This window comes from Aulostomus chinensis, chromosome 10 (genome assembly GCF_037954235.1).
Source record: "Aulostomus chinensis isolate RoL2024-O1b breed Wild chromosome 10, RoL_Achi_v1.0, whole genome shotgun sequence".
NCBI lineage: Eukaryota > Metazoa > Chordata > Actinopteri > Syngnathiformes > Aulostomidae > Aulostomus > Aulostomus chinensis.
In genome coordinates, this window is record NC_141329.1 from 3,277,021 (window position 1) to 3,421,199 (window position 144,179).

At 43.2% G+C, this 144,179-nt stretch overlaps 3 protein-coding genes across 12 annotated transcripts; 1 reads left to right on the plus strand and 2 right to left on the minus strand.

Moving 5' to 3' along the window:
• The first annotated feature begins 10,407 nt into the window (after positions 1-10,407).
• Positions 10,408-11,550, plus strand: LOC147254088 (uncharacterized). The gene has a single exon (XM_086215075.1). The coding sequence runs from the start codon at positions 10,499-10,501 to the stop codon at positions 11,498-11,500; it is 1,002 nt and encodes a 333-aa protein (XP_086071201.1). The 5' UTR covers positions 10,408-10,498; the 3' UTR covers positions 11,501-11,550.
• A 32,385-nt stretch (positions 11,551-43,935) lies between these two features.
• Positions 43,936-107,545, minus strand: si (sucrase-isomaltase). 9 transcript variants are annotated; one of them, XM_086215594.1, is made up of 50 exons: positions 107,340-107,475; positions 106,782-106,904; positions 106,264-106,326; positions 104,785-104,908; positions 104,383-104,468; positions 104,101-104,221; positions 101,212-101,321; positions 100,729-100,880; positions 98,179-98,350; positions 97,235-97,334; positions 96,435-96,547; positions 96,188-96,313; positions 93,276-93,407; positions 92,813-92,932; positions 88,483-88,596; positions 88,272-88,356; positions 87,625-87,742; positions 84,920-85,091; positions 83,259-83,375; positions 81,066-81,220; positions 79,135-79,219; positions 74,957-75,013; positions 72,901-73,025; positions 72,708-72,796; positions 71,902-71,951; positions 70,669-70,860; positions 68,947-69,096; positions 68,530-68,736; positions 68,049-68,203; positions 67,142-67,310; positions 63,467-63,563; positions 62,796-62,908; positions 62,422-62,547; positions 60,961-61,089; positions 60,689-60,802; positions 60,538-60,600; positions 60,319-60,432; positions 60,146-60,236; positions 59,899-60,037; positions 59,378-59,511; positions 58,635-58,669; positions 57,983-58,099; positions 54,004-54,152; positions 53,123-53,207; positions 52,928-52,984; positions 51,602-51,726; positions 51,232-51,320; positions 49,609-49,658; positions 47,290-47,460; positions 43,936-44,569 (listed from the first exon to the last, which is right to left on the minus strand). In XM_086215594.1, the coding sequence occupies exons 2-50, from the start codon at positions 106,800-106,802 to the stop codon at positions 44,492-44,494; spliced, it is 5,556 nt and encodes a 1,851-aa protein (XP_086071720.1). In that variant the 5' UTR covers positions 106,803-106,904; positions 107,340-107,475; the 3' UTR covers positions 43,936-44,491. The 9 variants fall into 9 exon arrangements, with proteins under 9 accessions (XP_086071720.1, XP_086071722.1, XP_086071726.1 ...); XM_086215596.1 differs by having other exon boundaries at positions 106,782-106,827; positions 107,340-107,438; XM_086215600.1 differs by lacking the exon at positions 107,340-107,475 and adding an exon at positions 105,578-105,617 and having other exon boundaries at positions 106,264-106,377; positions 106,782-107,085.
• Positions 107,546-127,824: 20,279 nt separating this feature from the next.
• On the minus strand, positions 127,825-136,539 carry slitrk3a (SLIT and NTRK-like family, member 3a). Of its 2 annotated transcripts, none has more exons than XM_086215603.1 (3): positions 136,232-136,539; positions 135,563-135,650; positions 127,825-133,843 (listed from the first exon to the last, which is right to left on the minus strand). In XM_086215603.1, exon 3 carries the CDS (start codon positions 133,783-133,785, stop codon positions 131,071-131,073), a length of 2,715 nt encoding a protein of 904 aa, XP_086071729.1. In that variant the 5' UTR covers positions 133,786-133,843; positions 135,563-135,650; positions 136,232-136,539; the 3' UTR covers positions 127,825-131,070. The 2 variants fall into 2 exon arrangements, with proteins under 2 accessions (XP_086071729.1, XP_086071728.1); XM_086215602.1 differs by lacking the exon at positions 136,232-136,539 and adding an exon at positions 135,788-135,989.
• Positions 136,540-144,179: the final 7,640 nt, after the last annotated feature.

The window sequence follows — 144,179 nt, forward strand, 5'->3', positions numbered from 1 at the left end:
GGGCGATCAAAGAAACTCGAGGGACCCGTGTCTGCGTGCATGTACTTATGGCACCAAAAACTAGAGTATTTGTAGTTGTAGCAGTTCCATGAATCCCATCATTTCTGACTGAATTGGAACCAGCACTGCATTTATTAGAGGAGACAGGTTGGAGGAGGACACTGGGCCAAGGTTTAGGCTCTGGACGTTCAACGGGCAAAACCAGTACCGCAGCATTGGTAATAAATATTAGTCATCCTGACGGTGTGACTTTATTTTCAAGTTTAAGAGCAATTACGTGCACATCAGTCATCATTCAAGGACTGAGGCCCAACCCTGCTCGACCTCACCATTCGTTAGATTATCCTGTCTGCAGCAACTGTTTAGAAAAGGAATTCAATCACTGAGGGATCTTAAATGAGAAAATGTACCGAGTGACAGCCTGCTAATGCAGCACATACAGACACGTAGGTCCCGACTGTATGTGAATGCATCCTGAGAGCAGTCATGTGAGGCCATTATCCATGTTTTTGCCATTTTCTATAATTTATGATTTCCTTCTTGTCATCATCCATCTATACACTGCCACACACTAACCAAATCCTAGTCAGCCAATTTTTAAAGTATTTCACTCTTAAAATTCTGGATCCTCCCCAATGCAATCCTTCCCATGGCCCCTGCTGTTCATCCATGTTTGATTGATGGAGGAGTGCATCTATCCCTTCTTCTGCCATGCAGCTCTCCTCTGTTCCCAAAGCCGCTCCATCCTTCTCTCTTACCTGCCGTCACCAGATGGCTCACCACCTGCTTCGACAGTCAACAAAAGCTGCAATTACCCCTCATGTCCAACAAAGGGGAACTCACACACACACACATTATACAAACATACGAGCAGATAAGTAGCATACAGAGAGAACACCATAATCACGCCGCTGCTGACAGTTTTTGTATCAGATTACTCAAATTATTGTGAATGTAAACAGCAGTCGTCTTTGATTTGTGTCATAATAAATTCATACCAAACTTGTGAAAAATAACTGATTCTCCTACAGGAATAAAAGCAGCATGTTCAGACACTCAGGTTTGGTCCAACAAGGTAGTGACGCCTCTGCTTTAACCAGTTCTACTGACTCAGGCTGCACAAGCTCATTTGTTCACTCAAACAAGTGTGATGGAGGCAGGTGCTGGCTGGCTGGCTGGCTGGCTGGCTGGCTGCCCCCCCAATGTAAACTAAAACTGAACAGGTGAGCTGAAAAAATGGTCAGGACAAAGACAGAAATCATGGAACTGAAGGACAATCAAACGACAAGAGACGTGTGCAGGTAAGGAGCTGAAGGGACCAGGCCAGGGTGCCAGGTTTGTTGGGGAAACTCAAGTCAAAATGCAGACTGCAGCCAAAGGGAGGGGAACAAATGTATTTATAAAAAAAAAGAAAGCAAATACAACACAGGGATCCAAAGCAAAGAAAAACACAAAGTAGCAACTAAAAGGGTCGATCATGCCTACGTCCCAGACACACTCAGAACAAAAGGACCAATGAAAAAAGTTCATTGCAAACTGACAGGCAAAGACTTACAGGAAACAGGGAGGCGCAGGGAACCCGACGAGGAGAATGACCAGCCACACGACAGGAGACTATGGGACTCTCAGAGGTTAAACACGCGAGGAAATGACACACAGGTGGTGCAATCATACACGGACGACACACAGGAGGTACTCACAGCAGGGAGCACACAGGAAGACAAGACCTGAACTTCAAAATAAAACAGGAAATAAAGACAGACCAAGACAAACGGGAGCACATGGGAAGACAGAACATGGACCACAAAATAAAACAGGAAATTAAGACACGGACCATGGCAGAGGGTGGCCTGACCGGACCCACCTGAAGAGAATACCAGGCAGGAGGTAACACGGGAGATTGAGAGGAAAATACACCAAAGTGGTAGGAATTCTTTGTCCATGACAGTTATGATCAAAGTCCAAAACTAAAAAAAGAAGAACAATAGTCAAGGTAGGACTGTGAGAGGTGCATATGCACAAACACACACAGGTTCACTTGCATCCACACCTCAGGGGTAATGATGGGTAAAGGAGGCGAGATTTCTTCGATCTGCAAGCCACTGTCTATACCTTAATGATGGTTATTATTCCATCTCACAAGACTCAGAGATGTTACTGACTAAAAGAGATTTTTTTTTCTCTCTATACACTATAATTACACATGTTTGATTATGCATGTGAGTGTCACAGTGTCTGTAGGCAGTTCCCCATTGCTGCTGATAATTACAGTGATGACTGACAGCTGTAATAAACACACTCCTGCTACATGTACCGCATTCTTCTGCCCTTGCCAGCTAGGAATCAAGGGAAAAGGATAAAAATGAAAGAACTTGGAAAATACATATTGTTTTATCTGCTTTTTTTTTTTTAACTTGAAGTTGAAATGTAAATATGATCTGTGGGAACAATATGATGTACAGGAGTGATTTCATGTTTTATGTCAGATGGGCTTCCTCACACGCTTCTGTAAAGGTTCCTGCTCCTTTACGCTCTCTGACTGTGCTTTGTTCTGCTGTCTGTTTGTAGTGCTACACTACAATAATAGCTGGGATTATATCATATGTTCCAATGTGTTTGATTGACAGCATCTGTCAATGGTTAAACTAATTCATCTTCCAATGCCTGCATGCAGATTCCAGACTGTAATTCAGAGGCGACGATCATATTTGAAACTACTTGTGATTCAGAATCGTAACTTTCAGTTTCCAGATCAGCTATGCATGCGAGCGGCTCGTTACCTCTGCCAGGAAGATGAAGTTTTCTTCTAGTTAATCCCTCTGTCACAAATATTTGAGTTTTTTGGCAAAAAGGTGAAGTTCAGATGAACAGAATTACGACCGGTGAGTCACTGAGGCCAGTCAGGTTTCCATGTTTCCATCAGATGCTGAAGAATAATCAGATTATGAAGTAATCCTTGAAGGCATTTGCACAACCAAATTTGAATTAAATAGAATACAAAAAAAAAAAAAGAATAACTGCAGTCCAACAATAAAAGCAAGACACATATATTCAACATCTGACTGATGTCAATCCCAGCGCGTGCATCGCTGGCGTCTCAAGGAACTGAAGCGTACATTCAGAAGTCTGAGGGTCTAAAAGATCTCCGAATGACTGGGATGAAAGCCTGAGATAGTCAGAGATTAGCCAGTGCCATAGATGCAGTAATAGTATCACATTATGATGATAGCTTTGATGTGTTGTGACTCCAGAGAGGCCGTGGTCCCACCCCTCAAACAACAGGGACTGCATTAGTGTTAAAAAAAGTAAAAAAAAAAAAAAAAAGATAAACAATGAGGTTTTGTTTTCTTTGTTGATTTCGCTGAAATTTCTGAAGACAGTTTTGGAGTTTTTCTATTGCAGGTCGGTCAGGTTCCGGTCAGTCTTCTATCTCTCACCAGCTACTCTCCTATTTCTGCCTGCTGGTTCATTTTGATAATAAATCTACTTCATCCCACTGCATCTGTGTACAAAGACAGAAGCTTCAATAAGAAGCTCTGCTTTGTTTTCATGTATCGGTGCGATACATTGTACTTATTTTCTGAGGTGTACACACACACACACACACACACACACGCACACGCACACGCCCCACTCAAAAAGACAGCAGCAACTCTGAGAGAAGTGATGTGAAAGTTGTTCCACAAAGCAAGATTACTGGTTAAGCCTGGCTTATTTCAGGAAATCCCTTCTTGCCTCCAAAAAAAAAAAAAAAAAATGCCACAAAGCAGGTTTAAATAAGCTTGAGCTTTAAGTTAACATGGTACTGTTTCCTTTCAGACACAGTCCGAAAGGCCTTCGGGAGTACTGGGAGAAATCCTGATGGGATTGGGAGTGAGGCAGCTTAGAGGGGTCACTGGTTTGTAAAAATGTATTTCACTTAAACCCGATCACAACTTCACGGCATAAGTGAAGTTTCCTTGTCCTTGAACGGAAATGAGACAAACTCGACTGCTGGGTTTTCTGTGGATTTCTGTTGTCTCACTGAAAACTGGACCAACTGTTTTCTCTTGACTCAGTAGATGTTGGAAACTGGACATAATTTGAGTTCATAATAAACAATATCTATGACATCATAGACGCCGAATGTAATCGGTTGGCACCTTCTTCAGGTAGAGGGGTGCAACACGTGTACCCGCTGCTATTGAAACATACTCTGAATATGTAACAAAGTGTTTTATTCATTTGATAAGAAACAACCCTATTTTCAACTGAACGTGAGAATGTGGACGAGATGGAGGACCTGAAGAGGGGTAAAGAGGACACTTCCTCAACAACGAAAGACTAGAAGCTGTAATTCCGACCTAAGTTACGAGTTACGCAATCAATTCACACACCCATAAAGTTTTGAAGAACGTGGGGGCCACTCAAGAGACCAAACTCTTGATTATTTCCATTGTTAAGTTATGTTGTCAACATCAGGCTTTTTGAGGACGGGGGACCTTCTTTGGGAACTGTGGTTTGTGGCAGCCCCTGATCACTACTCAAAGTGACGGGTGGAAAGACTCCCATCTTCCACGAGTGCTTTATTTTTCAGGGTTGTACTCACTGTGACAAGATCCAACACACACACACACACACACACACACACACACACAAACACAGTCAAGGCGGGTAATAATCTGAAAATCAATACATTATGGATCTGAAGAGCATTATTTTAGGCTAACAAATAAATAAAAAATCTCCACCTCCACATTTCCTCAGAATTTGTCAATTTCTTTCTATATTGGCCAGTTTTATTTTGCTTTCTAAGTAAGGACTATCCTGCAGGCTATGCACCAGCGATTTTCAATAAACTCACTTCTTTATACCCAAGTGAACATTGATTTAGCTTTATTGAAAAGTGGATCCCTTATTTGATGCATGACCTCACGATGGCTTCGGCTGTCAGTGAAGTGTCCATAAAAGTCCAGCAGAAGAAGAAGAGGAATTATTGAGGGCACAAAATGCAACAAAAAAGTCAGCACCCATCCAGCCGTCAAATGGCCCTCCTTCTCCTTCAGTCCGTTAATTCACGGGCATGATGGACACACGGAAATGCTTTATTTCTCCTTATATTATCCATTACGTTTAAGATGTACAACTGCAAAATGATGGCAATGGTTATTGCTGCTAACACACACACACACACACACACACACACAGACACACACAGGATGTTTCATGCATGGAGACCAATCAAACTTTACCACCTAATGGTGCAGCAATCAACAATGACAGACAGACAAATTATATCTGTTAATCATGAGATATCAATTACTCCACAGGTGATATGCTAACATATTCACGGGCAGACGTGAGCACACACACACACACACACACACACACACACGTTATAGCCAGATCTTTTTGGAAGTAGAAAAGGAATGCTGATACTTTAAAACTAATTCACTACTTGGCGCGGTCGATTGTGCATGAGCAGCTCTCTTCGCGTGCCGAACAGGTGCAAACAGAAAGCCGTATGTGACATTTTGATGTGGAATAAATGTGCGTAAAACATCAGCTCCATCTGCAGCTGCTTTCTAAGCATCTGATCATCAACATCCCCTTTGTTTAATTAAATTGCTCACCTTACAGAATGCATTTGCCTTCTATGTAATGCTGAAACTTTCTTGCAGAACCGCTCCTAAATGTGTGGTAGCCACGGTAATTAGGGTGAGGACCTTATTTAGGAAAATAGCCACCGAAGTTGAACACTTCATAAGTCAATGTTCTACACCCCAATTTCCTGAAATCGAGAGTCCTCTAACTTTGGGATAAGTGCTTAGCTGCTCTGGCTAACTTTCACTTTGCCAGCAACTTTAAGCTAACTTGTTTAATGTAGAATGGATAAATGTAAGTTTATCGTTTACAACCAATGGAATGTCAGCAAGCACAGGGGTCGACCCCGCCATGGATTCACAGGAAACAGGACCCAAATGCAGATAGCAGCCAAGGGGAGAGCAACAAAAAGGATTTACTTCAAACATCAAGGCAACACAGGGGTTCCAAGTCCAAAGAAAGGGAAAAACAAAGTATCAGTAAAAAGGGTCAACAGACCTAAGTCCTGGATGAATGCATAGTACCAAAAAGAGTTGTACACAAAACTAAAAATTAAGGACTTACAGGAAACACGGGAGCGCAAGGAACACAACAAGAGCGACCGTAGCAATGACAATGGGAAACACAGAGTTTAAATACACGAGGAAACGAGACACAGGTGAGACACATGAGGTGCTCACAGCAGGGAGCACACAGGAAGACAAGACCTGAACTTCAAAATAAAACAGGAAATAAAGACAGACCAAGACAAACGGGAGCACATGGGAAGACAGAACATGGACCACAAAATAAAACAGGAAATTAAGACACGGACCATGGCAGAGGGTGGCCTGACCGGACCCACCTGAAGAGAATACCAGGCAGGAGGTAACACGGGAGATTGAGAGGAAAATACACCAAAGTGGTAGGAATTCTTTGTCCATGACAGTTATGATCAAAGTCCAAAACTAAAAAAAGAAGAACAATAGTCAACTCACAGCAGGGAGCACACAGGAAGACAAGACCTGAACTTCAAAATAAAACAGGAACTAAAGACAAAGACCAAAGGGAGCGCACAGGACAGAACATGAACAACAACATGAAACAGGAAATCAAGACGCAGACCATGACAAGTACCACCAGGGTTGTAACAACATTGGTGTTGAAGTCATTATTATTATCATTATTATTATTTTTATTATTATTATTACTTCTAAATGTTCTACACGCTTTAAAAATCTCAAGAGATTCACTTTATTAACACAAACTATTATGATGTCTATTCTTTTATGAAGTCACTTATTTTGGGGCCAGAGCTGATAAGTTCGGGAACACCTGCTCTAGCATCGTGTGTACGCAGGACTTCACCACCAAACCTCCTCCTCCCCCAGACAACTCTATTACCACAATCAAGTGAGAGGGAATCCTTCCAAGCTGAGACAGCAAACAGTAATTCAACAGTGCAAATTGAACTTAGAGTCCAATTCCATGGACAGATTTGATGTGTTTCTCAGGCGTGCTGCAGAAATTATCAAGCAGAGAGGAGAAATGTTCCATGGAATCACTGCACAAAATCAGTTGTGTTCCTGCGTATTTATTGTATGGTGAATATATTGCCCCTGGTCATTTTTGTATTGGATATTTTTGCAAATGATTGTTATCCATAGTGTACAGCATATAGTTTGCATTGTTTTTGTACTGCAGGTACATTTCATTTTCTTTTTTTAATGATAAACTCAGTCCATGTGTGTCACACTCAAAATCCAATCTGTCTTGTAAATAATATCATCTTCCCAGGTAACTCGCCCACGCACACTCTGACAAACATTTTCACTGGAGCTTTTGCTGGGAGGTGCCTGGGCCGTTCCAAATGATTCTATTACGTCCCCAGAACTCCACCAAATCCCACACACAAGAAATACAAGAAATAGTTACAGCAACAAAGTAGTGAGACAACCACGCATCTAATCCAATCAGTTAATTATTCAAGTACAAGTACAACAAGTGTGACTTCGAAACATAATAGGGTCTTCGCCAGGGACTGGCTCAGGCCCTAATTACTTGGAATATTTGCTAACCAAGTACTGTCAAAATATCACGAAACAAAACAGATGCACAGTATCTGCACTCTTTCTAATGGCCAACAGGGGGCGACCCCTCTGTCTCAGAAAAGCAGTTTGTTTGCGTATAAGTTTTTAATTTTCCTTAAAAGTTTCCCTCTAAATAGCTCGTCTCCAGGAGTGAAGAGCATGATGTCGGTAAAATATAGTCTCATTTAGAGTAAAATCAATGATCAAGCAACTTAAGTTTGGCCACAGTTGCTCCACTTTACAGTCAATATAATTAGAGAGTAACACTAAAGCTGAGTAAAGAGGCTTGGTCAGTAATTATATGGCCTTGTGCTCCATGGTATAGACCACATACAGAGCAAGATGAGTGGTCGTCTCTGTAGGCGAGCATAATCACACTGTAACTATCAGTGTGTCACAAGATAAATGCAGCAGCCTGCTTCAGCTACACCTGCAAGTACCTTTAGTTTAATAAGCCTAATGTACTTGCAGTTGCCACAGTCTCACCTCGTAAGCCACGGAGAGCCGCAGACCCTAAAGCGAATGGAGAATGTGGCCAATGTGCTGGAAATGTCACCATAGTTAACCCGTAACCTTTTCACTGCCTGCAAAGTTTAGTGAGCATTGTTTCTTTGAGGCTCATGGCTGTCTTAACATACGTAAGAGCATGGTAACAGGAAATTTCGCTGTAATTATATTCCAATGGTGTGGAAAATGCAGCCTGTCAGCTATTACATTTCCAAGAAATACATCATTGTCGTTGCCTTTTCTACTGTTATGCTGACGCTTTTGAAGGTACTGTAATATGATGGAGGACAAAATGGTGGCACAGGATCAAGATCATAAAAAATAAAGTGTGCCATATTTCAGTGAAATATAACCAGTAACCAGTGGAGATTTTAAAGTTACCACGTAAATTAGACTTTTAAATTCAGATGCATGCTTTCAGATACTCTCTACTTTAGTCCAACTCATCAGCACAGTTCAGCGCTGGAATGTGAAGACAAATTCCCAACCACTGAACTGTAGTACTGAAGTTAACTCTGTTCCAAGGTTGTAGTTTAAGATGTGCTGTTCTTTATATAGATCGAGAGTTTTGGGGTTGTTGTTTTTTTCTTGGAAAAAAAAATGTAAAATGCTTTTCAGGAGAACCTTGGTTGAGCACATTTTTCAAAGGTGATAAGAAAAACAACTTGAGAGCCACAGACATGAGACATCAGGCAGAAATATCCATGCACGGGAGATGGAGAAGTGTTGAAAGGACTGCTCTTACGTAGCGCTTTCATCCAAAACACTCGGCAGCGTTGGCTCACACACACTGATGGCGGAGGCTGGCATGAAAGGTGCCAACCAGCTTGGAAGAAGAAAATGTTTGTGTTTTTAGCAAACTCAGTATTTGCTGCAAGAAATACAAGTTTAGGAATATCTGGGAGGATGCTGGTCAGTTAGCCATGTTTATTACCATGTTAGAGCTCCTTTGAGCAAAACAAACAACTCCAGTGATATTGTGTGTGTGTGTGTGTGTGTGTGTGTGTGGATAAAAAATATATGTATCAAATATGTATCAACCTTTTCTAGAGTCACACTTAAAGAGATGCTGAAGAATACTTGACTACAGATGTCTGTCGATCAGCATCCATCACCACTTATTCATCACATATTTGAATCTGCTGTACTTTGAGTGCAGCCTCCAACTCGTTTCCATTTTGGAAAATATCCTTTGGTGCAGGCTTTTTGAGTTTGTGTGTTTGAGCCTCATGGAGAAGTAGCTTAGAGGGGACACTTTATGTTTTTAGTTTGTTTGTTTGTTTGTTTTCCAACCTATTTGCATTTCAAGCTTCAACTCAATTAGTTCTCCATTGTTTTGACTAATGAATCGCTGGAAAGTGAAGTGCCCTCTTCACAAGTCAATTAAATCCATTCAAAGGCTTGGTAATTGTTTAACACCGCCTGAGGTTGTGTCATATAAAACAGGATCACTGTCACCGAAAGAATTGCCCTTCTCCTCTTAGGTGTGTCATTGTGTACCTTTTATAATAAATGTGGAATCTTAATTGATTTGCAGGTTGTCGCGCCGAGTGTGAGAGTTTGCAGTGTTAGATTAGTGCATGTTTGTGTTTTAAAAAGTTTACCATCTTCTTGTGTGCAGACTGCCAAGAAGAACAGACGTGGTGGGACACCAGGGCTCACTGCAGGAGACGAAAGTGTTCAATGAACCGTTTGGCAGGAGTCTGCTTGCATGCAAACGCACACTTACAAGCACTGATTCTGACATACAGGTAGAAAACAACATGAGCTGCTTTTTCCTCTCTTTCCTGCAGGTACGAAATGAGATACGCTTTGCGTTGACAAATGTGTGTTTGAATGATGTGTGAGTGATGAAGTATGTGGCTGGTTTTTGGCTAGTATGTCCTACTGCTACCTGCGATCACACACTGCTCTGGGACGGGGATCTGATGACTCACCAACTCTCGGATCGCCTCCATGTTGTCTCTTAAATGAACGAAGAGTCTGTCAGCTTCGCTCAGCTCCTCCTTGTCCCTGCTTTGACCTCTCACAGCCTCTTTGACGCCTCTGTCTGTCACCACGGCAACGGGCGTGGAAACATCGCAGGTCAGTTTCCTGTCAGGAGGCGGAACTTCCTGATGCTCGGAATGCTGCTTGTTGCTGGAGAAGATGGTAGATGGAATTCTTCTTTGATCTGACACGTCATGAAGACACATCGCATAATGATGACATCGCAGAGGCGTCTGCTATGATTGGTCTATATCTAAGACACCAGGTGACTGTTGTGTGACATCTTGTTGAACAAACTCTCCAACAACTTTCTGCAACAAGCTACTGATCTCAAAAGTTCTTGAATCCAAATGGAGCAACACAAGATTCTGATGAGGCTGCTGCAGCAGGCCGACGAGGCCGAGGGGATCATCGACTACATTACAGACAAAGTCCAGCAGCTGAAGGAAGGGCCCCTCGCCAGGGCCAGAGAACGAGAGATATGGCTTATGGAGGAGAACGCCAGGTTGATAAGGGAAATAGAGCAACTCAAAATACAGCTCCTGGAGAAAGAGAGGGTTGCAGTGGTCGATGTCCCACTGCCAGAGCCCAACCCTCCTCAGCCCTCTCATCCAGCTCCTGATGACCAGGACCCCCCTCCCATGGAGGTGGATCAGGAGGAGAAGGCAGCAGACGTCCCCCTGCCAGAGCCCAACCCTCCTCAGCCCTCTCATCCAGCTCCTGATGACCAGGACCCCCCTCCCACGGAGGTGGATCAGGAGGAGAAGGCAGCAGACGTCCCCCTGCCAGAGCCCAACCCTCCTCAGCCCTCTCATCCAGCTCCTGATGTTCAGGACCCCCCTCCCACACAGGGCATCAAGGTTGACATCTCTAGACTGGACCTGCGAGTGGGCTGTCTTGTCTCCATAGAGACACATCCGGCCGTGAACAAGCTGTTTGTGTTCCAGGCAGATGTGGGAGAACGTTCTCCCAAAACGATCATCACTGGGATGCCAAAGAACGTCTCACTGGAGCAGATGCAGAACCGCCTGGTGGTTCTGCTATGTAATCCCAAGCCCTACATGGTGAAAGGCCTGGTCTCACAGGCCATGATTTTGAGCGCCAGCACCCAGGGCGCAATGGAGAGCCTGGACCCTCCAGCTGGAGCAGTGCCAGGAGACAGGATCATTGTCCAAGGCTTTGAGGGAGAACCAGATCTGGAGCTGAACCCTAAGGAGAAGGTGTGGCGGCAGGTTCAGCCTCGTCTCCGCACAGATGATGGGTGTGTGGCCTCCTACGAGGGGGCCGCATTAGAGGTCACCGGCAAAGGGTTCTGCAAAGCTCAGACCCTGAAGAACTGTATGATTAAATGATGTGTGAACTGAAATGCTGAAATAAAACACATGAAAATGTTCAATAGAGTTCTCTTCTCTTCTCTCCCCTTCCCTTTCGTTCTTTTTAAATTTTTTTAACAATATGAGGCCATCAAACGAAGTATCTTAGTTTTTAGCCTGTTGGTTCAAATTACTACCTGCTCCTCACCGCCTCATTAAACATACAATGTAATTAATACGTGACCACATAATACGAGACCAGTAAGGATGGTGTTTCAAACCTGATGTTGTCAGTTGCTGGTCATTCACACACTTTTCAATGTATGGAAGCAGTTTATGCTGATTCATGATGTCATTCTTTGAGTCTTTTCATCTGGTACTAGCGAGTACTGGATATATCTGTACCAGCGAGTACTGGATATATCTTTACCAGCTAGTACTGGATATGTCTGTATCAGAGAGCACTGGATATATCTGTACCACTGAGTACTGGATATATCTGTACCATTGAGTACTGGATATGTCTGTACCACCTAGTACTGGATATGTCTGTATCAGAGAGCACTGGATATATCTGTACCACTGAGTACTGGATATGTCTGTACCACCTAGTACTGGATATGTCTGTACCAGCTAGTACTGGATATATCTGTACCTGCTAGTACTGGATGTATCTGTACCTGCTAGTACTGGATATGTCTGTACCAGCTGGTACTGGATATGTCTGTACCAGCTGCTACTGGATATATCTGTACCAGTGAGTACTGGATATATCTGTACCAGCTAGTACGGGATATATCTGTACCAGCGAGTACTGGATATGTCTGTACCACCGAGTACTGGATATGTCTGTACCAGCTAGTACTGGATATGTCTATACCAGCTAGTACTGGATATGTCTGTACCAGCTAGTACTGGATGTATCTGTACCAGCTAGTACTGGATATGTCTGTACCAGCTAGTACTGGATATATCTGTACCAGCTAGTACTGGATATGTCTGTGCCAGCTAGTACTGGATATGTCTGTACCAGCTAGTACTGGATATATCTCTACCTGCTAGTACTGGATGTATCTGTACCAGCTAGTACTGGATATGTCTGTACCAGCTAGTACTGGATATATCTGTACCTGCTAGTACTGGATATGTCTGTACCAGCTAGACCTGGATATGTCTGTACTAGCTAGTACTGGATATATCTGTACCTGGTAGTACTGGATGTATCTGTACCAGCTAGTACTGGATATGACTGTACCAGCTAGTTCTGGATATGTCTGTACCAGCTAGTACTGGATATGTCTGTACCAGCAAGTACTGGATATATCTCTACCTGCTAGTACTGGATATGTCTGTACCAGCTAGTACTGGCTATATCTGTACCTGCTAGTACTGATGTATCTGTACCAGCTAGTACTGGATATGTCTGTACCAGCTAGTACTGGATATATCTGTACCTGCTAGTCCTGGATATGTCTGTACCAGCTAGTCCTGGATATGTCTGTACCAGCTAGTACTGGATGTATCTGTACCTGCTAGTACTGGATGTATCTGTACCAGCTAGTACTGGATATGTCTGTACCAGCTGGTACTGGATATATCTGTACCTGCTAGTACTGGATATGTCTGTACCAGCTAGTACTGGATATGTCTGTACCAGCTAGTACTGGATATGTCTGTACCAGCTAGTACTGGATATATCTGTACCTGCTAGTACTGGATATGTCTGTACCAGCTAGTACTGGATATGTCTGTACCAGCTAGTACTGGATATGTCTGTACCAGCTAGTACTGGATATATCTGTACCTGCTAGTACTGGATATGTCTGTACCAGCTAGTACTGGATATGTCTGTACCAGCTAGTACTGGATATATCTGTACCTGGTAGTACTGGATGTATCTGTACCTGCTAGTACTGGATATATCTGTACCAGCTAGTACTGGATATGTCTGTACCAGCTAGTCCTGGATATGTCTGTACCAGCTAGTACTGGATGTATCTGTACCAGCTAGTACTGGATATGTCTGTACCAGCTAGTACTGGATGTATCTGTACCAGCTAGTACTGGATGTATCTGTACCTGCTAGTACTGGATATGTCTGTACCAGCTAGTCCTGGATATGTCTGTACCAGCTAGTACTGGATATGTCTGTACCAGCTAGTACTGGATATGTCTGTACCAGCTAGTACTGGATATATCTGAACCTGCTAGTACTGGATGTGTCTGTACCAGCTAGTACTGGATATGTCTGTACCAGCTAGTACTGGATGTATCTGTACCAGCTAGTACTGGATGTATCTGTACCTGCTAGTACTGGATATGTCTGTACCAGCTAGTCCTGGATATGTCTGTACCAGCTAGTCCTGGATATGTCTGTACCAGCTAGTACTGGATATGTCTGTACCAGCTAGTACTGGATATATCTGAACCTGCTAGTACTGGATGTGTCTGTACCAGCTAGTACTGGATATGTCTGTACCAGCTAGTACTGGATATATCTGTACCTGGTAGTACTGGATGTATCTGTACCTGGTAGTACTGGATATGTCTGTACCAGCTAGTACTGGATATGTCTGTACCAGCTAGTACTGGATATATCTGTACCTGGTAGTACTGGATGTATCTGTACCTGCTAGTACTGGATATATCTGTACCAGCTAGTACTGGATATGTCTGTACCAGCTAGTACTGGATATGTCTGTACCAGCTAGTACTGGATATGTCTGTACCAGCTAGTACTGGATATGTCTGTACCAGCTAGTACTGGATATATCTGTACCAGCTAGTACTGGATATGTCTGTACCAGCTAGTACTGGATATGTCTGTACCAGCTAGTACTGGATATGTCTGTACCAGCTAGTACTGGATATATCTGTACCAGCTAGTACTGGATATATCTGTATTAGCTAGTACAACAACATCTGGTCAGTCACATTAAAAGTTCCACTACATCAGAGTTTATTCAAATTGTTTCGCATCAGTATTCTTCTTCCAAAAAGGAACAATAAAGAAATAAATAAAAAATAAAATAAATCATGTAAAATAATTGTTAAAACTTTTTCCCCGCAAATTTGCTGCAGTTCTGGACGTCATGCTGAGCAAAATATGCAAAACTGCCGAATTTGCTCTAAAAGTGTCTGTATAAAAGCATTTTTCTGCTCCCAAATTCCAATCAAATTTCAGGCTTGTGAGGATCGCATCAGGGGCAGAATGATTGTTTCATCTGAATTTCAATAATTTTGCTCTCACAGTAAACTAATTACCAAAATATGATTATAGGTTTGATAAGCATCGAGCACTCCAGGTTCCCAGTTAAGTGTCGGCTGGTGTTCTGCACAGCTAAGAATGCGCTCGGTAGTTAAGTTGAATGGACATTTTTCAGGCCTATTATGGAACATGAACAGATAAGGCCCAGGGCAGTCGGGGCTCCCCTTTATTTCATTAGCCAGAATAATGCATTCCGGTGCAATTCTAATGTGGGCGGTTTTATTTAATTGAACTCACCAAATGTATGTGATCTCATCAGAATTCACTTCCACCTTCACCATCTATTATCACACGTACACGCTTCTGCATTTGCTATGACTGACGAAGGGGAACAGCGAAGAGACTTTGTCACGTTCATCTCTTTGCATATCTGTTCAATAAACAAGGGGGCGCAGGAGAGGACGACGCCGGCACCAGGAAGTGACCGAAGGATGTTTTATGGGATGAATAGACTGGCTTGTCCGAATGTGGAAAACAGCTAGTGGGGAAACGAAAATCCGCCTCGTCCCAGCGGCCTGGACCTTAATGATCTCAGCCAACCACAAGACTTCCACACAGAACAATAATAATTAGGGGAGGGCAGCAGATTGATACTGTGCTTGTATGTGCGTACTTGTGTTTGCGAGGCGGTGTGTTGGTGGGATTGTTTGCCCCGGGGGATATAAATCAATGTGTCACGTAATTGCTTGAGTGACCTTTGCTGATAAGAAACGGTAGCCTTTTGAAATCTCTATCTGTCTCTGTCACTTTGGCCATCTTCACCTCTCAGCCACTGCTTTCTCTCTGTCACATGCTCTCACATCATTATACTCACACACGCAAACTTGCACAGAATCACTCGGCTTGTGATGGCTTTGAATTGATTTGCTTATTGCTAACCCATGCAGCAACTTCATTCTAATTCTGTCCACTAATCCAATCAGGGCTCTGAATTATCTTGTTTTCTTAATGACAGGGACAGATGAAATTCACATGACCTTTAATAATCCAATGAAATCCAAACATACATTATTACACAATGCAATTCATCAAGAGGGGGATAGGAAACACAAAGACATGCATGTTCCAGTAGATGTTGGGAACTTTTCAGGGATGTCTTGGTATATGTTTAAATTGTTATTGTACAACCGTGTGTGCATTGTGCTGATTATCCCATCCACCTGGACTTTCTTATATGTTTTGTCACTGTTACCGTGACTGTGTTACTCTGCTTTCCTTTTGATACTGAGACTATAATGATCGCTGTAACCACGTTTAAAAATAATTAAATAAAACAGATTATTAAATTTGGTTTAAAAATTTGTATATATATATATATATATATATATATATATATATATATATATATTGCTGCCTTCTTAAAGTAAACGCCTGTCTGTTTTTTTCATGTTTTTTCAAAGAACAAAAAAAATGGAGACAGAACATCAGAAGGAGTTGATTTAGGCAAAAAACAAATGTAAAAAAAACGACTTTGGTAATTAGTTTAAGAAGGTGATGAAATGTATGTTTTATTCACTTAAATCATCGCCATTATTCATGATATGTGAACAAGTCTCTGACCTTCCAGTTCTTCTTTGATATGAAAAGTTCACGGCAACGAGATTCCCGTCCCCCTTTGAATAAAGGTGATTCAAAACATGCAACAGGTAAAATATGTTGTCTTTTTCATGGTTACATTACGTCATCATCCTTCCCTCTTTAGTGTCTTATTCACTGGTTGATCATCCTGGATGAAACTGGAGCATTAGAGGCTTTGTCGTTGTCCCCAGTGGCCTCTGTCAGGGCTGCACAGTGTTTGAGTTTGGACTGATACTGCAGTATTAAATGGAATGTTAATTGTACACCCTTAGTGTCATTTTACCCATGAAATACCCATGAAAATGAGTATGGCGTGATTTATTCAATGTGTTTTTTTTTTCATTTTAACACATAGACATCTGTGCAGAACCACACTGTTTAAATATTCAGCCCTCCTGTGAGTTGAAAATTGCAGAAGGCTAGCATGGCCATTTGTAACAAATTCTGATGAACTGTAAATCCCTTGCAAGTTTTTTTCTTGACAGAAACTTGAAAATTGAAATCCAAACAAAGCAAAGCAAAAAATTATAAGCCCAAAGAAGCAGACAAGGAGCAGGTTGATGAGGCTCAATGACATAGAACAGATAATGAACTGGAAGGGAATGCAGGGAAGGTGACCTGATATTTACCAGGGTGGGGGCTGGTGGTCAGGTGACAGGTGGGGGCTGTAAAGTCCGGGGGCATCTGGTGGTCAGATGGAGAACAGCAGGGAAAGGAAACAAAAAGGTCATGTGAGGGAGACGTGATCATAACATTTACTCAATGCTAGAGACACTCATCTTTTTAACGCCCCTCTGTCGTTTTCCCTTTACGGCAGTGGGTCATGTTAAATCCCCCCCCCCCCCCCACACACACACACACACACACATCTCCCCGCTGTGAGATGCCTGTGGAGAAGAAAGGGGGAAAAAAGGAAGGCGGAAAAATGAACAGAGGAGTGATTTGTGGTTCCAGGTACTTGCTCCTTTGGGGAGTGTAATGGCCGATGGTGTCCTCCATCTGTCATTAATGTTCCCTGCAGATGGACACATTCAACAGCTGACGACCACGCTGGGCTGCCGCTTTGTGTCAAGGATCCCAGGCAGCTCTTGAGTGATGGCGGTGGCGTGCATGTGTACATCTTGTGTGTGTAGTTGCAAAGTTTCGGTCTTTGTCATAGCATATCGAGCGTATAAGAATGTGAGCTCAGTTTGTCTTGACATATGGTCAATTCAAGTCGATTGCTTTCTGTACAGAGCACGAAATCACAACAAAAGACACTTACAAATATAGCAGGTCCAGAGCCGCACTGCTGCAGGGGACACGGGAGGGACGACGCCCTAAAAACAGCTGGAGGTAGGACTCACACCGGGGTGGGAAGCTTTAGTGGAGGCTTCTTCTTCTTCTGAGTTCAGTCCCACCATTTCCCCACCAGGAGCGAGCACTTGGTGACTGCCAACTGGTCGAGGCAGATGGCCGCCCATCAAGAAGCTGGGAGGCCATCTGCCTCGACCAGCTCGGGTGAAAGAGAGGAAGACGGACACGAGACAAATCCAGTAGCATACATGAACACTGTTGCACTCCATCAGAGCTTAATATCAATTAGTGCAGCAGGCTGCAGTGAGCGCTGTTGCAATACCACACTCTCTGTTTCCTCTGTTTTTTCTGCCCCGCACTTCTCCTCCCCCTTCTAACTCACTTTCTCTGCATCTCACCCTTTTACTTCTTCTACGCCCTCTCTCTCTCTCTCTGACTGCCGCTCCACATTTCTTCCCTCTGGTCCGGTCCTTATCCGTCTTCCTCCTTCTGCCTACAGCCTAGTTTTCATTGCAGCTTTAAACGACACGACTGCAGAGGTTGTCAAATAATTTGTATCATTTTGCCAGAGGGAGCAAAATACTCTTGAAGTATATGAGAAGAATTACAGAGAATGTTTTTCCTCTGTCACACCACAAAATGATAACTAGGGAAAATCATTGTCTGCCTCGGCCTCCATCTTTTGCACTCCTAGAGTTCACATCCCATGCACTCATTGTCTCACGGTGTATTTCACATATAGAGTGAGGAAAACCAGCCACATTTAGAGTTTAGAATTAGACATTTTCGTTAAAGTCAGGTGACACATCAGATGTCAGAGAATTACTTCAGTTTACAACAGGAAGCAGGCAGCACAAGGATGTGAGCGTTGAGTATCAGGGGGTCAGAAACATCTCGCAGCAAAGCTACAACTATTTAGAAGCGCTTGGCGCACGGACAGCAGAAGCACTTGTCTACTCCATCAGTCTTTCACTGTCTGACACAAAAACCAAATGACTTTAAAGCTGATGTCTGAAAAAGGGTAGGTTCAGAGTTCTGACGTACTTTATTCATTTAACATCACAAGCCAGAGCACTTTGAGGTGTGTGCAGGTTTGCTGTGAATAGTTAATGAGGTCTCATTGTAATTGGTGTGAATATTTCATAGACAGGAAAGAGACAGAAAAACAGGGCCTGACAGCCAGGAAGGCAACCCACATACGCATCCCAATAAACTTTAAACACACGTACACGTTCACCCTGAGGATTTGCTCTAAATACAGTCAATTAAGTCTGCTTTTGGGACAATATTGCCTTCTTTTGGCGATGTGTCATGGTCCCCTCACAGAAGTCGATTAAGGGCGTCCTAATTTAAGGTTGAGGATGGAAGACATTCTTTTTACACGCGCCGATGAAATACACCATGTTGTCAAATTGTCAATATAATAAAAAAAAAAAGTGTCAAACTTCAAAGTGCCAAAAAAGATATTACAGAGGGTGACATCACGGGGTAACTTTGGTCTCAAGGGTTTGGAGTCGATTAAAAACAAAGGCGAGATGTACATTGATTTCTTCCTGGTGTTTGCCAAATGCCAATCAATCGAGTTGAAGTGTTTTAAAGTAGAGTTTATTCTTTTGTTGACTTGTTTGTTTGCTCTTTTGCTCAGAAAAAGACATTTTGCAAAGTGCTTCTCAAACGCTAAGTTCACGTGTCTCGAGATTCCACGGCCATCTCTGCTGAGCAGGTTTTGCATTCGGCTGTTTGTTTTCCGTGATTTTCTAAAAGTGATGATCGTAACACAGGTGCGGTGAGCCTGATGACGACGACGATGATGACGATGATGATTTGATCTCTAAACCGTATCAGGATCTGATCATACTGTGTGTGTTGACCAGGACGCTGTAACTGTAGTGCTCCATGTCTGAGGGCCTCGATCATCCGTAGTAATAACATTCTCCCCGTGTGCTCACCTGTCGTCACACAGAAACTGACCCTGTTGGGCATTTTTAGATACCATTATTGATATCCAAAGGGCTGATCAGGTCCTACCCAATGTGTCAATCACGTCACGATGACTCAAGTCCACATTTCGCAACAAAGCCCTTCAAGGCAGTTTTGCCGGAGAGAAACATCTTCTTAGGTTGGTACTTCTGAGCAGCTTCAGTTAATAATTGAAGACCAGAAATAAAAGTTCCTCCCTAAACTCCAAATGTGCAGTATCACCTACTGCATATCAACACCTCCACAGTTTTACCAAACCATTTGCAATTAAGGCAATTGGACTGGGACCAGTTTTACATTTTCACTGCAAGTCCATTTTTAACTTGCTTCCTCACACACTGATGGTTGTTAGAACCAGAAACGATTACTGGAAATCGCCACATACCCCAGTTTAGAACCGTACTTCTTCTGAGTGAAGAAAGAATTGAGTGAGACAGGGAAGAAGCAGAATAAATGGGAGAAAATGAGAGAGGAATTGCTTCCCCGTGGGACAACATGGAAATTCTCATTTGCGACCCAAAATGACACTGCCCCTCTTCTGGTACCCCAGGGACGTAAACCGATACCCTTTATGTCCTGGTGGCCCGGATGATATTTTTAGACATTGAAGTTAAATGTCTTGTCACTTTTGCACAGCACACAAAGCAGTTGGAGAGATGATGGTCGTTTATCGTTCAAAAGTATTTGTTTGATATGAATGTTTGTGGCCTATAACCCTGCAGCTGAGGTCCATTCTCATCTCTGGCTTGTGTTGGCTGTTAGTTTAGTGTTCATTGTCGTGAACTCAGACTCTGATCACCTTCATGCTATAATTGTGGCTCTTTTCACGTCCCTGTAACGTTTTTGGTTTTGTGTACGTTTACAAGGAGCGAGTGGTTCATTCTAGGAGGCGATCGGGGAGTCGATTCCGGATAATTTTGGCAGACCTGGATATCACAGATGGATCAAGCCCATGTGATGGTTCTGACTGGACAGCGTGTTCAAGGACTTTTTACTGATGTGGGTCTGGATCGTGAAGGTTGTCACTTTTGTGACCTCATCAGGTCACAATGTGGCCTCCTCCTGCAGTATTTTCATCAACTCCTGCTTGTCTTCATGCTGTTTGGAGTTTTTTTGTTTGTTTTTTTTTCAAAAAGATCAATTCTGAAGAATAAGACTAAATACGCAAATAAAACTGAAGTAGGCTATAGCGTGATAAATGTTGGCAAAGATTTGTTTTTCTCTTGTTGCCCCTGGGAAAACTAAAAGCCCGCCGCTGCTTTTGGGCCTGGCGCTAACGCGAACGCTAACAAACACAGCAAAGACGACTTTTGATTGTGTTCTTTGAGTCGACTCAAAATGGCTGGAGGAATCTTCAAACTTTATCAAAAAGTCATCATGATTCTTAGAGCTGTTGCTAATCACTGCTATGGCGGAAAAATGGAGCGTATGTGGATGATATAAATTGGGAAATGTATTTAATTCCAGGTATTCCATCTCAGATATGGTGGGGATTGTGTTCTGCATCCGTTATCCAGACGACGGAGCTGGAAGAACACTTCTGAACAGATTTTGATAATATGATGTTAATACTCAGTTTCCAGTTGGAGGAGTTTTCTAGTTTCAAAGGTGGTTTCACCCAGTAGGACTACAGTAGGTGGTGAGGGCTGAAGGACTAGCGGAATTAAAACTGAGTGGCGAGAGGAAATGTTCCCTGAGATGAGGGTTGAAAAGGTGTACAAAGTCGCAGGCAAATACGTGTTTGAATATGTTTTAATAATAATCATTTTATATTGTCCTGTTCAAGGTAAAGAGCTGGTTAAAATTCCACCGTGATCACAAGAAGCAAAAGAGGGAACTCAAGAGGGAAGAAAGCAAAACTAAACAAATACATTTCTGTCACATTTCTGATAGGGGTTCCAAAAGAAAACCACTTGTTCTCCACTCGCACTCAATAGGCTTAAAGAACACACACAGACACACACACACACACACACACACACACACACACACACCACCTGTTTTGGGGTATTTGGGGCGCTACTCAGGCAAGTTGAACAAAGATTTGTCTCATTGGTCTCCCGCACAGACAAGAACGGTTGCAGACGGTTACAGGTCTGTTGGCATAGAGCGCCAAAGCTTTTTTTGGTTTATGATCAGATGTTTGGAATGTGCTTGCGTTTGTGTGTCTGTGTATGTGTGTTTGTGCAGCACATGCCTAAAACAAAGGTGGAAAGAGAGAAAGAGCAAAAGAGAGCGAGAGAGAGAGAGAGAGACACACACAAAGAGAAACGGATGGCAGATAATGAGTCTACTCCTGGCAGATGGCTAATGAGACCAAGGGATGCTCAAGTCCAAAGCCCAGCATCCACACGCACACGCACACGCACACACACACACACGTAATATGAAACATGACGTGACTGTGGAGTGTCTGGGTCTGGGATATGGATTTGAAAGCATGTTTCACACAGAGGTGTTTTAAACACTGCCACACTGATCAATCCCTGCATTCATACCAAAATCAATCTTCCAAGTCAGTTTCTTTCCCTGTTTTCCTTTCTGAAGCTCTCTGACACTCACAAACACATGCACAAACACACCTGTCTACATTCCCAATAGAATTGCTACAGGAAGTCATGAAGCCAACCCCCAGCCAAGTGGAAACAGTCAATATGGCTCGGAAGGTTTTTTTTGTTTTTGTTTTTCTTTCCAAAGAAAACTTGCCTGTTTCCGTCGGCTAATAAATAGATTTTCTTTTCATAGGTATTCTTGTTTGACTCCCGAGTATTTGTACTGCTAATGTGTGATTTGTTTAACAACTGGTCCAGTTTATCTGGGGTGAATGTTACAATGAGGCTGAAACTAATTAAAAACCAGTGAGTAGGACACAAACTCACTCTGGCAGACAAAGGTGTCTTAGTTTACTGAGTCTGCACTTCGAGGACTCAGGATACAATCCAGATAAAACCTTGTATTACTGTCACAGAGGAAGTATGTGGTCACTGTGGCCTGTTTACTGGTAGATTCTCATCAAATGTGGAGTGATAAAACTTAATTTGACTAACGACTGATTAGATTTTGGAATTGATCTGCATCTGGGTCTTATGATGGTCTCTCGTGCCAACCTCAGCACACATAAAAACCAAAGGAATGTAAGATCAGCTACGGTTGCTGCCTCAAAAATCCAGGAACGCAAGTTGGCGTGCGAGCAAGCCTCGAGCAGTTGGGAGTGTTTAGGGAGGGTCGAACTAGTGCTCGTCACAGCCTCGTGGTCACAGGGCCACGTTCACCGGGGCCTCAAGCAGACTCCTCGCTCCTGAGGAGGCGTCTCCAAGCAGACGCAGTTGCTTATTGTTCTGTTGGCTTATATTTCATGCAGCGTGCTGTTTTTCATGCATGCTGATATTGCCTCCATATCAATACCAAAGATGTCCCAGCACCTCCACAGAGGTACGCGCTCTCTGACTGCCCTCTAAAGTTCCTGAATAGGATCATCACGTTCGATTAAATGGGTTCAGCAGCCTCGGGAGTACTTGGCCTCCTCTGCAACTGGGCGTGACGCTGGACATCCACACAACTCTGACCTGGGACTTTTTTGACTCTATACCTATAAGGACTAGAATACTAGAACATCACGCAAAGTCAGAGTTCCAACGCAAAATGGAGGAGCCCACAGAGAAACACATTGTTCATGGTAAAACAAATAACACATTTGATTTCATAGTAAAACTGTGATTAGATGTCTGGATAAAGGATATATTGTCCGAAAATTCATCTGTACCAAAATTATTCGGGAAATGTACAAAGATAAACAACTATGAACATTTATTGACCTTTGTAAGTCATCGGTAGTGTATATATTCATGTGATGAGGTCAGTTAAGGTCATTGAGGGATGCACTCGGGGGAATTTTCAACTTCGAAGTTCTGGGTGCCAGGTTTTCTGCAAGGCAGAGTCGGCTTCCTGTTAGAGAAACTTTTCTGAGTGATCAGAGATGATGAGTTATGAGCGTTAGCAACGTAAGCGACACTCGCAGACGTTCACCCCGACGTGAGGTGATGGAAGAGACCCCGAGTCGTCCTGGTGGAATCTTCACGATTCACGACTCTGAGCTGACCTTTACTCTGGGTCACAGACACAAATGGAGATAAATACAGCAGACAGATAAATGAACTTGCAGAAATATTCTTTGTATTGATCAGCTGACTCTAGGTTGCTGAAGCGATGACTACCTCTCAGATTAAATCCTGCACAGTCCCACTCTCACCTCCTGTATTTGTCTTGTCATCTCCCTGCATTTATTCCCCACCTGTGTCCTCTGCCTCCCACCTCACCTCCTATCCATCCATGATCTGTCCCCCCCCTTCCATCCAAAACACCATTAGTGTGATGTTAGCATCAGTTACACGTAAATACATTGAAGGAGACAGATGGGAATTTGGAGGGCAGCAAAGAGTGAGTGAGAGGTGTTGACAGATTTATATGAGGCAATGTTTCTATCTGCAGAGATTTGTTTTGGACTCGACTGGACTTAGTGGATAAATGACTTGTGGATGAATGGTAGCTGGATGGTAGAGGACACTGAGCGAATAACTGGCTGACAGCGAGATTTGTTTTGAATGTATATGCTGTTTTCATAAGTTTAGAGAAGGCGTGTTTGTGATGAAGCAGAGGTGTGGCTGTTATTTGTGTGTCACTGTGGGCGAGTGTTGGAATCATGCTCATTAGGTGGCGGCACAGCAAAATTCTGGTTAGACTCGAGGCACAAAAAAACCACGTGGTTGAGGTCAGTAAAACATCTTGGACTGAGTCGGTGTTGACTGATTTCCATGCACCAGTGTCTCTGCCTGCAGAGATCCGACTGTTGGCTGTCATCAATCACCACCTCAGCCTGCCAGAACTCAGCTGGTTTTTTGGGGGGGTTCAGCGTTCCTATGCTTTTCGGTGAATTGCCAGCGTTGAGCTGCAATCGCTGCTCCTCTTTGTTTGCTTTACTTCCTGTCTTGTTTCACCATTTTGTGTGACCACTGTGTCTTTTAGTTAATTAGTCTGCCTCCTTCCAGTTGAGTTCATCCATTTAGTTTTGGAACTTTGCTGGGAGTTTGCCTCGGCATCACGCCATCACGAATGCACTTACAAACAATCCTAATGTACTTCCTTTGGCATCGTTCCAAGCCGCTGCCCGAATATTCAACACATTACGTGCCACCATATTGCAATGCAGCGTTAAGAGGCTGTTGTTCCTGTACCTGGATGTATTATACACCGTTTCCCCTTTCAACTAAAATGTTCCTTTTCTATCTCTCAGTCAAACTCAGAGTAAACAGGGACCATGTGTTCTGTTTCACATGCAAAATTGACTTTCCATACTTTAATACATGAATACAACACAAAAACCCATGTGATCACTGTAATCCCACATCCGAACAAATACAGCACGCGCACACACCCACACACACTCAGTCCATTTTATACAAGGGAGACAACAAGGCTGTTCTCAGTCACCTTTCCTCTGAAGATGCTGTTAACAAGGGGCCAGGTTCTAAGTTAATAAGGAGGTGTTATCTGCCTTCAGCCCAGCCAACACACAAAAAAACATTACCTTCCTCTCTGGTGCTCACTCACACTCACACTCTCACACACACACACACACACATGCACACTCGCACATACACAGTAACTGTGTCCCTGAAAATGTCTCTAAGCCGCATAGTTTTGTCAACCTTTCATCTTCAGAATGCATTTCTACCAACCAGAGCAGAGTTGCTCTCCTCACTAAATCTTTGTAAACACAGCGATAGTTTCGATGATTACTCTTAATGCCCCATATAAGTTTAATAAAATTCACACACTCACAGACACACACCAGTATTTTCATAAGTGGCTGTCAAAGTGGCCACCATGGACTCCGCTAGACTCACAAATACCCTACAACAACAAACCGCACAGCAGTGACTCAAGTTCATAAATACACACATGCAAGCGAGAACACACACACACACAGACACACACACACACAAATAGACAGACAGACGCACACAGACAGCGCCCCCATCAGCCCCAGTGGAACACACGATCCACACAGCGTCTGCTTTTAACAAACCACACACCAGTGGCTTTGTTCTGAGCGACTGCTTTAATCTTGAATGTGTTTTGGTTGCTGCTGGCTGCTGCTGTTCGGGCCTCCACATGCCTCACACTCCACTGAGGTCAGTCCAATAACGCCCCTCCCCTGGGCCGGGACACACAAACCACATCAGGCCAATTACACATACTGACACACACAAACTCACACACACATGGACAACACACAGTGATGCATGTGCTGCATACTTGTGCACTCAGCCAGGAAAGTAGAAAGACACTTCCCAATGACACATGTGCGCGCACACACACTCGCACGCACACACACACACACACACACACACACACACACACACACACACAGAGTTGTATTCACACATAATTCTCAATTCATTCTCTAACGCGCCCCCTTTTCAGTTTGCATCAATTAGCAGTGCTTTGTGTAAGCGTTTGCCCTGACCTTTCTTCGTAAAAACGAAGGCATGTCACTGTGACCTGTCTCGCAGCTTTAGTGGGAACTAATGCATTTTTAAGTGCCCAAATACACACGCCGGCTCTTATGAAATACACACATTTTGCTCACATTTCTCTGAGGAGCCTTCTTTAAAAAAACATACGTTGTATATTTGCATATTCAGACTGTCATAATAATCCGAATATGTCAACATGCGAATGCATACACAGAATTTCAGGAGTTACGGGACAAAATTTAAATGTGAACAGCAGAAAAAAGATGTGACACCACAAGAATAAAAGAAAAAAACACTCCTTTGGAGGGAAAGAAAAGCTCATGTTGTGTGGTAGAAGTTGGTTATCGAAGTCTGACTTGACCCAGGACCTCTACAGGTTTGGGTCCATGTTTATATGGTTAGGGTCGGGTCCCATTTTATCACCATGGCCCCAGGTGTGGTGGATCGTGCAGCATGTGGAAGACTCACTGGGATCGAACTGCACCAGCTATTTGGGAGCATCTCAAGTTCCCGGATAAAATGAATTGGTTTTTGTTTCATTGTGGTCAGGAAATTTTCACAGCATTAAGTGAGTAAGTTGGCTAATAAGGAAATTGGTTTACATATGATTGTTTCTGAAGTACAAAAGTAAAGTTCTTATATTGTTTGCATGCACACTTTTCAATCTAATGTATGCGTACATACTTCATGCATGAGGCCAACTGCTCAGGAAAGTAATGGGTCAAAACCGCCGCAGTTTGTGTCCTCGCTTCATCGTACAAACCCACTTCTTATCAGTGAGTGCCGAGTGACGTTCACATTCATTACAGTAGAAAGCAAGTACGAAGAGCCGTGGGTGAGGTAAAGGTAGAGAAAATCAGCGGAGATCACACGGCGGCAGTGAGATCAGAGGTGCTGCTGAGCCAACGCTTCGCAGGTGCTGCTCCTGCAGATGTGGGTTAGCATCCAAACACCTCTATCCAGGTCACACACGCACAAGGACTGAACGATTCCGAATGGAACACAAACAGCCACAAACACGTGTCTGCTCCCACCCACTCAGCTCCCTCACTCAGCAGATCCCTGCGCATCTGTTCAACATGGCTGCCGAGCGATCGGCAGCTGGCAGCTGAAATAAAGTCAGAGTTGTGGAACTGGTAAAGAAGGAAATGGAGACGTTTGTGTCAAATGTGGAAAAGAAAAATCTCCCAAGGCCTTCCAGATATTGCGTACATCAGAGGGGACGGCGACCTTCAAGCCAACCTTGAGCACGAGCGGATATTTGTGTCATATTTATTGTGCGTTTCTCTTATCCGGCGTCTAAATGATAAAGCAGCTAATTAACTTTTATCACCTCTGACAAGATGTTCCAGTAATCACTGTTACCACCGTTTACAGTATTCACCTTGTGAAAGAATACTGCACGTCGAGGCCCGCAACCAGGCAGAGAGAAAGCTCAGATATATCCAAATGAAATCAAAAACGTTCTGGGGGGGGGGTTTGAAAGACGAGAGACAATGTAAAAAAAAAAAAAAAAATGCTGGCGGTGGCTTGCAACTTTGAAAAAAAAAAAAAAAAAAAAAGCTGGCGGGGAAAGAATGAAGGGACGGTCACACATATAGAATGAGAAATGCTGCAAAATGAACCAACACCTCTTCATCTTGACAAAGAGTAATGTAACCTTGAGGCTGACAAATGACTAACCAGCTGGGCACAGTGGCCTCCCTGGAGATTCATGTCCGAGTGTGGTGCTTTACAGCGTATTGGTCATTTGTAGGCATACACCAGGCAAATAAAAATTGCAATGACATGCCCCCACAACCGCCAGTGATTATTTAGAGACGCTCCCCTCAAGTGAAAGTGTTGTTCATTGCCTTTGAAGACAACTATGACCTTTTTTCACACTTTTCTGATCTGATGCCCCGTGGGCAGGATGACAGCGTGACGGTCAGCTGGTCTTGAAGTCACTCATATGACTCCTTCTCCCCTGCTGCCACTCTGGTGTGATTTAGGCACAACACGTACTTAGTCAAAGTTTCTTTTAAATGACCTGGAGTGGGATTTTCCTCTCAGAAACTGTGTCTTACAATTTCTACTTGGCTTGTTATTGGAAAATGTCTGGGAAACAAGAAAAATACTGTTAAATTAAATAAATACACAGATGACTGAACATGTGAACAACGCATTCTTTATCTGTAATTGCTTCCCACCAGATGCAGGAAAACAAAGTGTGGGAAAAACTGATCGATATCTTTGCTTTTCAGTTATAGTATAGTTACCATTTCATTTGAATGTCTGTTTTCTTTACCATTGATTTTAGACCAAATTAACTTCCACGCAATCAACTCTGCATTCACCCAGCCAGCCAACCAATACGCATTACTCTGGATCGATGCAATGTTTTTAAAAATTACTATCTTTTTCATGCAGGCGAGGCTTCTGTAAACATCCACACAGAAGCAGGTGCAGAGAAAAATGACAAAAATCCTAGAAAACAAGTTCACAACAACCCACAAAAGCCTGCACGGCACTCGTGAGTTGGAGCCCTCGGATGGTTGCAAAACAGGACCCGAGAGGCTGAGAGAAACGGAGAAACGCCACTTTCAGTGTTCAGTCGACTTCATTCAACCTGAAGCCACTGGACTGGTCTCAGAAAGGTCGTTCCTGTTACTGACCTCTCAGAGAGCTTCCATAGGTGTTCTAGACTTCATGTCCTTTCATTTGCATCTCTATGTGCTGATACGATGTCAAGGTTTATCATTGCGGGCAGGTGTCATTTGTAACATTTCAGCTGATTCTGAGGTCTTCTAATGGTCACAGTAGCAACTCTCTCTGATCAGGATGCCCTTCCTGACACCGCCCTCTCTATTCATCCTGGCTGGGGACCATCACTAAGACGGCACCGGCTTGTAAATCCACCGCGGCTGGGGAGCTGGCAGCAACTCTGGCTTCAGCCTCTTGCTTAAGGACAATTCAACACAGGGGGTGAGCGGCTGAAGCTCTCCTGGCCACATAAGTCACTTCCTGCCCTTTGCTTTAGCATCCATGCAGTTTCCTGTAGTTCTTGGACTCTTACAGATGTTCCTCCTCAGCCTCCCGTCGCCTCCAGCAATGCCATTTGTCCTCTCCACCATACAGCGAAACAAAAGGAGTTTGCGGGCCGGCTGACTGGCAGTGTCTCAAAAAAATATGTAAAGACGGAAATGATCCACAGCAGGAAGAACAAGAGAGGGGGGGGGGGCATAATCAAATTCTGAGATGGCCAACAGAGGGTTGTGCTGGCAAAGAAACATAAAGAACAACAAAAAAAACAAAACAAACAAAGCCAAAACAGCAAATGACAGCCCTACAGTTTTGTTTTTTTTAAAGGATATTTGTATGGTTATTGTGTATCTTATTTTCATTTGGCCCCCGTGAGGGAATCTTTTAGCTGTTTTTTTTTTTATCATTGTCAACATATGATAAATAGACACAAACAAAACAGAAACATTGTTAACATTCATTATTTACATGAGACAAATAGTGGGAAGAAGCAGGATGAGTGCCGATGCTTGAAGCGGCGGTGGGGTCTATTTCTGCCTGTGTCATTTAGCTCTTATTTATCTTTAGAAGCACAGCAATACAAACTGTCTTTTTTGCACATTTTCTCCTTGTCTGCCTGACTTGACACACACACACACACACACACACACACATCCGTGATGTTGAATGTCAAACTGTCAGGTAGGTATTTTTGGGATGACTGTCAGCTGATCATGTGACCTGGGACTGCCTGATCCAACCCCCTCCTCCGTTCATGAGGCGAGTTCTGAGTTCTTACTTGAGTTGCTGGAGTTGTTCCACATTTGTCAAGAGGGAATGTTTGTGTGGTATCGCCTTCCTTCAAAACTTTATTCCACTCCTTCCCCCCCCCCCCCCCCCCCCTCCATATGAAATCAACCTAAACAAGGAATTTCCAAGTGTTTGATGTGTGTGCTTTTCTGCATCTCCTTTCCATATTAACAGACTCTCTTCTCGGTCCACCCAATGAGCTCCTCCTGAGGGAAAGTACGGTGCTTCAACACCTCACGCTTTCTAAGTTAAAAATAGTGCTCTTCAGCAAACGTAAAGGTTATCCAATTTAAAGTAATTGCTGGAGAAGAGAAATTGATACACCTTTCTTCCAGGAAAATAAATAAATAAGTAATGACAACAAGTCGTCCATGGGGTCTGTTATTGCATTATTCAGCGTGCTGTCCCCTCCATCTGAAACCCTTTCTTTTCTCATATTTTAGCATAAAAATAAACACATCAAAGATTTTTAACTTTTAATTTCGAGAGGCGGAAGAATATGAACCAGAGCAGAGAGAAACAGATGACTACCGCGCTTTTGGAAATGGTTCTCAGGGAAAAAAACAATTTGTGGAACACAAAGAAAGCTGGCACGTATCGTAATGATGATGGATAATCTGGAGATTAAGTTTAAACCTGGAAGACCTTTGCTATCATACTGAGCGTAAAATTAACCCTTACATACCCTTCCTTCTCTCGTACACCCTTTGAGCATGTTTAGGTCTAAGAACCCTGCATAAAACGCACCAGCAGCCTCTCGGACTCTTAGAACTGGATAACCTTTCATGTTTCTGGGAGCATAGAGAAGTGAACTGGGAACAGGGCAGCTCTTGTGACCATGTCAGGTTCCCCCCTGAACTCTTGTACAACGCTCCTATAAGATATATTCACCCACATGGCACATACAGTACAGTCTCAAGGCTTCCTAAGACCACAATTTCCCTCGCTTTGACCTGCTGTGGTGACTCTAAAATCCATTTCAATATGGGTCAAATTTGAAGCAGAACAGCCTCAGTGAACAAAATGTGGTAGCAGCTACACAAAAGCGCAAGATTTTTGAATATTTTCATCTATGCGCAATGTAGGAAAACGGAAAAATCAAATTTCAGGCTAAAAGAAAAACTTTTAGCCTGAAATTTAAGTGCTGTCATAAGTCAGAACTCTGTCAGATTTGACGTGAAGACTACGTGGGGGCTTTCATGCCATTGAAGTCATGATTTGAGTCATCAGAGTTGCAGGGGAGTGTGAATGTACCACATGATGGAGACAGAAGCGAGGAGAACACCTCGTCAACTTGGAGAAAGTGAGGTCCAAAGACATCTTAGAAAATGCCCCCCAAAAAAAGATGAGCAGTCAAATGAAATGGGTGTGAACAGCAGAAATCAAAACACCGACTAGATATGTTGCCAGAAGTGGAGCAGAGTTGCTGCCTCCTTCATTCTGTCGTCTGTGCTCCCTTCTACTTGCACTATTAATCTTGCTTTTTTTCAATCTTGCCTTTATTTTTGCATTTTTTCCGACTATACACACACCGCCGTGATCCCACCTTTCCTCCCTCCTATTCCTCTTATCTCTATTTCTTTCTGCTTGGCTCTCTGTATTCCTTTTCATTTGTGTCTCCCACTCACTAACCTTGTTTTCAACTCTCTTACTCTGGCTCCTGCTCTGTTTTCATCTTTCCCCTCCCTCTGTCAATCATCTTTCTGTCTCTGTGTCTCTCTTTCCTCCCCACTGTTTTACCCACTCCCTCTCGCCTAATGCATTATTCAGGTGTAGATCTTTTTTCTTCCCCTTCCTCTACCAGCTTGAGATTCCTATGCGCGGCCGTCAGAAAGTAAATGGACAGTCCTAGCGTGCTGTTTATCCTGATTTGCTGTCAAACATCTGAGTGATTCCTATTCAGGATGATGGAGTGCGGTTGATGGGATTATGGAGGGCACATGGATGGAAGGAGAAGTGTAGGGTCAGGGAGCCAGAGGACATCTCGTCTTTATCTCTCTCCACCAGATGCCTGTCTTTTGGCTTGTAAGCCTTTTAAACAGGTAGTGCCATCAAGGACCACCATCAAGGAGGTGACAGGAGCACCGAATTTTAAAATAGGCCATGTGAGGGGTCTTCTTCGTCCTTTATCAGGTGGCTTTGTGAAAAGGTTGGAGAAGTCTTCCTTGAATGATTATTTTCTCTCTTGTCTGAGTGTCTTCGAGGGTTTGCAGCTGTCAGTGCGGTGGAGGGCCAGTAGAGACCTGGAATCACCACTACCACTGTGAATATGCCTGCTCTCAAAGCTACACTACACACACACACACACACACACACACACACACACACACACAGTAAGCTTTTGTTAGAGTGCTGTCCAAGGTGCTGACAGCTAAGCTTCTCTATTGGCATTGGCTGTATCACTGAGGCTGGCCATGGTGCTGAAGTGGCAAGGTGCATCATTTTGTGTGTGTGTGTGTGTGTGTGTGTGTGTGTGTGCGCGCGCGCACACACACACACACACACACAAGCAGAAATTTATATCTCCTATACCTACATAATGTACACCGGCATTTGCTTTGGCTATGCACCTGCCCTCCTACACGCAATTACACTCACACATTCGCTTGTGTCACTCATAAACCACAGCTGCATGCACAGCCACATTTCAAATATGATTGTGTCACTTGGATTGCGGTTCTGCATACTTGATTCACATGATCACTTTGTCATCCTGGTACCAATGAGTTTTCCCTACAAGTGCGCCATTAGGTTCCAGCCCAACAAGCACAGAGAAACGCACACAAACCATCTCATTTGGAGTGGAAGTGCTCATACTTCTTGTCACACCAACACTAATACACGAGCCTCCCCCACCAGTTCCCACCCTGCAGCTAATTAATGCCACATACAGCACCGCAGCATTCATTCAGGCCCAAACATGAGTTCACTGGATTCTCATGCTTCATTTGACAAACATCAGGAACATTGGGCAGATGGTAAAACATGATGAGTAATATTGTAAACAAAGGAAAATAGGCTTTCGTGCTGTAAATATGACAGATTTGCCAAATCACGAGTCAAAGACGCACAATACTCATTAAATTCCTATTATTCCGCAAAAATGTGCTGTGTTTGTACACACAGGGACATAAGAAGGTGAAGTGGTAAAACCCATTTATACATATCAAATTATTTGAAATACCTTGCCATCAAATTTAAAAGATGATCACATGTGTACATTTTTCCATGACAGGCAAAAAATAATTCAGGGAGAAAGAGAGAAACATTGAAATGCACCATGTCATTTGCTTCTTAAGGTAATTGTTGGGAATTACAGGCTAAAGCTTTATTGTTCAGAGCTCTGAAGAAGCCTTTTGTAATTACCACCAAATTACTTTTCTTTATTGTAGTGTGATGAATAATCTAATCCCCATACAGACATGATTATATATCTTAAATCAGTACCTCTTGTGGACGTTATTTTAATCTACTAGTCTTAATATCCGTCAAATCAATAATTTTCTCCTCTGATTCAGTTAAACAGGGTTTCTCTCTCTCTTTGTCACTTTCTCCTTGATTCAATCTTGCAGTTTGTCATGTCTTCTCTCACTCTTCCTCTCTTTTTTTCCAGTATTATGCTAACTCGTTTTAAGGCAGGCTCCCGCTGCGCAAAGTAATCCTTCAGTAAAGCTGCACTCTCTTCATGTGTCTGTGGGGCCTGAGATTCGAACAAACCCGTCTATCTCTGCCATGACACCAGCCTCAAGGTTAAACCAGGGTCACGCGCAGGCTACACACACACACACACACACACACACACACACACACACACACTGCTCTGTATTGTGTGTTATTTATTTTGCAATTACCGTGTATGAAAAAAAAGCTTCTGAAAAGGCTTGTATGGAAGGTTTGCGCCGCTCACGACAGTCAACACACGACCATCCACAAGTCCATCAACATATGAAGGTGACCTTTGTTCTGCAATCAAAGTAGTCAGTGACCTCAAACCAACATTCAGTGGTAAATCCCACTATTAAATAAACCCTAAGAGACATCGGACTGGCATACAGGATAATTGAATTCCATTCCATTCAGAGCTGTAACAGGGATTACCCACAATTCCACATTCAAACCGCAAGGTCACAAAATGATTTGGGATTCTTTGCAGAATCCACATCATCTTCACAGGTACATTTAGGAAGCACCGCTCTCGCTGCAGACGGTGGTGGGAAGTATTTCTACTCAAGTTCTGAACTCAGGCAGTGTTGAACTACCTGCTCTATCCTTCAGTGTTTATGTTCCAGGGGCCTTTGTACTTTTACTCCTCTGCGTTTCCAGTGAAATACTGGATGCTTTGCATTTACCTGAGCCCATCAGTCACTAGTTACTTTTAAGCAAAGGATTTTGTGTACAAAACGTGACAAAAGCTGATGAAGATGGTGTTCTTTCAGACTGGAAGGTCAGGTGGCTGAAGGACTGCATGTTCCCAGGGCCCTTCCTGTCATCGGTATCCGACGCCGAGGGTGTTTATGGGATTTCATCGCCTGTTGGAGGTTTGAAAAACACATCCTGAAGGCAAAAGTACATAGAGGCTGAGGTGAGAGAGGCGACACCACTAGCTCACCAGTACATGTTCTGACGTGTCAATGAGTGACTGCTACATCTATTTTTGGATTTATTTGCAGAATGCATGGTGATGACCATATGGGCAACACAGATGAAGAAAGTATAGAGTTTAATGAAATGAAATTAAATTTACGTGATTCAGGAATTGGTTGAGAGACCAGAGGTTGGTCACTTTGACGACGAGTGACTTGCTTGAATAACTCCGGTTACCTAATTTAAGATGACTTGATTCTCACTGCAGTCGCTAAGGTCTTGACTGAGACTTGCAGGTCTTAAGACTCTGAGCATGCGGCGCACTGCCACCTCAGCGCCGGATGAAACGGCATCGAGTGTCATTCTGATTCACAATCTTGATGTGCAAAGGATTTTTTAAATCTTTTGTACTTGTTAACTTCCTGTCGTACTTTAATACTGCATGTGTGTGTGCGTGTGTGTGTGTGCGTGCGTGCACGCACGTACCATTCTGCAGCTTTTCTTTATTCAGAATGTGTACCTGATGTGAATCAGAGCTAAGCAGGTGTCACTCTGGCAACAGACAGGCAGCAGACCTCATGCTGAAACCCAAATCCTATCTTCTTTTCGATTTTTCTCTCCCCCACTCTGATCTCTTTCTGTTTGCTGCTCTTACTTCAATTTTATCCTTGCATCATTACAGGCCGCCTTTCCACTTTGGCTGCTGAACACTGATTTGGCCCCGGAGGGATTCCCATAACACAAAAAGGATGTACAAAAAGTCGTAATGCAGTCTATACATTTTTGTTTGTTTGTTTCTTCCCAGGCCTCAGAGATCAGATTGAAACAGTGAATGCTCCAGCCATGCAGTCGCGCACTTATTAAAAACAACAACACAATTTGGAGTCCACGGACAAAAGTGGAATTAGCACACTGCATCTCCCGATCAGGTTCTTGTGGATAAGTGATGCAAGTTGAAATGGACTGCTTGGTTTTCTTCACCAGGGTTTTCATAGCTTGTTGAAATTATGCAATGACTGTGCAAAGTCAAATAAGTGCACATCGTGTGATTCTGGAACCATAAATAAGAAATAGGAACGTCTGTTGCAGCTGCTGTCCTGGTGTGGGTTATTGACTTTCATACATTATTTCTATAGCTTAGAAAAGTAAGGCAGTATCATTCTGAGAGCTGGAGGAACGCTCTGCCTGGTTCTTGAGGTTGGAAAGATTATGCACAAAAAATAGTGCATGACTTTTTTAATGACATATCACACAACCTTTCACAAGACCCGTGCTGAATTTTTGAATCTCTCCAGTCTAAAAAGCTAATTATCGGTTTTTGTAGTATCCTGATCAGCCACCTCTACGTGGGAATGATGCAACAGCTTACAACGTGGTTAACCCTCAGCTAGCCTCTTGTGCCTTTATGCTCGCTCTCGAGAGTTGGCGGACGCAGACCGACCGCCCTTGTTTATATTGTGCTGGCTGAACCACAAAACATGAGTCCACATGTCGGCCATCTTGGACAGCTGCTCTTTGTTGTCTAAGGTGTTTCAGAAAGACACCGATTCCTGTAGCGGGTTTCTCTTGCGGTGTTTCACTTTGTCGTTATCGTTCATGGTTCCCACCGTTGATCAGCATCTTCCACACAGCACATCTCTGACATTTTGTAGGTCTCTCTCTTTGTAATTCTCTCTCTCCCTCTCTCTCTCTTGCTGTCTCCTCTGGCTCCATGATGAGGCCAGCCCCTCCATGGTGATGAGGCAGACAGAGGGTGATTAAAGTGGAGTCTCATCTGGTGGGAAAACTGACCTCAATCAGAACTATTCTACCAAGAGGACACTCTTCTCTTCTGCTTCCCTCCATCCATCCCTCCTACTCAGTCCATTCCTGACTATCATCCACCATCCTTTATTCTCCCTGACCTGCTCCCTCACCATGTCAGTGCTCTCCTTCTCTCATCTTCCCCCTCTGCGTTTCTCCTCTCATTTCTCATCTCTCCCTTTCCCCACTCTGTGATCACTCCCAATTTGTCATCATTGCTTCTATTGTTCTGAGTTTCTCCAGAACGTTCCTTTGCTGTGCTGTTGCAGCTGTGTGGAAGAAACCATAAATTTTTTTTTTTTTTTTATAAAGAAAAGTTTAGACTTTGCAGTACATGAATGCTTAAAAATACTAGGCTCCATATCAATATCTATATAGTGTGTGCTTTAGTATGGGTTTACAATAAATTAAAATCAAACGCCCTCTAAGTGGAGCCGCTCTCACTGTCTGGATGGAATGTTACTGGGATTGATTTGTTATGATAGAAATTTGAATGATTCCCTGGTGGTGAAGTTGCCATTACAGCAGGACACCGACGAATCCCAAGATACAAGATGTTTGTGTATCAGTGCAGGCTTTCAGATCTGCTATAAATTATATAAAATGCATATCTACGCTCCTTTTATATGCTACATTGCACCCCAAAGCCAAATATTCCTGTTAATCTGAATGATAAACAATCCTATTTCAGTCAGGACCACTTTGTTCTGATTGCATTTGCAGTGTGAGAGCTGTGTCCTGGGACTTCCCTGTCCCTTCATCAGCATAGATGGAAAGCTAAAGGCAAGTAGAGCAGAAGCAGCAGGAGCAAAGCCCCCCCACACACACACAGGGTGCAGAAGAGAGTCAGAAACAGACAGCAGATGTGGCATCCAGTCAGATGCAGACTGTTGGGGGGGTTAGAGTTACGTGGCCTTAATGAGACGTCTTGAATTTACGAATAGAGACGGCGATGCGTGAGACACCAGGCTAAGCTGGCCGGCTTGGGTCAGCCGACCTCGGAAGGTGTCAGAGTTTCTTTCCAGAGTTTGTCATGAAACCATGTGTGTCCCGTGGTAACCACGGTTTGAAAGACTCCCGAGCAGCTGAAGAGCGCACGGTCAAGCAGCGTTGCCGTCATCCATGTTGCTAAAGGCTGCAAACACTGCAGTTGGACCTCACAGCACATAAAGGTGGATGCACATAGACGAAAACCTTTGATGGTGAACTCACCAGTGTTTGTGAGCACCGAAGGAGGAGGAAGGAAAGTACCACGTTCAGTGCGATGACCACTTGCTACTAAAACTGTATGTTTTGTACTGGAACCTGAAAATGAGGAGAGCCACCCCAGCATGTCCTTCCTAAGCCAGGCACTGGAATCTGCATCCACGAATGAGATAAACCCTTCTCAGCGTTTGCTTCTCCGGCGTATTACAACCATGCATCAGAGCTGTCAGCTTGGCAACATTTGTCAACGGAAAATGTAACATGTGTTTTCCACAAAGATTCATTAGCCCGGACCCACGCGAGTGAGTGAAGTGTGTGGATGGATCATGTGTCATTTCTGTCGTTTTCTGGGGCTGATTGTAATCTATGGTGAAGCTAGTAGTGGGCGCTTCAGGCTCCACTGGGGTGGGGGGCAACCCACCACCACCACCACCCCTCTGTGGATAACATGAAGAGGGATTATTCATTTGTTTATGGGGTCTCTGTTTTCTTGACTTCGATTTTTTTTTTTTTTTTACATCTGCTATCAACAAGTAGCAACTTTTCTGTTGTCTTCAGACGAGGCAAGCAAAGTTACGAAAGTGCAATTCAGGGGAAAAAAGTCTGACCGTCCTAACGTGCAGTTGAGCAGATACAGTACATACCAACACTTCCCACACTCGAGGGCACCACGTATTCCTGCATAAACGCTTGACGACACCACTTCGTGAGCTTTACTGGAATTGTTAATTTGCTGGTGACAAAGTGCGCAGGGTTATCCGGGGCATTATAGGTATTTTCTGGAGTACCGAATTACTTGGCCACCAGAGGCATTTGAGTAGCTCTGCTGAACCGGAAGTGATGCAATCACACTGGCCCCATTTCCAGTGATATTTAAATCCTTTTCTGCGTGGATGGCCTGGCCAATTGGCAAATCGCTCTTCCTGTGTGTATGCCGTTTCTGATTTGATTTGTAAGCAGTGTTTGTGTGAGTGTGTAAGTGCGTGGGTGTGCCGTTGAGCTATTTGATGAGATTTGTCAAGATGTGTGCGTGTGGCTATCCTTTGGTGCTTAATCCACAATGTGCTGTCTGCCAGAAAGCTGCTTTTTTTTTCTCTTTTCTTTTTTTGAACACTGCTCTATCCAGCAATGTTCGGTTTCTCAGAATGCGCTGACTTACAATTGTAGTTCCATCCTCCTTCTCAGGGAGACTTAAGTGAAAATGTTGTGATCCATCCGTCTGTGGAGATCAGTTATCCAGGTATAGGCTAAGCGTGAAAGCAAATGGAGCTGCCCTGAGGTTTTTGGTGATGCTTCACCTCGCATCCAAAAAGAGAATCTTTATTTCTAACAGACTGCTTCTAACAGACCGCAGAGCCAGACAGTGAATCTCTTCTGGGGTCGTTCGCACCTTCCCTCTGCAGCACTTGACTCCACCGAAGGCTTTCGCAATTAGGTTTGTGCATAACTGAGTGGCAAGTAATTTCTGAGCCTGAAAGATGTTACGAGCTGCACACAGTCGGCTGTAATGGCCTCCCTCTGATCATTTAGACTTTTAAATTGGAAGTAAGTCAGTCAATGAAAAGCAAGTTTTTTTGGTGATGCTTTATCATTAAATGGAGGTCGAGCAGGCAGGCACCCAACTTGGATGATATTACTGTATGTTCGTCTGGAAAATGGCCACAATGCAAAGTTAAGACTAATTGTAAAACGTCAATTTAAAAAATAACAGAAGCTAATATTGATATTTTTGTTTTTCTAAATAACCACAATCCAACATCCTCCTATTGTATTTTCCATCAACACAATGTTGAAATGTTGCCATCTTTTCATGCTACTTTTGTGACTTTTACCTTTTTATGCTCAAATAAAATGTAACATTTGCCTATCGTTGAGCCTTTCTGAGGCGGAGCCGACATCCGGTCAAGAGTCCAGCCGGGAGTTCATGAGAAATATGACAACACGTTATTACAGCCACACGTCAGTTGCAGTTCAAATGTCACTTTGTTGTCACGATCAAGGTTTGGAGCAGAACTTTTGATTACTGTTTTCTGTGCTTCTTCCTCATTCTGGAGAAACAGAGCGTGGAGTCCATGCTGATATACATGTGAAGTGAAGCAGAAGAAAGAAAAGGAAGAAAGACTGTGCATCAAACACAATCTAATTTATAAAATTGTGCGCAAAGCATGCACACCTGCAGGCAATGTTCCCGTTAAAAATCAGTCCATCTGGAAATGTGTGCACACGGCTCGGCCTCGTGCCGCGTCCTCAAAACATCCAGGTTCAGCAATAAATGGCCGAAGCAAAGCAACTCGTGAAAGTTGATGCACAGAGATGAGCCTGTCGTCCTCAGCCGTTCTTCACAGTCGTGGCAACAGGAAACCGAGAGAATTCCCTGGCAGAGACATGGAAGTGTTTATGGCTGAGCTGGAAGTTGGTGCCGACTGGGGTCACAAACAACTGGTAAGACGTTGCTCCTGTCCTGAAACTGTATCCTGCCATCAGAGCGCGTCTCACCTGAGCCGTCACCTCTGGAATCCTGAGTATCCTTATGGAAAAAGTGTGTGAAGCGTGTGTAACAGGACAACTAAACCAGACAAAATACTGGGTTTTGGAAGTACTCAAACTAAAAAAGGCCTATTATGGGCCCTCCTCTTTTAAATGCCATGCAACTCCACATCCACAAAATGTCAGATGTCAGATATCTGACTAATGACTGAGATATCTGTAGACGTGTCAGAATCAGACCAACCCTCCGGGCCCCCCACTGAGGACTCATGGGGTGCAGGACCAAACTAAACCGAGCTAAAGCTGAACTGAACACACGAGTGCATGAACTAAACCAAGGAAAAGAAAATCAGACCAGAAGCCACTGGCGAAAACAACGTCACAACATAAAACAGGAAATAATTTGAAAACATCCGATACAATTGACAGAAAGTCCCATTTCCTGACAGGTGCCAACATCCCCCCATCAAGTTTGGTTCCTAGATCCTCGTTTGTGCATCAGGCACCTGTGAACTCTGTAACCCAGTCCCCTGGAATCCAATGTTCCATTTTGGGAGTAATGACATTGTGATGATGATGGTGATTGCTGCAATTAGGACGGCTACGCCACCTGAAGGGGTAGAGCGCGACTGTCGACAGGTGTGTTTTAATGGCATTTATCAATTATAGTCATTCGGAGTAAAATAAAATGTCTAGTAATGACTTTTAATACGATGCGTCTCAGTGCCTGATGAGAAGTCGTCCGGGCCACTGTCACACTTTGATGTCAGGGTTTTGTCTTAGAAGTCCTCTCAGATGATCCGCTGTCATGTTTTGAACCACCCGTGTCTGCTGCTTTCCCCCTCCAAGTCACTCTTAGTTTCCATTATCAATCAAAAAGCTTTTCTCACTTTCTGTCTTTCTATGAGCAGAGGGGTCCTCCATGTGCACACTGTTGCAATATTTATATTTTGTAGTTTTGACTATGCGGCAACAATTATTGTACTTGGGAATTGCGCGATTACAAAGGAGAAAAATCACACGACACATCAACACTTACAGGAGACATTTTCTAAAAAAGGAAATAAAGAAGGTTGTTTTTTTTTTGGAGGGGGGGTGTTGTTCATCTCTTGAATCATTCCATTGGCCTGTGGCGGTGTGTGAAATACCTGCAAGCAGCTACCTGGTACTTAGGTGTGATGCTGAAGTCTGTCACAGACTCAAGATGAAAGGATTCAGATAGAAATGGCTGTCAGAGTCAGGCAACACATTGCGGTGATTCAAGTGTTGTGTCTGTCTGTCTGTCTGTCTTTGGCTTGACTCAACTCCACTTTAGTGCCGAATATCCCGACACACAACCACCACCACCAGTGGTGCCCTTGTTCCTGAGACTGTGGTTGCTTGTTGCCATCCTCACAGCTTCCAACAGAGAAATGAGGTGCTGGACCTTATCAAAATGTCCAGCTTCCCCACAGCAACACTAAGGTGCCCTATGATGACGAGTACACAGCCACACAACAATTCTGCCCTGCAAAAGACACCACGCATACCAATACTGGAACCTATTATTCACATACGTGTGTGTGTGTGTGTGTGTGTGTGTTGCTCTATAAGTGACCTCCACACCCCCTATTTTCCATTCTGGCCTGTGGCTCACCTGAAGGTAAATTTTCTTTTTGAATTTCCTCCCTGGAGGTTTCCTTTAGCTTTCTCTTTCCTAAACCTCTAAGGAATCTGAGGAAGTTTCCCATGTGGTCTGGACCGGTTCAGGATCCTTAGAAGTTTCTCCATTGCAGTGTGGAAGACGTATTAGCATGATTGACTCTCAGTGGGATCCACGTGTGACCCGCTGGCGTGCATGACAGCCTCAGATAACTGGTAGATGAGTCAAGGTGAGAGGAAAATTGCATCGTCAAAGCGCTGCGTCAAACATCTGAGATGGCAAACGGGCGTGATTAATACACTGCACGTCAGTGTGCACGTGCTAGCGTTTCAGTGTGGCTCTGTTTGTGTGTCTGTGTGTTCATGTGTGCATGCACGTGCATGTGTGAGTGTTGTTTTGTTAGAAATGGAGAATCCAAACAGGTGGGTTGCTATCGACAGCGTGTGTGTTTAAGGCTACATAAGGTAGATACTTTATTGATCTCCAGGAGAAATTTGCACTTTATTTTTTCCGATAGAGAGATAAGACAAGCTCATAAGAGCAAAGTTAAGGTAAATGTTTGAACATGAATGTTTATTATTGGTTCTATGACAAAAGATGAAAATCTTGAATGCTGATCTGGAATGACAACGTCTTTCATCCAGTGACTGATATTTGAAAGATTTGGAGCTGAATGAAAGGATTATGTCATAAATCTTTGGTACAAGACGCACAACTGCTGTGTTAATATTCAAATACACATAATGCATGCCATGTGGGTCCTTGGGGACTCAATTTCCCATGATCCTCCCCACCACCGGTCTCAATTACTTCACTGTTCCTGCAGCTGGACGTAACACCTCCAGTGCACAGACTCCAAATCTCTCTCTCTCATTTTGGGCATCGTCCTCGTCAGCGGACACTGAAGCTCCAGTCGTACGCAGCGCTGTCTCACTGAGGACGCTCCCAGGCGGAAAGGGTTAATTCTGCCACTGCACAGAGCCCACTAGCAAAATCCCAGGAGCACACGGTTCGCATCAAGCTGCTAATTTCACACGGGGCACAAATAATTTCCAGCAGAGCTCATCAGTTGTCTAATGAAAGCGCCGGTAGACCAGTCCCACCCACGCGACGAGGGTTTCATAACCGTTTCTATCAGAAAGTGATAGAATTCTGACTTCTCATCGTCCGATTCTGCTCCTGCTCAGTTTATGTACCCCAAAATGAAAATTCAGTAATTATTTACTCACCCTAAGATGTAAATATGTTTTTTGACGATTGCGACATTTCTCTCTGTCAAGTTAGACGTGTGGTATTACGTTCATCCCAGAATCCACTGGATTAAGAATGTGAGAGGACAGACAGAAGGCCTGAGTTTCCCAGTTCCCCCTTCAGCGTTGGGGCTTTGATATGAATCCAGCAGTAGCGCCGCCTCAGATGTGCAGCTCCTTTATTCCTGCTGGCACTCGTGGGTGGCTGCTTTTGCCTTCTCAAGTTTTCAAAATCACACATTACCTGAAGACAGCGGCTGGAAGGAACAATCCCAAAATCTAAACATTTTGGACGCAACCACACAGGGACCACCGCCACCCCCATGTCCTTCCCATGGAGTGATGATGTGAGTGGGAATCAATCTGAGGTGCCCACGGCTAAATTGATATTACGTTTACTGCAGGGTGAATAATGGATGACTGCATCATTATATGGGGATGTAATGGGACGAGAGCAAGTGCAGGTAAAAGCTATAATTAGCACCTCGCTCCTGCGGAATGACACCCCCCCCCCCCCCACACACACACACACACGCATGCATTCATATGTGTAAGCGAGGAAGAACACAGGTGTAAAACCACTGTCAAACAACAATCCTGCCAAATGCACTCCAACATTTTAGCTGCTTAGCGATTATTTCTTGCTGCCAGGATGTCCTGCAGCCCAGCGCTCACCAAAATAATATCACAGCAATCAGGAACCTCTTCATTGACAGCATTTCCAATTATCAAAAGCATACTTCTTGAGATGTTGCATGTGTTTTCCACTGGACATTAGTTCCAGTTGTTTGCGCCTTTATTATAAACACCTGCTCACTCATTTTGCACAGCTGCTGGTTGTTTACTGGTGCTTCTGTGTGGTGAAAGAAAAGCAATTTAATAAAATTACTCAGTCTGCAGGTAATATGTTTTGGACCTAAATCAGGTTCACATTCCTCTCCTCTGCTATGAAATTGTTCTCTGTGACAACAAGTTAATTTCGAAAAAAAAAACATTTTTACTCAGTCATCATCACACAAAACTGAAGTGAATGTTGGATTTTTCATATTCAGTAGTATGCTGGATCACTGCTTTTCTATGGAACTGGGACATTTGGAATGTTGTGCCCTTGGTGTTTTATCCAGCTGTGTCAAACCCGCTGTTAAAAATGTCTAGAAATGCTGTTTGTAATCTCAGAAAAAAAAAAAGAAAAAAGAAAAAGTCAGGAAAAGAAGTCAGCCAACAGTGGAAACAGAATCAAACACTTTAATTAATAGTTCTGTACCAAGGACATTCACACTCTTCATACTTCTATCAGTTGGGTTTTTTTCCATAAATGTTGGAAACACACTTGGCTGCTATTTACGTGTGCTAAATCTGACCGGATATTTACCGGTACACTGATGTCGTGTCAGTAAAGTCGGCTTATCCAACCTAAATGAAACAGCACTGGTTGGCTCATTAACAAGGCTCACAGAGCATTTCAATGTGTATACTTAAAAAAAAATAAAAAAAGGCATGCAGTTTAATTTCAATCATATCGTCTCCATGGAGTTTTATGTGCAGGTGTGTCCATTATCTATGAGTAGAACACGAGACCCAATCTGCTGATCAGACACCAGTCCCCCATGTTATGGTCCACGGCTGATCCACAGCGAACGATAACGCAGTTGCATTTATAATCAACTCCTGCAGATAGACGAGAGACAAAGACTGATCAGAGTCCAGCTGAAATGAAGCTTAAACCTGAGGACACACTGTTCACCAAGTCAACAAAACAGGAATGACAAAGAATATGAAAAAAGAAAAGTCTTCCTATTTTTACGTCGAAATTGGGTCTTATTTTCTTCTTGGCTCTTCAGGACCTCAAACCCTGTTCTGTTTGCCTGAAATATCCTGATTAGGGACCTGCTAGTCAGACGAACACCACCCATGTCTCCCTGCTGCCCCGTCAGTGGAAACGAGCTGCCCTACTCTTACAAAACACTCTGGAGATTCCCATTTCACGGTGTTCCAATCAAAGCCCTCCCATAATGATGTCCTGCCTCTCTGTCTCACCTGGATAAATGTCACAATACAGAAGTTAAACACTTTCAAATGTCACCAGATATTAAACATGTATCCGCTCACCAGTCTAAACACGGGTGGCATTCTGAGATGCACTGGGAAGTTTAAAAAAAAAAAACCCTCATACATGTGATAGACATCAGACATTTACACAATGCATTGTATTCACATCCTTCTTTTCCTGCATCCACAACACCTACATGGACAGACTCTCTCACTCACCCTTGTACTTAAATCTTTGTGAGGACTATCACAGATGTAATACATTCCCTAGCCCCTCACCCTAACCCTAACCATCTCAACTGACTACCTCATCCTAACCTCGACCCTAAACCTAAACCTAAACCTGATTCTAACCCCAACCCTAAAACCAAGTCTTCACCTTCAAACGGCCCTTTGAAGATGTGAGGACCGGCTAAAATGTCTTCACTTTCAAGAAATGTCCTCACTCTGCCAGTTAAATACGTGTTCTAGTCCTCAATATGTAGCAAGTACAAGAACACGAACACACACACACACACACACACACCATCTACAAATCTCTCTGTCACTGTGAGTGTCTTCATCATGAGTTCTTACCCCTTCGTGTCTTCTCCAAGAACATTGTAAATCTAAGCCAGCCAGGCCCTTCCAATCACAATTACATATGGAGATGCTGCAGCTATCACTTCCGTGCTCCTGATAAGTGTACTACACAACCCAGACATATTTCATCACAGGAGAAACAAATGCTATCGCCCTTTCTTGTCTCTCTTACCCATGTCATGGAGCGCTTCCTTATCACCCACACAGCTTCTCTATGATTCCTCTTCCTGCTTACCAGCACTACATGATCACTTCATTCTTTATATTTATTATTTCAACGCTTTATTTGTCTTGCATATTAAATCTGTGCCTGCACCAGTGTTTCTCCAACTACCACACTGCATGTCCTTCGGTAAACTAGTCATTAGAGAGACCGTCCAAACTCAGTCAGAAACCCTGCTCTGGTAAACATCCACCTCACTGAATTGTCCTTGAATAAAACACCGGATCCCTCCGAGCTGCGGCTGAACCCTGTAGTTGACCTTGACCCTCACACCTCCTCTGGTGGAACTACAAAGGAGATTCACACACGCACACAGCGCCGAGAGAGATCCCTTTGATCTTAACAACTGACAATATACCAGTGTTCAATTTCCACATTGGTTACTGAAAATAAGTAAGTGTGAAACAGCAACACTGTAGCAGGGCATATGGCTTGACTTTGCTATTCCTCATGATTTTCTACCACATTTCTTTCTGCTCCTTCATTGGAGCAGATGATGGAAAGAGCAAGAGGAGCTGACAGCCATTTGTACATGAACAGCTTTGAAATTGTTGTCCTGAGTTAAGTCTACAGCTCTGTGTTTATTACAACACCGCAACTGTCAGGGGGGGACGCGACGTTGATTACAGCTAACAGCAGACAAACTGCAGCACAGCGGGGGTTGAGGAGTGAACCTGATGTTTTCCCTTTTGGTGACAGTGTTTGATTGGCAGGAAAATGCTCCATCAACAAGAAAGCTGGGGGTTTTTGGGAAACACAAAAAGTTCCCCGTTATGTGTAATGACACGGATCGTCCTCACGTTCAGCACTGCAACATGATTATTTTGAGTTAGTGAATAATACTGCCTGTTGCTGTCTTATGCATAAATGAACAGTATATGTTGAGGCATGTTTATGTAATTTCAGATACAAGAGAGCTCATTTTCCACTATCACCATTATAGCGGCCCATTTCTGCAAGCAGATGCCTGAGAAAGTACGATATTTTATTGGATTGCATCCATACTTGATTTTAAGGGATGACTGCTCAACTTAAAAAAAATAAAAAAATAAAAAATGAAAAGCCAGTTTTCTCAGAATGATCCCTCTGTGGTTTTAAATCTCCATTATAATGTACTTTTGTTAAATAGTAGATTATATACAGAGCTACAAAGAGGACAGAGGAAATAGAAATATCAGTCAGTTCCTTCAGGAACTGGCATTTCATTTATGTTAAGAGCTTTTGTGGTCAGAGATCGGCTCTGTTTGATGGTGCAGTTTTCTGAATGGTGTTAATCACAATGAAGCTTTCAACAACAACATTGACTAAAATAACTAAGGACACTCACACACGAGTCTATTTAAAACTTGGAAGAAGGGTAGAAAAGGAGAAATAATCATATCTTGTCTGTAATCACTTCAGTTTGTGTGATATTAAATAACCCTTGTAACTAAATCCATCCATGTATTAAGGTAAAATGACCTGTGGTTCAAATAAATGTGGTAATTAAAAAGTCAACTGAAACTTCCATGCTTGCTAAATGCAATCATCTGACCTGAGTGTCGAGGTTGTGCTGTGGCGTCAGGGGATACAGTCTCCCTCCTCCGTCTGTTAGGCTCGCCTCTGTTATTGGAACAGGGCCTGCTCCCCAAACCTTCACCACACCCAGGGTCAACAGGTCAGCTTCCAACAGCTCGTTGTGGGTAATGTTACAGGACAAGGAGTTCTGGAAGAAAATGAAGGTGAGAGGGCTCAATATGAAGCTCTAGACAACTTTATTCTTACATTGTTGCTAAAGGTGTCCCTCAAGGATCAGTACTAGGTCTTCTGTTGTTGACTTGACCAACACGGGTTATAGACATAATTCAGTGCAGCTCTTCCAAGGGATTATGTGCCCCCTTTAAGAGGGCGGTGTAAAGGCAGGCTAGTATAAAAAAAAAAAAGAGAATTGTTTGAAAACTGTGATTTTATTATCCTACACTTGTGTATGGAGCACACATGAATAGGCGCACACGTGCGCGCACACACACACAAGGTCCCTGATTACATCAATAAACAAAGTGGTGACAGCCTCATAAAAACTCAAATGTTCCCCACTCTAAAGGTCCACAACAGGAATACACAATAGACACACACCCACGCACACACTTCTTCATTCAGATAGCCATCTAAAATGGCATACGATGTGCTAATCTGTAAGGCAGCGCTGGCCTCATTGCCCAACTTATCCTCATCTCCTCACATCTGCCTGCTCCCGCTTGCGCACACACACACACAGTCGTGCACCAACACAAGCGCCCACAAACACAAGTGCACACAAACGCACACCAAAAATACACACACTGATGCTTTCTGTCTCTCCCTCCTCCCCTTGGCTGTCAGACTGTGTGCCTGTTTTATCGCTGTGTGAAATTGCTTTGGAATGAGCCTGATGGTAGGCAGAGGACAGCCACAGATGTTTGGCTATGGTAGCTGTATGTGTGTACGTGTATACTGTAGATGTGCATATGCATGCGCATGTGTGAATGTTAGTGATTAAACGTATGCTCGCTAATGTGCGTCTGTGAGTGATTTTGTGTCTTTGCCTGGCTAAGAGGCGAATGGGGCTGGGTTATTCCCATTAGTCCCAGTGATTACGGAGTTTCTGTCACATCTGTCTCAAAAAGCAATCAAGCTGTGGCTGCAAAACACCCGCTACTCACAGATTTTAGCCATAATACTTGTGCACATACAACAACAAATTCTAATGGACCTACATATATTTTTAATTGCTATTAGCAATCTAACAGTTTCCCATGCGACCGTGTCAAGGTCAGTCATATACTGTATTGGCTCACTGGCTGCTACTGTGGTATTAGATTGCATCTCACTTCAAGGGTGGATATTTCATTTAACTGTTTGTGTGGGGGGGAGCAATTCCTGAAGGGGGCACCTTAACCTTAGCAAAATAGCTGTTTACTGGAGGTCAGCCAATGCTGACACACTCCCAGAGATTGCTCCACGGACACCTGCACTGAGGGCGAGTGTGTGTGGAGATTCTAGCATACATTACATTGGGAGGGAGCTTCCGACTGTGCTCGTCTTTCTGTTGTTAAAGCCTCTCTTTGTAGATGTTGGTACTGTCATAGGTAGAAATCTGGCAGACACTGCTAGTAGAGGAGGATGTATATGTGCGCATCAAATCTAGATTGTAGTCCATTTTATTGTTGATGCTGCAGTGTAAGTGAAAAACATCCTCCAGGTTTTAATGTGGACTATCATCAGACAGTGTCTTCAAAATTTTAGTTGGACTTTTTGTCTATCTTGATTTCACATTTGAACAGTCAAGACGTTCAGAGGAGAGCCTTTTGTCTTTTTGGAAACAGTCTTTTGCCGACTAAAGCCACAAGACAACACATTCAAGTTGTCTCAGCAAACAAAGGAAAGGCGCACTCAAAAAGATGTAGCGAATACACGGCGAAATGCACAAAAGCACAACCACAGCTGCTCCAAATCCTCACCGAGAGCATGTTTCTTTCAAGCCATGAAATCAGCATCATGGCGGCTGGTGATGACTTCAAAGTATTAACGTGAGTGCATTGTTAAATCAATCAACTCTTTAGGCATTTTTATTTCAATTCTGTGACACAGGCTTCAAATAATAGTTTATGGAAGAAAAATGAAAAGACGAAAAGAGGTTAAAATTAAATGCATGTCAGCACCCACTTGTTTGACACAAATTCCCTGCAAATGGTCTCCAGCTATTAGCCTTTGACATCTGCCAACCACAGCCCTGTTGCATGATGAAGCACGGGTTCAACTCCTGCTGCATTAGTAGCAATAATGATGATAAAGAAAGGTAGAGATGTGGCTTGTGAATGACCTCCGAACTCACCGGCTCTGCAGTGAGGGAGGCCAGCAGATATTCTCCTCTTTCAACCGTGTCTGCGAAGACAAAATAAGAGTGAAATACATGTCAGAGGGATGTTGAGAGGATGGAGGGACAAGGAGAGTGGGTGTGTCTACCTGATTTAACCGATGGAGGGACAAATGAGGAGGTGAATAAATGCACACATGGACAAATGAAAGATCAGCAGACCAGAATGAGCAAATATCTTCATGGCTGGTTGAGTAAATGAATTCATGAATGTGTGAATGAAAAATTAAATGGATTAATGAATGTGTAGAAAACACATTAGCTTGGTGACTTGGGTGAGTCTAAACTACGCAGGGGTGAACTGACTCATCCACATGATAACTAACCACACAATGTAAACTCAGCTCATTACTGGTTGATCAAATTAGCTTCTAATCAAAAATAATGGACTACCTGCACTGCTTCTCCGTATAAATGACAGCCAATTAATTGGTTGCATGAACTGCTGGACATGAATGAGGGCGACACATCCATGAGCCACAGTGACTGACAGGAACGTGCAGAGAAACATGCAGGAAAAAAAAGGTAACAAGGTGAGCAGATGCTGGAGCAAGAGGCAAAGCAAACCAGACAAGAGGAGGCTGCACTGCAGACAGAGAGGGAGACAGAGGAGAGGAGCGAGGGAGCAGATAAAAGAGAAGTGATGGAGAGCATATCTCCAGGCGGCGACACAGGGAATTACTGTAATAGTTTCTGTAACCCCCCTTCTCCGTCATCCCTTGTTCCCTCCCTCTATCTCCTCTTTGCCCCAGCACAAACATGCTTTTCACAGGAGTGCTATGTCCTCACAGAGGCACTTCAGAGACTGATTCTGTTCACATATCTGTGTGTGAGAGAGCGAGAGAGAGAGACCAAGAAGATAGAGAGGGAGTGTAGTTGACTTACATCTAAAATCAATGAATAAATGATTAGGCTGTAAAATTACCTCCGCTGATTTATGACATACACATTCATTATAAGCTTCCCAAATAACTTCGACAGTCTTGAGTTATTTATTTATCTCTAATTAAGAGCCTAAAACGGGAAGAACTCTATGAATTAATTTCAGCAGATGTGGTATGAAATAGGATTTTTCACCACAGTGATGTGAAGTGTGCGCACACGTGCGTCTCCGCTGGCAACTATTGTGATAATTAGTCCAGTTCTTTCCAAATATCAGCAGCCAGTTAAACACTTTACCAAACTAGGCCGGTGACATAATTTGAATCAGTTTCAATTTGTCATCCTCCACTCACCATCTTTCCTCGTGACACATAAGCACGCAGCATCAAGTGCTACGAGGGAGGCTGTGTTATGTTTTACAATGTGTTTCTTTGCACAAGTGCACAGAGTGCATCCCTCAGTCAAGCATGGATGCAGAGTATGAATACACCGTCATCAAAATATCCTCACCAAACGCCGTATGTGACAAACACAGAGTCCAGGAAATGAAGTTGATGGGTAAAAACAACTCCAGCTTGTATGCTGGAGTGATTCTATTCATTGTGCTACTGATATTTCACACTTAAAGCGCACTGTCATGAATTCAGTATATAACGCGTGATTGTGAATATGGGTCATCACTGGTAACCTCTAGCTTACCTATTCCTTCTCCGTCGTCCCAGAAGAAGGATCCTTGAGCCGTTCTGTTGTCACTCAGGGCAACTAAGAGTCCTAAAGGATTCTGCCGGCTGGAGCAGGGAGGGTGGAGAGGAGTTATAGCCGATTGCTAAAGGACATTGTCTATTTATACCTGCTTCTGGGGACAAATACATTAATATTCTGGCTGGAGGGACCCACCTGATGTCTGCTGCTGGAACACTCATCACCCCTAACTGTCTTGTTCTCATTCTCACTGTCCTTCTTTAACAATCACACATGACATTCACTTTGGGTGCTGGTTACTCTACATACTGCACGAGGCACTAAACTCGTCTGGCTGCCGAGCCGCAGCGGCGTGCCGTCTGGTTACCTGTAGTATGTGTTGTTCTCTGGGTTCTGCCAGGGTAAGATATATCCTCCTCTGATATGAAGATTGATGTGATCCATTGGTGCTGGCATAGAGACCATTTGGCCGCGCACTCCGACATCTCTGGCCTAATGAAAGCAGCGATAATTACATACTATTAAAGTACTATAAATACTCTCTGTAATTGAACTTTGATTCATTTGATTCAATCAGTCCTTTGTGGGAAAATTATAATTTGTGTGATGACAAAGCACATTTCAGTGATTTATTACATGACACAAGAATTCTTTGAAAAGTTCTCCCCTTCTCTCTCCCTCCCCCCTTTGGTCCTTTCTCTACATGTGACAGTGTGTTCCTCCACCATCCCCTGCCCCGACTGTTTCTCCCTCCCTGTGTTTGGCTTCATGGGGCTGCCTAACAGATGGGGAGTCTCCAAGCTGGAGAGAGACAAAGTAATTGGATCTTTCTTTTTGTCATCGAAGCACCTTGTGCGATTGTTGAGTTGAAATTCCTTCATGATGCTGTCAAACGTGTTTCTTGTTGATATTGTACATTAAATTTGCATTCCAGTTGTGGGTTTGAGGTTCTTTTAAACTTGACCTGATGTAGTATTTTACATCCCCTCCTGTCAGCTGTTGACACTTATGAAAACCATCTGCTTTGAATAATCAAGTGTCTTTGAAAAGCAACAAGAAATCATCTAATTACTTTGTCTGAAGTATTTCTCACAAAAATATCCTAAACCTATGAGAAGTTGGCTGCTCTCATTTACCCTTTTTAATTAGCACACTGTAATTGAGGCATGTAACGGTGAGCCAGAAGGAGCCAGGAGCATGGAAACATTTACAACCAATATTTTGGCGACACATTTGTTTATCTTCCCAAAACAAGTCGTTTCTGTACATAAAGCCGACCGGAACTTAACAACTGTCAAAGCGACTGCAAAATATTCTATATTTCACTAAGAATAATTACAAATTTGCATGAAGTCCGGTCTACAAATTTGCGTTTGCACACAGATTCCCATGGTGTTGCTGGACATTCAATGGCTTATGCATGAAAATAATGTTGCTCACTCTACATGAGACGTGATACCAACGTTAAATGAGAATATGATGGTGTCTAAGCCTCAGGTTTCCACATCGCGGCTGTGTAAGTTTGCGGATTGGATCACGAGTGGTTCTGAAGTGGCTGTGAATGCACCCTTTACAATCAGACTTCCTGTGACAGCCCAGATCCAAGCAGAAACAAATATACGTTGAATTTAGTTTTTCTTGTGGACACAACTTGAGTATTTAATTGACCACCTGGTTGCTGACAGGGACTCACCGTGTGGAAGTCATACCAGCGCGCATCGGGAACGTAGCCATCCACAGTTCTGGCTCCCTGTCAGTCGCAAAATTGATTAACCAACTGAATGAGTTCAACTCAAAGCAGAGAAGATACTAAGCATTTAAAAACCACATTAGTCGTGCATAATAGTGATAAAAGGTGAAACACTTGTGTGTTAGTGTGTGTTAGTACCTGTTCAAGGGCAGGGGTAATAAGTAGAGCAGGCCCCCACAGGAATTGTCGGTAAATGTCCCAAGTAGTTCTATCACTCACAAACCTGCAACAGACAAGGACAGAGGCCATTTAACCTGTCTGAAAAATCCTAGCAACACTCTCTCCTGTGTCCTTAGCCTAAATGACTCTTCAAGTGCTCATTCAGAATTCAGCAGTTTGACGATGTAAGCCAAATAACCCTGCCAGACTCACCCTGCCAGCTCCTTTAAGACCATCTGTGACTTTATAAGAGTCTCTTAAAATGAATAAATGTGTCTTTTTTCATTAAGTTGTACACATTTACATATGGTAGATGCCAAGCGCAGCCACAGTGTTCCGCCACCACGGAGTCTGTCTGGAGCTGAGGTGCATTGGTGAAGAGCTCTTTAATGGCTGCACAAGTGAGGACACTTCTCGTTTCCAAACCAGGTCAAGATAATCAGATATCAAATTTCACAAACTAGCTAAACTAAATTCATGGAAACGAAGGATAATTGTTGCTCACAATTTCCTAACATCTAGAACCGTTCAGTCCGGCTTTGTATGGCAACATGTTAGTCAGGCTTTAAAACCGAGTGGTGCTAAAATATGTTATGGAACTTAGGTTATGTTCTTGATTCACATAGTTTTTGGGGTTTTTTTTATCCACCATGAGAACCAACAAGAATAACCAACATGATTTTCCGCATGCTGATAAGAAGAGTGCTACATCATCAGATTATCTTACCAGCAAATACATCCTGTTCAAATTTTGATTAAACAATTACATGTAATGTGTGTACCATATTAGCAGAAGAGATAAGGAAATATAAGATAAGACTGGCATCCGTGTAAGTGTGTGTGTCCGTGTGTGCGCTTACTCATGCAAAAGCGGTCTAATGACTGTGCTCCCTTTGGTGTGAGCTTCATACATCAGCGTGTACAAGTATGGCAGGAGTGTATAACGGATGTTCAGGACATCTCGGGATGCCTCGGCAAAGGTGGAGTTCCAGGAAACAGGATCTTGTCTCTGATGAAGATGAAGTAATTACAATCTGATTCACCAAACTGAGTGTTAATGAAAAACTTTGTCAGAATTTCTTAACAATAATTGCTTGCAAATTTCTTAGGCCTGCCCCCTGGACACTGTCAGTGTGAAACTTAAATTTGGGCATGACACAAATGCAGCGCAGATACTTTTCAAACCCTAAATATGGAGGGGAATGTGAACTCACTGGCAAGAGACGCGGCTCTTTCTGCTGAACCCCTGAGGGAGAAGTGGCAACCCCACCATCCTTTTTCAAAGCCCCAAGGATAAAGGTGGGGGTCCCCTCCCCCTCTACCACAATCACTGAACCAGAGTTTTGACCCGGCAAGTCCCTCAACAGCGATGAGGAGAGCAGATCGTGACCCCCAACAATACTTGTGTGTTTATGCGCTGCAGACACACACACATACTGCCTGAACCCAGGCACAGCAGCCTGAAAACTGGACTCCAACATTTAAGTTCAGTCGAGATTTGAATTGGAGGACAGTGACTCCGTCCCTGCCACTGGAAGGTTTTTGTGCAGTTCTCAAGGAAAGTCTTTCCTCTGAATAGAGCAGGCCTCCAGTATCACAGGCCATGTTGGGGAAATACTCAAATATGTGATATACAATCAAAAAGTAAAAAAGAACAAACTTTTGATGGTGAAAATGAGGAAGATTCCACTTGATCTTGTCCAGAGAGACAGTGTATTTCAAGTTCTCATTCTAAATAATTGATAGACAGTTCTTGCTATCTAGACCCATGATTCCCCAACAGGGGTTCACAGAATTATGTCAGGGGTTATACCAATAAAATGCGTTATTCCCATCTGTAAAGACTGTCCCCTACTCTTCCTCTGATTGGATATCACGAAACATGGCTACACTACAGGCATCAAGCACTAGCCAATCAGAGGCAGAGCAGGGGTGCTGGTGGGTCTTCCTGTTCCTCCTGGGTCACATGCCGAATAAAGAGCAACAACAATAAGACTGTCGTGTCTTCACATAATAGGCCTGAGTAGAGTTGCGTAGTTGGACACTGAGTGTTTACCGTCTGTCTTGCTTGGTTCCACAGCCTGTAGCAACACCAGCTAGTTAGCAGCAAGTGCTCGATTGGCCTGCATGCACTTACTATGATAAATGATGCTCGAAATATTCTGCCACACACAGCACTGACATTTAGCAAAAGGAGCGTGACAAGGACAGACAAGGACAGGTAGTACCGTCATTCTGCAGATATGGGCCAATTTAAATGTAATAGCTTGCTTTCTGCAGCTGTATTGAGCACACTAATCAACATGGTTCGGAATACACACACACACACACACACACACAGTGTGTGGTTATGCATATGTTCTTGAGGGGCACAGGTGGGGTCCCCCCTTAGCACAGTTTTGTGTAAGCTACACAATGCACGAAACAAAGAAAGATATTATTGGACATTTTCTTCATAGCTGCAATTTGTCAGGGTTAGTTTTGCTAATATTCACGGAGAGGATGGCAGTGGTGACTTCCTACAGGCTTGCCAGAAGATGATTGAATATAAAACAGTTGCATTATTTTATTGCTGATGGAATTTACCAGGTTCATCATGTCATTTTCTGAGGAAAGACTAATTATCTGACACCCCAGGAGCTATTCTTCCCTTTTCAGTCACATTCATGCCTTATAATCAGATGTGTTCACCAGGAAACAATTTTCATGATACATGAAGAATGTGTTATGAGAGTTTGTGTTAGTGAGAGGAAATAAATGATCGTTTTCAGTTGAAATGTACTTGTACTTGTGGGATATGAATATTTAGCAGGTGCGGGGGCCGGCACATGAGTTGAAATATTTAAGTGATGCCGATGTTGCGAGATAAACAATCAACATAATATCTTGATCCATTATAGCATTCAGAGAAATTTTTTAAGACCCGACACTTCCACAACAGTCCGTTGGCTCCTGAAGTAAGACTTTTATCTGTGAAAAACCTAAGAAGAGACTGATGGAAATATGAGAGTAGCAAGCACTGAAAAATGAGAAGCAGACAGAGAATCCATCTCAAAGATTCACCTAATTTATGGCCACTTTCATAGTGGCAAAAGGCCTCGAGACACATTGATTGTAGACAGAAATGTATGTGTATGCACACACTGGCAGCTTCAAGGAAAAATGAGGTTATCTAGCTGTGTCTGCCCTTCCCATCTTTTCTCTTCTGAGCTTGATCACATCAGAAAAACATTTAGATTAACAATAATACGTCCCTGTGGGTGAATAACAAAATGCAGCTATGCTAATGAAGTGTGTGGCTAGACGAAGTCTCAGTGAATACATTAATGTGGTATTGTTCTGATACATCTCTGGGAACTACAGTATTTTGCTGCCGCAGTAAAATTATCTGGAGGTCAGCAGTGAAAGTCATGAGAGGGCAAAGAGACACAGGGCATGACGGCGCTCTGGGAATGACTCGGCAGAAACTCTCTCGCCACTGTCGCTGACCTTGTGTACCCGCTGCTCTGATTTGTGGTGGTAATACTTTGTTGTCAGACGCTTGTTAAGCAGACTGGAGGTTACTCTTGCTATCCGTCTGATGATTGGGGCTTTAATATGGCTGGCTGGAAAAAAATTACACAGTCTTTAACAATAGACCACAAAAAACATCTGACCTTGAATGTTTTTTCTTTTGTTTAATGCCTTCTCTCACTCCCGTGTTGAATTTTCATTTCTTTCACCTCCTCTTTTCACACATCTCGTTGCTGACTTGATCAAAGGTGTCTCAAAATCAGCGACCTAGTTACTCAGTCTTGTCCCGGCGCCAACATCCTCCTGAGTAGGCGACTTTGTGTCACCGCCATTGAACTTGCTTGGTTTTATTCTCCAGCAACTGTATCCCTCAACATCTTTTTCTTTCTCCTTCACATAGTTTAAAAACTTATTTCCCTCTAACCTCTTAATCTTTGTTATTTTTCTCCCTGTTGACATATATTCCTCTTCCTTTTTGTCTCTTTTACCTCATACACAATGATTCTGTGCTGTAGTCTTTGGGCGCACGCACGCACGCGCGTGTGTGTGTGTGTGTGTGTGTGTGTGTGTGTGTGTGTGTGTGTGTGCTCTGTCAAATCTCTCCAAACATCCATTTGCAAGCCATTATTGAATGATTGGAATGGTGGGGTATATGCATGTGTGGAGTCGAGGTTTGGCTGTGGTGCCCAGATCACCTTGAGAATTCAATTATATTCTCACTCCATGCTGTTAAAAAGCACACACACACACACACGAACACACACTGGCCTGTCTAGTATTGCAGACACTAGTGCAGAGAAATTTAGCTTTGTGATATCGATCTCCGGACGTGCGTTATTGGATTTCTCTGATGTGTTCCAACGCTCTTAAAGGTCAATCCAGGAATGAATGCCACCAACACTACACCACCAAACAGGTCTATCTTTTTGTGGATTGTGTGTGTGTTTGTGTGTGTGTGTGTGTGTGTGTGTGTGTGGGGGGGGGGGGGGTCATGCAGATGAAGAAGGAGATGGTTGAAGAAAACATTGGGTAATTTTTTTCGTAAATGTTTGATATTTTTCCTCGATCATTGTGGCAACATACTGAAATTCAAGCTGTATATTAGGATTTCAGGGGGTTCCTTTCTTTATTAATCTGAATACAAAAGCAAGTGAAAAAAAAGAAAAGAAAAGCCCAGGGCTAACAAATACAGTCTCCCAGCTTCAGAAGTTCCGGGAAACAGGTAGATTTGCCCCAGCCTTCTATCCTCGCAGCCTCTTCATCCACATGCTGTAAATGTATCATGGCAGCTCAAGTGTCTGTTTCACTTGTTGAGACTTAACTCACCCGGTTATTCTTGCCATTATGGTTGCGTGAGTAAGGATAGAAGGCACCCAGCTGCATCCAGCGAAGACACATCTCATACTCGGCTTTATCAAAGAATCCACATATGTCTGCCCCGGTCTGAGAGAGAGAGACACAAAGAGGCTCAGTACGCGTGTGTATAGAGAGTGAGGAGGCAGCTCCGGAGGTGTGATTAAAAAAAACATCTTTGAACACCAAGTGGGGTCACACTGCTTTTGCTGCAGGTGTCATGTTTGGTAAGTGTGTTTTCGTATTGACATTTTTCCTACGAGGACTGATAAAGTGATTATTAGAACAAGACTGAGGTGAGGAGACTGAAGGACAGTTGAGGGAGTGAAGATGAGGGAAGCATGCAGGTACAAGAGGAGCAGAGGCAGATAACAAAGCCCGGCTGTAACTTTCATTCAAGGCTGTTGATACCACATGTTTGGATATTAAGCGATAAGCATCAGGCGTCTTGCTGGGGCGGTGCTTGTTGGGATATGCTCTACATTGTGTTTCAAGATAGCCTTTGATCAAAGCGTCCAGAAAACAAAATAACAACACTCAGGCAGCTGTAATCTACTTACGAAGGACAAGGTCACATCAATAAGATTATGTCTTATCAAAACTGAGATCAGATGATGATACTTACGTAAGGGACGCCAAACAGACTGAACTCCATCATGCCTGTGGAACAGAGGAAGATGGTGCCAAAATGAGCTGCTTTTTTCTCTTCTTTTTTTGTAGCACATTGAGAAGTCATATCACAGTGGAACCTCTTCAGACTCAGCGAGTCCCCGGAGATCTGATCTCATGACAACCAGAGCCACCAGGGCGGTCAGATCACCTGACATGCTTGGCCCCGTCTGCAAAATCCCAAACGTTACCTGGTTCCGCCTCTCACGAGGGGTTGGACAACGTGGGGCATTCTGCAACTACGTAAGGGCTCAGACCTCTGAGAAGCTGCCTAGTAATCACATTCCTGGTATTGCCATTGTTCCCTCAAGCTGCAAGATTTATGATAAATAAGAGCGTGGTGTCGGTCTGGAGACAACAGAGAAGTGATGCACCACGCAAACATCGCTTTTCAAATCAGTGGGCCAAAACTATAAAACCGTGGGCTTGGATTATGAATCAGGATTTGTAAAAACAGAGCTGATAGCAACCAAGTGCCCTGGGTGATTTGGTGGACCAAAGGCCTTCTGAATTTCTTTGATTATCTTAATGCATGGCAGGCGAGCAGGGCGTTGCTGCACTGTTGCACCCCGCTCGTGATCGGATCGCCTAAGACACATGGACCATGCCGCATCTGAACAGGGCCAGTAATCCAGTCCAGATTACTGTTTATGATGCAGTTCTACAGGGAGAGAATGTTCACACTGCGTTCATGTTCACCTATGATGGATTTGAACAGATGGTCCCAGACGGCACTGTTGTCACCCAGCCAATGTCCGGCCCATTTACCGCTGGAGGGGAACGTTGACCTGGTGACCACGATGCCTCGTTTATCTGTCACGTTCAGCAGGGCACTGCAGGAGGAGAGATGTGTTACATCTCCATGTTCACACATACACAGCAGCAAGCAAACAGTCACCTGGCCTCGAGGAAACTGAGCCCAGCAGCCTTAGGATTGTGCAATCAGATCTCACTGCCACAACACCCAATGAATTTCCATTCTGGGGATTATTTTCATAAACTTTTGATGAGTCTATAATCTGGGGAAGATAGTAGATAACAGATATGCATCTCCTGAGATTTTCTTCAAAGCAAATATCGTCTAATTCTGCTGCACTATTTTCTCCTCATCTACATTCATTCTCACTGTGCCGCTTGTTCTCTAAATCAAAATGTGTTGTGATTGACGAGGTAACAAACTGTTACACGCGTCAACTCAAAGAGACACCGCAGACACTCACTCGTAGGTGGGCTTGGTGTGCGACCAGCCGTAGAGGCTGTGGACGTCGTAGTGTCTGACCCTCTTTCCGTCACTGAGTATCTGCTCGCTGTTCATGCACAGAGTCTTATGATTTAAGCCACGATGTTTAGACTCCAGAGCTGTTTGAACACACACCCACACACAGACACACACACAATTGCAAAATGCTTCATCATAGCTTAATTATGACATAAGAGGAACAGGGAAATGCTTTGCCAATGCCTTACGGGGCATATAAGGTGGGTTCTCAAGGAGAGGGTCTCCGAGACATGTCTCTCCAACTGTGCCGTGGACAAAACTGGCGGGCTCGTTCATGTCCTGCAGAAGAAGAGAAAGCGAGAGGAGTGAAAACACAATCATAAAGCGAGTATAGCAGACTTTGCTCTTTCAAGTCACTCACAATCCACAGGCCATCAAACTTCATCATATCGTAGAAATCCTTGATTTCTTGATGCCACCACATTGCTGTGACATTGCGGAAGAAGTCTGGGAAAGCAGTGTGAGCTCTGAAGCGCTGGAGATGTCACGGGTGATCAGAAAATTAGGCGATGAAAACTCAACATGACAAAATCATTTCATTTTAAAAAATACATTAATTGTATCTTCATCACTACAGCACCTGTACTTGGGTATCCCAGTCCAGGTCATCATCTACGACGACATCAGGGTAATCTGGCCACACCTGCAAAGAAGATGTACAGTCTCTTTCTAGATAATTGCAGAGGCATTTTTGTGTGTATTTTTCATCTTTATCACCCGTTCCCTCCTACCTTCCCCCACACTATCTCATCTTTGATGTTTTTGGGCCATTTAATGAAGACGTCTGCTTCTAAACCTCTGTCAAAGGCTGGATAAGAAGTCTCGTTGCCTGAAATTGCTGGATCCTGGAAAAAAACCGAGGAAATGAATTGTTTTTTACTCTTAATTCATCCTTAAAACTGAGCCATGTAATGTCAGTATGACTCAGCATTCTTCGATGTAAGTTTCGATAAAAAAGATGTAAATCTCTGCATATCATTGGCACTTGCGAATATGTTTTTACCAGGATGAAGATGAACCTCATGCCCTCCTTCCTCATGTCATCCACCAATGCCGGTAGTCCAGAAAACTCTGGATCAAGCTTAAAGTTCAGCTGACGATCCATGTAGTCAATGTCTGCATACTGCACGTCCTGCAGTGGTCGTCAGGTAGAAAAAAAACTGACTGAAGCTGAAGAAACTTTTTTTGGTTTTTTTAAACAATAACAAGTACAGGCTCAACTTTCTTTTCCGCAAGGTCAGCAAGTCTTTATATTTCGGACACTGAGGCTGTGTTGCTTCTGCAACCAAATAAATCATACTTGTTTAAAGAGGATGTGCTTGATTTCTGAGAAAAGTTTAATTTTATTTCAAATTCTTAATAAAACTCCCCCTGTCTTGGTGTTTCCATTGCCATGCCAGGTTGGTTATTCTGTAAAAGCTGCTCACGTATGGAAATGCTTTATTTGCTTCTTTCATTCTAGTTAATGAATTCTTTTCTGGCTGGCATCAGCTTCTTGCAGGTTAGAGCTTTCTGAATGCATAATCTGGCATTGGCTTGATTATCGGTGTAAATTCTTATGTTCCCTCCTGCATGATGAAAAGGAGGGTTTTCTGGCTTGTTTCCACGTGGCAAGTCTTCTACATCTGAATATTATTTTCAGTTTTGCCATATTTGGCTTCTTATCCAGTTTAGGAAATATAATACTCAAATGTGACCCTAGGTTTCCCCGTCAGACAGAGTTATTGGATGTCGTACAAACTGGAACAGAGGCTGTGAAACATACAATGAAATGGATTTCAAATGACATTAGAGGTCACATTTCATCAAGTTAAACTGGCAGTAACCCGTGTAATCCACGAGGTCGGTTCCTCTGTTCTGCTTCATCCGAAATTCTTCTTCTATCTAATTTGGTTTTATTGTCCTCAGACAGTGAATGACATTGTAAAATATGAATAGGCCTAGATACTATTTTGGGTTTCGCGCAGTCTATCCCACTGAGTATATGTCCTGTAGGGGTGGAGCTGAATCAGAGTTCATTATTTAGAAAAGCATAAAAAGTGTGTGTTTATGAATTTTTAGTTTGTGTTAATTTTGTTTTGACCTGTTTTGTTTTGGGTTTTTTTGTCCCTTAACTGATTTACAGAGGAAGTTTACTTCTGACTTAACTTGTCTTCACTTTTCCAGTTTAAAACAGGAGTTAAAATAAGATGATGAACGAAACGATAGATACTGATAACATGTTCAACTGTTTGGGAAAATAACTTCAATAACACTGCATATTATTTAAAAAAAAAAAAACTTTTCTGACATTTCTGAGTCCTTGTTTGAATTTGAGTGTATAAAATGGGTATTTCTGTGTTTCTGAGGTGTGTTTGATTACTGAAAATGAAGTTTTTTTCTCATGTTACTCAATAATCCTGTGCTTTTGGTCTTTCATATCCTTCATGAAGATATCGCAGACAGTCTTTGTCAGGGAACTTACGTAGGGGACACCTGCTGCCCTCATGTCTCTGTATAGATCTGCTATCTCCTGGTCATTGGCGTAACCATAGCGACAGAGCTGGAACCCAAGGGCCCAATAGGCAGGTAGAACAGGTCGTCCAATCAACTGCAGAAAAACAAGCGAGGAAGTCCAAACAGATCAGCAGAAGAAAAAAGAAAAAAAGTTGTTTTGTAAGAAAAAGTGTGTGTGTTTAGGTTGGCTAAATGAGAGAGCACAATGAAGCGAGGAACTCCCAGCTGCTTCAGTCCATCAACAGCGGCCCAGGGCCAGACACAACACACACTCAAACAAACACACAGACACAATACACAGCGCTTCACACATGGACAAACCAGAGGATCACCAAGACTTACTTCAGTGTACTCCTGCACCACCATCTCAGGCGTAGGTCCCAGGACCAGGTAGAAATCCAGGATGCCCCCCACAGTCCGGTAGGTGAGAGCTGGAGTAGGCTGAAAGGTCACGTCTGGACACGAAGCAAGGACACGTGTCTTTGTTTGAATGTCTATACAAGGGGGTGTTCTCTTTGAAATGAAGTAAATCTGCACAAAGCCTCTCTTTTCTTTTGAATAAAAAGTTTTTCTTCTGCAAGGACACACACATGGGTATCTATTCTTCACATACTGTACCATTAATCTGGTCATACAACAGTGCTTTTTCTCAAAAATCACACTGGATGTACATATATGCATTTGTCTGTACACAGTGCAGTTCTGTATGTCACAGTGTGGCTGCGGTGCAGCATGCAAAGCAATGAATGTGCAGATGAGCTCAAAGTGCTCACTAAAGCATGCTGGCCTTATATAAGGTTTCTTGTCAAAAGATATGTGCTCAAAACATGGACAATGGCCTGACTCATTCATACATAAGTGCCCTCTGCATATGCAATTGAGTGTGTGTGTGTGGTCTATTAGCCAAGGCATGTGTGAATTCTGTGGTTTGCAGATGATATCATGCATGTACCGACGATGCATGTGTGTCAACAAGCATGTGTGCGCCATCAGGCGTTTGTTTCCCTCCTCACCCATGGCATTGCTGTTCAGCAGCAGCACGCCGTGAGCATCAGCGCTAGGCTCCAGGCCCATATAGAAAGGGTGAACTCCATAGCAGTTCATCTTGTACTGGAGCAGAGAACAGGAATCAAACAGACTTCTTCAATGCATTCAAATTCTCAACAATGGATCTGCTCAGTGGAAATGTTGCTGTTGTACCAGTCAACAAACAAAGCTTCTCCAGGAACATAATATTGCTGAGCAATGCAAAATTATGTGCACTTGCTGAATCATGCATTTAATAAAGAATATACAACAACCACCTAAACAAACATGTTCAAAATATGATGTTAGATATTTCTTCCAATGGTGCTGAAGTTCTGCTGCTGCGTGGTGCATGCAAGAGAACTGAAATTAGATTTCGGGATTGGACATTTTGAGCTCCAAACAAAACAACAACCAAAAGCAGAATTGCATGCAGAACATTAAAATGATATTTTAGTGCTCAGCCCACTCAGCATGTCAATCTATCAACAGCCTTCTGTGCTTTTCCAAACCCACAATGTCTTCCTGAGAGGAAGTAACGCAGTTCCTCTCCTGGATATTTATCACGTCAGGGTACAAAGGTTGTAGTTGTAGGATTACACGTGCCTGCATGGATTTTCATGTATACAGCACATATAATCCATACACATTCTTGTGGGGCTCATGCAACTTTCAGACTGCTGATGTTTACAGTAGCTTCACTACTGTGAGGGCTACAGAAACTATTGTCTGCTGCATTTTCAAGCTGGAACTACAGCAGGGCTGTCACATCCACTTTGTTCGAGCTGGTTATTGCACATTATATAGTATGGAATGGTTATCGTATATTTCACGTGGGCCTCATAGTTAACAACCTACATAGGATTCAGACATTATTTTCATAAATGAACTGATAGCAAAATGCAGCTGACTGAAAACAGGTGATGATCGGATACTAAATCTCTGAAACCTTTATATTTCATATACATATATACACATACATATATACACACACACACACTTACATATACACACATATATATACACATATATACACAAACACGCACTATATATATATATACATACACACATATACATATACACACACACATATATACATAGAGATAGAGTTAGACATATATATATATATATATATATATATATATATATATATATATATACACATATACACACGTACATATAGATAGAGTTAGACCGATATATATATACACACACACACACACACACACACGTACATATAGAGAGTTAGATATATATACATATATATACATATACACGTACATATAGATAGAGTTAGACGGATATATATATATATATATACACACACACACACACACACACACACACACACACACACGTACATATAGAGTTAGAATATATATTTATGTATACACACACACATATATATAGAGATAGAGAGAGAATTAGACAGATATATATATATATATATATATATATATATATATATATATATATATATATATATATGTGTGTGTGTGTGTGTGTGTGTGTGTGTGTGTGTGTGTGTGTGCACTTATTTGAAAGAAACAACTTCAAGGGGAAACAATCAACAGGAACACATGCCACTTTTACATGACCTTTAAAGGCCAACAGTTCAAGGACTGAATTCTCCCAACCACAGGAATACATAAATATTAAGTACTTTTACCTCTGATACTTAAGTTGACTCAATATCATGTACTCCTCTAACTTAACTGGAATTTTAAAATGGAGGGTTTTGTTTTGTTGTCACTTTTACTGACGTTCAGTTTTTTTCTTGGCATGTCCAGGAACTGTGCACTCCACCCATCTCTGTTTTTTGTGGACTTTAAGAGCTGCTTGCACATGTATGTGCTGCCAAACCCGCAGAAACCTGGCCTGTTTAACGTCTGTTGTAGTTCACATGGGACGCCCATTCAGTGGCAGTTACAGTGAGCACAAGCATATTCTGCTCTCTCACCTGCAATAGGCAACAATGGAACAGGCCTGAAACTTTCAATAATCCTGCAGCGTGGATTGTTCGATAGAACAAGCCTTGACTTTGACGCATATGAACTTGTCAGGCTGGACGAAGGGAGGTGGCGGGGGACGGGTAATCTGCCACGTTCAGATGTCACGATCCTCGACGAAAACTCATGGGCACGTCACACTCCATCAGCCTCCTGCACTTCTGGTACATAAGAGGCTGTTAAACTGTAATGTAATGTCTCTGAGGATGGCCCTGTCTATCATTTATGTATGTGTGTGTGAGGGGGGGTTCTTGCGGAGTGTGTGCATGAGTCCTTCTTGCCCTGCTACGTTGTTGGCCTGACTCAGCAAGGATAAAAGGTCATTAGCTAACTAACCTAAAGTGACAGGGCAGCGGCAGTATTCCTACATTAGTGGTGTAACACACACACACACACACACACACACACACACACAGACACACACACACGCATCATGTGGAATGCACTAATTCAATAATGGACAGTCATCTAAATAAATGATTTTCATTTCCTTGATGTCTTTTCAACACATTTCTTAACTCAACTTTCAAGAGTGTTTCTTCTGCCTTTGTGACCTCCCATCAACTACTCACTGAACTAGCCTGCCAGCTAGCCTTCACTTGCTTCAATACCCATCACTATATCCTTAATGTTGCTATATTCAAATGATACAATTAGTTAATGAGCCATGATAAAAGCGCTCACACTGACTCTGCTGTCTGACCTAAAACAGGGATTTTGAGGTTAGACAATAGCAGCTGTCTGTCTGTCCCGCCTCTTACCAACTTTTCTTGATTAGCTACATATTATGTTTGCCAGCGTTTGCTAACGTGACCTTTAGTTTACACTTGAATCACTTCATTCTGTGTTCATAACACTGCTCTTCAAGCAAAATACTGCCTGATCAAATAGTACTTCTTATTTTGCATATAAATTATTGCTGTGCTGTCTAATGCATCAGCAGTCATATCAGAAGCTCCACACTGCACAAACCCAGATGGCCCCTTGCTTGTTGTCACGGTCTGTTTCCTTCAAATCAGAACTTCCTTAAAGCTGCTCCAGTTGTGTGTCCTTGTGGCTGTTTGTTACGTTTAAGTATAAGATTGATAGATCTTGAATATAATCTTAACATGGCAAACTTGTGGTGAAAGATTTGTTCATCCACTTTTAGCCTGCTATATCACACATGGTGTCTCCTCTTCTTTTCATTACTCTGATTTCCTTATTCTCAATGGGGCCTCATAACATTTGTCTGAACCCTGCAGAGCTGCCTTGACAGCTCTGTAATTAGGCTCGATAATGCTGATGCAGGTGGAAACTTCACCCCGTCTGGCCTTGACACTGGTAGCGAAACATAATGACCCTGTAGAAGTGCCAGTCATATCAACAGCATCATGTTAAAATGACATTAATGTGAGAAGGACAAGTGTCCACACTGGGCAGCAAGGTTGTTTACGAGACACCCCTGCAGTCTCAAGGGTGTGATGCTAAATATAATTAGCACAGGGGGCTTTGTTACTGCTGTAACAAGCTCAAACTTTACTTTGATGGGAAATGGTGATGCTTAACATTTTCCAAAAAATATAAAATATGCCATCGCAAACAATAATTTCGTTGCGTGAATTAACATACCCATGAAATATGAAAATGAGTGTGCTTCAGTTTAACACTTACACCAGGAGGCTGGTCCTTGGAGAACATACCCCAGGTATGGTAGTTAAGGTCGTGTTTATAGGTTGGATGTTCCGTCTCCCCAAAGCCAAACACAAACTCTGATGACAGGCGAGTCGACACTTGGATGAACATGTCTGAGAAGGTAAAACCTGGCACAGAGGAGTCCCAACTGAGAAAAGTGACAGAGGATTAAATCAATACGTGGGGATTATAGTCAAATGGGGTTATTCAGAAATGTTTGACACAAATAAGCATAATAGGGACTGCAGGCATCCCTTTAACATTCCTCACATATTTTAATTAGTAAAATTTCAACTGACACTTCTTAAAACGCGTAAGGCTTAACCACAAAATAATGTCAGCCTTGCTTAGAGACACCCTGACGAGACTTTCTGACACTCTGCTGCTCCGGGAGACACCGCCGCCACTGCTGAACAAGAGGAAAATTCATTTGCAAAACAAATAAAAGCAAAATGGATGGATAAATATAAAATACATTAAAAACAACACACTTTTAAGAATAAAAAAGTCGTTTTTGAAAGTGAACTTGGAGCTTAATGATTCCAGTCCCTTCAACTTCATTGCTTGTTTTAATGCAGCTGTGATTTTTAGCAATCAGTAAATAAAATCACATGTACAAGACTTTTATTTGGGTGCAGCAGTGAAGGAGTGATCGGGTTTTGTGCATTCTGTTGAACTTGTTCAACAAATGCATTCTGCAGCCATGCAGGGACAGTGAATTTAACTAATTCACCCCAACAGAAGAGGTATTTATGATGCTAATGTTAATGGTAGGTGACTGTAACTACTTAAAACAATGGAAGTCCTAACACGAATCTAAACCGTAGAGGAGGGTGAAGCTCAGGTCTCAGCCCTCAGGGGTCACTTGCACAGATGAAACACTCACATCTTGGTTCCTGTGCTTTTCCTGATGACCTGGATGCCAAATGGATTGTTGGTAACAAGCACCCTGTAAAGCCTCTTGTTGCTGTCAGTCTCAGGAACAGATGGAAGGGACAGCGGCACAGGGACCTCATAACGATCTGTAGCTGGGTCCCAGATCTGGACAGGAAGAGGATATTAATGTGGTGTAGTACGTGATAGGGTGCAGAGAAACCCGCCACTCAATCAAAGACAGTACAGGTGAAGTGCTGCCACAGGACGTGTTCCAGTCCACGCTTGAAATGAAGATAAGCTGAGGTTTCCAACAGCATTAACCACGATGACACTCACACTATCAACTACAGCTGAGCTGCCCTTCCTAACAACTTCTCCTCATGTATGGTGAAGAAGAGTGATGGATGGAAACATGAAGTCAGTGATAAAACACACCAAAACATCAAACAATAATCAAGATTAGGTCCCATGAATGACAGACAATAACACACCTTGAACTGCAGCATGTCACTTCTGTGGTAACGTATGTCAACATGGAGTGTGTCAATGTCTGGTGACTGCGGGCGGCCGCTGCTCCTGTACTTTCTGCTCCGAGCGACCTCGAGAGTGATGCCTGAGTCGGTTTCCTCAATCGTTGTGACATCATATCCGTAGTCTTTTGGGTAAAAGCACCATGGAACACGTTCGATGTTGCTTGGCTGAGAAAAAGAAGATGTGTGTGTGTGTGTGTATATATATATATATATACACACATATATATACACACACACACACACACACAATACACACACACATACATATACACATATATATATACACACACACACACACATATGTGTGTATGTACAGTATGTATGTATGTTTGTGTGCACGTGTGCATGTATGTGAGTGCATGTGACTCCCGTCACCTCCCAGATGCAGCCTCTGGCCTTGCACTTGGCTTCATCTGCATGCTCCTCTGGATGGCAGTCAAAGCGCTGATACTCTCCCTGCACCAGCTCCCACTGCACCAGGTAGGTCTCCCCCAGGGTCAAGGACAGCCCCCGCAGGGACAGAACCTGCACGGAGGGAAGTAGTGATTATTAAATCCAAGTCAGCCAGTGCAGAATAGTCTCTGAACATTATTCTTGTGTGAGCGCTCTACTTATTCACGCAAGCACAAATGCAGGTTTGTCATTGTGTTTACTACCAATTAAAATGCAGATGCTAACATCCCTCACTGTTTCAACAGCGCCTGCTGGGAATCATGAGTCATTCACACAGAAAATCTTTAGGGGGATCTTTCAGACGCTAACAGCCCTTACCTACACCTCCCTTGGCTATTCAGTACATTCAGGGTGCTGTTTTCTTTTGGAATGATGATTCAGCTACTCAGTTGTGTAAAATGCACGATACAGGACACACAAGTACACCAGAGGTCAAACTAAGACAGATCTCGCAGAGGCAGACATGAGCAAAATTGACAAAGTAGAAACGTTTTGTATTGGGGAGAAAAGTGCAAAATTACATGTTTAATTAAGGAATTCAATGACGAGTCATGTGGTAAAATAGCGTGTTACGTGACTGCATGTGCTGGCGTTGGGGGGTGTGAGCTCTACTCAAGGCCCAGTCTAACTAGGCATATTAAGACTGATGGACATGACAAGATAGAGTTTAGGTTTAACAGCACATTTACCCTTCACCCCCAGGAAGTGATTACCACGGACAGTCACCTGATAAATGTATGCTTGTGTGTGTGACCAAAGAGACCTTGAGCGTATAGACATGACTACACACACACACACACACATGCACAAGAGCACGAGTACACAAACAAGTATACAGAAGCACACAAAAGAAATCTCTACTGTATTAGTTAACCGAATGTCTTGACACTTTATAGACTTGCTTTTTGCTCATAGCCCTCAGCACTTATTGAGGGATCATTACTCTTAGTCATTCTTCCCTGCTGTCTTTTAGTCTCTGTCTCTCTCTCTCTCTCTCTCTCTCTCTCTCTCTCCCCCCCCCTCCCTCACACACACACACACATACACTAAATTGTTATCATTTCTTACACTTAGAAGCTAACCTTGAAATTTACAGTAATGGTTTCATTCTTTGTTTTATTGAAACAAATGGCTGATGCCTACAAGTGTAGCCACTGTAGAAATCATCCAGCCCGCATCTGTCTTGCATCAGTACAGCAGCACTTTTTCCTCCAAAACTGGCACAGTGTGAAGGAAGTTAAATTGTATTCAGTGTTTATATTGTTCTATATATGCAATTCCTTGCAACCAACAAGCTGAAAAGCAGTAGATTCCTTTCACTCATACATCTTTTTTTACACACACACACACGCACACACACTAATAGATGCAGTAAACCTAATAAATAGTTGGTATTCATATTTCCAGCAGAAACTGGGCTACATTAGCATTTATGCATGCCACCTGGTGTATGTTACTTCATCAGGCTATTTAGCCGCGAGCTAAATTACCTGTTTTCATCAGTTAGTATCTTTGTTTTATCTGCTGTTTAATTGAATGATTAATGAATGTACTTTTGCCTTCTCTGCTCTTACTTCTACCATTTTTCCACACATGCATTAAGCGCGTGTGTATATGCGTTTGTGTATGCTGCGCATGCGTTACCTTCTTGGCCTCATCATGTGCCATGCTGCTGTGTGGCACCATTGTCGTAGAGTTTTCATGTGTGTCGCTGCTAACGTGTGTCACGGAGACGAACATGGGAGGATGAGGCACCCCGAAGATGACAATGTCCTCAAACTTCAGGCTGTTTGGGTCCCTGTAGCCAGCGTGGGTCACCTGCATCGTCAGTACGCCCTATTACACGGAGGAGATAATCGATCAGATTTAAAAGTAGTATGATCCCATTAGATGTTACCAATGAGAATTTCTTCCAATACTTCAGAGGAAGAATAAAGCAACTAGATGAATAGGTCTCAACGGTCTGTAGCGCTGATTTAAAGGGTTTAACATTCCAGCATCTCATCTTTGCGCTCCATTTAATGAAGGCCCCTCATGTGGGAGCCCAGATGGGTTGAGGATCTCCATGCTGGGAGAATGTAGCCTACTTGGGGTCCAGCAGCCATGTTCACCATCTCTAATCCACATAAAACTCCTTGAAGCCTATTTGACACGTACGCGTCCATGCATGTTGGGAAGATGCAGAAAAAGAAATGATCAGATGACCTGTTCTTTGTGGGTTCATGATGTCATCGGTTCAGATTAGTTAGGTGGTGCAAGACCTTGAGTAGAAGATGGACCTTAAACTCATGTCAAGCTTGTACTTGCAACAGTGAAGAGAGGACAAGGTGTTATTACTGTATGTTCAAAACTTCTGCTATTTGATGATTTATTCAAACAGCAGCATTCTGAACACACTGACTCATAGCACACCTGGGAAGACTAAAAAAAAAATTGTCATCTATGCTAATATGCATCATCTAGATTCACTGAAGAGGCCCCATGTGTCACCCGGTTCCCGGAGTCCACAGAGGGTGTCACTGAAGTTTTGGTTTTGCTCTCTAATTGAATAAAAATGCTCGGCTAAATTTAGATTCCCCATTGTACATTCTATAACTTTGGTCTTCATAGATAGACACCCTGGTGTAACACCATTGTACAGAAAGAACATCAACAGCATGCATTACACATGATCGTAATCCTCAGTGCTGTGCGAAGCAAGAACATGAAGTATTTGATCCAACAAAGTTCCGGTAGCGCAACATTGATCAATCAAGCTTGGTTTTTCCGGACTGGAAAAGTCTCTGTTGGTTTTGAACTTTGAACTTGACTTCAGATCAGAAAGAATATGTGGGCTGGATTTGAAAGACGGTGCAGATGTGAGCGGAGGAAACTTACATAGACAACGGTGAACTTGTAGTGGATGTAGCTGCCTGTTCTAACAGTCTCTGTGGGGGGAGGAGGAGACGAGCGGATGAAGTTAGTCACCGTGACGTGACGCAGCTGAAGACCTTCACTTGTTCGTGTGTGTGAGCAGACTATCGAAACTGTCGTACTGGGAGCATGTCCATCCATTATGCTCTTTATTCAGGTTGTGGAAAATTAAATAAGAGAAACTAGAGGGCACTTGGAGATCCAACAATTCAAACTCGGCCAAACCCAATGTTAAAAAAACAAAAACACACAAAAAAAATGTGCCTGTTTATTTTTGCGATGTTAAATGGATCTGCTCCAAAATGTAATGGCTTCTTCCTTGGCTGGTATTCGACTCCTCAAGCAAGCCAGGTGAAAGTCACCCTCATAGTTTTTACATCATCCTGCTCGCAGCCAGAAAAAGGACAACAGGTATGGTGTGAAAAATGTGAATGTCATAGTTTCAATACATTTTTAAAAAGTGAAAGAAACACTCGTGATCGTAGGGTATTGTCATATTCATGGTCTGAGAATTCACATGCACTCCACAAACATACAGCGCGTGTATACGTATGTTGTCATCCACATGGTCTTTTGTGAAGTTTCAGGAAATTTGTTTTAATTTAAATGAAAACTAGTCAGTACTGTGTGTGTGTGTGTGTGTTTTTAATTTGATGCTGATGCTAATGGTTGTAATGAGTGATGGCGATGATGGAGTTGGACGAGTCTTTACATACACAAACACTTCTTCCCACATGTGAATAAGCACCAAATGAGGAAAGCAATGATACCTCGGGAATCTCCGTCATCCCAGAATAGCTCCCCAGCTGCCTGCTTGTTGTCATCAAGGGCAACGATCAAACCCATGGGATTACGTCGACTAGAGATACACACACGAACACACATTCAAGACACATGTAACAAATCAAACCACCGTGTGCTGTGCACGCAGTATCTGTAGGCATTAATGCATGTGGTGTATACCTGAATGTGGTGGTGACATTAGGTTTCTGCGTAGGGAGGACTGCACCACCTCTGATGTGCAAACCCAGTTTGTCAGCCGGTAAATGCATGGTCACATGTTGTCTGCGGTCTGCCAGTTTCTCCATCTGATCGGTAGAAGAGGAGAAACTTTTAACTCGCCTAAATTCCTCCATGTGATGCTCTGCAGGCAGGATGATCTCCACGCCATCGCTTTCAAGGTCGGGAGAGGGAGGCTTTGGACCAGTGTGAGAACGTTTTTCTCTTCCATGACCCTTGTCCTTTTCTGAGGGTCCTTTAACATCGAGGCGTAAGTAGGCAAAACTTGTTTGCCGCTGTGGTAAATGGATCTGAGGTGGAAACCATGTTAGGACATTAATTGGGTTTGAGGCTGCTTTGTAGTCAAACACAGTAACTCCGGAGTGACATCAGCATGGTGAACCTCCAGATATTGACGGGGGCGTCTGGAGAGATGAAACGGTCGATAGCTTACATGCATCAGATTGCTCATTTTCTTGTTGGAGGGTTTGTTTCAGGTTACTAAATAATTCAACAAAAAAATCTGTTAAGACAAACACATAGCCATAAATGCAATAAGTGGAAAGAATATCTGCTTGATACCTTAAGTCTTGGTTCGGTCCAACTCACCGTCGATCAATCACCTGTCAAACTGGAACTACTGCTTCTTTTTAAGTAACTATGCGCTTCATCCTCTACAAAGGCCTTTCTAGAATGTTTCAAAATTAAAATCTAGTGTTTTAGTGGCCCAAGGAGCAAGTTTCAGTTACATTTCAAAACTTTACAGAAGGTGAAATGTGTGCTGTTGTGGTAAGACACATTTACTCAAGAGCAGACACACTTCTCTCCACCTGCTTCTCTCTTCCTCTCTTTGTTGCTCCACTCATTTCTTCTAAGACCTAGATAGTGGGACGTTAATTTCTGATCTCCTGAGGACTGAATTCTCATACCAACCTAAAACAATTTAAAAGTCTCTCTACCTCCCCTCATTCTCCTTCCCGTTCTACGTCCTGTTATTCTCTCTTGTGGTGCTCTAATTCTTTATTATCCCACTTTCCTTCATTCCCATTGAGGTTTCCCGTGCGTGTGTGTGTTGTGCTTTTTTACGCAGTACACTAGAATATGGCCGTGTGTGTGGGCTGGAGTTAGTGGAGCGTCTATAAGCAATTTCAGATCTTATCACTCCCTCATTGTCTGCCTTAAGGAGGTCTTCTCTATTCTTTTCTCCTCTTCTCATGGTCAAACGTTCAGTTCTACTACATATTTTTCGTCCTTCTCTTCCTCTCCTGTGTTTCTTGCTCTGTCACTCTTAAGCATCTTTTACCTCCATCATCACCCATCCAGACTCCTCACTTCCATCCATTTCTTCTTATTTCATTCCTTTAAAACTTGTTTTTCATGGTCATTTTCCACTACATTATTACTCCCCCCATACTTCAATCCTCCTGCTGAGATAATCACTGGGGACCAACCAGGACAAGGGGCCGGCGGCAAGACAGCCAATCTAATCGCTCATCTGATCAGTGGACGCTTTACATCACTACTGTGACGCCCAAATAAGGTCCCAAAGGAACTCAACACCTCTTTTATCTCTCTGTCAGGGAGATAGTCTCCGTCCTCTCTTCTCTGTCCCTGCTTTCACTCTCTTTGTCCTCACTCTCAGTGTCTTATCTCTCTTGTCTCAAACAAAGAACTCGAGGCAATGGCTTTTATGTGATACGTGTTCTTTGTGTTTGTGTTAATGCCACTATTGTAATGTGATGCTGATAAGCTCCTCTGAAGTCATTTCTGTTGGGTGTATACATTTACCTTCTGATTCCAGTACAATTTAATGCATCCATGCACAATAGAATCATCCTGCAATGACTCATGTTTTGCCTGTTTGTGATTTATTTCTGATGTTTATGTTCAGATTTTCTTAAGACTCGGGGAGATGTTGGTGTTGTTCCCAGGCTGTGTTTGATCCCAACACTGCGGCATCTTTGATCTCCCGGCTCAATTTCGGACACCTTTTGTATATGAAAGTATTTGAAAGTCTTACCGTCTCAAAGTCATACCACACAGCATCTGGGATATATGCACGCACCGTCTCCATACCCTGCAGAATAAAAGCAAGTTTCTTTCATGTATGTGCAATTTTGAATAATCCTAGATATGCTTCCTGTAACACCACTGTGTACACTCTTAATTGACCAGAGGAAAAGGTGGGAGATCTTGGTGGAAGCATGCCTGCATTTGATTTAAAGATATGATACATATGATCATATGTGAGGATCGAAGCTGTCACAAAAAAATTCTATGTAAGTTAATAAAGCCTTTGATGATAAAAGCCCCACATCAAGGAGTCAATTCAAAACTGTCGTTAATCTGATACAAAGATTCCATAAAGTCGTTGTGACATTCCAAGCTACAAGCCTATGAGGCTACAGATGATGGCGAGGACGGCATCAAGTGACAACTGATAGGTGACAACCGTCCATGGCTTGAGGTACTGGACAGACAAGAGCAATCAATAGCAGAGCGCCAACCCTTTGATATCACTGTCACATCCCTTCCTGACAAGACAGAACAGAAGGAGCAAGAGATGGCGATAAACGTAGAGGGCAGATCTCCAGACAGAGCTACAGGTCCTACTCAGAGAAGACCACATAATGAAATACAGTGGGTGTCAGCCGCGTAGGCCAAGCTGTCTGTCAGAGCCACTGATGGCAGCAGCATCATGTTTCCTATTTCATTTGCTTTCTCCCTTCTGCAGCTTGTCCTATTTTATGGTCTGAGGCCTGTCATGAGAAACAAGAGAGGGGAAAGTAAGAACATTTTAAATAAGAATATATGAAACACCATGAAAAATAGAAATAAAAGCTTGCTAACCTAATCTGACTTGATTAAACTGATGTCGACTCACAGTTTGAGTTTCAAGCCTCTCATTTTCTTTGACTTTGTGTGTGTGTGTGTGTGTGTGTGTGTGTGTGTGGGGGGGGGGGGGGGGGGGTTCTGCCTTTTCTGTTTTAGTAGCTATGCATTTCCTTCCACTTCCTTTCACGGGTCCAGTCAGGATTGTTTGGTGATGTAGGAACGGAAGCTGCTCACTGTTAGTCTTGATGAACTCCATGTTTGACCGAAAGGTTGACAATACAGCATAGAATTATAAGTGTGCTAGTATTTATATAGTTTTAGAGACCGCATCAATGAATCACCATGAATAACCTGAACACAAAAAAAAAAAAAGGTCTGCTACCCTGTTTCAGCCTGATTAAAAGAACATCCTCTTTGGGGGCCACTCACAGTTTGAGTTGGAGGCAGATCACCTGTCACATCTGCTGCACAGCCTCCAGGATGACAACCTGGGGAAATGGATGCTCCCCCTTTACCTCATTTTCTGGTGTCTGATTTGCCCGCGGCGCCTATCACTCACACTGCTGACTAATAGGCAGGGGCTGCAGGACCTAGCATGGCCGCTAACTGTGATTGAGAGGGACGAGGCATGAAACCTGTATCCACTCTTAGATTACTGAAGCTCTGTTAGCCATAAGGTAAGATTTGATCAGGTGAGTCAAAGATTCGTACTGGCACAGTGATCAGACGGTAGCTGAGGGAGATGAGGAGAGTGAGAGAGTGGGAGACGGAGAGGGTAAAAGAGATATTGGATGAAATAAAATGGGATCACAAGGGTGAAATGACAGCAGCTGATTAAGAGAATGCAGATGAGATACGGGAGCTAACATTTGATGAAAGGATGAGCTAAAAAGAAAAGCGAGTAATGGGCAAGAAGATGAAGACTAGAGGGGATGACAGCAGGAGAGAGAGAGCAAGAGACAGAGAGTCAGGAGATCTGTCTAGTTTATCACAAAGATCAAGGTTAGAGCATCTTCTGATCTGAATGATAGAGCTCGAGCATCATTAGAGAGAAGGAGAGGCAGGTGGACAGAATGATAAATACAGAGAGCATGAGAAGAATAACGTAAAGGAAAGTGAAGGATGTGAAGGATCAGCATGTGACCCTCAAGTAGCTGGTGTTAGCCCTTTATTGTGATCCTTCAGAGCCTGTTCCACATGATCAGTGAGTTTGTACTACGGAACCATGAGGAAAGTTCTCTGTAGGAACGGTTTGGGAAAGGCAAGTTCAAGAAAAACTGGGCGGGTGATTTGATCACCCATCACGCCAACTTCAACCAGTCAGATAAACTAACTCTCATGGAACCCGAAGCCAATGCTAACGCACTCAGGTACCACACAAACCACGCCCCCATCTCCTCAAAAGAAGCTGATTGGCTGAGCCCCTTTGATGATGACACGAGCGCATAATTTGACATCAAGATGGATTCTCAGGTGATGTTACAAATCCAGCTGCCTCGGAAGGTAAAGAGCTCAGTACCCCGCCACCATAAAGGATGAAATCCAGCCCTGGCAAACAAAAGCTAACGTTTTAAGTGGATTAAGGACGGTTGGATGGTAGGATAAACGCATACTGTGACGATATTTACATATTCACCAGAAGTGTCGGATTTTCTGGAGAAATGAGAAGTGCATTTCCTAAATACAAAGCCTCTAAACGTTGGGTTTTATCTTATCAGAGGAACTTTTGTATTATTAGCTCACAGTACTTCTCATCACTCCAGATCTCTTAATAGTGGTTTGATCAGTCTTTGACCCACTTATAATACACTGCCAGAGCAATTATCTGCAGTACTGTTATCAATGGCTCTGAAAGTACTGTGACTGCAGCAGCTCCTCTTCTAGGTGAGCTGGTTGAAGCTGCGACTGGTTACCACTGAGCAGCGGCTGCAGCTAGACTTGTTGCCGTGATGCTGTTGATAAGGCTGCAGTTCTGGTTTCACTACAGTACCATCAACTGTGTAAGTACTGTGATGCAACCACCAGGAGTCAGTTTCTCATGATCTACCACAGTTGGTCTGACATCACCTGATTTTGTTTGTTTTTTTTGCTTGCATTTGTCCTCAATTAATACATCTTTAGTGTAGCACACAAGGCTTTGGTGGAGCCCCAAAGTTGATCAAATTCAAATGAAACCCCATCAATTAATCATCATTAAACCATTTCTGATTTCCAAATTCAGTCTTGCTTAACTCCCTACTAACGTTTCCATCGCTTATCAGAATTTTTCCTAATTCCTCACATCCGTGAAGGATTTCTTACCTTTAATTGGTTTTGATTTGTTTCATTCTAATGTGGGATTTCTATCAAATAGTCTTTATTTTTACATTTATGAAATACCTGCCAGAAATGTCAGTATGCCGATGTGATAGTGGAGTTTCACTGAGAGGTTTTGAGGGTACTGATCAAACAGAACGATGCGACTTGCTTCGGTTTAGTGTCACAGATACCATGGGCACATGAACAGATGCAACTTAAAACCTCACAAACTGTCCATGCATTTCTTATTCAAATAGGTTTTTTCATCTCAATTCACGAAGGCAGAGAAAACAATTGGAGGAATTTGGACACGTGTGACAACAGCGTATCCCGTGTTCAATCATGACTGCATCATCTTTAGGAAATCTTAATTCCTTTCGTCCGGTTTCCCAGCAGATGAGTCTCAAACACGAGCACCAGGTCAACTCCAGAGCCACCCCCCAGGACCCCAGACACCCTGCAGCCATGAACCCTCAACTTCTCCACTTTTCCACCGTCACACATCCGCTGACTGAAGCTGCTTCATCTACCGCCCCACAATGAATCCAATTTGCTTTCCACTATTCTGTCACTCACAAGGGGACACACTAAATTGCTTATTAATCAGGCCACTTTGACACGACCACTATCGCTGCATCTGCTGTACACGTGCACACACAGACACACACATTTACACTCAAACACAGGAGACACAAGCACTCGCATAAACACACACACATCTATCTACACTTCTAATCTGCTTGTAATGAGGTCAGTGCTCTCATTACAGCAGTGAAAAAGGGAAGAATATGAAAGAGAAGAAAGAGGGATGAGAGGAGGGGAGGGCAACAAAGAAACTCCCATGTCATGTTTTCCCAGTGGAGGTCAGAGTGTGTGTGTGTGTGTGTGTATGTGTGTGTCTTTTGTGTGTATGTATGTATGAGCTGTGGATGTGAATATGTGTCTCAACTGGGTTCATGCACATTCTGAATATGCATATGATCTTGAGTATTTGATGTGTGTGTGCGTGAGCGTGTGTACGAGCGTGTGTGCACGTGTGGATATCTAAGTTTTGTATTGACTGACCGGGTCCAGTACAGGTGTGATGAGCAGGTGTTTCCCCCACAGAAACTGGCGGTCCACTGCCCAGGTGGCGCTGTCCGAATAGAACCTTAGCAACAACATTGTAAATTAATAAATCATTTTTACATGTGATTTTTGAAAATAGTTATTTTTTTTAAACCTGATACAAAAAAAGTGGAAAATGTCTTTTGGACACTAACATTGTTTTACATCTGTTTGCCACCCATAATTTATGATCTGCATCTAAAATCTGAACTAATACATTTTTAAATGTAACAGAGTGAACATTAAAAGAAAACATCTTCATAAAAGCAACATTTTGGAAGCAGAAAACTCCTCCACCCAGTCACACAGTTTCCGAGCTTGGCTGTAAACACAGCTTCTTTTTCTCATTTGTGTGAAAAACTTTTCCTAAATGGAAACTTCATCTGCGGCACGGTGGAGCAGTGGTCCTCACTGTCGCCTAACAGGAAGAAGGTTCCGGGTTTGAGCCCCGGCTGCAGCATGGGGTCTTTCTGTGTGGAGTCTCCATGTTCTCCCTGTTCCTGCTGGGTTCTCTCTGGTACTCCAGCTTCCTCCACAGTCCAAAGACATCAAGAGGGACCAGGTTAATCCAGACTCTAAATTGACAGTAGGCGTGGCTGGGAGAGCCAATGGTTGTCTGTCTATATGTGTTGGCCCTGCCATGGACTGGTGACCTGTCCAGGGGGAAGGCTGCTGGGATAGGCTCCACCCCCACCACCCTCAACAGGAGAAGAGGGAGAAAATAGATGGATGGATGATGGAAACTTCATCCGACAGTTTGCCAACATTAGCTGCTCTAATAATGATGACAATTGTTTTGACTGTTTAAATTCATAACTGGATATTGTAAAATGAACCTCGGCAGTTCTTAAATTAATCATACAATGTAGATGTTAAATATATATTCATGAATCACTTGGTTACACATTCAGTCAATAGCGTGTTCCAAACTGAATTGTAAGCATCCTACATTGTCCGCTCTCGCTTGGTCTCAACCGCAGGAATATTCTGGCTGCCATCACATGTTTTCTGCCTCATGACTGAAGCATGACGACTCTTCTGGCAGACGAATGGCAACATGGATGAACTGCATTCTTTGAGATGCTCGGCTCTGTTTTATCAGCCGTCTCCTGTAGTGTACAACCTACTATTTACTCACACCAGCATGTGTTTTGTGTGGTTTTTCTAAGTTTTGATAGTCTTCGACAGCTCTTCTCTGGCAATACACCTGACAGTCAAAACTTGACAGGATTTCTCTTTATGCTTCTGTGTCAACAGCAGCTGTGGTGAGAGGCATTACATTCCTGGTTTATCCGTCTGTTCGGTTCTCAGAGACATTGAGTCTCAGGAGCGCCTTGGACCTCCTCAAATGTGGCAGCAATTCTGGCATGCACTCGCGAATGAAGAATTTGGTGGTCAAAAATCAAATTAAGCAAAATTTCACATGAATATCAAATGTGACGATGCAGTATTCTGCAAGCGCAGCTTCCTGGCCATCACTGGCAGAAGTTTGTATTAGTAAGGCAGTAAATGTATGTTTTGACATGAAATAAATCACTACTTTTGCACTGGTTCTCTCTCGCCACTCCCTCCATGTGCTTCACTTCAAGAGAATTAACTAATATGAAGTGCACTTCCTTAATTTGTAGTCACATGACCGCAAAGGTTACGAGGTTATCCACTGGCCCAATTTACCCTGCAGTCTCCTACAATAGAAGGGGAATAAATTTAGAGTGGAATATGTTTCTTTCATGATTTTAAAATAATCCTGCAGTAGTTTCTATATTCGGATGAGTGTTTCCATTTTTTTAATGTCAATTCCTCGAAATGATTCTCTGAATATCTAAAAACTGGGGCACTGGGAGTAGCAAGAACTTGCCAGTACATTAACAATATGTCCAGTGACTTACTCATGCATGATGGGCCGTACAACAGTCTCCCCCGTGGTGTGAGCTTTGAAGAAGAGAGTGTAGAGGTAAGGAAGAAGTGTGTAACGTATCCTCAGGTAATGTTTCGAGCTCTCGACCAGGGTTGAGCTTGGGCCATACGCAGCTGGATCCTGGGGCTGGTGACGGGGAAACAAATGGATTCATGGATGAAACAAAAGAAACCCCCCCCAAAAAAAGAGAGACACTGACAACAATGCACCACCTAGGCAGAGGTGGTGTAAAAGAAAAGGAGGCATTGAAGGGGAAACGAGGCACATGGTGGAAGAGACATGGGAGCAAAGTAACAGAGCAAATTTATAGAAATGTTAATTTATTTGTGGACCTATTTATAGTGAGGAAGATTAAATGGACACTACGGATTATCAAAAAAGCAGATTTGGCAAATAAATTGAGTGAAAGACAACATGAGAGAAAGGAAAAATTGTGGAAAAGTAACAGAAAGAAAGGGAAAATTGCAGAAAAGTAACAGGAAGTGTGATTTAATTTCAATGATAGTGGAGAGTGAGAGGGTGATTAGCTGCTAACAGGCCGTGCTGATCTCATCTGGCTAATCATTTATGCCCTTGGCACCTCAGAGAGAGAGAGAGAGAGAGAGAGAGAGAGAGAGAGAGAGAGACAGACAGACAGAGTGTGTGTGTGTGTGTGTGTGTGTGTGTGTGTGTGTGTGTGTGTGTGTGTATGGACTGGTCTGCATAGCTGTGTGATGAGAACTATGATTAGGGCAAACCAAAGGTCACACATTAACTGTCTCGTTTAGTGGAAATCGTACTTCAAATTCATCATCATCATCATGTCCCTGTCCTCCAGCAAACACAATCCATCCTCAAACTCCCAACACACACACACACACACACACACACACACACACACACACACACCACACTCTTTGCTAAATCAACACTGTTCTCTTGCAGCAGTGATGAGCATGGAAATGTCATATGAAGAATGTAGCGAGAGCATCAATTTTCACACTATTCAACCCTGGGGACTGACTTTTTCTCTCTAGTTATTTGTGTTCATCCAGAATAAAAGCGCAGTATGCAACATCAATATAAATACTGTTCCAGGCTCAGCGGGCGCTCTTCCTGTGTCTCAGGGGAATTAAGCCTCATCCAACATTCAAGCAAAGTAGTCAGTTAACGAAGGGAAACTCACAAAAAATAAGGGACTTGTCCGTCCTGCCTTTCACGCTCCTCAATGTGTTTAAGAGTAATCACAGAACACTGTAATGTTAAATGTAGCTCTTAAGCCTGAGAAATGTTAGAGAAAGTCCAAAAAAAAACGATAAAATTTTGTTTTCAAACTGTGCAAAGTAAAAATGGCACAATAAGAGAGCAGCCAGCTCAAATTTGTCCTGAGGACCGACTGCCCAGCAGGTTTTTGATGTCTCCACACTCCAACAACCTCGATTCAAATGAGCAAGAGTCTGTCGACCGCTGCAGAGCCTGATTCATTCATTCCAAACAGGTGTGTAGGAGCCATGAGGAGTGGGTTCAAGACCAGGGCTGGGAAACACTGAGCTGTAATTGTTACTGTAGAGATCACTTGGCATTCAGATCATGACAGTTACAGAGCTGGGTCAAACACTGCACGTTGGATTTTGTACTAATTCCATCTGTCTTTGGCTGCCGAGTGATAATTGGAGAGTTTTGGTTTCCGAGATTTCAAAAAAAAAAAAAAGAAGGAATGAAAACATGCCCACATACTTGCAACGTGGCCGTCCACATGCATGCTATTGTTAAATTGATTCATTAACACTGGCATGACATTAAATCCCAGCACACAATCTGTGAAATGTAGTCGTGTACGAGCTCTTTAAAAATTTAAAAAATTCCATCATTTTATACTGGAAAAGCAATGGTTGCCAGCTCCAAATGACAAGCACCTTTTCCTACCAATAGCAACTAATTTAGGAAATGTTTTAACACCGAACTTTCAAACTAAACTCAGTTCTCACTGCTCCCATACAAACCAGTTGTACTGGTTTCAAAGCCATCTCCATGAAGTTTCCATTTTTAGAGTTTGTAGCAACTGTTCAGTATTACGGAATGAGGGGACCATCCTGCAGCGTTAAGATCAAACAATGAATATGTGATACATAAATCTAACTGACACTTTAATATAAGAATTGTACAACAAATGCCTTTACAGTACCTTGTAGCCCTGAGCATTGTGGTTCCGGCTGAAGGGATAGAAAGCTCCCACCTGCATCCAGCGGCGACATAACTCTTCGCTTGAGTTATCGAAAAATCCACAGATGTCAGCTCCAATCTGAAACACATGGAGGGACAACAGCAAGGTATTATCCACAACTTGCAGTGTCACATTCAATGTAATGGAATCATACAGTTGGTAAAAACACACAGAAAAGGACAACAACAAAAAAGAAAAAGAAAGTAGACGCTGTGAATTGCGGTGGTCAGAGATTGTGTCAGCTCGACACTGAACTAAAATAGAACCTTCAGGGGCAAAAAAAAACAAACCTGGATTTCAGAATAACAACGATGCGATAACTGGCCACATATTCCTCTTTAAGATGTTGTCACTTTAAGTCAGACAGGATTTGTAGGCGGACAGCAGATGTGATCTTTATTAACATTGATTACACAATGGAGCCCAAGAAAGAGACTTTCCATCAACAGTCCGTCCACAGAGACTGCTTGCTTTCTATTGTTCACTACTGGCCACATATTATAACAGACTCAATGGGAGGAAATCGATCCAAATCCCATTGCTCCCCCCTCCCCCTCCCCCTCTCTGTAAGTATGTGGACACCGAACATGTCAAGTGTTTAGGAATTGCTGTATGCATTGTTATCCATGCAACAACATAACCGGGGTGTGAGGATGGTGGTTGTAGGCTCAGTGGTTTCCTACAGCAGGGGGTCGCTGGCATCTCTGAGATCACTGCGTGAGGAGGCTGTTGGTGCATTTCACGTAAATGCAAGTGTAAAGCGTTGACTACTCTTAGAGCCATGGACTTGAAGTGTTCTGGGGAGGGGAAACAAAAAAAAAAAAGGCACTCTTCCGAACATGTTAACAGATCTCATTCCAGGCTCACTTTTTCTTGCCTGCCCCCTGAACACAGATCTCACTGAGCAGCTGAACGCTCCTTAGACAGTTGGGAATGAACGCCAGAGCTGCATGTTAACTGGAACGCATTCGGATTTGTGACTGGCTCATGCTCTCAAACATGTTACAGGCTGTCTTTACGTTACACAAGTGTTCTTTCTGTTTACTCTCTACTCTTTGCTACGAGATGAAAATGCACTTTCACGAACATTCATCGGGGGTTGATGATTCAAAACACATCTTTTTATTTTCTTGTCCAGGTGCATTACACACCGAATATTAGAGGCATGTCAGTGTGTATCAGAAAGTCTACAAATGCTTGTTGCTTGGAGGTGCTAGCAGCTACTACGTAAAAGACCTTTTCTATTCCAATCTGTTCACTTTGCACCTTTTCTGTTTGTCAAAAGCTGCACCTCTGACAGAACTGAGGAGCCTCTTTAAAACTGTAAGGAGCAGAAAGTGAATATACTTGTGTTAAAATGTGCGGGTAAAAAAAAGACAAAAAACTAAATGCCTAAAAAAAACTCGACAGAAACAATGAATTTATACACTAAAAACAAAGGTGATTAGATTGTCAAATGAGTAGCTCAGACTAATGCAGTGATAAAGTAAGTCCTTGCAACTGTGGTTCACCTGAATCATTGCAAACAAGTACACTTTATTTCCCTGTAACACCAGAGAGAAACTCACATTCTTATAGCGTCATAAAGAGTATTTGTCCTTCTATGAAGGTGTAGAACTCACATAGGGAACCCCAAAGAGCCCAAACTCTAGCATGCCAGGGATGGCCCATTTTATGTCGTTCCAGTTGGCAGCATTGTCCCCCAGCCAGTGACCCGAATATTTTCCAACACCTGGGAAGGAGGAGCGGGTCAACATCAGGGTACGGTTTCCTCCAAACACGCGCTGCAGAGCTCTGTGGGATGGAGAGGAGATAGCGTGGAGAGACAGAGAGAAAGGTCATTAAGATAAAAGCGATGTCGGGGGAGAAAGAGAGGGAGACTCAACCAGCACAGAGCAGAAATGGATACCGCACACACACACACGCACGCACGCACGCGCACACACACACACACACACACACACACACACACACACACACACACACACACACACAGCAACGGAGACTAAGATCTTCCCTTTCTTCTTCCACTTTGCATTATTATTTTGTTTAATGAGAGAAATTGAAGAATCGATTTCCATGACAATATAAAGAACTGATGATGTTTACAAATTGCGTCTCCTGCCAATAATGCATATTAATTGGAGGACATATGGAGGGAAAGAAAGGAATGTGAAATGAAAGAATAGATGAAATACCTTTAATTCCAAAGGAGTGACTCAGCAATTAGGATTCAGAGGGCTTCTGTTTCATGGCCTCCAGTGTGTTTAGGTCTGTGTGTGGCCATGTGTATTAAAGCAGTATGTTATCTTTCATGCATATAATTTGTGTCTTTGTTCGTCTGTGTGTCCTGCGTGGTAGGGATATGCAACACTACTGTTTGCAATGACCTCCACCTCCACAGGTTATGGATTTTTTTTCTTTTTTTTTTGGTTATTACCTCCCTGTTAGCAGGCACGAGTTAGCATCACCATGGCAACCTGGCTGCAATTGATTTACATCAGCTGATAAGGCCGTTTCCCTGAAGTCTGTGGTGATATCGCTTCACTTCACGTCAAGCTTAAAAATGCAATTCGGTGAAGTCGGCATCAAAGTAAACTAGCGGACTTCCCTGTAGCCAAATGGCATTTGAAATTTTTTGAGTTGATGTGAGGGAAACCAGTGAAACCACAGCGCCATTATGATGGTACTGGAGTGGCTCTACCCATGCAGACGGCACGGACGGCGATGCAATGTTCAAGAAAAAAACCGGTGATACTCCAGTTTTATTCATCAACATTCATGAACTGAGGTCCGCCTGAGAGCTCATGACAGTGCTGATTTCTTCTGGACTCCAGCCAGGTTGTTTTTGGTGCGTCGATGCTCGATCCTGTTGTCTTTTTTTTTTTTTCCTCTCTCTTTTCCTACCTGGGAGGACAGACTCTGCTCTCTTATTGTGTCAATTTTCAATACCATCAACATTAGTGCACATTAAAATTCTGGCAGCAAGCAAACTGAAGGCAAAATAATTATGGATATTTATGTTGTGAGATGAAGTTGTGCAGAGCTTTCCCTGGCGTCCTAAAGTCTGTTAAAATGACACCATTGACACGATGTTGGATTTTGGGGGGGGGGGGGGGGGGGGGCAAGTTTTAAAACTCTGGGTATGTGACACTGTATTACTCCACTGTCCATCTTTGATTGAGTCCAGAATAATGAACATTTATCTGATGAACAGCCTCCAGTTGGGTCCCCATTGTGGATGATGACAGATACAAAAAAAAGTTTGAAATGAAAAGAAAAAGGGAAAAAAAAAGCTATTTAGCTTTGGGTCTGCTGCATCAGTTAGATTTTCCCTCCAACACAGGCTGTATAAGTCTGCTGTATGTCAAGCACACACATGAAATGAATAACAAGTGTATTGTGCACCAAACTACCGGATACTTGTATATTTCCATATATTTATTGTACTGTGTCAATTCATCAGCATCAACAGTGGCTTCAAATCCCAGGATGGTAAATTTTCTATGTGTTCACGGTTGTTGATATGCAATCCAAACAAAAACTAAATCTGGATCTTAAGCCCACAAAGGTAGATATTAAAACAATGAAAAGAATCAATAATCCAGCAGCACATGTTCAAGGTTATATTTGTCTTTGAAATCTCTTCTTCTCCTCTTAAATTACCTACAAATATCTTGAAGTTGGCGCTCTGACCCAAGCTAATCCTTCTTATCAGTGGGAAATTATTCAGTATTCTTATTTAACCAGAACATACTTAGCATCTTTGTGTTCCCCCTTAGCTTTACTTTCATGCATTGAACTCCCCTTTTGCTTTCTCTACACTCCACATTTGTCATGGCTCCAACAGCCCTCTTACACTGTATATCTACAAGCCTGTGATTATAACTGACTCACACTGACGCCTCTCCATAGGTTTGTGTAAGTAATGGGTCCTTCAACTGTTTCAGCCTCAGACCCAGATGAAAAATTCATTCACTCACCCTGGGAGCCGGGCTCATTAAAGAATATTTCTGCACTTATCACATGGGATCCAACGTGCAATTGGTCTGCAAGAGTCACAGGCCATAATTTAAAGGAGGGCATAAGTCAATGCACTGCTCTGAATTGACAGATTTCTCTGCTGCACTTTGCATGGCAGCTCATTAATTCGTTTCAGTGGTCACTGCTCGATAAGCTGATACTCTAAAACGCCTGATTTTAAAGACTTCGTTTGTGACACTATCGTGACAGTGCACTTGTGCATTTTGAGTCTGCCGACGTTTAATTGCTTTGAGGGGATGTCAGCAACTTGGCAATATCTTTCTAGCGTTGATTCTGCACTCACTTTTCAGTAGCCAGCACCATAGAGTAGCCGTACAGACTGTGGACGTCATAGTGGTCCCCCCAGGCCTGCTTGGCGTCCATGCACAGTGTCTTACTGTACATCACCTCATCCAGAATCTCTGTTGGAGAGACGAGACGCAGCAAGCAAAGAGAGGTGAAAGGAGGCATCGAATGAGTAAAAAATATGGGATGCAGCGAGGGAGGGAGGCTGGTGAGAGACATTGATATATACTGTAATAGGAAGTGGGAACAATGAGGAAATGAGAGACAGAAAGGGCAATGAAAGAAGACGATTGCTAAGGAGGACAGCAATCAAAAGGTAACATCAGCCGTCTCCAGTTATGATCACCCTGTCTGGGCATCAGAATGGAAGACGTGACAGAAAAATCATTTTCACAATTCTTCACCAGGGACCCACTATTCTAGATGAGTTCTCCTCTGGACCAGAGCTTACTTTATGGGCTATTGTGGCTAATTCATCAATTTGTGCTCATCATTTTGATTTCAAGCTGCATATGGGCTTATATTTCTTTATAGCAGAGATCAGTCTACATAAACTTTATATTTATAACTGTCTTATACACATAAAGAAAGACAGAGTGTTTGTTTGAGGGGCTTGTCACATAGAAAATGAAGCAAATCTCTCACTTGGGGTGTAGGGAGGATAGTTGAGTTTGTTGTCAGCACAACCCTTAGTTGATCCTTTCTTGAAATTAGCCACTTCATTCATGTCCTGCAGATATATCAGAAGGGTAGAACAGCAGACGTTTTATCTTAGATACTCACTGGCACTTTCACAACTGTCAGCGAGCAGTTAATCAGTGAATACAGGTATATTAGCTATTTAAACGTGACTTACAATCCAGAGAGCGTCATGTTTAATCTCCCGGGAGAAACGCTCGTACTCATCAACCCACCAGTCGATGCAGCTTTGGCTGGTGTAGTCTGGGAATACGGTTTCTCCTGGCCACACCTGAGAGGGAGAGGATACAACACACTGGTGATATTTATAACACAAAATAAATCAATTCCTGTGATGGGTTGTTATTTTTGTTGTTGTTGTTGGACCAGACACCATTCAAGGGCAACAATTTCTAGCTCTATATTTTTATCTTAAGACTAGAGCCACTAAATCAATGCATATTTATCTTAAACTGGCACTTCACGTCACCTTTATCATGTGATCGCATTTGCTCATTCATGAAGAGATATAATGTCATGCCAAGATGCTGAAATTATATTCATGTCTGAAAAGTATCACTGCTCCATGACATGCTAGAGTTTAGATATTAAAAACATTTGAAACACCGAGTCATGGTTTGGCATCAACGCTGAACTGGTGCCATTACATTAATAACCACTCCAGCTTCATGGACTCCTGTGAATGATTTCCTCTGGCAAACGTTAAAATTGTTAGTGCAGTTCACACTGTGACAAACCAAAACCAACAAACTCATTATGCAATATATCACTTGCAAAAGAGATGCCTTATCTCAATGTGATTTTATCCCTGGTTAAATAAAGGTGAAATGAAATACAAATTATTTTAAAAAAAAGGGACCATATTATTGATGCAACAAATCATGACTCTGGCTTTTTGTGGATTGTTTGAGTCTTTAAAGCACTTTATTTTTGTGATTGGCGGAACACAGGAAGCCTTCTGAGGGGCATCACCCCGCGTCTGAGCAATGGCTCGTCTTCTTGCTGGGTTTGAGGTTCCAAATGTTAATATCAATAAGACTATGGAGCATGAGATTCCTTTCACTTTTTATCATTCTATTTCCATTTTGGAAATCTTCTGCGTAAACCAGCTGAAATAGCATGTACATGTGAACAATAGCAGAGGTCATTCATGCTAGCATGATCAGCTGTAGGTGTAGGGCGAGTCACAGAAGCACACCTGTGGAGATGTCAGAAGGAAAAAAAACAAAACAGATTAGCGATGTGGAAATGATAAAGAAAGAGAAGGGGAGAGAGATGAAGTGAGGCAGAGGGAGGGATTGATGAGAGAAAAATGGTAAAGGATAAAACTGATAGAGAGAGACGAGTTGAGGAAGAGAATAGAGGAGAGGAGAAATCGATAATGCAATAGAAATCTCCAGACGTGACTGTGTGTTCGGAGTCGTCCTTAATGACATGTATTGAGAAAAATGATTAATCCACAAAGAAAAGAGGAGGTTGTGTGTGCATGCACGTGTGTCTGTGTGTGTGCGCCCGCGCATGTGTGTGTTTGAGGCCTTCTGTAAAGCACAGCACATATTAAATCTCAAGGTTGCTCCATTGCTATCTTTTACCTTTTAATTCCATTGTCAAAAACTTTACAGCACGTTTGCAACAAAGACATGAATCAGACTGTAGACGTGGACGCATGCACGTACGCTTGCGCGCGCGCACACACACACGCTCACACTTACAGGCAGATGTTTTTGGCAGGTGGACACCATTCCAAGGTCAGAGATTATTTATGGTGAGTCACAGTTGTCATCTTTTTCATTTCTTCCATCCTCCAGATTTTGTCTCTGACGTCTCCAGTTTAGTAATAGTGACACCCCAGTAAACAAAATCTGTTGGCATTTGTAGCTGCATATCTCAATGTCTTTTTGTCGATCTGCCTGCTTTTATGCTTCTCCGTCTCTAGGCTGCTACCTGTCTCTCTGCGTCTGTCTGTCTCTTTCTCTATCAGTCCCTCTGTCGTCAGCAGACCTGTCCCCCGCCTGTTTCTTTCTGTGTTTACCTGATAATCTGTCTTTTTTGTCTGTGGTCCTTCACTGTTCCTGACTTCCTGTATATGCTCCTGTCACTGCTACTGGGAAAGAAAGCCAGTCTACCTCACTATGCATTCCTCTCTAATCTATTATTTCTAGCTGTCTGTCTGCATCTGAGTTTATTCTCCTGTTCATGTTTTCATCTGTCAATCCTGCCGTTACACCAGCATAGACTCCTTTCTCTTCCCACTGCTTTTGTTTACTCTGATCCATTTGTTATCCATTCTCTGTGCTCTGATCAAAAATGCCCATGTGCGTGAGTGAGGTCCTGCTATGATTTTACTCGCAACATATGGGCCACCAGGAAAAGCTTTTATCCTTATCTTTGCAAGCAATTAGCTGTCTTGAAAGCAGAATAAATAGCAGCCTGTTGTTGTATCTGCTTTATCACTGACATAGCCAGTGCAGAGGTCACTTTGTAAAAACCCTGCTGTTTTATAACCAGGACACATACATTCACAGTGAAATAAATTAGAATCAATGCTAATCACACTTGTGCGCACAGAAATAATGCACAAACAGCCAGGATGAGCTTCTCATTGAGAGAAGTGGGAACGCATCCAGCAGTTGCACACACTGACATATTCTCTGTCACTCACACACACACACACACACTCTTAATCTGTAATGCAGTGATGCAGAACATTTTAAGATTAAACACTAATGTGGAATCAATGCATATGTTTGACCTGTTATAAGCTGCATGAAAAGGCGATTAGCGGAGGGACTGGACCTAATCGTGTGCATAATCAAAAGCAACACTATAAAAGCAAAAGAGCAACAGACGTTTAACCTCCTTATCCAACCCCCGGTACAGGATGGAGCTTTTTGGACTTGCTATGTTGGGAAACGGATAACATATAAATAACTAAATAAATAAATCAACAAACTTGGCTCGGGCCCCCAGGGCATGTGAGCATGCTCATCCTCATACCATTATTCAACCACCCCTCCCTGCTCAGCAGTCAGACAATAAAAAGGTGACAGTGCAGCGATTCCATCAGGGCGTGTAAGAGCTATTAAAGGTTCCATAAAAATCAATAATCCAATATGGCAGCCCCAGGGAGTGAAGTGCCCTCTCTTGCTAAACAATAGCGTGCCACAGGGATGACGTGTTGTTGTAGGCCATCCCAGATGTGAGCATCAGCATGGATTCGCTTGGATTATTGCAGGAAATAAACTGTGTCAAACAAAAGTTACATTCTTAGCAATAAAAACACATTTTAAGAGTTCTGACAGGTCAGTGCAATCGTGAAGGAAAAGTCTATCACTACCTATGAATGAACTACACTGTAGCTAGCTTTGGACTTGTGCTTTCGGCGTGGTGAAGTTTCATGTCAGTCCTATTGAACCACTTATCCATAGTTTTAACATATAAAAAGCTTCGAAATTCTCAATCCCGTTGGTCTAGTCACTGATTTGTTTAAGAACAAAACCTTGAAATATGTTATGCATGTTTTACCCACATACGTCGTTCCAGGGATTATGATCTCCGCAGCCCGCCAGGCCTAAATTGACCCCCGCTGGGTCTCAGCACATCTGTTATCATGTGTGTTTAAGGAGTTTTCTAGAAGGAAAATGTGAGTTTAAAGCAGGCAAGTAAACCCCTCAAAGCATGAGTCTGTGTGTGAGGTCAGTGAGGGTGCTGAGCATGAAGTTATTGGCAGTAACACACAGCTGTGAAAGGAGCCGTGCAGTGTGTATGAGAGTGTTCAGCAGTAGTACGGCTGCAGGAAGCAACAATACTACCACTACATTCTCAGTAGCATGGCAGTCATGAACTGAATAGTTTGGTTTTTTTTGCAATAGCGAATATATATTATTGACCAGGTAGAGCAGTACATTTCCCGAGCATCTCTGAAGCTCAAGCACAGCAGAGGCTTTCTGCTCTGGTCTGGAATAAAATAGCTGAAGATCAATAAGTGACATCCCTGTTATACACACAGCTGTGTGTGTACAGTTTAGGCTATTTGTCAGTGAATAAGTGCTACAACTCCCCCCGACACAAGCCAGGTTCATGTCTGGCTTGCCACCTGCTGATTAAAGTGAAAGAGGTTAGCCCAGGAGCTAGCAACAACTTTGGCTCAGACTTCTTTGACTATGAGCTACTCCCATTATGGAGATAACCCACTTTTTTCTTTTTTCAAAGCTAAAAGATTAATACAAGACGCTTTGCCGCCAGGCCTCACAGCCCCGCCCCTCCTCTTACACACAACACTTGTGTTTGTGCTTCCATGAGAAACACAGGTTAAACAAGAGGTTGACTCTTCACAAGCTGATGACGGGAGTATCTACAGTATGTGACAAGCATTATTTCCTGGATGAATGAGCTCTTGGCTGGAATGGAGATAAGAACCTAATTAACAATGCAAGTGAATCCTGTCATTTATATGCAGTTCTTTGTTGCCCACAGAAGCATCTCACCTCTCCTAGCAGGGGAGTTTTCCCATCTGATTCTGTGACCCAGGCGTTCTTCTCAGTGCCGCGGTCGTAGGAGTCATACGGAGCATTTCCTACCCTCCTGCTAGTGGCTATTGCTGGATCCTGTACAAATAGACAGACTGATAACGATGTGGCTACATGGTGACGCTGCAACACTTCCAAGTTTATGATAGAGGCAATAAAATTCAATTTGTCAGTAATTATGAACCCTCACATGTAAAGCTCATTAACAGATTCACTGATTTGAGTTTACTGAAGTCGTGCAAAGTAGCAAGCTTGTATGAAATATGTTGTTTTCAAGCTATGTCATAGGTGCAGCGTGATAAACCATCACAGTAACAACATCTGGCTCAGGATAAAAGCAACCCAAACATTCAAAGTAGACTGCAACAGCTTCATTTTTTTGCAGTATACACAGGTTTCGTTTAGAATAGAAGTTTCCTACCAGGATGAGGATGTATCTCTGTCCCTTCTCATGCAGGTAGTCAGCAAACTGAGGCAGCTCACTGAACTTCACTTTGTCATAGGTGAAATCCTTCTTATCCTCCATGTAGTCAATGTCAGTGTACTGAATGTCCTGCGACACAAGTTAAAAAAAAAAAAAAAAAAAACCTTCACAAAATGTCCCAAACACCTGCCAAAGAAACATTATGTAGTTGTGCAGAGCTGCAGCAGCCTCTGACGACACAAAGTGGGGAAATACATGACAAGAGAATTAGCAACTACCTCAATACATGACTAGAACCAACTTCAAAACAAAGATGCCAGCGAATGCCCTGAACCGACACACCCCTCAACACTTCAACAGAGGCCCCTGGTTGAGTGTGCCCTGAGGTACACCAAGGCCGGGGGGGGCAACATCATTTTAGATTTGCAGAAATCCAATAAGCAAGAGCCACAGTGTCAAGCCCAGAGGGTGGAAAAAAATAGAAAGCTTGCATAAAACAGATTTGAGGGCTGCGTGCATCACCCATGTTCAGTGTTGCATTGCAACTTTGCATCACAAATGTGTTGTTAGCTGCGCTTCTTGGCAACAAGTCTGACTTTCACTCGATTCAAAGTCAGAATTTTGAAGATGAAAGATGTCACAACTATTTTTTTTTGGGGGGGGGGGGGATAAAATAGCAACACAACACGTAGTGCAACTAATTGGCAGTGAATATGTTTGAAAGGAATAATGAGTAGACATCTCACCCAAAGTCAGCTGGGATAGGTGCCAGCCCCCCTGCCACCCGAAACTGATAAGCTATAGGAAATGGATGGGTGGAATAATTAGCAATAGATTCAATTTTTTTGAGTTAAAAAAAAGGTTGACACTCCACCTTAAAACCATCAATATGTTGCTTTTCTCGCGTGCATGTTTGACCTATCCAGTTGTTTCTCATGTGTCTTATTTTGGCAGGGTGTGAATTTATGTGTAATTATTTCTGCCTAAATCTCCCGCATATAGATAGAAGCAGATGGTTTGCCAGGCTTTGCCAGGTCCTTCATCTAATGGTAATCAGCTCCAGACATATTAGGGAGAATGTGGTAATGTCCTTTGTGGTCTATCTAATGGTTATCAAATACGTGACTGAGTACAGCAGGAGAGGGAGCAGCTGCATTCTAATGTCTTTTTATATCAAAGAGGGATTGCAGATAATCAGAGGGAACTATCGAGATGGGATGGAAATGTGCTTATATTTACTTATTAGATAAGATAGAGTTCAAACTGCGTCCTTGATTGGAGGCGCCATTGCAGAGTTGTGACACAGTTCAAGTGTTTTATGAAGACATAAAGATTAGGATTAGGAGTTGACTTTAATAAGCGAGAAGCAAAAAGTACATCAAACATCAGAGTTTGTGTGTCGAGGACTTTCCAGCAGCGACTGTTAGCAGGCCCAGATGGAGATAAGCTGTGAGGCTCATTCCCGTGAAAATGTCAAGCAGAACTGGTATTTATCAAGCGTGTCAGAAGAGAAGAGGTGTTGAAGTAGTTTTAACATTCAGATCAGGATGAATGAGATAATGAAGGGAACTCAGTCGATTGATCTTTGATCAGCACCAACATTCAGTTACGCTTGAAAAATAGTGGTCCTGGGATTGAACCTATAGAGCTCAGCAGACTCTCCATTATTTGACAGAAAGCTGGATTACCCCGTCCAAGCTAAAGGCCATTCCTATCACTCTGGCTGTCTGTTGAACTCCTGCTTCAACCTTCATATCACGTTTCCACAGATAGTGTAGTGGTTGAGGCACTCGCCTCCGGAGCCACACCGCGGTCTATGGATGGTTCAGATTTAACAAGGGGTGCACAAGGTGAAGTATCGATCTCCAAAAAGTTATACAGCTATCGTAGCAGCTAAAGAAACGCTCCACAGCACATATTGTGTATTGTGGCTCATGACTTTGGTCTTTAATTGTGTATTTTATTTGAAGAAAAGAGAAACCCTCCAACATCCTTCAATACCGTCTCAACATTTGGCACCCAAGTAGAAACTCTAAGAGTTGTTGCTGTTCTGACCCCAGTTTCCATTTCCTGCTTTGTGAAGAAAATCAATGATTAGAATTTAAAAAAAAAAAAAAATTGAAATAATAACAAGAAAGCCATGGTGCGTGTTTCAATTTTCCAGACTGCAGTTCACTGACAATGATCTTAGTCTTACTTGGTAGGATTTTGTCACATTGTAAAGTAAAAGCCCTGGGCCGTATAAATGGACCCGAGAACTCGCAGCCCCGCCTCACGACAAGCCTCGACTGTGCAGTTCAATCAGGAAAATACACAAGAAGAGAAAAATATACCAGTAATGTAAATGATTTTGATTTTAAAAGGACAGGATGGAATGTCCCAAACACATACACATCTGATGTGTATGATATGTAACAAAAAAAAAGACCAGGTACCATTTGTCATCTCAGTATTATGTGTTCATCTTCTTCTTGTGAGATATATGGAACTTTTTCTATCGCTGTCCTGGGATGGGAGCAATTGTTTGAAGTTTTTTTTTTTTTCTGGGTGAGTCTGCATGTTCTCCCTGTTCCTGCTGGGTTCTCTCTGGTACTCCGGCTTCCTCCCACAGTCCAAAGACATCAAGAGGGGACCAGGTTAATCCAGACTCTAAATTGACCGTAGGCGTGGCTGGGAGAGCCAATGGTTGTCTGTCTACATGTGTTGGCCCTGCCATGGACTGGTGACCTGTCCAGGGTGAACCCCGACTCTCGCCCAAAGGCTGTTGGGATAGGCTCCACCCCCCCACGACTTAACAGGATAAGCGGTACAAAATGGATGGATGGATGGATATTAGGCAGATTTGTCAGCAACACAGTCAAACACACTGAATAGCCTGAAAAGTAAGAGTCAAAAAGACTCGTTCCTACATAAGGGAGGTCAACGGCGCGGTTCCTCTCCACAGTTTTCTTGACCTCACTCAGGCTACCGTAGTCCCACCGAGACAGCTGGAAACCAAGCGACCAGTAGGGAGGAATGACAGGTCTGCCGATGAGCTTAGAAACAGAATGGAACATAAACTCAACTGATTCAGGGCAACTCTGGAAATTTTGCAAAAAAGGCTGTGCTATTTGACTTTAGAAAATCACAAGAAACACATAATTTGAAGTGTCTCACCTCAAGGAACTCTTGCACCACTTGTTCTGGTGTGTCTCCAAAGAGAATGTAGAAGTCAAGGACCCCTCCAATCGTTCTGTAGGTGATAGCTGGAGCCGGCTGCAAAGTCACCTCTGAAAACACACACCAATTATAGACAGTGCGGTCTACAGCTGCAGTCTTCTGAACAGGAAAGTCATAAGCTTTTCAAAAAATAAAAGTTCATGAGCCTTGCAAATTGTATGTTTTTGAGAGCATCATTTGTCAGAGAAGACATGAACACACATATCAGTCAAGAGAATCAGAAAAGCTCTCATCGAGGACGACTACGGTCACGAGTGAGGGAAACATGTCAGCAGGCATTCCTGTTGCCCTCACTCATCTGATTCACAGAGTGAACATCCATGCAATATTCTCTTTGATTTGTCAGCACAATTTATGCTTTGAGGCATGAATAGATCCATTTGTGTTAGGAGGAAGGGCAATAACCTGAGATACATGTGCCCTTGAACCATTTTCAAGTGTTTTTTTTTTTAGTTTGTTTGTTTTTCCTGTTCGCGATCTCCTTTCGTAATGTTGGTGCTCGGGGCAGTTACATTCTGCTGTACAATCGTGTGATTCAGTCTGTGTGTAAAACTGCTGGATTATTCACATAAATAGAATTTATTGATCGTAAAATTTAAAACGTATACCACTGTTCAGTGAGTGCCGTGGAAGTCTATGTCGTAGCCTGAGGACAGTGTAATTGCTTGTGTGCTTGGTTCTTTTTTTTTTCTGTGCACATGCAAGTGTGTGTGTGTGTGTGTGTGTGTATTCTTTACCCATGGCATTGCTGTTCATGAGGAAGACCCCAAATGACTTCCCACTCTCGTCCTCCAGACAGAGGAAGAAGGGATAATGCCCGTAGAGGTTGTGTGTTCCCTGCAGGGAAGGCAGAGATGAAGGGATGCTGTGTGCTAGACAGTGTGGTGTACAGGATGGAAAATAGAGAATTATCCATGGTGACTTGACTACATCACCAACAACCCAAATGCAAGGCTGCGTGCGGCCGGACCCCCGAGAAATTTGCGGAGGGACTCATCACCTCCTAACTCTGCCTTACATCATGGTGGCACTTTGCGGTGCTAAAAACATGGAAAACCAAGAAAGAATCCTGCAAGAAACCTTAAACCTTCAAAAAACAGCCATATCCTGAGAATCTGAAAGTGAATATCAGATCTGACACAGGAAACTGGGCTGGATTGGGCCCAGTCTGAGGAAACAACCCTCCAACAGGGCTTAACCTAGAAAGAAAACCAAGAAGTTCCAAGGAAGGCTGGAGCAGGGCTGTGGAGACAGAAGTCAAAGCTGCAGAAAAACTGGGTGAGAAAGCAAAGAAGACTGCCTAAAACCGAACCAGCCGGACAAAATTCACGGATGGTCAATGCCCGCCAAAGTCCACATGTGGTTTTGTATGTCCCAAAGCTATACATAAAAAGTTCCGACAGAAGGTCATCCTTTCATGCTGCACACACAGATCTTATCTATGGCAGTGAACACATAAACTTCCTGGTTCAACACATGCTATCGCTGGCAGCTCATGTTGTTGTTTAATTTAGAAAGATTTATTTTATCATCAGTCACTGACAACAGCTTCAGGAAATAACATGCCAACCTCTGTAAGAAAGAAGAACACGTATGATACACATTTGTTTCCTCATCATCTCAAAGAGTGTGTACCTGTGTGTGTGTGTGTGTGTGTGTGTGTGTGTGTGTTCTTCCTCACCCCATTAGGAAAAGCATCTCTGGTGAAGATGGGCCACGTTTTCCAGTTTGTGTCATGGCGATACTGTCTATGAACATGTTCTCCCAGACCATAAATATTATGGGATGGAAGCTTAGCAGACAACTGTAGGTATTGGTCAGCAAACACCAGTGGAGCCACCCTAGTGTCAAACCTGAAGAAGAAAAAAAAAAAAAACAGAAAAAAAGAGGAGACTAAAACAAAAGGAGGTGAGTGGTGGGATGCGAGAGGACAGACTTATGAGAGAGAGAGAGATCATAGTGATGTGGAGAAGGAGGAGGAGGAGGCGGTGAGAAAAATGTGACACTGAGGCGCAGAAATAGTGAGAATGAGACGGACATGTGGAGGAGTTGATTTGTCGAGGGAAAAAAAAAAAAAACCAGGAGAAGACAGACCATGCCATTAAGCTCTAATAAGACCTCTGGGTAGCATTTCTCTAGCCTTCAAATCAAGACATACACTGGTGGTTGGAATACTGAGCTGGTCTGGCTGCAAACACCTGGTACAACAAATAGAGAGACAAAAGTGTACGCGAAAAGGTTGGAAATACTGCACAAATATGTGGAAACTGAATGTAGCATCAGAGATGCACGTGTTGACTGTGCCATTTTACATGAGGAGGTTTTAGGAGAACAATAAAACACCTTGACAGACAGATGGCAGGGCAGGATGATAACAAGAACTCTACCACGTGCGCGCTCTCCCTCTCTCTCACACTCCACCAATAAAGACTTTTATAAACCTTTACTCTGACCTGGCGTATTTTTTATGGAGTGAAAATTAATATCTAAACCCGATTACAACTTTAAAAATCGGGTGATTTTATGTACTTGTTCTTAAGATTATAAAAATACTATCAACTATCCATAAAACACCGCCAAACATTGACTGCAGTCCTGCTCCTGCTTGCTGTCAAAAGGAAGTCATGTCCAGCTCCAACACTACAATACACTTTATTCTTTTTTTTCCCCAAATTAAATCAGTTGTCAGTATTCACAATTAAAGAACCTGAAATTTGAGTTGTTTTTTTTTTTGTTTTTTTTTTATTTCACGTTGAAAGGGAAACATGCAAGAGACTTTTCTTTGTGAAAATAATTCATGTAACTGAAAGGGCCAATCGGCTTCCACAGGGTCCTTCACATAAGAGGCTCTCTGGGGCTAACTGGTGCTTTCATGAGCCAGTGACAAAGTTTTGCTGTAACAAACACAAAGAGCTCTTGCAGGGCAAAACTCAGACGGTCACCTGTTAGTGTTGGTGACCTTCACATAAGCGGTGAACACCAGGTAGTGAAAGCCAAGTCAAGTTTAAGTTATCTGATAACTTAATGGTTACTAACGTCCATCCAGCTGTCATCAACCGCTCATATTGGTAATACTGAGAACAACAACAATGCAGCATTGTGGTGGCAAAACCTAAGGTTGTCATGTGACGTGTGGCATCAGCGCTGTGTTGGGGTGGATACTGAAGGACAGTGAACGTCATTAACCGGGTACTGTTATCAAATCCAGGTGAAAGCCTTTGCTTGCTCCTCCGGCTGTGCGATTGTCTGCCTGCTACCGCGTTTTTACGTCTGGAGAAAATCTCAACTGAAAATGCTTCTGCTCAGCACATCCTAACAGCAATAATAGCACACAAGCTACATTTTCCTGTAACACGCGTGTACATCTCGTCACATTTGGCTCCTCAAGTATGCTTGGGGTGACGTGAACACTGGTGAACCACTGCTACACGGGGCAGTGTCATATGTCCTCTGAGCCAATCGATTTATTGACAACTGACTCTTAACCAGTAAAGCTCTTCAGAGCCCCCACAGGGCCATGAAACACTCATAAATAAAACCCCAAAACATTTTGAGCACCAAGCGCACCGGACAGGTGTCCTCCCGGTCCTATCCTTAGAAGAGCCTTTGAACTTTTTGGTATTTCTATCAAATATGTTCCAGTTCTAGCCAAGAAGTGACTGAATGGAGTCACTGGTACTTCTGTGAAGAGGAGCATCCATATCATGGTGTTATCCACTGTCTAATCTAGAAGAAAAAAAGAATAATTCTCTGAGGTTGTGCACATTCATGGAGCCCCAGATTACACATTACTACACGTTACAGTCCTGATAGTTACTGGTCTCGTCTTGATTTATTTTGCGTTTGTCTTTTTAGACTAGATTACTGACCTCCAGAACCCCTAGAGCTGACAAGGTTAATTATGTCTCAAATTTGACAGCTTCGCCTGTTTTATAAACATTTTCTGGTACTGTAACCGTTTTTTTTTGTTGTTGTTTTATTTTAATGTGCTTCAACAATTACAACACAAAATGGTGGAAACACCTTGCAGAATTACATTCCTAATGTAATCATATTCCCTCAGTGACTTGTCTCAGCCAAACATGGCGTAGAACGCCGCATGCCTGGATGAGCATGATGTCATTAACTGCCGTGTGGACAGCAGACTTTACTAAGTACGCTCAAAGAATGTGTTATTGTCCTCATGCAACATCAAATACAATCAGAGATAAAATGAATGGCGAGCACTCACAGGACTTTTTTGTTCTCCTTCCTGCGCACAGTGAGGCCAAAGGGTTTGTGTGTGATCTCCAGTGTGTGGCTGATGGGGCTGGATGGGTGACTGTTCAAGCTGCTGACATGCTCATGGGGGACCTCAAACCTCTGCCTGTGGGCATCATAGATCTGAGAAGAATGAAAGAGTGTGTGTGTGTGTGTGTGTGTGTATGAGAGAGACAGAGAGAGAGTATAACCTCATATGGCCCAGTTTTGTTTGTACCTTGTTGTGTACATCGCTATTCTTGTCCTCTTTTATTCGGTAAAGTATTTGTGTTAAATATGCTTTGATAAAAATGCTTTTGAAATTAATTTGACAAGACAGTGTTTATCTTACAATTTGCCATTCCGTGTTGAAGTGTGTGTGTGTGAGAATGGGGGCACGAACTTGTGTACAAGCAAAAAACACGCTCTCCTCTCAGAAAGGAGAGAGAGAAGGATGGTTCATGTGAGTGTGTACCTTGAAACGAAGGCGTCTGTTTGACTGCATTTCTGCGTGAAGCGACAGCTCTTGTAAATCTGCCCCAAATAACGAGGGTGATGCCATTCTCTTCAGATGGGCTTTCAGTACTGCAATTCAAACGCAACAAAAGGCCGGATAAAGGTTAGACTGTAGTAAAAAAAATGTATATACACGTCACATCAAGGTGCCGAACCCAAACGAAAGATGAATAATGTGTGTATTCTTTTGTTCCTTCTTCATGAAAATTTTCAGATCCTAACCTTGTGGAGACCACAGGTAAACGAATTCTATTCTGCCTGAAGTGCGTTGCAATGTTGCTTTCACACACACACACACACACACGTTGGAGGTTGCCATCCAAGGCCCCAACCTGCCCATGAGGAGAAATTCAGGGTTCAGTATTCAGAACCAGTGAGCCTTGTGTTACTGGATGGCCGCTACTCTGAACCATGCCGTCTTTTTCTACAACGACAAATGAAGGTTGTTTGATTTTTGGAATTTTAACAGTTGGCACACACACACACACACACACACACACACACACACACACACACACACACACACACACACACACACACACACACACACACACATCACATAGCTGAGTCAAGATGTAGCACCACATACTTGTGGTTTATTCTGAATAGAAACATGCATGATAAAACTTCTGGAGATGAATAACAACTGTTTTCATCAGCTTAGTGCACTTGAGCAAAGACACAGCTGAGAGGACAGAAACAGCAGAGATGATGTGTTTTACAGCTGAAAGTAAAGTTTTATCATCTTTCTCAAGTGGCTTTAGTGCTTGCTAACTGCTTGTCAGCTCACTCACGCTGGCCACTGAGGGTTACTGTGCAATATTTAACACACACACACACACACACACACACGGGAACCTCCAGATCAGGTGGTTACATTAAAATTATGGATCATCAGTTCACACCTCAAATGCCTTTAACAATAAAGGCAAATTACAACCTGATTATCTTCAAAATATCACGTGTTGATACTAGAGATTTCTAGTCAGATCAAATGGTTCACACAAACATGCAACTATTTCAGTAAAGACATTAAAAAAAAAAAAAGCACTTTTAATTACGACATGAGAAACATTTATTTGTGTTGTGTAGATGATTGAGAAGTGACGATGAAGAGAAACCACAAAAACCTCCTACTTTGGGTTCCTGCACATCACATTCATCAGGTGAAGTGGGATTCAAACACTGATGTATTCCCCAGTTATCCATTTACCCACATGATCAAAGGGTGAAATATGCTTACAGAGCCCAAGTCCTCAGTTGCCTCTGAGATAAATGTAGGCGATTTGCATAATAGCCTTGAGCAACATCATGGTGGAATACATGTAAAATAATTTAAGAAAATTATGCGAGGGGGAGAACTTCCATATTTGGGGGGGGGGGGGGGTGTGTCTTCATCTGGTTTATTTGACTCCGACCCTGATCATGTTCCTGTATATTGGGTTTGATATTTGAGATGGATAAGAAAATGGAAATATTGCACTTTATCAGCTGAGCTAGGAGGATATGACTCGTGGCTGTGTTGTGAAACAACTATATAAGTTAGTTTTTTTAGACGATCGTCCTCTCAGTTCAATCTCATCAAACGTATCCGTCTTTGTATCTAAACGTTGCCTTTAGCTCTACAAGGAGGTTCTGGTTACCTGAGAGTGCTCACAGGGGGGAAATGAGCTCAGCCTCTCTGAGTCATGATTCATAGAGACATGAAAAGATGCACCTCTTCAAATTACAGCTGCACGCTTCTTGAACTTTGCTACTTATTCCCACTGAAGGTCTGAGCTGATGAAGACAGTGAGGAATAGTTGGCACACTTCTGACAGGATGGAACTTTGGCAGCATAATTTTATGCTGCTGTTGTCATTGTTGTTTTGCAATTCCAATCTTGTTGAAAGTGTTCGAGTTCAGACTGTGAAAAGTCAAAATTTGCGTCTTCCATTGCTCACACGAGTCGGCTCACATAAGGTAGAGAATTCAAGCAGAAAATAGAAAAACCTGCATTCAGCAAAGTCAATCATGTTTTCTGATACACCATTCATGTCATATTTCACACACAGACGTGCCTTAGGCAAAGCAAGTGCAAAAGACAGAAGATGTGAGGAGGACAGGCCTACTGGAGTCTCCAGTTAGCATGCAAATAAGGGAAACAGTCATTTAAATATGTTCATCAGCCAGTGAACAAAGGAAAAAGAGTGCCACAAGTGGACGGGAGGCAAGGATTTACCCTACAAGTCCTCCGTCAATAAAATACCACACGTCATTTGTTGTGACTGATGATCCATTGTGTTTCCCCTCGCACCTTTACTGACTGCATACCCTAGGTGGCGCTACAGTCATGACTAGCATATGGAAACAGTCTGACCATGTTGAGTTCAATCACAATACCTCTAGAATGAATTCCAGACCAGACATCACCAAGTTTCTATGGTGTTTCTCAGCAGGTCTGACATGGAGCTGGTCCTCCTTGCTGGAGCCAATTACTGTTGAAAAATGGGGTTTTATGGTGCCTCACACTTCTGGTTAATTCAGGTGCAAGCCTGCTTGATGAGGTTGAGGACCGATTTTGCTGGTTTGGGCCGAAATAAAAACTCTTGTGAAGGACAGGAGACCAAGTCTTGTGTCACTGCTAAAACTAAATGGGCTCCATTTGCAATCTAAGTCAGCTTTTGCTGTTGTAAAAGGAAATTTGACCCGTACATCTCCCTCTAGGCTGAGTTTTGATTGGCCTATCAACTGTCCCGACATGTGACATCATCTGATTACCACTGTCGGTGGTCAAAACCACCACAGCTGCCGCAGAGAACTGACGTCTCTCACGGGTCCTCTCTGGTTCGGGACAGTCCTGATTTACCGTAAGGATTCGGTTGCTCCGTCGATTCAACTGTGTATCCATGATTGGTAGGGAAGAAACACCAGGGAACGTTCCGTTCATCCATGGGGCTCCAGCAACACCCGCGCTGCTCACAACCCAGCTGTGATTATAACGGTCACTTTCAGAAACAACTCCAACATGACTCATCAGTGTGCAAATAAATGTGATATTGATAATAGATAACTTCTATTCTGTCTGACAAAAAAAAAAATCAAAAAACAATCTCAACAAATGACACGAGGCACTGCTGATTGCTCGTACCTTGGAGGCTCCAGCGTCGGGGTAGCAGTCCACTCTTTCAGCCAGAGGAATTCGTGGACACTCGGGAACAAACACTTCTGTTGATTCTGCCAAAACATGGAAACGTCATCATAAAATTGAAGTAAATCATAATACATGAAGTTCACATTATAACTGGATTAAAGAAAGGGCTGATAACATGAAGTGATGAATTTAAAATAATGATAAATGTAACCGTTTCATTCGTTAAGCAAACATATCTCCAAATTCGAATGCAAATGCTACAAACGGCAGAACACATGACATGAGAATGCGTTTTTAAATGGTTTGATGACCTGGTTAAATTAGCAGAAGCTGAGGTTTTGGGTTTTTTTGGTTTAATAGTAAGGTTTCTTCTTGCATTTGTGAATTTTTTCCACCTACCATCTTTAATGCTCCCAGGTTCTCCGGTAACAAACAAAATGATCAGAGCGACGGCTGTCACTGACATCAAGGAGAACATGACCATTAGTGTCACCTCTAAACCAGAGAACCGTCGTTTCCCCATCTGACACAAACACACACAGATTACAAAAGGCCAACAACACCAAGTTTACTCAAGGCAAGGTCTCAAAGGTCTCAAAACCTTCCCTGCTTAATGAAGCCCGATGGCAGGACATGCACACTCATACACACAATACAACTAAAATACAGTAACACAGATCCGAGACACACACACACACACACACACATTTATTTTCCTACATTAAATTTAGGATATATCTAAGTAAACCTTGTGAAAAAGTTATCCAAGATTGAAAAATAGAGCAAATCTGAGCAAAACCAAACCTCACTGCCAAAACTGGCTGACAGGTCGGTCCGTTCATAGGCGCTCCTCATATCACTCAAGCAATTAGGCTTCACTCCGGCGTACTCTCACAGACAAAAACAAAGCAAATGTCTGCATGTGTATGTGTGTGTGTGTGTGTGTGTGTGTGTGTGTGTGTCTGGGTGAATGAGAGGTTTATTGCCATCCTGTTTAATGTGCTGTGAAGATCAGGCGAGGGCAAAGACACAGACAGAGAGCCAAGCGTGTGCATGCCCCCGTGCGTTTTGAGTCAGCTAGGAATCACACAGAAACACTGCAAAAAACCCCAGCAAACATGCAACGTTACACAGGGACACACAGAGAAAAAAAAAAGAAAAAAAAAAAGAGAAATATTTGCACCGTACAAACCCTTCAGCCTCTCTCTTCTTCCATTTAGCTCAGTTAGTGCCTAAAAATAGCAGTTATTTTACTGCACAGACAATCTAATACATGAACACAACTAAAAGAGGTGTTTTATGGCTGCAGTGCTGAGGTTCCCATGAGTAATGGCAGTTTAAAGCATTATCTGGTAATTCATTTGAACTTTACTTTAATACCTTTCAAATGGCTATAGACTATAATTAAAAGGTAATGCCGGCCCCGGAGACTGTTTGTCACCCATAATTATGTTTCAAGCAAGAATAAAGTGTGGAAGACCACAGTCAACATAATAAAAAATAATTGTTAACTCACCAGTATTTAAAGCCTTCTGTTGCAAGATTATTTACTCTACTGGCAAAGAGATTCCCACCGTCATTAACAAATGTGAAAGTACAAGAATAGAGAAGAAACGCAAAAAAAAAAATGGACTGAATAAAAGAATAAATATGCATTTCAATTTCATGCACTTTCGTTGAATAGTTCTCAGTTTTTTGTACTTCATTGACAGTAATTCAAATGAATTCCGCTGTAATCAATCACGCAACATTTTATTGTGACTCGTGTTTTTGCACGAGAAGAAAAACACTGATGTGACAGTTTGTTTGCTGCTGAGTAAAATAAAAGTGTCGTATAACTGTAAAGGTGAGTTTTGAGCTGAATAGCTTCGGTTTTACCTCGGTTCCCCGCTTCTCTCCTCTCTCTTCAATGTTCCGGCCAAAGTTCTCCTCAAAGTGCCTCTGAGTTCAAGGAAGATTGCACCTTATAATCCACAGGATGTATTGTAGTCTCTAACACACACACACACACACACACACACACACACACACACACACCTCAAAGCTATAAAATGTCACATAACCATCCACAATGACAGGAAAATAGCACAAAATCCCCATATCAGTCTGCTGCAATCAATGCCGTTATCATGTTCGATTACACACTGCTGCTGAGTGCATATGCTTGTGTGTGTGAGAGAGAGAGAGAGAGAGAGAGAGAGAGAGAGTCTGCATGTTTGTATGGCTTTACAGAATGATTACTGTGTATTTTTGTTATTTTATATAAGCTGTGACTCAGCACAAGTAATCCTTAACACAGTGTGACCATCACTACTTCTCAGCCGGTGAGACACACACACACACACACACAGAATTTATAAGGGGTACCATAATGACCAGCATAAGCGTGATCTGACCTTGAAATTTGCTTCGCCCATCTGTGCGGTATTTCGGAGCTCGCTGCTGCTTTCATGGTGCACAGGTGGAAGGAGAGGTGCGACAAGTGGGAGGTTAACTCAAACGGGGAGGTGCAGAGGGAGCTGGCAGAGAGGCAAGGGGCTTAAAATGTAGGCCAAACCATAAAAACTACAGTCATATCCTCTCCATCACCGTGACTGCGAGGTAGCTTCGGTCCGCGCTACGTCATCGTGTGAGCCCGCTGGACGTCCTCATCCTGCGCCCTTCTGCAGCTGGGGCTGTGCCGGAAGCCTCCTCCTGGTTTCCCGCCGCCGGTTTAGGGCTCCACCCCCCCCCCCCCCCTCCCTCTCCCTATTTAACGTATGCTTTTATCTCCTTTAATTTAACAAAAGAAACACGATATACAAACAATACGTTATAAATATGTCTAAATCGTTTTTTGACTCATACTCCGATCAAGAACCCTCCCTCCTCCCCCCTTGCAACCTACATTGACGATAAATGCCGCGAATGAAGCCTCACGGCTGGCGAGCCACGTCGGTGATTGGATTTCTTACCTGCCCAACGGCGCGGCTGCTCCTTGCCGTCCTGGCTAAACCTTTTGGTTCTTTTGGACTCCTCCAGCGAGCAAAGAATCCCCAAGAACCTCTCCTTGCACGGAGCCTTTTATCCTTTCCCCTCTTATCTGTTGCTTGTTCTACAAAAGACCCTTTTTTCTCTCTCTCTCTTTGCTGTGTTTTCTCCTGCATCCATGCCCGTCCAATGAGGCCTTGAGTACTGCTTTAGGCCCCCAGGGCTCAGCCTTTTGATGGACAGCTAAGCAGCCCAATCAGGTGCAGTCTGGTTTCGGCTGTTGATCGACAGCTACACGGGCCAACCAATCTTACTGGTAGAGGTTTTTGATCAGGCTTATGTATTGGGGATTTTGATGCTTCCTTTTTTAAACATCAAAGTTTATTGATTGCCATCGAGATATCTTGACAAATTCAGGGATGCTAACAAAAAGTACATAGAAATCTGGGAGCCTCCCCCTCCTTTCACATTCTAATGAGTCCTTTATCGTCACATTCAACAAATTAAATCATAGGCAACTTTGCACTCTGTACTTGGATGCAACGATGCCATTTTGATTTTAATGCTGATTCGCAGTTCAAAGATCAAAGGATGGAGCCCTGAAGGCCTCCTACCATCATAAATCAGCTAACCAAACACAGGGGGTACAAATTAATACCGTATTTCCATTGAACTGCACCTCTGAAAATAAGTGGCCCACATTTGCATTTACCAACATACGGCTGAGTAGTTTTGCTTTTATGTGCTCTATCCCATCAACTACTCTATATAATATAAATGCATTTGTAGAAGCGAGTGTTGCGAGTGTGTGGCGCTTGTTAGGAGGTGTGTGTGTGTTTCACCCAGGCGTCGTTGGCGCCAGGGAATAATTAATATCACCTACTTGGTATCACTTTTGTTTGTAACAGAGATGGAGAGGTTGCCGTCGTTTTCTGTCGGCCGCAATTCTTTTTGTTCTGACAACAACATGTTTCGGCTCTCTGCAAAGCCGTAGAAGTGTTTTCAATACAATAAACACGCTTTTGAAACTGACACGGCGCGTATGACAAACCTCCCTACGTCAGTGTCTCAGCGGTCGGTAATTGTTTGGATAGTGGCTCCTGCAACATTTTTTGACTCCTACTGTTGCGAGACGGTGAAGTCTCTCAGTGGTACCTGGGTTGTTGCTCAGCTGGTGGCTGAGAGAGGCTCTCTGGTGTGTTTGTGTCTGTGGGGGGCGTAGCGCTGTGCTGTGACTCCAAATTATTCAATTATGCAACTGCAGCCACTGCTTCTGAAATGTGCTCATTGAGGGAAGAAAGGCTGTCTGATGGGGGGGGGGGGGGGGGCAATATGTGATATGTGTCAGAAGTTTTAATTTGGTAGACAGAAATCCTGGAGCTTTAGTGGCTCGTGTGTCACCTGCAGTAGACTTCACCACTGCTTTGTCGGACTTCTTTTCATTAGGAAGATATTGATTAACTGATGCTCATCAATTCATTGAACTTTGGCTCCTTCACTAATAAAGTTTTTAGCACAGTGGTGTCTTCATTACCATTTACAATGTGAAGTAGAGTCAGGTTGGTGAAACTTAACTCTTTCCCTGCCGCTGACTCCCTTTCCAGCCTTAAATGAGACAACGTTTTGCCGCCGTTGATGAGAGGTGGGAGGGTGCCACTGTGCCCTTGGTGAAACGCAACCCTGCAATTCTAAGTTCAGAAACAAGTGGAGAAGATGCTCCATCAACCAGAAGACCCAGCAGATGGATGTGGTGCTTCTCCAGGGGGCCTGTGGAGCTGTGTGTCTGGGCAGGAATCCTGCTGGTTGGGGTTTGTTTGGGACGGGAGCAGTCTTGCTTGCCAGGAAAATCCATCCCTGTTTAAGGCGGCTCATAACACACACTGTAACAAAAAACGGCAATTTTGCATCCCTAACTGGATGTTCACTACTTAGGTTAACATACAATGAGCAGGCAAACGAGAGCTTAGAGGAAAGCAGCAGATTAAAAAAACAAACGAAAAAACAATACCACTGGTATATCTGGACAATGTGTGCCCCATCTGCTGGAGTTTACTTACTGTATGTTTGGATCAAATAAACCAGGCTTCTGTTCGTTCTTCATGACCGTGTACATTCATGCTGAAGCCTCTTCCAGCTGTGCAAAGGCCCGGAGAGAGCACCATGCCTGTGACCGGTACAGTGCAATCACACTGAATACACTATTTAATGGCATTTAATGATTTGATTACTGGCAAATCGTATCCAGAGACTAATGTTTTTGAATTCCTGCCCATCTTTGTCTGCAAAATCTGCATTAAATTCTTACAACACAATGCAACTGTTGGCAGCAACAGGATACTTTCTTATTTCTACTTTCTTCAACAGCTATTGAGGAAAAGGAAGAAGGGAACTCATTACAGAGCTCTGAACTATTGCTCATTTTTACTGTCTTTGTCTTGCAACAATGCTTTACAGGCTATGTGGGGTGAAGACAGACGACTGCCCCCTCTCCTGTGACACTAACACAATGACACAATCATCACTGTTGTCGCAGGTCGGCCGAAATGATGCACAACGCTCACCTCCTCTCTGGTCAGTGCTCGCGCGAGTCGCTGGGACCAAGTGGATAACAAAACAGGCTGGTGAAACAAGTTGCCGCACAATCAGCGTTTACAGTTGAGGGGAGTGCGTTTTTGAATTCTGTTTCTTAAGATTCTGTTCTCAGACAAATATTACATGAATGAAACAGTGTGATCATCTTCAATGTGACAGGAAAAATATGGCAAATGTCTTAAAAAAGATGTAATTTGTCGGAAGTGTTACATTCTGACCAACAACACGGGGCACCTCTGAGTATTTAGGTGTGCTTTATTTTCATATAATTGAGATTTAGTTTGAAAACCTGAGGACAATCTGGGGCCCTTGCTACAGAGCAGGATTAGAGGGTTAGCCATTGGGGTCAAGGGTCAATACAAAGGTGATTCACATCAATATCATTACGGTAACTTGTGCTGCAGGCCTAACATGGGTAAGATGTAAGAGGCCAAATCATTGTCAAGCACCACCCACTGACCGGTCACATCTCATGGACAATATAATTCATCATTCCACAAGGATCCCATTGGTGCATGGATCAGTAGAGGGTCTCTCGGGATCTCCAGCAGACAAAACCCCTTGGTGTCAGAAGCACCACACAGAACAGGTGAACAAAAATGCACATACACAGATCGGGTCGGGAAAGCAGGACAAGTTTATTCTGGTCAGGGTTCGGTACACAGGTACTCAGTCTAGGGGTGCAGGCAAAGTCGAAAATACAAGCAATCTATGAAAATTGTTATGAGAAATGCTGGGACGAGGACTGTGAAGAACAACGAGCTAGTGACAAGACACTGAGAGACACGAGGTTAAATACAAGAGGTAATCAGAGAAGATGGGAAACAGGTGGGGAGAACAATCAGGAAGCAGGTGCAACGAGACAAGGGAAGGGTGTGCAGGAGGTGGCTCTGGAACAGAGACTAAAGGTCTTCAAAATAAAAGACTTGACTGACTTCAAAATAAAACAGGAAGGACAAGACATAACACGTGAAATGTGCAGACATGACCGGAGACTTGACGGCCATGACACTTGGTCTGTCCTGACGAGCTCCTCCAGAAACGATTCAGGTTCTGTAGATGGAAATATTTCTATCCGCCAGTTTGAAGAATCACTCGTAGCCAGTGACACAAATGGCAGTCACGCTCCCACAGACCCACAGGCTGTGTCTTTGCTTGCAATGTGCATGTGTGTGTGTGTGCGTGTGTGTGTGTGTGCGTGTGCGTGTGTGCTGTAGATGTACATCGATCAACACATTGATGCAACTGAAAATTACACTGATATTGATTTACCCTCCATGATATCTCCTCCACATTCATTCAATCACAAATAATCATCGAGATTAGATTAGTGATAGAGTCTCTTCATTTATGCATTCAGTCTGTATTTTTTGCCCGCTGCAGCTGCTGGGTTATGGATTCATATTCCTCATATTTGTGAAGGATTATTTGTTCCTCTTGAGTGAAATATGCAGCTCTCCACCTCTTCATTTTGAAGGTTGGTCAAGTGCCAGCACCGCCCCTTTGATGTGAACGTGGTCATGACCAGATGGGAAACACTGGGCTGAATGAGTTACCACCTTGGTCCTCTGCTGGGTTTGGCAGCCCAGTACCTTGACGATTCTCTGGGTCCAGGAAGTTGACTTTGTAACATCTGCTGTTCCTGAAGGTGGTCAGTGTTTGGCCTCTCTAACAAAGATGGGGAGCTCCCAAGCGATGGTGATTTTTTTTTGTCTGTTTTGTTTGTTGCTACTCCAGATGTTTTGGAATTGTAGTCACTTTGTTACTCTGCTGTAGATTTTGTCCTGGTAACCTGCATATCTGTGGCCTCTATCCAGGAGCTACAGGTACAAATCATGGGGCTTCATCTTGCAACCATCTTTGGAATTCTCCCCATTAATTAAACAATGATACAAACCCATCTATGGCATGGAATTGTGCACGGGTCCATCCATGCTAAGATGCTCCGTGTCACCCCACTGAACAGAGTGGGCAATGTCAAGATGCCAAGGTGCGATTTCAGTGAGAGTGTAAGTGGTTCTGTCTCGGAGAAAGAGTGAAACGAAGGAGATATAAGTGTTTGCATAACTATGTCCATTATTAGACTGGGATATACTGCAGTATATAAAACAAAAGCACAAGTTTGATACAGTGTGCTTATGTGCCTTTGCACAGCGATGTGTTCAAGTCCCTCGCTGATCATTGGACTCACTCCTCAGTCTTTCTCGCCTTACAAATCCAATCCCACTCTGCCACTGCCAATTTCAGGTGTTCTCCCTCCAGAATGCAGCCCAGCCGATTTCAATAGAACAAACTGAAATTGGCAATTCACTCCCCTGTATCGATCCAGTCACTTTGAAACTAGGCACTCAACACTGAGAGCTGCCAGGCTTATATATCTATGGCCATGCGACTGTGTTCGTTTCTGTTTGTGAAATGGAGCATTCTCCAACATCTTCAAAAAACATTATTACACGACTACATCATCATTATTTATCATCTATATAACATGCTTAAAATGGTCCAAAACGGCATTCAGCCTGTCACAGGAGAGCAGTACTCAAAAATTCATGGAAGGATGAGGGGAAAAGGGAGAGTTTCTTGCAAATATAGGATGAGGTGTGCAGGTAGAGACTGATCGTGTGTTCTCTTATATGCATGGAAACTGCAGGGGGAAGTGCAGCGTGTTTTGCTGTGACATTCCTCAGCCTCTCCAAAGTGAGTGGAGCTGTTGCTTTCATGCTTGAATAGCAGATCCTTCCACGAAGAAGCAGCATCCTGTTCTTGTGTCGTGTATTCATGCCAAACTCTACACAACCTTTGTTCGCTTTATACACGTCCATTCTTGTTTCTTTTGCACTTCACAGTTTGACTGCAGGTCCATTTTTTTTACAGCGTATTTTTAATCCCAACCATCATCACCAAACAAACCCTGAACCCCCAACTAATTTCAAAGTTGATCAAAATCAGGCTCTTTCTTTTGGGCTTCTTGGCTTTCTAAGGTAGATGCACGCAAATTAATAGCAAATCCATCTGTCAGTCGCTGCATTTTGGATTCATTTGGTTTGAGACAGTCGGCAGTTGCTCTTAATGATCCACTGTGTTCAGTTGTAGGTGCAGCAGATTCTTGTTAGAAAGTGGAGACTTTCCCCTGATCAGCTGCAGGTTGATTCTTCCGATGACACATAGCGTGAACTGCCATCAAACTGTCACCTCGGTGTTTGTGAATCTGACTGTCAGTGTCTCGGTATCAGAATCAGAATCAGAAATCCTTTATCATCCGACTCTCTGACAGTGTGTATTCTAGATGAATTATTCTGGGAAGGTAGCCGAGAGCAAATGTTCACTCAGGAAAACTGCTTGAATGTTGATGCTTTATTTTTTTTCTCAAACTCTCTGTTGGGTCTTTTACATTTTTATAACAGAGCAACAATACCACAATTTATAACTTCTTATTGCTCTTGGCAACAAATCCCAAATGCGTTTGCTTGTTAACAGTTGTGTCTTAGTTGAAAAGTCCTCTTAAACTACTGATGTCATTTCTCCTAAGTTTTTTGCATTTAGTCCGTTGTCCCCTTTGCACTCATAAATAGATTCTCAATTGACCTGAGTTTAACATTCTTTGTTTTCACTGCTGGTAAACATGTGATCCTGCCATGTAGCGTGGAATAAACACTGGAATATGACAATGCCAGAGCTTTGTGCTATCTCCAAATCCAAATATTAGCATGTGTTAGGGACACTTTTTGTACCGTCATTGATTTCGATAAATTGCTATATATGGTATATTAATGTCTCTTTCTCAGAGACTTCATTGTATTGGACGTTTGATTCCAGGCATCAAAGAGCATCTATTTTTTAAGATGATCTATTTTGATATTTAATTGCAAAAGCAAATGTCAAAAGGAACCGTGACCTGTGGACATTACCAGCATTGTGCTTCTTGTCAGTAAACACCTTTGAGGTATAGAAACAGTGAGGAATCTCTCAAGGATTCTGCAAGGTTGTTTCTTTGAATGTAAGACACCCCAACCTAACCTCCAACACTCATCTGTCTTCTGTCTGCAGCGTCGGTGGATGGGATGTAATTACAGTCCATGCAAACAAGCCGAGACGCTACAACACTAATTAACCCCACGTCCAGGCCTTTTACATGGGACAATAAAAGCTTGTTTGCTCTGCATGGAGATGATGAGCAGAGTTTACATTGTTGTTTACATTCTCCAGTGCACAACTTCCATGGTACTCCAGATCAATCGCTGAATCAAATTCTTTTTTAAGCAAGGCCACACCTCTCCTTCCACTCACTCGTGTCATGTCAGAGGTATAATAGACCGTAGGGTGAAAGCATGGTGGATTTTGTTGGTGATGTTCACTCCTCCTGGTTTCTTCCACGACACAGTAGTTCCACTTTTGTGGACTGCATGTAATACTACTTCGAATAGAAATGTCCCAAACAGGCTGAAATCAATTGTGGAATTAGAATAGTAATGTACTTTTGGTCAAGCCAACCTCAGCTGGCTCCGTCCACGTGGCAAAGGCCCAACCGTGTCACGAAATAACAGTCCACTGCTCAATTCTGCAACACTAATTAAAGTAAAATCTAAAATAGGGTCTCTTTAAAGCGCGATTCTTGAAATTATGATGTGATTAGGGGTGCTGATTTCTCATTTAATTGCTGTTCGATTTGTGTTTTGGCTTTCCCACTGCATCAGCATAATATGGTTTAGGGTGGTAAAAATATAATCTCCTCCTGGCTGGAAATGATTATTCTTGCTCTCTGTCGTACAGAAATCCAGGCCAGGAAATAGCACCAGAACAACAACTGTCACTTTCAAAGTCATTTTGTCACTTCTTAGAAGAGAAACGCCAGAAGTGTCTTTAAATGTTGTATGACTGATGGATGCTGAACTCAGAAGGTGCTGACCTCCTTCAAAGCCAGTAGACCATTGTTCTATTCATGTATATGCAAGGATTTTTAAGTGTATATGTGTGTATTTTTACCATAAAGGACCATTTGATATTTACCATGAAAAGATTGCCATTTCACAGTTTCTCCAATCCCCCAGATGTTAGAATGTAGGAAAAAGCAGTGAATGCAAAGCAGAATACATATGTACAACTTAAGTGAGCAGACACACACACACACACATACACACAGACTCACACACACACGCGCACACACACACAGACGCTCAGCTTTTGCTGTGTCAGTCCCAATGGAATGACTACCTTGTTCTCGCTGCTGTTACCTTGCATGTTTTCCCAGGAACAGACTCAGACTCACTCAAACGTGGACACGTGTTCTTTCTCCTCTAAAAATAAGTTAATAACTGAAGCCTTGGACGGGTTTAATGCGCTGTGTGCCTGATTGGGTGTAATGATTAACCACTCAGAATGTGGGCTACGTCCATGCTGTTATTCACTCTGGGTGCAAAGCTCATCACAACTTACTACTTTCTGTCAAAAGATGGTCAAAGTGTGTCAAGTATCTGTTTCTCATTGTGTTCTATCAGCCATCTTGTGAAACCTAGCAGTGACCTTGCAAAGCATGAAGTTCAGCGGAGTTATAAAATACCACAGGAAGCAGAAAAGTGGAGAGAAGAGCAGAACTTCTTGCCCTCCTTTCACATGTGGAAGTCTCAAATTTACTACTGCTGCTCACAGCTGCTCGCAGTCTGTGGAGTATCAATATTTTATCATGTCATATATGTGTGCTGAGCAGAGGAAATCATTCTGCGTGTGTGTATCTGCGCACATAAAAGATTATTTAGCTCTATGACTACTCCCTCTTTTACTCCCCCGAATCCACCGCCAACCCACGAGCTCTCATATTACTGAGCAGATTTAAGCACAATATAATCTGACAGCTAATAATCTCACATTGAAAGTGCTGATAGAAAAAAAATAGTCATCAAGTAGAAAGCCATTATAGGAATGCAGCGTAAGAACAAACCTCGCAGTTATCAATCGATCATTATGTCCTTAGCAAGTTGAGTCTCCTGACAGATATCACAGTGAGAAGCATCAATCAACTCAGCAACAATCTACTACATCTGAAGTTTTACAGGACACAAAAACTTTCAGCACCAGGGCAAACTGTGCTTTGGTAGAAGGAGGAGGACAAATAATGGAGAAGTAACTGGACAAGTTTGGTGAAACAATTTGAGTGACATACGCGTGATTGGTAGAACTGAGCTGCAGTGCCCTCGCAGGTGAGTGCCATGTCCCGCTGAGAGTTCTCAGATCTCCGCTCTTCACTCTGGTGCGTTGATGATCTCGTCCTTCAGCTGCCGGAGGAGCATATTTCCACGGTAGTCAATGAAACATTTATACATTTATAGGATTTTATGTGCTACATTATCTGCACTCATATCTAAGTGAGGTTTTCAACAATTTGGTTGATATGATAAAAGGGTTTTATTTATATAGCACCATTCCACCTTAACAGCACTCAAAGAGCTTTACAATGTTATCTCACTCACCCTTTCACACACATAATCTCAAACACACACACACACACACGTGCGCGCGCGCACACACACACACACACACACACACCTATACTCTGAGGCTGCCATGCAGTGTGGCAACCAGCTCACAGGACATACAGGACAAATACAGTTAGTATATGTCTATACAAATTTACATACAAGTAAAATCTACTGTAGGTGTGTATTTGTATGCAAATGGGCACATGTATGAATACTGAAGTGATTACTGCAGGATCACATTGAGCGATGGATGCATGTCTGATTACACTGCACCACAACACAAACCGATTAATAATAAATGTGTCTGCCAAAACAGCAGCAGCAGCAGCAGCAGCAGCAGCAGCAGCAGCAGCAGCAGCATATACATGGTGTTGGAAAGTAATGTGTTGGTCAAACATTAATTATAAAAACACAAATAGATACGGATGGCTTTATACCATGAGACACTAATTTGCTGGGTTTTGTGATCAAATTACCATCCTCCTTTAAAGTTCAATTAGCTGATTTCTCTCTCACTCTCAGTGTCTCTCTCATCAGGCCGGGAGTGATGCTGTATGGGTAGCAACAACGAACATCTCCTCGTTGCCATGGCAACTCTGAGCGGGTGAACTTTTGTCAGGTGCCAAGAGCTTGCTGCAATAGAATGGTGTTGGTTATGTGTGTGGCTTGAGTGAGTGTTTGCGTGTGTGTGTGTGTGTGTGTGTGTGTGTGTGTGTGTGTGTTTGTGTGTGTGTGTGTGTGTTTGCACATGGTAGCACAGTGAGTGTGAGTGTTAGAAGGATAGAAAGAAAACAGTGTGCTTATCTTTGAGAAAGACTGCAAATCCCCCTTCGGTCTGTCACTCTCACTCCTGCAGCTGCCTGCCTCGCTTTCTTCTCGCCTTCTCTCCCTCTGTGTTCCCATTATCTTTCATTCAGATATGCCCCTGTTGCATTCTTCTCCCCTTCAGTAAAAATTACTGCTCTTCCGTCCCTTCATCTCTCTTTGCCTCTCACAAACAAAGAAGCAAAAACTGAACTTAAACACAACTTCTAAAACTGTTTTCAACTCTCATCCTTCGCCCTGCTCCAAGATCTCAACATTCTCTCCTTTCAAATGGATCACTCCCCTCTCTCCCTGTCACGTCTGCTCCCCCATTTCTTTTATCCTCCTTCCGTTCTACAGTTTTCTCCTCCATCCTTCCCACATCTTTAATGACCTCTCTGCTGATTCAGAGGCCATGAAGAGTTACGGCATATCTCTAATTCTATATGACTGTAACGATAATTAGAAAACTCTATGCGTCCCCAGTGGAAGTTAAACAGCATACAGCACTGCAGCCAGAGAAGAAAAATTCTTTCTAACCATCTTCTGGTCCAGATTCTGCATGTGGTGTTATCAGAGGGATTCTAGTGTGTGCGTGATAGTGTCTTTTGTGTGTGTGTGTTGCGTGTCCTAAATTAGGTGAATGACTTCTTGTTGTGGTGTAGCTTTGCCTGCCAACACAGAGCCCCTCTCTTCGACTTGGGTTAATCAGTATGCAGCTCCTCTCTGCATCACTGTCCTTGTGTTATAAATACGTAGATGCACACACACGCACACACACAGAAAATGAACACATGCACGTCATCGAAATTCCATTCCTGACTTCATCACTGACCTTGTGGTACAAATATGTACAAAAAAAGGAGAAAACACAGAACTTGGACTTAGTCCAGAGTTTCAAACACGTATGTACAAAGACACGCACATGCCAATTCCTCTCATGTCTCTTCAAGTCATGCATACAAACGTACACATGAAAGCCCCAAGCATGTACGCAGAAACGCACTTGGGGCTGATAAATAAAGCCCTGCCAGCTCAGCAGCAGCCCTTTGCTATGTCAGGGCTGACTGATGTCTGCTTCAATCCAGAGTGGTTCAATCAGGTCTCATAAGAACCAGCCTAATCTCAGATCCACAACATGTACAGTACACTCACACTCACACACACACACACACACACACACACATAAAACTGGAATGGAGGAAGGCCAGCAATGATGAAAAAAAAACCCACAAAACTAACTTGCATAAAGTGGCTGAAGCAGTGTTTGAGCTGAATATAAGTAAATTGGAAATGAAAAGGAAAACGATGAAATTTGCCCTCTCGAAGATTCATTTTGACAATCTCAATAATTAAAAAGTAAAAAAAAAAAAAAAACGTAATAGGGTACCTCCAGGCTCAGGCCCTAAATATACAAAACAGAGTGTGTTTGTTGTTAGACCTGAACATTTCAGTCACTGTCAAGATGTAAAAAAAAAAAACCTGTTCCCTCCCGAGATGGGAGATAAACAGGTCCAGTCACGAAGGACACGGCTGTGATGGAAGTCAGTTGCTACCCACACAAACACGCTGCTGATCTGCCAACATGAGCTTAAGATTCAGTTCAGGTTCAGCAAAATACGAGCGCTTAGGCATGAGAACACAGGCAGAAAATGAAAACTGTGACTGTGACAACGTGACCAAATATGTCTTGTACACACAGTGTAGGTTCCATGAGTTTCCATACATTTATTTATTGCAGCTATGAAATTTAGATTTGATCTGCGTGAATCACACACACTTTCAATCTTGGCATTGTGACTTTAAAACACAACAAAACTAAATATATTCTGCTTCCTCCGGCTGCAAATCTTTCATTTTACTCTTTCAAAACAAAACCTCTATAGCCCTCAGTTCCTTGACTGTTAGCATGTTTTGCATTAGTTTCTTCAGCCAGAATAGACATGGCTTCTGGCCACAATCTTGATGTCTGCCCCCTCAAACATCTCGAAGATCCCGGCTCTCGTACTCCTGCGTGCATTTATTCAGTTTAGAGCTTAAAAATGCAGATTGGCATTTGCTGCTTTCTGCACCTTCACAACATGACCATAACTCAAACACACACACACACACACACACACACACACACACACACACACACACACACACTCAAACCATCCATCTTTTGCAGTGGCTGGAGCTCTAATATGATATCTGGTGATGAAAGCAAAGCCATTGCAATATTATTCTGTTAATTCAATGAGCCATTCTATCTTTCAAGAACAAAACAAAGGCTTAAGTATCCCTTGAGGTAATCAATAATTTCCTGCTCCTAGGTGGACTCACCAAAGATTACTGCAACATCAAACCCCATCACAAGCGATCCAGGACGCAGGCCTACGGTAGAATGTGCACCGCTGAAGGCATTACACTTCCATCTCATGCATGGGATTATACGTGTCAAAGGGTTAATTGTGTAAAGTAGAGTGCTTTAGGATTAAATTAAAGGTGGAGTACATTGCTTTGAGGTAAGGCCCTATAATGTGATTAGCTAACTTGCATTTGAATGAGTTAGAAGGTATCAACTTGCTTAAATGCTGCATGCTGTTGGCTAAATGGACGATTTATTCTGGCGATACAGTGAATTTAAAAAATAAAATAAAATAAAAAAAGGTACATTCCCCCATTTTGGGAAATACGCTTATTGTGAGCTTCAGCTAAATGAGCTAGAAGGGACAAGAGGCTGAGGCAGCCCAAGTAGTTTCGGCACGTGTATCTGACAAAATAACTACTGTGTAATTTTCAAGTTTTTTTCGCAGTGAATTTCAAGTATAAACCTAGTACTATTAATTCAGGCAAAGACAAATCTGGATAAACGTGCAGGCTATTTGGTGTTTTTGGGACAGTATGCCCTAAAGAGCATTCAGTCCTCCGGAGCAGGTCTAGTAATGCACACGAAGAGTAGAGAAGAGTCTCTATAAGTGACAAGCAGGATATTTCCCTAAAAGTTGCTTTGCTCATTTAAATGCAACAATATGGGGAAATGTGTTGATGTCCCTCGCAGAGTTAATATGAATTAGCCTCTGGATTTAAAACTGTAAACTTGCTTGATTTATGGGAAAGACCAGAGATAGATCATGATGAACTTTACCGTAGGTCGATTACTGTTTGGAGGCCAGCTTCTAGCTTCAGCTCCCATCTACCTAGTCTGGAATTCAATGCAATTCAGAAATATGTTGACATGACATTGTCTTTCATGGACAAACAAAAGAAAGATATGTTTCTCACATTGAGAAGTTTTTCCTGTCAGCAGCTGCATGGTCACAGGTCTGCTCTTCCAGACTCAAGGCTGAAACACTGCTGCAAAACAAAACCATGACATGATAGAAGGGACCAGGAAATAGACGAGAGCCTCAACAGCTGATCTGAGATGTGGAGAGGATACGACAGCGTCGTAAGACAGAAAGAAAGACTGTGAAGGGGTGAGGGGATGCCCCTGCTGTTACTTTCACACACACACACTCACACACATGCGTGCGTGCGGGCCACGTCTCTCTGTCTCTTACGTCAACCTGCCTGTCAGCCCTTCCGACCTGAACGATCCATCAAATGCTGCCACTTCTGCTTCGAGGGATGGAGAGGGGGATAAGGTTGCAAGGTGAAGGAGAGAAGAAAGAGAGTAAACGAGTGACTCTAGACAGCGACTTTCATGTTATAAGAAAACGATGGAGTGGCTTAGGAGGCAAATCACCAACGCCTTGAGGAACTGAGATCAACCATGGGTTCACTTCCCTCTGTCCTCCTCACCTCTCCGTCTTCTCCCTTTTCTTCTGAATATTTTATCCAATTTCTTTCTGCAGTCAAGGAACAGTTGCTCACAAAAAAATGCTAAATGCTCCGGCTAAATTAAGCAGCAATCTTCCTGTGCAAATCCTCTGTGACGTCTTTTTTAATGTGAAGATAATTTGATGTAATGACCAGTGAAAATTATGATAAATAACCCTGGCATTGCTGCGAGTGCCTCTGAATTACTGCCTGAGTTGACGGGAGCTGCAGCTTTACATTTCAGAGCATGGGCTTCGTATGTGAACTTAGATGGAATCCAGAAAAGTATTCAGACAAAGCAGATGAGCTCGCTCATGCATCTGATTTAAAGTAGTTTCTACCCTTTACCCCTTCACTTAAGTCAACCCCTTAGTTTAGAGCCCATTTTTTCCTCTTGCCTCCAGCATCTCTCTCTTCTCCTCACCTCTTCATCTCATCTTTCTACCCCTCTTCTTCCCTCGATTTCTTATCGCACTCTGCCCTCTCATCTCCAGGCAGGATGGAGAGAAGAAGCGGAAGAAATGAAGACCAGAGGGGAAAAAGAGATAGTGGATAGAAGAGTGACAGCAGCTTGCAGGGAAATTGGTGGGGGCTCCTTCTTCTCCCCATCTCTGTTTTCCTATCACTATCCAACTCTCGTTCCCTCCCTTGTGATTTTTCTCTATCTCTCTCACTCACACACAGACACACACCATGCGCGCGCGCGCGCGCACACACACACACACACACACACACACACACACACTCTGCAGGGGTCTCTGTTCTTCTCTGTCTAGTTTTGCTTCCCTAAGGGTTCTCCGCTCCACTCATACACAGCTGAGATCTGGCGTTGCCCTTGCTGCACGACAAGAGATTCACATGCACATGAAAACACACACACACACACACACACACACACACACACACACACACACACACACACACACACACAGACAAATACCTGCATGCCTCAGAGAAACCTGCAACAAAGCACTTAAACTTAGAGATACGATTAAAAAAATGAACCATGCACTCACAGCAAGTGCAGTCATGCAACACACAAAACACACTCACACACACACACACACACACACACACACACACACAGAAAACGCTCACACACAAAACAAAAAAAAAAACAACACCCATGCAGTGTGTGGAAGCAGGCGTATTGCTTTTGTGCTGCTTTTGACCGTGAATCAGCATTCTGCTTGAATTATAGGGCTGCATTATGGATTCTCTCCACAGCCCACATCTCCACTCTCTAGACATTGTTCAGAGAAACAAACACACACACACACACAAGCACACACAACAGCTGGTAGATCAACACGCATTTAAATATAAAAAACAACCGCTTAACGTCAATTTTCACTTGTGGGTGACACTGTTTCTACATCGCCACTGAAATTACACAATGGCTTAGCCATGACAAGAGGAAACACATGCTCCCTCTTATGTTCACAGATGCAGCCGGCATTTCTAAAGAGGCTCATCACATGTTCTTAGCAAAGTTAGCACAGGCACACAATCAGTGTGGTATCATGGAGTACAGTATGTGTTGACAGCCACTGCCTTCTCTGCTGTTCAAGGGCTTTGGGGAATACATTAATGAGAGCATTATTTCAGAATTAAAACTATGGCTGTAGTCGTATGTTGAGATGTATATTTTACTAGGTAACCCCCCCCCCACACAAAAAAAGAACATAATCAACGATCACCAACAAAGGTAACACATCATAATATCAACATAATGAGTTCAGTTTATTTTAAGAATCATCCATCCATCCATCCATCCATTTTCTACCGTTTATCCTGTTAAGGGTCGTGGGGGACTATGCCAGGGACTTTCAGGTGAGAGGCAGCCTTCCCCCTGGACAGGTCACCAGTCCATGGCAGGGCCAACACATAGAGACAGACAACCATTGGCTCTCCCAGCCACGCCTACGGTCAATTTAGAGTCTGGATTAACCTGGTCCCTCTTGATGTCTTTGGACTGTGGAGGAAGCTGGAGTACCAGAGAGAACCCAGCAGGAACAGGGAGAACATGGAGACTCACCCAGAAAGACCCCGTGTTCCAGCCGGAACTCGAACCCAGAACCTTCTTGCTGTGAGGCGACAGTGCTGACCACTGTGCCACTGGGCTGCCCCTATAAAACCACATCTTTAAAAAAAATTGTTTTTATAATATATTTGCGATTTGTTGACTATAAAAAATTCTCACTTAGCTGACTATCAACATACTCAGTACCCATAGAAACATGTAGAAAAGTGTGTGTGTGTGTTTGTGTGTGTGTGTGTGTGTGTGTGTGTGTGTGTGTGTGCTGATCATCTAAAGTCAGGCTTTAATTAAAGCAACCCCTGTGTTGTTAAGCTAATGCTAACGATGCAAGTGATCCATGCTCATTAGGCAAAATCTCCACAAATCTCTAGCTCTCTGCTATAGAAGCAGTACTAGCAACAGCAACACCCACTCCACACACACACACACACACACACACACACACACACACACACACACACACACACACACACACACTTCACATATAGTGTGTGCTAAGGCCCATTACGCATCATTACACTCACTAACCAAGCAGAAATGTTCAGCTATCATAAGGTCAGTGGGCAAGAACACACCAGTGGTTTGTCTTGGTCAGCTGAAAAGCAGCTACACACACACACACACACACACACACACACACACACACGTACGCACGCACACACGCACACACACACACACACAAACTGACTCGAGTATTGGGTCAAAACCCTGAAAAGAAAATAAGCATCGCATCATAACTTGCAAAGGCAGAAATGACTTATAAATAAACTAAATTAAATTCCACGTCTTTTTATCTCATGATTGATTGTTCTGCAAATTCAATACACATGAACAGAACAATTATGTGGACTTCAGCTCCGCTCAGTGAATCTGTGTCCTATCTGTCTTTATGCCATGTGTTCCACATCAGTCGTCCCCCCGTCTCTCTCTTAAGTCCTTTCCTACTGCTCCACTTGCCCTCCTGTCATGGTACTGGCGTAGCCTGGGGCTGATAGAAATCAGCAAGCAGATCAAACAGTCAGAGCCAGCAACACACTCACTCACACAAGCACACACACACACACACACACACACACACACACACAAACATACAAGAACAGAGGTGAAACACACTGTCAACAATACCAATACAATCCCAGGAACAAAGGGCAAATCATGTTATTTCTATAGTGGAGAGATGCAAGCAAACATCCAGGTCATTTATTTATAACCATTAACATGTAAAAATGGAATATCTATACAGCTCAAAGTACAATATGACATTACACTTGACCTCATAAATTCAGCTTTGCATCATTTTGACCCCACTAAAATCATGAATGATTTATTTCACGAGCAACTATTCTTTCGTATCTTTTAATGTGCTTTATTCCGAGCTGCATTTTGGAATAATTAGCAGGTATTGTTCCATCTTCAAACTCAGTCTGAGTGGCCAATGGGAGCACCTCCAAAAGTCACTGGCCCGACACGCATCATGAGAGAGCCCCGCCCTCTCAGCACCGTCCCGGCCTCCATTCACCGCTTCTGCTCCCCTCGTGTTTCTTTGCATTTCAATTCGCATTTGCAGTGTCACTTCAATTTGTTACTTAAATTGCTAGAGTGCGCTGACACAGCAGTCTGCATCGTGCTATTCAGGACTGGTTTTATTGGCATAAATTTAACATAGGGTTTGATGATTTTATTCTAAAATTATGCAACATTTAATTGCAACATTTAATGGCCCAAAGGCTGCTTTCATATCATATAAAATTTAAACATCCAGGCACATCAGCTATACCAGTAACCAATAGACGGCTGTAAGTCGACTGGAGCGGCTGAATCTTGAAACACTACGTATGCCTTGAAGAAGACTTTTCATTTATAGATGAAATGAAGGAAGAAGAAATCTGAACGCCTCAGCCAGGAGTTCAAATGTTAAAAATGAAATGTAAATGGGGCTGTCTTTAGAACATGTGACACAATCTTCTCATACTCTAGCCACTGTTTTGCCAAAAACCAAGACACACACACACAAAAAAAAGAATCTCTCCTCCTTGGAGACGAGCTGCAAAAAAACAGGTGTGCAAAGTCAGCTAAAACCAATCGAAGACTCAACCAAACCAGTGTCAGTAGAATATTGCCCATCGGCGCACAGCGGAGTCCAGCAGCAAGGTCAACGGGTCAGCAGTTGGCTACAAAACAAGCAACACGTGAACGGGCACGTGAAGAGAGGGAGGAACGAATAGAATAATAGATAATAATAAAAAGAACAGAGAACTTTTAATGATTAGCTTGGTGGAAATGCCACCTCATTTGTAACAGAAAATAATGATTATAATAGGAGACTGTAGTATTCCTTTTTTTTTTTTTCTTTTTCAAAGAAATTCATTACAAGCTATTCTAAAGTAGGCCTCACACTGCGGAACAAAGGTAGACCAGGGCTATTCAGAACACCAGCCAGGGACACCATGCTCCATATTTTATTTCATGAGGCCTCCCGGCCTCCCCTCCCCATCCCTAAAATGAGTTATAACAGATTAACAGAACAATTTAGATTGCTAATCTCTCTTCCATACACAAGCTGAGGCTGGAGCGCACCGCTGAACAGCACAAGTAACTGCAACTTTTTCCCTCCAAACTTGCAGCATTTTCCGACAGGAGAGGGCCTCGATCCCAGGGGGGCAAAAATCCACAAGGCAAACAATACGAGTGTAGAGCTTTACAGCACAGACAGCAGTCTCACTCCTGCTCTCTTTTTGCACCACCTTTTCTCCCTGGACCCCTCCCCCAGCTCTCTCTCTCTCTCTCGCTCTCCCTCTCTTTCAACATACTAGGTCAGTCAAACTCCTGCACTGCAGCAGCACTGTTGACTGTTAAAAGGCTTTTTCATGAGCTTAAGACTAGTAGACCGGAGCAACTGGAGCTGGCAGAATTTTATCACAGAGGATACACTTTATTTAGATAATTTGTGAAATTAAAACAATAGGTTAAAGTTAAATGCAGTGAATGTAATGTATGGAGCAGAAAAAAACACCCCTTCAGCCGTGGCCACTTTCTGTCTTCTTAGTGATATACAGCCTAGTTGAGAGCTCATGAAACCAAGATAAATTACTAGACACTTGCACGCATGCACAGGATTTCCCTACACACACACACACACACACACACACACACACACACACACACACACACACACACACACACACACACACGCACACGCACACACACACACAGGCACACACGCATACACACAAATGGAGCTGGATGTGTGTTCTTGTATGCAGCACCTGCAGTACACTGCAACTTCAGCACCATGGTCAGAGACAGATTGGCTTTTTCAGCAAACTGGAGATAATTCCCTGTTTCCCAAAAGCACACCAACACATGCACACATGCACAGTGCCAGAAATAAGACGCCACAAACTTCCCTCAGCTCTTTTACTACATGTTGTTCTCACTTTGGGCTCTCACTTTGGTTAATGACAGTTTTGTTTCTTTCTCTTTCTCGTTCTCTCCCTCCCTCTCTCTCTCTCTCTCTCTCTCTCTCTCTCTCTCACACACACACACACACACACACACACACACACACACACACACACACACACCAAAACAGCAAAAAAATATCCCTACTCACTCTGAGTGGCAGATCATTCACTCCTGATGACTTCATGTTCTCTTATCTATCTTCCACTATGAAGTGTCGTCTCACACCAACCAGCCATCAACTAGAGATGCAAATGATGCGAAAGGACAAGTGCAGTGCACCGCGCTGCTTCAAAACTGCCATCGACAGAATCACATCCAGGTTGCTGACTCCACTCGACACACGCACAATCACACACTTGTACGTACTGACAGCGGCGTGGCACTGATGGCCGGAGTGAATTCTGAGCTCTGGTAGCTTTTCCTAATAGCCTTATGGTATCTCATATCTCTTTAAAAAAAAAAGCTCATTTGAAACAGCTGTGTCATGGTTAAGGTTTAAAGTGTAATACTGATGTAGATTCATGTGTCATTATGCATGCATTAATAAGCATGCATAGCTGCATTAGGTTCCAGAGAGACTGTAAGAAAAAGAAAATGCCTGAGGGAAAGTACTCAAGCATCCTTGACTGCAGAGACAGTAAAACCAGCTTCACTGAACATCTTTGCAGATCCTTTACAGCACGACTTAATTTTAGTGCGTTATCGTATCACTCCGGCGCAATATAACCGAGCGAGTAAACAAACTATCACACCCCATCAGGAGTAGAAAATGTTTGCAAATAAGTAAGAGCTACTGGGTCGTGCTAAAATCTGCGTGATGCGTCGCACAGCTAAATAAAATATGGCTGCTTTCACTGGTGTAATGCAGAGTAAAGAGTCAAGATTAGAAATGCAAGAGAACCAGTGTAGACATTTTGCGAGTCAGAGGACAGTCAGATTCAAAATGGAGACAAAGACTACCTTATGCAGGCTGAGCAACATCTAGAAAGAAATACTCAACAACATGTTCAGCATTGATTAAAAAATTAAAACCAGGTCTAAAGTACGCACAAGGAAGCCGTAACACCAGCCAAAGCCCGGTGTGAGATTTGAGTAACACAGTAAATTGCATGACAAACTTAGGGCAGATAGAAAGATCCACACAGGCAGAAGGGGGATAGAGAGAGAAAGCCAAGGGCAGAAAAGAGGCACACACTGCATTTACCGTGCTGAAGTCTTGCAAACGCACAAACCTCAAGAGAGATGTCGGAGGAAAGGTTAACTCCCCTGCAAAATTCAAATACCACCGACACAATTGAGAAAGATTTAAACAAGCAGAATATGTTTACATTTCACACAGAACAGAAACATTTAGCCAACCTTCAATCCCATTGGTAGCCTTTATCTAATATTCCACCAAAGTATGAAATCACTTGGAGATATTAGTGCAGGATAACAAGAGGATTTATTGGGATAAAACCACTCAGCATGGTATAATGGGACAAAGCCCAGCACTCATTTGTGAATTATTATGGTGGGTGAGAAATGGGGTGAAGGAGAAAAGGTTGCCAAATACGGGACAGTAGCAGCCTCACCATCATCAATGATCCCCAAAACTGTATTTATTTATTCATTCATGAGGGGCAGCTCGGAGGGTGACGGTGACAGCTGGGGTTAACAGGTGCATTATGTTTTTAATCAAAGTGAGTGCACACGGAAAATGCTGACCATATAGTCTAACCTCTCGGTAAGGGAAAGAGAGAGTGTGTGTCCATCAGTGTGAGTGCATAAGTGATAAAGTTAAAGAAAAAAGAGCAAGCGTTTTGAGATTGGGCACTAAAACACGCAGAATTGTGAAGCTTGCAAGTGAGTAGGAAACAAATAGCCTTGACGTTAAGCTAGCGTGCTAGAAAGGGTTGGATGTAAAGGTGACCTGAACTCATCCGAGCACAACACAATGTTCATAATTATGCAGGCTTGTACGGGATCACTGATGATCAACTGATTCGCTAAGAACCCTCTCGCATATTAGAAAACTACGTGATTCGCTACAAATCTTCCACTTCGTGTAAATTGACACCAGAGAAACTGTGACACCCAATTCAACTTTGAATCAGCACTCCCAATAAAACTATTAATATCAAATTGCACGTCATGCCCATTGAAAAACAAAATGTTCTGTCTTTTCCAGAAAAAAAATTCACAAGCTTATAGACATCAAGATCTTATCATATGCCTCCAAAAAAATTAACATTTTACCTCAGGAAAGAGGAAAGAAAAAAGAGCGAGTGAACGGTAACACCATCTTGTTTTATTCTACAGCTGTTCAAAAAAAATGTTATTTTTATTTATCATTTTTCTTGTTTATTTATGTCACGGTGTACTATTTTGGTCCCAGAATGAATTAGTCTTATATGTAGGGACTGAAAAAAAAAAAAAAAAATCAAAGAGTTGCTTTGGAAGAAAGTTGCTAATAATTATTTTGGGGAGCTCCAAAAAATAAGAAAAAAAACCAAAAACTATAATCAACAACATGAGACCGAAGTAAATCAAATTTTGATCAACTCTTTCAGAGCATTTCCTTCAAAAATGTGTCATTTTCTTGATGCAAATCGAGCTGCTTTATTCTGCAATTTTCATGATAATTAACTGAAGAATGAAATAAACAACCAGGAGCCAAAAAGGCAAGAAAACAAGAAACATCCCTGGAGAAGAAAAAAAAAAAAAGCCGCTATGAAGTCTCTCAGTTGCTTTATACTTAGTTTAGATTATTAAAAATATAACACATGATAAACATTGTGTGCATTAAAAACTGCATCCAATCTACTCGATGAGTCTGACAGTGATTGTGACGCCCTCCGGTGGACTGAAGCCACATTGCTACTTTAGAGGGATGAGATGCGTAAATTCAAAGAGCGTCCTTCAATCACTTACTGTTTATTAGTCTACTTTAACAATACCCGTTTAGAGAATGAAAATTGCAGCTTGCCTCACTGATTTGGTTTATCATTTCACTGAATCCACTTCTCCAGCATTCACTTCCTGGCTTTGTGTCTTCTGCACCATCAGATTGCATCCTGGACCTCTAAGAACAGCTTCTTAGTGAACTATGTTATCCAGCTGGTTAAGAGAGCACAAATTAGGTTGAAATCAAAATGCTTTTTTTTTTTAAATGTAAGACCACCTTGTCTGCACATCAGTCTTTTTTCCTATAACCTACATTCATTTGGCACCGATCCCTACATAAGGAGCTTAATTGAGTGTATTTGCTGCCCACCTCCACACTGGTGGTCATTTCTCTGCCTCCACGTCAAGATGTTTGGCCACGGCTTCAACATTCCATTTAAACAAGACGTCAGATACACAGCCTGTCAATACCGCTGCACACACGTGTTCCCGTGGCATCAACCCTTTCATCATTTGATTGAAGAGTTTGTTTTTATTAAGAAGGCTATACCAGACGCATAATCACTATACATTGATTTAACATTACCTTTACAATTAAATTCTTCACTGAAATTACAGAATAAATATATGCACATTTTTCTTCAAATCTTTGTGAGAGAGAAAACATTAAAAGTGCCTCCTACAAAGCTGTTAGTGGGTGACAATGGGGAATCCAGAAGCAATGAAGTGTGTGTGTGTGTGTGTGTGTGTGTGTGTGTGTGTGGGGGGGGGGGGGGGTCTTAACAAAGTGCATGGAAAGATCCAGAAAACCTTGAGCGCTGTCTCATAATAATATTCACAAATGTTTTACCATCCGTGCGTCGGCGCGTCCTTTTTTACGAGAAGCACCCTGATATAGACAGTAGTCCCTATTAATAGTAACAACCATATTAATAAGATATAAAAATTAAATAGAACACTGAACTGTAAATGCGTTGCAGTATCTCTGTTCATAAGGTGATGTAACAGTTCTGAGCAAATCCCCACGATTCCTGCACTGAAGCAAGTGCATGCAGCAAACTGCAGTTCATTTTCATATGTGTTCTCTCTCTCTCTCCCTCTCTCTCTTTATCATTTCCAACAAACTTTATGTGCACGGCCTCCGGGTGTTTGTACATCCTAGTCAGGGGTAAAAGAGACCAAAAAAAAAAAAAAAAAAAAAAAAAAAAAGGGAGGGGGGAGGGGAAAAAGCCCCAAGTCAGGGAGACGTCCAGCTCCAGTGTATCTTGCACATCGTGGTAACTCCATAAAAAGGGTGTTTTAGTGACGGATGAATTTGAGGATGCTTTGTCTGTTTTATTCCCCGGTGCCCTTCTCGTTTCTCGTTTGCTCTCTCCTGGGCATATAGAGATATTTATATTATAAAAATAACGGCTGTTGACATTGCTGGCTACTTTGAAAAAAAGGCACTTGATTGAAATATCTGAGAATGGCCTCTCCTCCAAAGTGATTTGAGGGTGGCATTGTTGTAACTGGAATATAATATTTCATTTTATATCATGCTGCTTTTTCAAGTTGATTTTTTTTAAGATTGGTTTTGGGTGGTTGTGTTTTAAGGGTGACAAAGTTCATGTGTTTGTTTGTTTTTTTTTTCTCCAAGGGCTAGAGATGCTAAAACCGATACGATTTTTCCAATACTTCGAGGTAATCCGGCTTGGTTTGAAGTTTGGCCCTTAACTCGAGGTAATCGCTCTGGGACGGGTCAGGGTAGCAGCCTTTCCCTGCCGTGAAAAGCAATGTCTCCTTCAGCCGTGCATCCTGTTGCAAATCTGGGTACTGCATGCCTGGTGGGTGTGCATGCGCTACGTGCATGTCCTTTAATTTGGGCACTGTCCCGTAGAGACAGTCTACAAAGCCCACAGTTGGCGTGGGCCTCTGACTGTCAATCACTGTGGGGCAGAGCCCGCCATTCTCATGAAGTCCTGCCATATCCGCTGTGGTGTGGTTAACTGTGACGATGGTGTTGAGTTGAGAGTTGGAGACGGCCAGAGTCCACTCTCTCTCTTTCTCTAACAAGGTTCTGTAGTTACTGTTGCTACTGCTGCCATTGTCTTTCTTTGCTGAGAACTGCCCTCTGTCTTCCTCTGCTATCTCCCCCTCTCGAGGCTTATAGATGGGGTTGTTACACATCTGAGTCACCGGGTGGGGGATGTAATCATAAACGTGACCGTGGGCATGTGTGTGACCACTGTGACTGTGTGTGTGCATACTGGGCGTTGTTTTCTCCGGCGCGCCAGTGTTACCGGTACTACTCTGCCTTGGTGGGTCCTCAAAAATTCTGCACTGCATCTGGATCCCTGTCAGATCGACCTCTGAACGCTTCCTGAAGGGCAGTTTCTTTCTGCGACGGAGAACAAAAGCAAAAAGCCCAGCAGCCACAAAGACAGCAGAAATAAAGAGGATGAGGAGGCTGAGGATGAGGACAGACAGTGGGACAGCCCCTCTCCCACCTGCCTCCCCCATGTCAGATCTCCCTGTGGTGAGGTCATCCCCTCCAGGAAGGGCTGGTGAGGGGCCCGAGGAGTACTTAAGTTCAGGACAAAGATCTTCAACCTCCACTGAACGCAGATCTTTCCCAAAAGCAAACTCAGGAGTCTTGCAGATAACATCTCCAACCACAATGACAGAGGAGAGCTTTTCCAACCACTGCTTGAGGGGAACGATTTCACAGGAGCAGTCCCAGGGGTTCTGATGGAGGTCAATCTGTACAATGGAGGTCAAATGCTCCAGGACTCCACGCACAGGCAGGGCAAGGAAGTAATTGTTGCGGAGGTTGAGACGTGCAAGGTTGGTGCCAGCGAAGGCATCAGTGGGGAGGGAGCGTAACAAGTTGTCGTTGAGGAAAACCAGCTGGAGATTTGGCATTAGGGAGAAGGAGTTAGGTTGTATCTCACGTATGACGTTATACTCAAAGTAAAGATAACTCAACATCTGAAGCCCTCGAAACATCCCGGGGGTGAGTCGCTCAATGTCATTCCCATTCAGATATAAACTTTTTAAGTTAGGCAGGTTAATGAAGGCGCCCTCCTGGACGTAGGATATCCGATTGTTACCTAAATGCAGTAAATCCAAACTTGAGAAGTTCCAGAAATCAGATCGGTAGATTTTCTGTATTAAGTTTCCAATGAGATACAATTTCTTGGCATTGAGAGGCCGTGGTAGGAGATCGGAAATGTTGTGAAAGCCTTTCTCTTTGCAGTTGACTGTTAGCCCCAGGTCATTGATGTGAAGGTTGCAAGTGCATCCAGTAGGACAAATGATGGGGATAGGAGGCCTTGTTTGGTAGCGAGCAACGGGGGGCTGGTTGATGCCCGGGTAAATGCTACGAGGGGTTGGGGGGTTCTTCGTGGGTCGAGGTCTTTTGGTAGGCTTAACCCCTCTTTCCTTGTTATCGACAGAGGAGGCTGTGTTGTGAAAGGAGGAGAGCATGGAGGAAGGTTTAGTAGGCCATGTGTTCTCATTGCTGAATGGGATGCGAGGAATTCCCAGTTTTGCCTCGATGTCTGCATCGGAGAGCATAGGACAGAGCTCGCTGCGTTTGATTTCCCGCAGGTCTTTCCCATGTAAATGGAATGGGTACTCACACGTGATCTCACCCACCAGAGCAGTATAAGGGATCCTCTCCAGCCATGTTTTTAATTGAACAATCTCACACACACAGTTCCAGGGGTTCTCCTCCAGCTGAATTTCCATTAAACTTCGACCGACGTACTCCAACATGCCCTTATATGGCAAAGTCTTTAGTCTGTTTCCTCTCAGGTCCAGATGTGTGAGTGACACAGTCCGGAAAAGATAATTTGGGAGCATGGGGATCAGATTGTCATTTAATATGAGCACTCTCAATTTGTGAAGGTGTCTGAATGCACCGCTTTCAATCCTTTTGATGACATTGTAGTCTGCCTGGAGGTACTCTAAACTCTCCAAACCAAGAAAAGTGTCATTCCGGAAAACTTCTAGTTTGTTCTCGTGTAGGAAAAGCCGTTTGAGTATTCCTAAGCCGTTGAATGCTCCAGCATGGATATCTTGCAAGGCGTTATTACCCAGATTAATAGATATGGCATTGTTGAGATGGAGAAAGCTGTTGAAGTAGAGCTTCCTCATGGAGTTTCTCTGCAGGTTGAGCTTGAAGGGCCGGCTCCATATCTGGGAGATCTGGCTAACATTTGTAAATCCTTTACTGTCACAGTGCACATGGAAGATGCCCTCTTTGACCTCGCAATAGCAGGGCTCGAAGCAGGGCTCGTCTATCTCCTCTGAGTCCTCTAGTAATGGGATTGGGGTGGACCATCCTAAGGCTATGGTGCTCAGCAAGGTAACCCACAGCATCCTCGCTGACACCAAGGGAATGAAGTCTCGGCTCCAGGGACAGAGCCACTTCACAGCACTGCAACACACACAGAGAGACAGAGAGCAAGAGGAGGAATGAAAGAGAGGAATGGATAGAATAAGGGTAGTGATGACACACACACAGGTGAATGCACACACACACACACACACACACACACACGCACACATACACACACAAAGTGTAAGGTAAGAGACAAGTAGGAAGGGGGGGGGAGAGGAGGGAGGGGGAATTAGTTCACTAGAATCAAAGAAAACTTTCAAATGAATATCAGTGAGCAGTAGGACGCCACTGCAGGTGCTCCAGTGTCAGGAGTGTCTCAAACTAGCAGAGGCCTCGCACTCTCGGATGGGCAATGTGACATCAACACAAACAAACCCCTGCACTCAGACCGTTAATGTCGCCATACAGGGAGAATTACCATTTATTACAGAGCAGATATGTTGGCAAGGTTGCAATAAATCACCCAAGAGATGCTTATCGGCATTAATAAAGAATGGCAACAGCAGGTGGGTGAGGTTAGCGGTGAGACACCGTCCCCCCTGCTGTATTTATTACATAACTGGGACCTCAATCTCCTCTTGGTTAAATGAGAGTCCAGAAAAGCGCGGTGGAAATTGATGTGGCTGCTCTGAAGGTCTACAAGGGGGGAGAGGACGGAATGAGTGTCAGCACGGTGACCATTAGAGGGATGAGATGAAGAGGGTTTAATGGATTGGCTGAGCATCCCCCTCGTTAAAATGAATCAACATATTTCTCCTAGTTCATGGAAAACTGAACATATTAGAACAGAAAAATCAGGTACACAGTAAAAGGCTGTGGAGAGAGAGAGAGAAAAGCCCAAACGCTGAAATGTCCATTTATGTCTGATGATTCTGATAAAGAATGAGACCAACAAAAAAAAAACCCCAAAAAACCCCAAAAAACCGTCTGAGCATTTTTGCCCTCTATGTTTTAGGTTAAATGCACCACATTTAACAAACCAGGGGAATTGTGTAAAGTGGCTATGAAGACAAGACAAAGTGCGCTGAGGGAAAAACGCAGTTAAAACGACGTGTGTGTGTGTGTGTGTGTGTGTGTGTGTGTGTGTGTGTGAAACCATTTGATGTTTAGAGGAGCAACGGCGCAAGAGAAACCGCGCAGAAGGTCTGTGAGCTCATTCTGCTGAGTCTCGCCACCGGTTCAGAATCAAACGGTGCTGTTGGTATCAAACGGATATCCGTTTTCATTCAGATTGAGAAAACCGGTGCATCTCCGTGGCGCTGGTTAAAAGTCACACCCAGAAATACACACACACACACACACACGCACGCACTCAAGCACGCACACACAGCCTCAAAATGCTCCCAATAGGTTGTGACTTTTCATTTACACACACGCACACGCACACACACACGCGCACACACACGGACAAACGTAGGTGCCAAAAAATCCAGAGAAGAAGAAGCGACCGGACTGTGCCTGAGTCGCTGTCCGTGGAGCTGAAAGTCCAGCGACGGAGAGAGGAGGAAGAGGTGGACTCACACAAGCAGAAGAGGAGACACCGTAATCCTCAAAAAAAAGGACAAAACCCACTGAGGAAAAAAAAAACAAAAACAAGAAAATCCTTGTTGACGATGACGAAATTCCCTCTCCGGCTATAATCCTCCAGGATGACGATTAAAAAGTACCACCGGCGTTTAGAGCACCTGGAAACAACACGTGCCTCGTGCTATTCCCACCCCCCCAGGGCTGTACCGAATCTGACGGTGTACCTACTTAGTTTAGAGGGATTCCAACTTCACATGTCCTCCTGCGGTGCGTCCTGCTGCTGCCCGGAGCGTCCTGCTCACCGTCCGATGCCGGGCTGTGGGGGAGAGAAACCACAGATAGCGGTGACTGAGCCTTTACCGTGAAAAAAACGGGAGGAAAGAGAGAGGGGGGGGGGGTACGCATGTGAATGAGCCGCTGATCAGGAGCGAGCTGGGGAGATTCTCCACTTACAGAACTGCTGCCCGCCGCTCATTCTCCTCGCCGAACGCCGGGATGTGTCGTCAGAGTGAGAGTGGAAGTATAAACCGGGCACGTTACTGTGTGGCGGTCCGGAATACTGCTCTCACCCCCCAAAAACACACACTCACACTCACACACACACACACAGAGCCCCGCGCTCAGTGAGACACGCCGAGCCTAATGCAGTAGCGTTTCGTCGTGACATTCGCAGGAAGAGAGAGAGAGAGAGAGGGAGAGAGAGAGGGAGAGAGAGAGGGAGAGAGAGGGAGAGAGGATCCGTTATCTTCGATGTGTGGAAAGCGCTGGTTGTTCCTTTTTGAAGTCCAAAGCTATGCAGGCAGCTGTATGCACGCACACACACAGATACACACACACGCGCGCGCCTCTGTAGATGACACGCTCGTGCACAGGCAGCAAACATCTATGACAACTCACCTTAGTTTTGTGCTGCAGTTGGAAAGCATCGGGAAAAGGGAGCACTAGTTTGGATCTTGTTAGATCTCCCTCTCTCTCTCTCTCTCTCTCTCTCTCTCTCACTCTCACTCTCTCTCTCCCCCCTCTCTCTCTCCCTCACCCTTTCTCGGTGACTGAGGCAAATGAAGACGTGATAGGAATGCAATCTGTCCCTCTCTCTCCGGTGACTCTCTCCCCTTCTTTCTCGTCTGCTCTTTTTTTTTTCTGGAGCAGTTTGCTTAAAATGCAAGTCCTCGACTTGAGCCCGTCCGCTTCCCCTTCCTCTCCCCTCCTCCCCCTCCTCCTCCTCCTCCTCCTCAACCGCCTCCCGGGCGAGCGCTCAACGGTAGTGCAGCCGGGCGGGAGGATATTCTTCCCAGGACCGCGTCTCTGCGCGGTGCGGACTGAGCACGGGAGTCTCCGGGTAATATGTTGCCGGCGCGGTCAGCTTTCTGCCTTCCCCAAGCCAGAATCCCTGTCGTGCGTCAGAGGGGTGAGGGATGGAGCTGGAGAGGTGGAGGGGGGGTGACGAACGGGTGAGAGACGCAGAGGAGAGAGAAGATCTGGCGGTGAGAGAAAGTGGAGGAGGGGAAGGGAGAGAGGAAAAAATAAAGGGTGATGGGGACGGTTGCGCGCTGTAGTTGTGGATGCGTTCGAGAAGAGGAGAGGAGCCGAAGTGAGGAGAGGAGAGTTGGTAGCGGGAGCGTGTGTCGAGAAATCAAAAGAAATGAGGGAGAGCGTCGTGCGGTGCGGGTGGGTGAGACTGTGAGACCTGTGGATGGCAGTCAGGAACATGACTCTCTCTCTCTCTCGCTCTCTCTCTCGCTCTCTCTCTCTCCCCCCTCTCTTACATTATCTTAATTTTATGTCCTAATTTTATTGTTGAGATTTATTAAATAATAAACACAATCAATCCCTTTATTGTAGGTAATTTACTGCAGTTGGGTGAGTAAAAGATGGAGTTGGCAAGCCGGCACCTCTCTGCTGAGGAGACGAGGAGGGTGGCCGAGGCTATATAGAGCAGGAGGAGAGAGAGAGAGAGAGGGAGAGAGAGAGAGCGAGAGAGAGAGCGCTCCCTGTCTCCCTGTCTTTACCCCTCCTCGCCTCCAGCGGGCAACACAAGTCCGTTTTTTGTGAGCCAGCCGGAGCTCAGGAGAACGACTGAGGCCCCGGCAGGTCTGCAGGGGGAAGAGGAAACCTCCTCAGGAGTTGTGTCACCATGAGCCTGGAGTCAGAGCCGTCAGGTCACCGCCACGCTGTCTGACCTGCGCATGTCTACAGCAAAACCTGCTAAACCAGTGTCACTCCAGAAGTAGTGAATAGTTCAAGTTTATGAAATATATATATATATATATATATATATATATATATATATATATATATATATACTCAACACAGAGGATCCTCTACCGTATGCGATTCTTTCTATTAAACAAAAACATATCCTGTTGTAAAGGATCAGTAAACCTTTATCCCCTTTGTAACCCTTTACATGTCACGTAGGTTGACTGAATGAGCTCTGGGCCGAACCATATATGCTCAGCCTATAGGAAGTCAGAGGAGTTGGCCTGTGAATGCAGCCCTAAATAGAGGTTAGGTGACTTTGATACAGTTTTACAAGTATTTATCATCTGCTGCTGGTACTGAATCAGTGCATGTGCCCGAATTAGCAGAGCTGAATGTTATTTTGGTGAATCTAAAGGCAAATAAATTGCAATGCAACAGAGCGTATGTGATGCAAAGTCCCCATTTTATACAAATAAGGGAAAAAAACCAACCAAAGTCTTCCAACACACACATTCACACAGGAGCGTGCAGCGGCTGGGCAGCTGAGGGGAGTGTTTGGGGGCAGATCTTGATGTCTGAAAAACTGCTTTTCCTCTTTAAAGCTATCATTCAACCTGTCAGCTAACGGCAGACAAACTGACACTTCATTCAACACGAATGACATGGACCGGTCAGTGCTGGAGTCACGGTAACACAAAGATTATAGATCAGTGCTAATAACTTAGAATTTGCCCTTTTGAGTGACACAAGTGGACCATGATGAGTTTTGGTTTGACAAATACCGTGTCAATTATGCTCCGTTTGACGGTGGGGGGGAAAATAAAGAGGGAGTCCAAGACCATTAGTGCACCAACATGATTGAAACTGGCGCACAGACATGAATGCAGAGAGGCAGCAGAGAAGCTCTGTACTACCGAGGTGTTGATATGAAATCCTGACAGGTGATCTCTTAGTCATGGAATGTGTGCATACAGTGAACAACACCGGTGCTTCTGATTGGCTGGTACCCGACGCCTGTGGGTGTACGGAAAGAGACGGAACGCGGTCAGAGCCAATCAGAGGGAGAGGAGGATTCTGGGGTATTAGCAGAATGTGAGCAAAGAAACATGGAAACAGAGAGAGAGAGAGAGGAGTAGCCTGCTGAGAGAAGCGAGCTGGAGAGTTGAGCTCCAAAACCACCGCCAGAATTTAGTAGAACCGATTAGAACCATGTTCTAACTACTCCTCCACCTGTACTCTCCACCAGGGGAGTACCAGATCATTCATATACTGTACAATGGGGATTCCCAAAGTTGATGTTGCTGCAGTCGGGCCACAACTTCGTTCACGATGACTAAATTCACATAATCACAATGATAATGTAAAATATGTCATTAAATTTGACTAAAAAAAAAGAAATATGTATATGGGACTGGTTTGCTGAAATTATCAGACTAACAGCAAAGACTTGGGTTTGCACTCGGTTTCTAAAAACTTTGGCTCTCTCAGCCATCAGATGTCCCAGTTTCCAATCTGCTCAGGAGCCAGAGTGTCTGAGCACTGGTCCACCTTCCCTGCTGTCTGGCTGCCTGCCGACTGGACCACCGGCCTGCCTGTCCGTCTAGCTGTTGATTTGCTTCGTCCTCTGACTGGCTGCCTACTGACAATATTACTTTAGGTTCTCCTACAATCCACACGGGTGAAGGTGTGACTCGTGAAAGCAGGATTGTCCAGGAGATCTCGTCAGTGATGGGGAAGGAGTTAAAAGAATGAACTTGACGAGTACTTTTTTTTCCTTTTTTTTTTTTTTTTGCAACAGTGCGAAGACGTGACTGACTCAAATTGGCTTGTTTTTTTTGTTGTTGTTGTTGTTGTTGTTTTTTGTGTTCCAGGGCCTGGCCAGGAGATTTCTGAGTGAAAATCAAGTCTGGCCTACATTTTAAGAATAGGCAGCTGGGGAAAACTTTTAATTGTTAAACAAAAACAGGAAGATTCTTTGAAGCGATCAATTTTTTATGTCTGTATTTGTTTGAGCAATGCTGTCTTTTTATTTTTTACGTGACGGCAGATTTTTTTTTTTTTCCAGAGAAGTCCACAAATTCTTATTTGTATTCGTAAATAATTTTCCAATACCATTAACATTAGAAACTGCAAATGTACTGGGATAAATTGTATCCACACTAAGTTGAATGTTGCACGGGGGGTTGCTGTGGAAAACTTGGCTCACACACACACATTCCACACACTTGGCATTGAGATGGAGAACAACAGAACACAGCAGAACAGCAAGTGTCCTGACCTAAACAGCAGAATAGTTCACGTGCTCCGAACCTTCTGGTACGACACATTTTTAGCACATTTTAAAGCAGGGAGAGCGTGAAGAACAGATTGTGCTTTGGCTGCAGCTGCTTTGATGGAGACGGGTCAACCAAAAAAAATCACCACTTGTGACACAAAATCAAATCAAACAATGGTCAAATTAGCTTTTTCCATTCACTCGCCCACAGCAGGAGTCGTCCCTCAGTAGCCACAAACATGAATCTTCTGCACTGCAGGTGCATCGCGCTCAATCCATCCACCGCTCCCGCCATCTCTGAATATGGATTCCCCTCCTCTTTTATGGACGTCACGGGACTTCCCTTACTTCCTGTACTCTAGATGGCGGTTTTCCTCACTTGTATTTATAAATTTCCCGTTCATTCTTTTGGGAAGGACGATCCACCTCTAACTGCATCACCTTGGCATCTTTGTTCTGTCCTGAAAAGTCACCATAGAGCCTCTGATGAAATAATAACAATGGCAATACAGACCCAGGCGCAGTATTCTCAGCGAGGCTTCAAATGCTACTAAAGTTTACAATCAGAGACCAGGGGAAGTGTACCTATGCTAATGTGATGTTTTTCTTTGGCTTCTTGCATAATTAGCGAATCAAATGCAGTGATTTAATGGGGCACACTCTGTCCTGTCTGCCCCTGTCACTGCATTTCATCAGACATTTAAAGAAACACTGTGTCTGGTGTGAATGTGATAAATAATTGTGTGAGCCTACACACAATAGAAGCAACAAATAAGCTCCTGTAAGAAAAAGAGAACAAACAGACGCATCTAACAGCATTACGGCCTTAAAGCTCCTGTGTATTTTATTACTGCTAAAACAGAACTTCCTTATTTTCAAGACAGGTACATAATGTATAGAAAATATCTATATGGAGATGTATACAATGAGAGAGGGTACCTCAAACGACGTCTACTCTCCAGAACCTCAAGTTCATTAGGAAAGCATTTAAGACCATAAATCAAGTTCTCAGTGCAGCCAGAGGCGCCCCCTGCTGGCCCTGAAAATTCTCCATTTGCTTTATACACCTTGAGTGTCTCCTCAGTTTATTGTGTGTATACCCCCATATTCCATGATGTCACGCTCACCAAAAGTCCATTTTACATAGGCTCACCCCCCCCCCCCACACACACACACACATTACCCTGCTGTCTACCATCCACTGTTCCTTTCAGCTTGCTTTCGTCCCAAACTGTCCAGGCAAAAATACTCACAGCACAACTTCTGAGAGACCTAATTCTCACACAGTGTTCTCCCAGAAGAGCTGAAGAAAGAGAGAGACGGACCGACAGACAAAGCAGAAGCTGAAGAAGAAGAGCTTTGAAATTTAGCCTTGTGAGCGGTTATGCCAACTAACCAATGTAGGATTCCAACTCCAACTTTTGTCGATGAAAAGAAGGCAGAAGGAAATGAAACAATCAAGGGGTAATTTTGGGGAAATGGCCAAACTTGTTGGAGCCTCAAGGGAGATGCCATCAGAGTTTAAAAGAATTATTTCAACTTTGCCTTTTTTTTTTTTTGTTGCTCCCATTTCTTCAGTCTTGAACATCTTAGACAAAAGGAGAGAAAGTGCTGAGCAGAAAACACTGATACAGTTCAGAGCAAACTGAACACTAAATGAACTTTTGTAAGATAGAATTACCGTACAGTAGAAGTACCAGCAGGATCTGTCCTACAATCAGTGGAGACATGTCCAGCTGTTGCGTGTGTGCGTGCGTGTGTGCGTGTATGAACAAGGCAGTCGTGAGTTTTGACTCTTTCCATTGTGAATCATTGCATACATTCAATATCAATAAATGCTTTCAGTGAAACAGCCACCGAGGTGAAGTCTTGCCAGTCCTCTGGTGGGCCTTGTAGGAGCACGGATTAAACTGGGCTAAATCGGTTTAAATCAGATCTGCAGCAGCCATTTTGGGGTGTCATGAAATCAAAGAACGGAATGGCAAATCTCTTGTACAGACTGATCAGAATGTCAGCATCAGAAAAAAAAAAAGTCTGTAAGAGTTTGACATTGCCAGTTGTTTTTCTCTGCGAGTGTCACTCTGACACCCCCCGCATCCCTGTTTTTGACAGAGGGAATGAACCCAGAAACAGGAAGAACTGGGTCATCTCTGACATCTGTGTGACAAGATTAGCTCTGGGTTGTGGCCAGTTTTTGTCAGAGACTGAGATAGGAACGCTGCACTGATATACAGTAGATGTAAACTTTCATAAGGCTATGTTCAATAAAAGTCTGAGGGATCATTAGACTGACATGAAATATGCACCACTAAAGTTCAACAAACATGTTGAACGCCGAGTAATTGGTGTTTGCTGTTTCTCATTAATAGAGCCAAAACATTCAGAGGGAGAAAAAAAAAATTCTAATCCCATATGTTTGGTTTATTTTCACACTGTTTTCATTATCTATTGCGAGCATAAACAGGGTTGCATTCCTGGCTGCATCATCCACCCTTCGTGGCTCTTCCACAAGACGGTTCGTTTGTGCCTGCAGCTCAGCAATCAAATTGCCATTAATAAAGTTGCAAAGTGAAGAAATGTGTCAATTATTTTTAGCCCCATGCTTCTATCACCATAGGCATAATGCGGCATGTACAAAAAGAACAACCATCTTTATTTGTCGTTCTTCTATGAACCGGAAACACGATTCATTTCTTCATGAACGCGCTTCGTGATTGGCTGGTGTGAGGTTTTACCCCGATTAAACACTGGCCTGAATTGAGACGTTTGCAGCTGAAGGAGACCCAGTGCATGTCTACAAGGGCAGTGTTAGACCTGCCTTCACCAGGCTACCAGAATCAGCACAAGAGGAGACAAAATGTCCACACGCGGAGCTCAAGGTTTAACAAACGAGGTTGATTAGAGTACCGTGGTCAAGGTTTCTGTGAGACACAAACAAGTGGAACGCTAATAAAACGCACGGGGCGCAAAAAACTAAAATTTGGAAAAACACTTTAACTAAACGCGGGCAGCACTATAAGCTGAAGGAACGATAACAAAAGGCGACCACCAGACTAACTCTGGGGTGAAATAAGAATTTGGGGGAAAGGAATCAGCGAGCCTAATAGAATGGGAACGGAAATCAAAAGGTCAGCACTCTGCTGCTATAATCCGACAAATAGCTTTAACAAAAATACCACAGAAATACTGGGTCTTCTGGCACACCTTAGTGGCTCAGGAAAAAGTGGAGCGAAATCACACTTAGAAAAAGTAACAATCAACGAGGAGGTCTCTCTACTCGGACTACAAAAGTGACAATGAGAAAAAACTAGAAAACAGCAACGAGACAGCAAACTTGGAAAAAACGTACAAAATGCATGGAAGGTGAGCAGGTCAAGACGACGGATGCTATTCAATATTCCGGCACACGGATCACACATCGGACTTAAATACCCAGGGGAGGGTAATCAGGGAATGGATTCAGCTGGTGTTTCCTGTGTGCCACAGAGTGACTGACAAAGGGAGCAGCCAATCACCAACCAACAGGGGCGGAGCTCGGAACTGGGTAGAGAGAGGGACATGGCACATGAATGCAGGATCATAAGAGGCAGCTTTTCAAAGTCCAGGTTGCACGTATAGTGGAATCATATGTATATAATTTGTAAAGCTGAGAAAATGGTTGATACACACAGAATACAGGATAACCACATGATACTCCATCATCAAAAGCCTACCACGAAGCTCAGTTAGCTGGTGGCCCTGTTAGCATTACTAACCACCAGGGTTGTAACTCCAACAACCTTCTGTGGAATCCGACTGAAACTGACCAAAACTCCTGTAGATTTCAAAATGAAACCAAGAAAATGAGAAATGGAGATACAGAAATAAGACCAGTATCTGAGAGCAGATGAGCTACCAGAGACATCGTTTGTCCCCCTGCGTCCCAGTTTCTACGAAGGGGAATGAACCTATAAACAGGAAGGAGCGGGTCAACTCTCAGACCTCCATGTGACGAGATTAGCTTTAGTCAGTATTTGGATGCAGGATCAAGATAAATAGAATATTTTCTGTATGAGATGCAACATGAATATTAATAAATCTTGTGTATTTCAGAGATTTACTTCCTGGGGGTCACATCAGCACAGATCTTGAGTGTATCGGTGACATTACAGCCTTTTCCTTCACACCTAAAGTCTTTAATTATGATGCATTTCCCTGGAGGGCTGTGCTCCATGGGATCTCACAGTGTTTTGACATCAGACAAACACAACAGCTGTTTGTGCTTCGTGACGGGCACTCAGGGTGCGGTGCTGTCGGAACGACACTCGTCTCACCGGTTTTGTGATGCTATCACACATGCAAACAGTACAGCAAGGCTGAGCCTCTTCT

Bases quoted from the DNA above. Each gene is read 5' to 3' on its own strand.
- LOC147254088 (XM_086215075.1), top strand. From the start codon at position 10,499: ATGGAGCAACACAAGATTCTGATGAGGCTGCTGCAGCAGGCCGACGAG.
- si (XM_086215593.1), bottom strand. From the start codon at position 107,531: ATGCAGGAGAAAACACAGCAAAGAGAGAGAGAGAAAAAAGGGTCTTTT. The intron at 59,512-59,898 runs GTGAGTGTCTGC...CTCCTCCTGCAG, and splicing joins CACACCAAGCCCACCTACGA to TGCCCTGCTGAACGTGACAG. The intron at 44,570-47,289 runs GTCAGATGATTG...GTCTATCTGCAG, and splicing joins AGCACAACCTCGACACTCAG to GAGTTGATTATAAATGCAAC.
- slitrk3a (XM_086215603.1), bottom strand. From the start codon at position 133,785: ATGCTGTGGGTTACCTTGCTGAGCACCATAGCCTTAGGATGGTCCACC.